The following is a 144,179-nucleotide window of genomic DNA, read 5'->3' as shown; positions in this document are numbered from 1 at the left end:
GTGGCGTTAGTCTACCGGTTTCTGAGTTATGACCCCCGAGCGAAGCCGGTCTGTTCGGGGTTGGCGGCTACACTAGGTCTGCCCCGAGTCTGAAATTTGGGGTATAGGGTTAGCTCGGACCAGGGAGTAACATAGGTCAGGTGGCGTTAGTCTACCACTTTCGGTTTCGCAGTTATGACTCCCGAGCGAAGCCGGACTGTTCGGGGTTGGCGGCTACACTAGGTCTGCCCCGAGTCTGAAATTTGGGGTATAGGGGTAGCTCGGACCGGGGAGTAACATAGGCCAGGTGGCGTTAGTCTACCACTTTCGGTTTCGGAGTTATGACTCCCGAGCGAAGCCGGTCTGTTCGGGGTTGGCGGCTACACTAGGTCTGCCCCGAGTCTGAAATTTGGGGTATAGGGGTAGCTCGGACCTGGGAGTAGCATAGGCCAGGTGGCGTTAGTCTACCACTTCCGGTTTCGGAGTTATGACCCCCGAGCGAAGTCTTTCTGTTCGGGGTTGGCGGCTACACTAGGTCTGCCCCGAGTCTGAAATTTGGGGTATAGAGGTAGCTCGGACCGGGGAGTAACATAGGCCAGGTGGCGTTAGTCTACCACTTCCGGTTTTGGAGTTATGACCCCCGAGCGAAGCCGGTCTGTTCGGAGTTGGCGGCTACACTAGGTCTGCCCCGAGTCTGAAATTTGGGGTATAGGGGTAGCTCGGACCGGGGAGTAACATAGACCAGGTGGCGTTAGTCTACCACTTCCGGTTTCGGAGTTATGACACCCGATCGAAGCCGGGTATCCTGCTAGTGACTAATAAAATAGACGGTGACAGCATCTAAGACAACATGGGGTGAGTCAGGCCTGTTGTTATACGATTATTTATTACGAGAGTCAAAATTCAATAAACCACAGTCGGGTTTCCACAGGGTGATTGGGGAAAAATTAGGACCACTCTGCCCTGTCGCACACATCTTCCTCATTCCCACCTGTTTCTCCCTCATTAGTATTACATGTATTCTCATGATCATCCTGTCTACCTGTTTATCGCCGCCCTTGCTGCTCTGCTCAAACTCGTCTCCACCACCCTCCTTTTCAACCTCATTCGAACCATCAACAACTGGCATCTGCTTCTTTTCAGCAGGAATAGTGCTAGTCCTTGGGGGCGATACTGCCTCAGCAAACGTCTTTTTGGGTGGGCCCCAGACAGAATTAATACAATTCGCACTTACATGACCAATGCAATTGCATTTTAAGCAAAGTGGTAGTCTACCTGGAGCAGTCGCAAGCATTCGTAAGTTACTCCTACCAACCAGGGCTCACACTGGCTTTCAATTTTTTTCCGCCAAAATGGATTAATATTTTTATGTCAAACAATGATGATATTTTTTTTCCGCCAACTTGAATATTTATCTGCCAAAAAATATAATAAAAAAAACACATATTGTAATAGCATAAAACAATTTTATTTCTTGTTCATTCTTAAACAACTATATTTACAATTTACAAAATCCCAATTAGAAAATGATTTATGGAGATCCGGTTTATTCTTAGTTAAGGTGATGGACATCAAATTTGATAATGTGTTTGGTTTCAAACAGTTTCTGCTCGCTGTTTTAATTAAATTTTGCTTACGAAACCCTCGTTCACAATCAACGGTTGCAACCGGTATACATAATAATTTGTTAGCAATTTTATTTACATTAACAAAATTTGATTTTTCTTTTAGGGCAAGTTTCAACACATCATCAATGCCATCGATTGGACAATCAACATATTTTAAATAACCCCTGAAAGAAACAATCACCTGAAACACAGTCATTAACATCAAGATCAATTGTTTGAAAAAAATTACCTAATGACATAATATAATCCATATTTACATCACGATTTACATCAAATAATCCACACAGTTTATTTAAAACGACACTATCCCCCTTTTCCTCAAATCTACATTCTAAATTATTAACAACATTGCTTACAAATTTCATCCCCATCACCCTAGCATCTTACCTTTGTTTTCTCCCATCCCTAATTTTTTGATCATTGAACAAAAAATGTGCCTCTCCTAATGTGTCAACATTAACCGTTGTTGGGACTGTGTCCAATAAATTTAAAACATTGATACCGTAATTCCCTGATTCTATGCCTTGTAACTGAGAAATGGTTGAAGCCAATAGTGGATTTACATTTAAAAAAACAATATCACTTCTCTGGTAGCATTTGGACAATCTACAGAGTATTGGTAATACATCTGGCAAAAAATGAGTAATGTACAAAAATTTGAAACAAGTTATTGATTTCAACAAACCAACAGTTTTTGGAGAATTATCTTCTAATATCACAGTTATTAAGCTGGAATAGTTTCTGAGTAATGCAGTTACGGATCCCTCAAATGATAACCACCTAGTATTTGATAATTTCTTTAACCTGGTACCCGAATCAGCATTAACAGAGGCAAGAATTTCCTGGATTTTTTCAAGCCTGGATAGGTTTTTGGGTGAATTTGAAAAATATTTATAAATACAATTTACTCCTACCTACCAACCCGAATCATGCGAGGGATAGTTTTTTTTAAAAAAAAAAAAAATCAGAAACAACCAACGTTACTGCTCGCATACCAATATGTACTCCCTCGTAGGATGAACTCTCCTCATAAATACGAGTCACCTCACCGAATCTGCCAAATACCTTTCTTAGGAATTTTTCCTTAACATATCGGAGCACCCAGTGCACTCTATGGTTCACCATCGACTTGGTTGCATCACAAAAATATCTTATACCATTTAATGTACCGCTACCAATGTCAATGAGGGTTTCAACCATTTTAGACGATTTTAAAGTGACATACCATTCTCTCTGACTTGTCTCTTTTACTTATGGCTTCCACAGCCCTGGGTGAGTCTAACGCCAAACACACCATCTTAAAAATCGTTGGCCTGTAAACCGTCACCTTCTTGTCTAAAGTAATTTTAAAAATTCTGGAAACAACATCTTCATCAATATCACCGTCTTCAAAATAAACCACATGATCAGACATAATGGGTAAATACCGCGGCAGACTCACTGACCGCACTTCACTCCACTGAGCTTAACTCAACTCAACTTGGAATTCTACACACTAGCAATAACAAAACCTCATTGGCTATGGTGCCTGTCATGAAGAAGACCTGGTATGATGTGGTTGAGTGAGGACATAAAAAATAGTCTCTCCAGGAGTTAGTGAGCCGTGACTTATATTAGCCTATTGAACCATGACCAGTAAAGATCACCTTATAGAAAAAGTGACTAATGTTATCAAAGAAGATAGTTACACGTTGAAAAATGTGGTGGATTTGATCGTGAATTTAGATGATAGAATGGGACATATTGAACAAAGACTAGGTAAAATTGATGATATGTGCACAATTCTTTCAAATATATCTGGAAAATTAAATTCCCTGGAAAGTGATGTGAAAAGGATTAAAAACAATCAGACTGAGATGGAATCAGAACTGGAGAAATTATCAGTGGCAAATAGTGATCTTCTGAAAATAACATCGGAGGATAAAATTCAAATAGAAAATTTGTCAATATGTGTGAACAATGTAATGGAAAAAGATCAGAAAGTATCAGATGTTCTATCAGAGATTAGAGAACAGCAAGCCCAGCTACAAAATACTGTGATAGATCTGCAGTGCAGATCTATGAAATATAATTTAATATTTAATGGTTTGAAGGAGTATAGTGATGAGAACACGGAAGAGATGCTGAGAGATTTTCTGTATCGAGAATTGCAAATTGAGTTCGGAAATATTCACAGATTCGGAAAGTTTAAAGAGAACAGGAGCAGACCGATCGTGGCGAAGTTTTTGTATTATGGTGATGTGGACTTAGTAAAGAGTCGTGCCAATATGTTGAGGGGAAAACCTTATGGAATAAACGAACAATTCCCCCCTATTGTTGAACAAGAAAGGAAGAAATTGTACCCTGTAATGAAGAATTTGCGAATAAGTGGTCAGAAAGTAAAATTGGTAAGAGATAAACTATTTGTTAATAATCAACTCTATGATATTACTAAACACAATGCTACACAGTTTGACCAAAGACCTTCAATCAGATATGATAACGAACCGGTACGAAATCCTCCACAAGCCACATTTACTCATAATCCGATAGGACCATGGGAAACCAACAACAGAAACACGAGTACTGCTACTAGTAGTTCCGGTAGACCTTCAGCGAAACGCCACGCACACTTCAGTTCAAGTTCGGAAACATCTCCAATGCGGGCATAGGTAATCTCGGGGAGTGGACTCTCTATATTAGCTTGGAATGTAGGCAAAGGACTGAGAAAAAAGCTCATGGAACCAGCTTTCATCCACATTGTTTGTGAACATGACATTTTGTGTTTGTTTGAAGCCTGGATTAGTGAAGATGATGTGATAGAATTAACAGACTATACAGTGTACAAATATGTTAGAGACAAAGGGAGGGGTGGGGGAACTGTTATATTTATTAGAAATAAAATTATATCTGCATGTGAAATCCATATGAATATATTAGACTGCATTGTATTTATAAATGTATCATCCCCAAGTCCAGTAGACAACCCGCTTGCTATATTTGCATGTTATTTCCCCCCTTCCAACAGTGTTTTCTATGAGAGAAATGACATTAATTTGTTTTCTTGCCAAGAAGAAGAGATCAGTAAAGTTTCTAATTCACATACTATTATTACTGTTGGTGATCTTAATAGTCGTACATCTATTGAATATGATTTTGTGGCCTATGATAAACTAAAGGAAACAGCGGATGAGCTATTATCTAATATAATTGTTTATAACCCTGATAATTATCATGTTTTGAAATTGAGAAACAACATGGATAAAACTATAAATAGTTTTGGTAGAGAATTATTAAATATGTGTAAGGCAACTGGTTTAAGAATAATAAACGGAAGATATTTGTCTGACAAGAACGGTTCTTATACATTTAATAGTGTTAAAGGGTCAAGTTTAATCGATTATTCATTGATGCACTATGACCAATTTAATTTGATACAAAGTTTTGAATCTGGTCAGTTTAATGAGTTTTCAGACCACTCACCACTTTGTATCAAGCTGAACTTCAATCTGAATAGCTCGGACGTTAGTAGTATTAATCGTCATAGTGTTATACTCGAAACTAAAGTTGTTCAGAAATGGGATCATCATAGGTGTAGTGAACTAATAAATCAGTTGAGCATTTATCAGCCTGTTTTAATTGATAGTTGTACGCTAAATGACCGGTCGAAAACTTCAATAGATAATAGTGTTGACGAATTCTCCCGGACCCTTATGGAAATAATATCACCCTTCTGTATAAATAAAATAGAAAGTTCAACATATTATTTAAATAAAACTAGGTGTAATAAACTTAAAGTACGACCCTGGTTCAATGAAATTTGTACTTCCCATTATAAACTTTACAAAAATGCCTTGAGTAATTTTAATAAAAATAAATCTCTTGAAAATAGATTAGTTTTATCGTACACAAAATGTTCATATAAAAAATTACAAATTAAACTTAAACGCAGATATATGGCACGAAAAGGCAACCGTATTAATTTTCTACGGAAAGACAACCCAGCCATGTTTTATAAACTTTTCAAGAAGAGTAAGAACTTAATGGACCCTTCGGTTACTATAGATAACTTCTATGAACATTTTAGTAACTTGGCTTTAAATATAACACATAATATTGATCATGATGTAAACGAATTCTTATCTCAATATGATATTGATAATCAGACACTTTCTGAAAACGAAGTAAAGGATGACCTTGATGTTGGCCTTAATGGGCCAATTACTTATCACGAGATTTATAAAGCCATCAAGAACTTAAAAAAGAACAAATCTTGTGGAATTGATGGAATTATTAATGAAGTATTTATTTATTGTTCACAACAAATTGTACCCGTTTTAAACATTATATTCAATAATATTTTAGAATCTGGTTGTTTCCCAGCTACTTGGTGTATTGGTGTAATAGTGCCTGTTTTCAAAAAGGGCGATTCCAGTAACCCTGACAATTATAGAGGAATTACCCTTGTTAGCTGCTTGAGCAAATTATTCACTGGCATATTAAACAATAGATTATTAGAATATGACAAATCACATTGTAGTATTATTCATTCCCAGTTTGGTTTCAGAAAAGGTTTATCAACTACAGATGCTATTTTTATTCTAAATACGTTGATCAACCGAATTTTAAAACATAAAAAACGTCTTTATTGCTGTTTTGTTGACTATTCAAAAGCCTTTGACTTAATCACACGAGTAAATCTATGGTATAAACTAATTCAGGAAGGCATAAAAGGAAACATTTTAAAATTGATACGTTCTCTATATGATCAGGTAAAATCATGTGTTAAACTACATGGTGATTTGTCGAACTTTTTTAATTGTAATTCAGGTCTATTTCAAGGCGAAATTTTAAGTCCCATATTATTTTCATTTTACATTAATGATATTGAAAACCATTTGTACTCTGAAAATTGTCCATCTATTCCATTAGATACCATGAACCTTTTTCTTTTAATGTACGCGGACGACAAGGCGGTGTTCTCGGAAACGCCCGAGGGTTTACAACAGTTACTTGACTCATTATGTAAATATACTTGTAAATGGAACCTCACTGTAAATACGAAAAAAAAAAAATTGTTGTTTTTAGAAATGGGGGGGGGGGGGGAAATTATCAGAAAATGAAAAATGGTTTTATAATGGTAATGAATTAGAAATTGTTGACACTTTTAACTATTTAGGATTGATTTTAAACTATAATGGTAAATTTTTGAAAACCCAGAAACATGTAGCTGATCAGGGCAGGAAAGCTTTATTCTCTGTATTAAGAGTATGTAATGATAACTTTTTTAACATTGAAACTAAATTGTCAGTATTTGATACCTATGTCGGAAGCATTTTATCATATGGTGCAGAAATATGGGGATTTCATAAAGCCGCTAATGTGGAGAAAGTTCAATCAAATTTTTATAAGCGAATATTAGGAGTTAGACAAACAACTATGCACAGTATGATTTATTTTGAATTAGGTCGATTCCCCTTACATGTAATGAGAAAAATTAGAATTTTTAAATACTGGACAAAACTACTAAATACTGATAATAAGATTTTAAAATGTTGTTTACAGGACCAGGTATCTAATAAAAGTCAATGGATTACAAATATAAGGAATGAATTATTTCAAATAGGTCTAGGCTATTTTTGGGAAAATAGAGAATTCTGTAACTTATATTTCAAATCCATTAAGCATAGAATTTTAGATATTTTTAAACAATTATGTATAGAACATATTTGTAATTCATCAAAGGGTTTCTTTTATCAGCATTACATTTCAAATTTTAACTTGCAATATTATTTGTCCAAATCCATTCCATATAAATATGCTAATTGTATTTCAAAAATCCGTTTATCTGCCCATAACTTATTTATAGAAACCGGTAGATACAACAGTGTTGCTAAAAATAAAAGGTTTTGTAAATTTTGCGATAATGATGATGTTGAAGATGAGTACCATTTTGTATTAATATGTAAAAAATATCAAGATATTCATTTCAATTATATTAAGCCATATTATAGAATTAATCCAAGTGTATATAAATTTATTCAACTTCTGACTGTACATAATATTAAGGAATTGACAAACCTAGGAAAATATCTATCAATAGCTTTTGAATTGAGAAATAAATCTCTCCAAAATCTAACGATATAAATTGACATCTTAAATACTTGTAAAAAAAATGAAATTGTCTACTCTCCCGAAAATAACAACCTTGTAAATAATTTCACATTTGCATGTATATATGTTCTGTATATATTGTACTGTATCTGATGGGTAGTTAGCCCAAGGAATAAAGAACTGAACTGAACTGAACAGTAGAAATCAATTATCAGTCCTGATTGAATTTAAGATTGTAATTGGCAATTTCACTATTGATATCATCGTAACTAATCAGGCTAAATTAAATACATCAACTGAGTTAAGAAATTAAATTATTCAGTAAATTGTAATATACATGTATTTTGAAAAAGTTTAACATGTACGTAATGGTTTAATAACTACTTAATTACACAAGGCCACCCTTTGGTAGGTATAACATACATATACATGGGCTATTGGATCAAACGCTTGGAGAGTAAATTCGTGACACTACTTGACCTGCAACATTGTTTTGAATGTTCCGTTGATTTTAAATCTTTACAGCCATAAAGAACACAACACAACAGAAAGGGGGGGGGGGGGTAACCGTGTCGTCATTTCAGTAGGTAACGTCTTTTATTCATGTCTATTTCAGCTTTCAACGTAGGTTTCATTACACTAGCCCTGTACGTCCAGGAACCGTCCTATTGAATCCTTGTCGAAAAAGAATCGGCCCCAGTCAATTTTAATGGGCAACTATTACTGCTAAACGGCCGTGTGTCAGTCTATGTGAGCGCCTGAACAATGTAAAAAAACATTTTAGTGAGAAAATAAGACCTTGCTAACCTTGTGTACAACACAACATGCTGTTAAAAATACGTCCCCTTCCGCTAAACGGCTTGGCAGGCTCCATTAAAATCTAAATATAGGGTAACGCACAAATTTACGTAACTCGGCCATATAAGACGAAACGAAATTTAGGTAAGCAGGTGATACAAAATTGGAATTTTTGAAAAAAATTCGGTTGTAATTCAGCTAGGCAAAGCAATAAATGACTGAAGATTCTCAACTTTTCAAAGATTCCAATTTTTTCCCCCAGCTTTCGTCAATTCCATTTCGTCATATATGACCGAGTTACGTGAATCTTTACAACCATAAAGAACACAACATTTCACACTCATCTGATACAAAAACAGAAGGCGGACCGTGACGTCATTTCGGTAGGTAATTCTCTTATTCATGTCTGATTCTCAACTTTTCAAAGATTCCAATTTTTTCCCCCAGCTTTCGTCAATTCCATTTCGTCATATATGACCGAGTTACGTGAATCTTTACAACCATAAAGAACACAACATTTCACACTCATCTGATACAAAAACAGAAGGCGGACCGTGACGTCATTTCGGTAGGTAATTCTCTTATTCATGTCTGATAACTTCCACCTCGAAACCTGGTAGTAAATGTAAATTCAAACACTCTTCTTGTCAGTTTACTAGTTTATTGAAGTACTAGCTCCCGTATAAGTCGGTAAATAATTGCGCATGCCTACCATTAGATCGCCGGCGTGGTGTATTGGGTATATTTTTTAAATAACAATAACCACGCCTCGGAAATACCTCATTGGCTATTTTTTTTAAATAAAGGTTTTGATGAATGACAATTTGGCTTCGTTGAAACTTGCGTATGCCGACCTTTAGGTCGTCACCTCCATCTTCAGCTGACATGGGTGCAGCTATATTGAATAGTCAATGGATTGGGTCATTTGCAAATTCCATTCAATCTACATCCAAGGGTCGCCCTCCCTAGCTAAAGCTGGATGCAAGTGGATATTCAAATACTCTCCTTGACTTTCTTCAATAATTAGCTCCCGTAGAAGCCGGCAAAAATTGCGCATGCCGACCATAAGGTCGTCAGCGCGGGGTATTGGGTATAGTTTTCAACTAGCAATAACCACGCCTCGGAAATTCCTCATGGGCTATGGTACCGCCACTGCGCAAAGCTAATGATTATTGCGCCGAAGATTGAAGACATTCAATAGACGCGTATAATCAAATCTGATTAACTTAGATTGTTATTGTACAGTTTCACTATCAATATCAACGTAACTAATCAGGTTAAATTAAAGATATCCAATGGGTTAAGAAAAGGGATTATATTGTAAATTGTGGTATATTTGAACACAGTTTTACATATGTAATAAGTAACGTATTTAAATAAACATTTAATTAAAACGATTATCCGTTTTTCATAATGGTTATCTCCCTTGATAATGTAGGTATAACGTATTTCTGCATGGTACATTAGATTAAACATTAATTTTCTCGTGACCAGATAACATGGCGGAGATAACCCAACAATTCAAGATGAATACATACCACAATTATAATGCCCGTTGTCTTTAATATTATTTCTGATTTCTTGTACCGGCTTAAACTTTCCCCAAAATTTACTTTGTGTTGAAGGCTTTCCTGACTTTCCACCACAGACAGGGCAACAATCGGCCTTGTCTTTGCACCAAAGTTAGTATAAGGTTGACCAGTGAAATTCTGAGGTATACTTCCAACCAATCTACATTCAACGGTCACCCTCCTCCAGCAAAAGCCGGAATTAAGTGTACATTCAAACACTCTCCAGCTTACTTGTTTAATTTTAATTTTTAGCCTCTGTAGAAGCCGGCAAAAACTGCGCTTGCCGGCCATAAGGTCGTCAGCGCGGGGTATTGGGTATAGTTTTCAACTGGCAATAACCACGCCTCGGAAATTCTTTTTTTTTCTTTTTTTATAAAGAGTTTATTCACTCACTAAAAATATTATACATCCTATCAAAAATCCCATCATCTATGTCAAATATAAGGAAGGGTATCGCTGCCAAAATTAAACGCTCTGCGACAATGTCGTTTTCATAAATTATATGTAAAATGTACAAAGTCCTAATACCGATAATGCCAAAGTCAAAATAACTCTTAAGGCAAGAGTTAAATTTAAAACGTCAAATATCAAGTGTTAAATGACAAATATGCTTTTTTGACGTGTCTACATTTTACATTTCTCTCATTACATTTTACATTTGCGCTCTGCCACATCCCATTTGTCCTTCACGCTTTCTACATAGCAAGTTTCGCACAGCATCAACTTTTCATATGCAAATGTAGGATCTCACGTGACTTATTAACATTTATGGAAACCCGGCACACTTGATAGATTGATAGATTCAAACAGCCAAATAGTTGAGTACTTTGATCCATTAAAAAAAAAACAACAATATATAAGCATTGTGCCCAACAAATAAATACTATATTTAAAGAGAGGAATGACTATACATCTTTTAGTATGGACATAGAGAATATTTGATTAAGCCCTGTATCTTTATTTTAGTTTAATTTAGCCCCCCCCCCCTTCCTTCACTTCAACTTTAATCTTATTTTGTAAAGTTAAGCAAATATGAATGTGCCCAAAAATTATTTGCATATTTGAAAAGAGCAATGAGTGGTACGTAACATGGTATCTGGAATTTCGTATTTAAACCAGTATTTTTACTTGAATAACCCTTTAATAGTGTGATATTTATTGGATTTGAATTATGAAAATACGATTGTATCAGAAAACTATTTACATATTTACAAACAGAAATGAACGTGCTTTTCACTAATATTTAACATGATACCTGAAATTTCGTATTTGAACATTGCACAGCCCCACCCCCACCCCCCGTAATCATCATAAAGTGCCATCCAAAGTGTCAAGGTGAGTAAATTTGTATTGTGTGCTAGGCAGATTTCCTGTTATAGTGTCGTGGATATCCCTGTTCTGGCTTATAGTGTGCCATGTTTCCGTATATGTTAATAAGTCACGTGATATTCTACATTTCCATATGAAAGTTGATGCTGTGCGAAACATGCTATGTAGAATGCGTGAAGGACAAATGGGATGTGGCAGAGAGCAAATGTAAAATGTAATGAGAGAAATGTAAAATGTAGACACGTCAAAAAAGCATTTAACACTTAACATTTGACGTTTTACATTTAACTCTTGCCTTGGCGGTATTTTGACTTTATCATTACCGGTATTAGGGCTTTGTACATTGTACTTTTTACATATAATCAATAGAAAAGACATTGTAGCAGAGCATTTAATATTGGCAGCGATACCCTTCCATACAAAAAGTGTAAACATGTACAAAAATAAAAATTAAAAATTGATGATAGGGAGTGAATAAAGTTAAAATACTGTTATTAATTACATTCAATTGAAATTAGAAAAAGAAACAAAGTACAAATTAACTGTTAACAAAATATTATCAACAAAACGTATATACACCCAATAATATGAACCAATAAGCCTATTTACAAAAATGATACATATAAACACATGTACAATATTATAATACACAACAAACTATGGCTAATACAACAGAATAATCACAATGTGAAGTGAAAGAATCTAAATTAAAATGTCGAGAAATTATCATAATTCAAAAACTAAAAGACAAATTCCCATTTTTATGTAACAGACAAAATAAACCGGAAACAAGCCAATATTTATAAAATTTGCTAGGATAAAATCTAAATTTTATCAAGTTATTCTAAATCTTAATTTCTCTAAGAAATCACAGACAGTAGTTTCCGTAGATACAGTCTTATGTTTAAATTTACAATCCTGACGATTACGCCATATAACAGCCTTTGCTAAATTAACAATATACAAAATAACATCAAAAATAAATTTGTTCATTTTAGGAAAAGTTAAAAACCGAATCAATTCAAAAATTAATGAAATAGAGCTAAACTGTCAATCCAATTATGAATAATTACCCATATAGGGGAGACTACTCCACATGTATAAAATAAATGTTCTAGTGTTTCAATATTATTACAAAAAGTACATTTTTTCTCTAAAGAATGCTTACGTGTAAAAAGTGTCCACATGCAAGGAACAATATCATGCGCGAAAGGCCAAGCAAAACTTCTTACACGAGGATCAACAAAATTACAATGAACATTAGAAAATACAGTTTGAAAATTAATCTGAGGCATAATCTTAACTATAAAATTTTGTTTAACTATAGGTTTCAACAATAAATAATAATCTTGGTGTTTAACGTCGACTCGACAAAAACTAGGTCATTTGGTTTAGTTTTATTTCAATAATTCGCTTGTGCGTAGGGGTCTTTAGCAGTGGGAGGAAACCGGAGGACCCGGAGAAAATCCACGAGGTTGGACAGGCGACCCTACTCCTTGTTACGTACAACCGGGGAATCGAAACCATGCCAGATGACTCAATGACAGACTTTATGATACAGCGCGCATGCTAACTAACCCCCCCCCCCCCCCTGCAGATCCTAGTGTTGTGAAGACAAGTAAAACGAAATTTTGAACTATAAAAAAACGAAACGAAATAGGATCTGTGTTTTAATCAGATTGTTGGTCAGGTGTTGGCTACCACAATTCAAGATGGAGGCAGACCACCATTTATTTCCCTATTATCCGACTCCAACTTTTCCCCGAATTTTCCTTGGGTTAAAAGCGTTCCACCAAAAACGGAGCAACAACTGACCATGTCTTTACTCCACAGATTGTATGGGGTTAACCATTGAATTTTTTAGATATACAAAATTGAAGAGAAAATTATAGGTCTCTAATGTCGCGGTGTGTTAAATTTCCTAATATCTATGGAGGGCCTGACAAGGAAGGCTGTCTAGTTGTTCGGATGGGACGAGGTCCCATGTACACATTCGCGTGGCGTAAAAGAACCCGTGGTAGTTTGAATTCGATGAGTATGCCATAGCGCTGCTGTCCGGGCCAAATTTCCCTCATAGCACACTGTATTGCGTATACCAGTCATCATTAGCCCTGTCGGATCAGAACAGGAATGTTAAACCCCATGCCATTAAATAGGCCAAAAGGGAAAAAAATACAACTAATTATTACTTTTCGATTTGAAAGTTTGCTTGGCATCTTCATACTGACATGAATACATACAAAAACATGGCTTAGTCGAAAGTCACGACAAAACGAGGGCCGCTAATAATATCGCGTTGTTTTTAGTTATTAATTTCCTGTGATATTTGCTTGGTCTGCGTGCTGTCGCTTTACATTTTGTTGTGACTTCGACTTTCGTCACCACCACCATGCCTTAGATTCGGTGAACCATTCATTTTTCGAGCAATGTATTTCGGTTTTTCGGGCACACACATCAGAGAATGAGACCATATAATTATAAAAGAAAAATATAATTGCATAATTGTAAAATGAAATCGCTCGCGGTTTACGTTTTGAATACTATAATACTTAAGACCTCGCGCAAAAATATTTGTAGAAAACTCGTTTTAGTTAATGATTGATTCCTTCTGAAAATTCGGGTGAAAAATAAAATTTTCGGGCAAATGGCCTCAGTCCATCCACCACACATTGAGATTGGCCCCCTACGCCTATGTTCCACTGTCGACACAGTGGGCTAATGTTTTAACTAAATTAGTAAAAATGCGGACTAATCTATGGAAATTTAATAGCATAAAACTTGTCCCATCGCTAATGGAACAAAAGGCAACAGCAAATCAACACATCTTTTTGTATTTGTTATCTACTTTAAAACAGAATTTCATTTATTCAATATAGATCAAAGTTTAATATTGTTTTCGTTGTGATAAAATGGAAATTATTTAATTCACACAATTGGTAATGCAATACTTACCAATGTTTATATATCAATAACGTATCTAAAAATATATCTAACACGGTGAAAATTATTTTCTGGGTGTTGATCAACATCGATTAAGTGTTTTATAACGGTTCTCCAAATAAACCATTGGTGTTATACAATTGAATCAAGTTGATCATTTTAAATGTTTTCGGGTCTAGACTGTTCTCCTGGGTTTGAAACTATTAACTATTTTCACATCAATAATTAGATAATATCAATGAGGGTATTGATCAGGTACAAATTACCACCTTAATTAACTTTTCTCTTTTTTACCTACACTCCTTATTGTGTGCTGAGTACAGTAAGAATTCTATAAAAACCAGGTAGAAATATGTCTTGTTTCATTGTTTGGGAAGGAGTAAGAACGACATACACCTGCATATAGTTGAGAGAATTTGAGGAATTATTCAAACATTTAAGATAAACAAGGTAGAAATATATATTTACATAGTTTTTCGTATTTTTTTCGTTATTCATGCAAATACGAACGTTTTTATAACCGGATTCATAAAATGTAGCCTATTCTACTTGTTGGGGGTGGATTTTTGTGCTATTGAAAAGTGATGTATCGACCATATTCTCGCTAATCTTTGTTTAAGCAGATTATCGATATTTTAAGAATTAATTTACTAAATCCCTATTGCAAGCGCTTATAAAATTTCGAATGTAGAATTGATGGAAATTAATATCGCGTCAATTACGCTAATAAAATACACATGATGACCACCCGAAAGAACAATTAATATTGTCATTGTTTTTTCTCACTCAAAATATCCTGTGTTAACAAGAGTTATGTCCCTTGATATTTTATCAAATAATATCATAATACGCATTTTGTGTAGTTGTTGTATGACAAAGATGTTCAATATACAAATTAAATATTTAAGGAATATTATCATTTGTATTATCGTTTATCAACCCCTTCAGTCATTGCACCAGACCATGAATCTTATACATGTATAATCTATGATAGGGTCCATAACCAGACGTTTCAACTGTAATTAAATTTCAGTTAGCACATTACTTATACGGTGTCGTCTTCTCTGTTTAGTGAACAGACAAATCTGCATTATCCTACTCAAACTCTCCCTACTTAGCCGAAATGTTCAATTACCCCAACCCAGTACCAATAATACTACAAAGTAGGCCCTATCTACGTTTGAGCGATTGTAATTTGATTTTCGATATTGAATAATAAAATGGCAGGATTAAGAACTGCTCAAATAAGAAAACAAACCATGTGTACTATACAGAATGAGCAAAGATTTAAATTATTGTCACGTGTTCGATATAGTATAGTTTAAATAATCAATGGCTAACGTCGGTTGTTCACTTGTTTTGTTGAGTTTTGTTTAATTGAAAACTACGTTTCTCAATCGATAACAAACCGTACAATCTGAAACGACTGGCAGTTATAATTGTCTCAGAAAAAATATCCATTGCGTAAATAGAGATGTCAGTGGCGAATTTATGAAGGTATAATATCAGGTGAACCACTTGGCATGGACATGGCGAACTACCGTTATTCGATTGCTGTGTAAACTACCAACTTCCAGAATAATATTTTCTCCATCTAGAACTCTTAGGACCGTATACAATTTTCTTACTTTAAGTAAAATCGTGCGTTTATCCTGTTCATGAAACAATTGTTACAAACATTATCCGCTCATTAACAAACGTTATGCATAAAGGTTTTTGTTTCTGATACATGATTAGTTTCCCGGTTCACAATCTTTAGCAAAATAAATATACCCCACCTGTTTTGCTCAGTAATTTCAGCTTACACTTCTATCATAATAAAGGAACCGACAAGGGGAACATTTTAGAATACTGTTCATATCATTATTTTAAGGTCAATAAATAACAATAGCACTGAACTCCGCAGATTATGGAATTTTATCATCTCTTGAGAACTCTTATTCTATAACGTATTTCGATTCAATCTGCCTTTAATCACGATACTAAAATCTAGCTTTTGATCTAATTTCAATCAAGAGTACGGCTCGAGCTGGAGGGAAAGTGGGACTTGGGATTATAGCTCTGTAGGGATTATATAAAATGGTAGACATCAATGATATCAACAGGAAAAAAGTGTTCTATTACTAAAATAAATAAAGACGTACATTACAAATCTTAGAGAGGTTAAAGATCGTGTGACGTTCCGCAAATAATATCATTGAAAAATCAAAGACGACCGACTGCTTCTTAAACGGACATCACTCTCAAGAATGATGAAACCGTTTCAAAGGGGGATAAGGATACGTTAAGACCCTTAGTTCCTGAAGTTCAAGGGTCATTGTGAAACAGGATTTGTCTACAAGGGACATTAACATGATTTTAAGTATTCGATTGTTCTCTTATAAATGATTTATCTGTTGCTCTTGAAAATGAAAATAAAACAAGCCTGTGTTTTAGAGATATCAAAATGGCCTAAAGTAGTCGATTGTTGTAGGCAAAGGGTCCGTGTTTAAAGTTTAAAGGGAGAAATAAAACAAGTTGTTCTTTCCGATTTAGAAAATAAAAATAAACTTTCAGTCATAAGTAGGTATTGATTGCTACATCTCTAATCTCGCACTTGGTCATTAGCGGCTGTCTTTTATCTTTAAATACAATTTACGTCCCGGATAATCTAGTCTAACACTAAACTCCATGTCGATCATCATGCTTTTTGAAAATGTTGAGAAATGTGATTGTCATTTTCAAGTAATTTCGAAACATAGCGTACAAAATTTCGAAATGTTTGAATAATGGTTTCATAAAGATTTATAGGCATTTATTTATTCGTTTGTCCAAAAGTGAGATTCGTTTCTGATCGTGACTATCAGTATCAGTGATTTGAAACTGCAATCAAGTCTACAACCTGCACTAAATGAGCAAGTCTACCGTAGTCACGGTTGATTAATTATTCAAGTTAAGTATGGTCTAGACCTGTTTAACCATTATACCAATAAACTACTAGTTAATGTGATAAAGAACATTTGTTTTTAAACACGTTCATTTATCTAACAGCCAAACTTTTAACACCCAGTTTACCGTATTTATCTTTTTTAAAAACCCGTTAATTGTACAAGTCACGTGATTACATTCCGTTAAATTGGAGACATTTATAAATTTCTTCGGCTTTATCATTGGAATCACATTAACCTGGAAAGCGACGTAGCAGCATCGATATAATATAACTGTAAAAAATACTGGGGTTTTAAAAGAGATAATGCAAGATGGGGTAGGTATATTAATATAATATCGTAGTTTTGTGTACGATGTATTACAGAAAATTCTTTCATTTTACCACTGGAATGGCATTTATAATATTCTTTCTTTTACTGTTGGGATGACATTTATAGTTTTCTTTGTTTTACTATTGGAATCACACTTATAATATTCTTTCTTTCACTGTTGGAATCACATTTATAATATTCTTTCTTTTACCATTAGAATGCCATTTATAATATTTTTTTTTCTTTTACCATTGGAATGACAGTGGCAAAATTTCCCTCGTAGCATACTGTGTGGAGTATGCCCGTTTTCATTAGCCCTGTCGGAGTAGAACAGTAGAACGTCAAACCCCATTTCTTTTCATGTCATTTTGACATTGGAGTTACGTAAATATGAAAAGTATCGATATAACTGTGAATGTAAAGAAGGGGAATCACATAAATATGAAAAACTGTTGAGCTGTAATAGTAAAAAAAATGAACATTGGGTAGTCACATATTTTAGTGTTATCTTCTATCACGTTTTATAATTTATTTTAAATGTGTAGAAGATGTATTACAATGAAATGGGGTTTAACATCCCACCCTTCTGCTATACAAAACGGACATACGCCATGCTGTGTGCTATGAGGGAGATTTTGCTCGGACAAAATGAAATAAAATGAAATAGGGTTTAACGTCCTACTGTTCTGCTCCGAACTGGGCTAATGAAGACGGGCATACGCCTTACAGTGTGCTATGAGGAAAATTTTGCCCGGACAGCGGCACTGCGGCCTACTCTTATATCAAATTTCAACTGTCAACGTATCTTTTACGTGCACGTTACGAGGGGGGACCACGCCGGAAAATCTGTATAAACTTTCTCGGTCAATGCAGGGATCGAACACCCGACCTCCAGGCTAGCGAGCCAGTGCATTACCCACTTAGCCACCGTGGCCCCTTGCTCGGACAGTGGCACTACTGCCTACTCTTATTGAAATCTCTAACTATCAAGGGTTCTTTTACATGCACGAAAATGTGTACACGGGACCTCGTTTTGTGTGTGCACTCCGAACGATTAGGCTCTATTCCTTGCCAGCGAGTCTATGCCTTACCCACTGCTTCCATATTACTAACTAACTATTGATATTGTGAGTAACATTTGGGTAAGTCAATGGACGGGGCGAGGTTTTATTGACCCAATAAATAAATCAGTCGAATTAAAATGGGCCCTAGTGACCCGTGACATCTTAATTAAGTGGATCATAAAACAATAATATTTATAACTGTACACAAAAAAATCTGTCTCAGACCTTACTTTCCCAGCGTCGTCCGTTTATTCCTTAAGTTTCATTATTGCTTGATAAGATTAGAGGATGGCTTGAAGAATAACTCAAAATATTTTGAATATAACTTTTGCGACGTTACAAAATATGTCTTTTTTGCACCTTGTGGTTAAGACAATAGATATCATGTTTTCGGGTAGCTTACCATACATCCTTTATTTTATTTAACACGATGAGTTTCATAACCTGGGTGTTATCAACAATTATTTGTAATGTTCTTTTAACTAACCAAGACATTATACACATACCGGCTTGAGCTAAAGTGACTAACAATCGGTTAAGTAATTTAAAAATAAAAAAAACCTACAGCTAAAATAAATCTATTCGGAACACCCTAGTACGACTGACATTTGGGGTATCTGATGAACTATGTACTTAAAGTATATAACGGGACTAAAATGCTCCACGCTGAGTATAATTACATTTTGACATCGAGGTCAAAAGTAGAATAACGGGGATAACCGGGGTCAAAAGTAGAATAGCTGGGATAGCCGAGGTCAAAAGTAGAATAACGGGGATAGCCGAGGTCTACGTGTAGGATAAACCACGAGACGGGTTATGCTGGGGAAAGAAAGGCTGAAGAAAAAAATAACCGGAGAAAAAGAAAAACCGAGGCCGGTAGGCGGAGGATTTTTCTGTCGAGGGTCTTTTCTGATCATGTTTTCTTATGGAAAAAAACCCTACCCTGGAAAAATAACCAGTTACAGGTTTAAAGAAAAAACTTTCAGAAGAATAACCAAATTTCCCTGTATATATCCGAAAGCCGCCCTCAACTTTCAGACTTCAAGTTATTCCGAGCATAGAATATACCCCAAAGATCATAGAGATTACAGTTATAGATTTATAAGAAAGAATAATGGGGATAGTCGAGGTCAACTATGAGATAATGGAGATCGCCGGGGACTCCCGGGTGCATTCGCTGTATGATCAATTATTGTGAAGCAGTTTGACTGGCTTGTCGAACAAATGATATGAGGCCAACAGAAATATGTCTATTTTAACAAATAATAATCCTTCGATTTATAAGTTAATTAGCACAATTAAAATGTTACAGGTGTCCATGACATATTTTAATACGAATGGTCGTAAATTGCTAAACATTACAACTGTTGACAATAAAATGTCAGTGTGACAAATAGCTTGGACACAATTATTACCTAGTTTATAGCCTATACATTTTATTGACTGTCCGTGGTTTTATTATTGTTTGTTCCAAACCTTCGACATATGGTCTACCTGTTAATCTTTTACTTAATTAATTTACAATTCTTTCATTAAAATATCTCAGCTACATCTGTAATATTTTAATTAAACTTTAATTGACCATTATTAAAAAAATGTAATCACTATTGACTATTACATAAAGACTTTGCAAAAGGACATTCATTAACCCCTGTCGTAAACAATAATTTATTTGGTCTTTTCTGAATCGCCTTTCGCGCTTTTGTGAAGTAAAAATATCCTATTACCAAAATAGATAATTAAAATATAGAATATAACGGTGAACTCGATCATTATTAAATTAGACTGACCCTATACAGATATTTGATTTAAATAATATTTTATTCAGATAAGATTCATGTAATACGTACATACATTGTCGATAAATAGTAAGGATTTATGAACAATCCATGGCCAGCGCCTATAATATTAAGTTGTCTCCTTATTGATAACCGTAATACATAATACAAAAACGCACTTTCATATATAAAAGTATATTTAGTTAAGCATTATGGTAATTTTAATTATTTGTTATAATATTTGTTAATACTCAAACAAATTAGTAAATTTAATAAAATTGTCCCTTTCCAGTGAGTTACCATTTCATAATACACCTGGTTGGTACGATAGATGCATAGAAACTGAGATAGTATACTTATGAGGATTGTCATAACAAATTTGATATACTTTATATTTTAGTTAATTATAATATATCGAAACAACTAGAATTAAAATCCACATATTATTTTACAGCTATTTAATTAAAAGTCCACTTTGCCAACCCCCTTCCCAATTGATTTAATAGAAAAACTACGGTTGTCTGTTTAATTAATTATTAAATCATATTACCCTATAGAGTCTATTGTATATAAATTAGGATCATATCACAACTATTTATATTAATCCCATGTCATACTGTTTCTAAAGCGATTTATATTGACACTTAAACAACTCTATATTGAAACATAAGTAAAACATATGATATATGTATTAATATATAAATAATTATTAAATAATTCGAAAGATAATCCTTCTTACCTCTACAGCTTAGTGTCATCTATTTAACAGATTATATGATTTATTCATATCTTGTTATGATTTGTTTATTTATCGAGTGTGAAGATCGGGTTCGATTTAGCGGAGTTACTCCCGCTTTCTTCAAATCGAATTGTAGATATTTAGATAATTTAGAAAACAATGAATCAGCGCATAAAGATAAACATAACGATCGTTTGCTAATATTTTAGTCAAGCTATTAATTAAACTTTGAAGTACGGCATAATTATAGTTGGCGTCATCCAAGGAGAACCACTTCATCCATGTCATTTATTGAACTGTATTAATAACTCGAACTAAATTTATTTTTTCATTATAATTCGAATTATTTCTTTCTAATTAATAAGCACATTGGTTTTGCTTACATAATTGAACTCATCTGTCAATTTTTGTTATTCAATGCTATTAATATTATCGATAGCTGACATGTGATAATAAATGATTATTTATGAGTGGTGATTTTCTTTCTCTGTCCGTAATCACCACAGTTAATCGATATGTAAAACGTAAGTGATTAAATTCATCAGTAAAATTAATCGAATTGATCAAGGAGGTGATCGGTTTTCAATCGATAATCGATGTCTGATTAATAATGATAACTGCTGAGTGACGCTTTTGTTTTCTCTATCCGTAATGATCACTGTTCATCGATATATAATTGATACATGATGAAAATCATCAAATTCAATGAGTGTAGTTCTATGACATGATAATTGACATTTTGTTTATTTAAATAGTTATGATTAGTGGTGGTCGATTGTTTAAGATTTTATTTTCCAATATGACATCTGATTAATTTGGTATTTCTGAATTGTATTCAACTGAAAACTGTATAAATGCGCTTCAGAAAATTAAATATTCATTTTATACTTTAAATACTGCTGAATTTTGTTTCGACCAACTTTACATAGCAATATTAGGTATGTTCATTCATATAGTTATTTCTGAGTAATAGCTGAATTTATTTACAAATTATGTCAAATACATAATAATGGAACCAATTTCAGAGTAGGATTTATTTTTCAAATTTTATTTGATAGTAGAAAAATACTTCAGTTATTTTATAGATATTTCATTAATTTCTCTAAAATTTGATATAAGATGTCTTTTAGATATAAATATAATTTATGTAATACAGTTTTCATTCACAAGTTAAAGTGTGTAACATTATCTTTATTATTACTCAAATATTACTGAATGTCTTGTTGCGTATCAAGATGTCTGACATTTTAAAATCAAGTGAGAAAATGAATTGATTTTAATTATTGCTCCAGATGTTCAGATTTGTAAAATGTAGCACGTGTTTGTAAGTTAGAGACAATGTCTTTAATAGGAGGATTTAATACAATAAAATCTATTTAACAAGTTAAACTACTAAACATAGACTACAGCATGACACATGCTGACAAATTTAACTTGTCTTTTCAAATAGCCATGGCATGAGACAATATTTTCAACTTCGCAATTAATCCTTTCTAAAATCAATTTAACCCTGTCCAATTCAGTGGCAATTTACAAATTATGACATGTTTATCCGGTGCTATATTGTCTATAGACTGAAGCCTATATCTCACTCGTCTACTGTTAGTAGTCGCGATTATCTACTCATTAACAATCATTAGACTAATCGTCTCACTGAGTAAGGTTTTAGTCTGGATGATTAATCCCTTAGATTAACGGATTATTGGATTATCACAGTGAGGGAAAGCTCTCACCTTCGCGCACCTGGCTTGGGTTAGAGATGTTTATGTCAGTGCCCTGATTGGCTAATTACCGTAATCAATAATTTAGGTATAAATTCATGACTGAAAATTTTAATTCATCATTCAGTGATTTTCTGTGGATTGTGTCTCTCGAGACTTATCATCCACTGTTTTATTAAGTGTTTCTTTGGAGTATTATTTACTTGGGATATTTTAGTTGGATTATAGTTTATGATACAGGTACTTTCGAAGATTTTTCTAATGTAATATGGGTATACGGATATGGATAACACATGATTTCAAGGATAGAGGCGTTATAGCTAGCTTAAGAAGATTCGCATAAAAATTGAACGACATTTAATTATACACAGTTACTCGAGCCATAGATGTATATCTATATGTGTATATTTTATTCAAGCAATACTAGTTTCGGGCTTAGAAATTATTTCTATTTATTTGTGTATTTTTATTTATGTAGTTTATTTTTATCGTTTCAGAATCACAATGTTACGCTGGATTAGAAAGAAATGCAAACGTCACGTGAAACGACCTGTCCATCTCAAGGCCAACCAATCCTGCCATGAAGGAATCGACTTCCATATTTACGAAGAAGTTCCGCCGATTGGTTCACCTAAAGAACTCGCCTATTCTATTGTTCCATTGGTCGACAAGCTGAATGCAGAACAAGAAAGAAAGAGACGTCGTCAGTATCAACCAGCCCGAAGTGAAATCATCTGCAGTTTATGTGAGAAGCCACTACCAGGAATGATGGATGTACCAGAGCATGCGACATGTCGATGTTCCGGATTGAGTTCATTTAGATCTTCCAACTGTGACTCCAGCGATAAGTTTTCCTGGTTAGATTATGACTGTGATGAAGAGAACGACTTGAGAAGACGTCATGTTGATCTAGATACCATCCAATCCAGATTAGAAGCACGAGGTCGTTCCCGACAACCCATTTACTTCTCCAGCTGCCATGGCAATACTGACTTCGTTGACCACCGATTCCTCTCAGATGATAGTGGAGGCTTCTTTGATACCGACAATTCAGGCAACACCACAGATTCCAGTTTGGATGATTCCATCGTCAACCATTTAGACAGTCTAGATCTCGCCGACCATTATGGATCTCGTCTTACCATCGGAATGTCTCCTGCTCCTACACCAAGAATGGGTCTTCGAGTCATCCGAAGAACAAGAAGTGCGCACGAGTCATTGGGTGGTTCAAGAAAGAGCATCACCATCGCTAGACCAGTCTCTGATTACCTCACACCAGCAAAGATCTCCAAACCAGTTCCAGTCTGTGGCGTACACAGGTCTACAGATAAGTCTACACTGCTACGATCGAGTCTAAAGCGTCAGTTTATCCAGCCAGAGAGTAAGACGGGACATTACGCCAGTGTTCGAAGAGGTTTACAATGCTATGGTATCAAAGAGAGCGATATGGGGTACGAACCGGCATCCACAGATGAAGAAGATATTTGCATCAACGTCGCTGATATTCTCCGCAACAAGAAATCTCGAGGGAAAAAGTGTTTGATGAATCAGTACAGTGGTATGAGGAGAAACAGCAGTATCAACGATCTCAACTGTGACACCCAGGAATTCTTCGTTTAATTTGTTTTCAAAACAACAGCGATTTATTGTGCCAAGTGACTACCTCCCTATGTGATAGGCATCGTGTAAGCTTAATTCCTCCAACATTCGCATCATTTGCTACGATGCCAAAAGTGGAATTTGTTGGAATGATGACATTTGTTTTTGTTATGAACTGTTAAATATTTAAAAGTGCTAAATTATTTAGATTTAAAATCATAATGTAACCTTACATGATAAGCAAATCTCTATATTATTATTTCTTGTAACTTACTTGAAAATAAAAAACAAAATATAATATGTGTTTTTATTATGTTAGTGAAATGAAATGGAGGGTTTAATGTCTGAAATCTTTGCTTACCACGTGCAGTTTGGTATGAGAGAAATGTTGCCTAGAAAGCTAATACACGAGTGGGTCCGGATTTATGTCCAATCCGAACGACTAGACACTTTCCACATTTCCTTACTAGATCCTCCGTTCTGCACAACTCACAATGGTAAACCAAGCTCGATATTCCCGAGCAGTATAATGTGGGTGATGGGGTATCTCGTATTTAGTTTCATGTGAGCTATACATTTCAACTGCTGGGGCATATGCTTACTTGTACATGACGCGAATACTTATCAAAACGTCTAGACGCTGAGTTTACCGCAGCCATGATCATAGTATACCATTCTAAAAATTATATATGTTCTTTGACGTGGTCGCACATTTAAAATTTTTGTGAAATAAATTCCGGAAATGGTATGAAATAATTATTAATGACTTGAACTTTGTATAGTGTAGGACTGTAAGACTATATGGTGGCTGAGTGAGACGTTGGTTCGCTAACCAGGAGGTCCGGTGTTCGATCCCGGTGTTGGTCGAGAAAGTTGGTCGAGTGGTGTACCAAGGGAGAAGTATATTCGTTCGGGTTGGACGATAAACCGAGGACCCGTGTACACGACACGATGGCGTGCACATAAAAGATCACTCGGTCCATCGGTATTTCTAAGCAAGGGATAACGTAACTGAATTTGACAAAGAATTTAAATGACGTTCAACGTCATACTGTTCTGCACCAACTGCGCTATTGAAGACGTGCATACGTTTAGCCAACACAGTGGCGTTTCCAGCTATTCTTTGGAGAATTTCAGCGTCTAAGGGTTCTTACACGCACACCAATTTGTACACAGAACGACGACTAGAGGATGTTTCTTTCCAGACCCCCCCCCCCCGCCGCCCTTCGCCCTTCGCCCTGCACCACTTGTAAAAAAAACTTTTTCGGTCAACGCCAGGATCGAACTCGAGAGCCCCTTATACCTTATACCTCAGTGAACTTAATCATTAGAATTAAACAAAATGTTCCCTTCGTAGATTATATGGACTTAACCAATCCTCAGCAACGTGTCCGCATTGTATATATTAGTAAGATGACATTTGACGAGAAGTTAAATTTCCCTGACATTACTTTCTTAGATTTGTTTGGCGTCCACTAACACAAAGATTATATATAGGCGATAAAAATTCAACCATTACCCAGTCTCATGGCTGACAGATGCAATTTATCTCTTTGATTCGTGGCTATTTCCAAATAAAACATCATGAAAAGAAGGAAAGGATATCTCAGATTACCAATCAGAGAAAAACGATATTTAGATAGATTAGATTTCCATGTAAGATGGGGTTGGACTGGTGTTAAATAAAGGTGGAAAGGAAAGAAGGGGCCGGCCAAGATAAATATTAAAGCGAATATTTGGAGTGTGAAGGCTTCGATTGTTAAACAACATGATGCAGCCTTACACCACAACCACATTAGTCTACCGACAATATAAAAGTTTTGCGCGAGAGAAAAAGACAAAAGTAAATGTTTAAGTTTCTGAAGGCTTTAGCTCAATAACAGATTTTAAATCTCATTTTATTACCCCTTTTTTTCTATTTCTGTTTCGACTTCTATTTGCTTTCTCTGAAATTTTTCTTGGATTTGTAGAGTTTATATTTCATTCTTGTATTATTTGCTGGGGAGACAATCTGACAACGTGATTGTACATGCAGATGTACAACACAATCAATTGAAAAGGGGTTTAACGTGAAATGAAACTGAGTTTGGGTCTTGCTTTTCTACACTACCCGGATTAATGAAGACGGGCATACGCGATGAAGTATGTCATGAAGAAATTTTCTATCAGACAGCTCCCCGAAATGTCACTGTAAACTACATGACGTAATTACCAATCTACAATAGTCCGATTGGCGCAGATTTAATTTCATTTCTGGCTGGAATGTACTGCTTGGGCCGAGGCCAACCATCAGGGTCACCAGCCCAGTGATATAACTCCAAAGTTTATGTGATAAAATTATGTCTCCTATATTAGAACATATGATAACATTTCTCTTTAAGGGGTCGCATAAGTTAACAAAACAACTTTCATTATAGTTTCCTTTTAAAATTAAGGAAGACTGTCAAATTTTGATACCAGCTAAAATTGACCAATATTATAGTCAAAATTTGCTGATTTTTATATAGTGTTGAACATTTAGTCACCTTTATAGGTATATCAAACTTTCAACTTGCTTTTTCCGAATTCAATTTTTCACCCATATCACGTCATAGAAAATCAAACTCTTTGCAATATGATTAGTGCTATAGCTACTGTGTGCAATAAGGTTTTTTTAAAGTGTTTATTATATATTTGGACATAATAATATTATTGTACAAAATCTTGTTAGTGGTGTGTTTGGTCACACTCACTTGTTTTATTAGGGATGCATAATGTTTGTTTTTTATACGCCCACATTTTCATGTGGACGTATATTGTCGTCGCCCCTGTCCGTCCGGACGTCCCGTCCGGACGTCCGTCCGTCCGTCCGTCCACAATTTGTTTGTGGACTCTCTACAGGTCACAATTCTTGTCCGATTTTTACGAAACTTGAAATATAGGTTTATCCCCAAAAGATCTCGGCTGCTTTTGATATTGGCATGTATCGGATCGAAACTTCATGGATTATGGCCCCTGTTTGTACGAAAAATCACGTTTTTAGCTTGTGGACCCTATAGAGGTCACAATTTTTATCCGACTTTGTTGAAACTTGAAATGTAAGTTTATAACCCAAAATTCTCGGTTCCTTTCGATATTCGCGCATATCGGACTGTAACTTCCTGAATTATGGCCCCTGATTGTACGAAAAATCGCGTTTTTAGCCTGTGGACCCTATAGAGGTCATAATTTTTATCCGATTTAAAAAACCGTATTATTATATCACCGTTACACCCTAAGGACGACTGGGTTCGAATTTCGTGAAAATCGGCCCAAAATTGACAGACAAAATGGCTGCCGTTCGTTCTCAAATAGCGTAAAAATATGGTATATCAAGGTTGTGGACCCTCTAGAGGTCACAATTTTTATCCGATTTTGTTGAAACTTGAAATATAAGTTTATAACCCAAAGATCTCGGTTCCTTTGGATATTCGCGCATATCGGACCGTAACTTCCTGAATTATGGCCCCTGATTGTACGAAAAATCGCGTTTTTAGCTTGTGGACCCTATAGAGGTCATAATTTTTATCCCATTTAAAAAAAACGTATTATTATGTCACCGTTACACCCTAAGGACGACTGAGTTCGAATTTCGTGAAAATCGGCCCAAAATTGACAGACAAAATGGCTGCCCCTCGTACGCAAATATTGTAAATATATTGTATATCAAGGTTTTGGACCCTCTAGAGAGTGGACACAATTTCGATCCGATTTTGATGTAACTTGAAATACATGTTTATAGCCCAAAGATCTTGGTTCCTTTCAATATTCATGCATATCGGATTGTAACTTCCTGAATTATGGCCCTTGATTGTACAAAAAAATCACTTCTTTTTTTGAGCTTGTTCTCTGTCCATCTCTTGCAAAATGTGGGCGTATCTTGCATGGCAACCGCTTGTTTTATTAACAGTCAAATAGTAAAATTTATATCTTATTGCACGTTTTAATGTCTATATATGTTATTCCAAATCACAAATAGCGTAAAAATGTGGTATATCAAGGTTGTGGACCCTATAGAGGTCACAATTTTTATCCGATTTTGTTGAAACTTGATATGTAAGTTTATAACCCAAAGATCTCGGTTCATTTCGATATTCGCACATATCGGACCGTAACTTCCTGAATTATTGTCCCTGATTGTACGAAAAATCACATTTTTAGCTTGTGGAACCAATAGAGGTCATAATTTTTATCCGATTTAAAAAAAACGTATTATTATATCACGGTTACACCCTGAAAACAGCTGAGGTCGAATTTCATGAAAATCGGCCCAAAAATGTACAGACAAAATGGCCGCCGTTCGTTCTCAAATAGCGTAAACATATGGTATATCAAGGTTGTGGACCCTATAGAGGTCACAATTTTTATCCGATTTTGTTGAAACTTGAAATTTAATTTTATAACCCAAAGTTCTCGGTTCCTTTCGATATTCGCGCATATCGGACCTTAACTTCCTGAATTATGGTCCCTGATTGTACGAAAAATCGCGTTTTTAGCGTGTGGACCCTAAAGGTCATAATTTTTATCCGATTTAAAAAAAACGTATTATTATGTCACCGTTACACCCTAAGGACGACTGAGTTCGAATTTCGTGAAAATTGGCCCAAAATTGACAGACAATATGGCCGCCGTTCGTTTCAAATAACGTAAAAATATGGTTGTGGACCCTATAGAGGTCACAGTTTTGATCCGATTTTGATGAAACTTGAAATACCTATTTATAACCCAAAGATCTTGGTTCCTTTCGATATACGCACATTTTGGATCTTAACTTCCTGAATTATGGCCCTTGATTGTACGAAAAGTCGCGTTTTTAGGATGTGATCCCTCTAGATGTCACAATTTTTATCCGATTTTAAAAAAACGTTTGAATATATCCCTGTCAAACCCTTATGATGGTTGAGTCCGAATTTCGTACAAATCGGACCAAAACTGCCGGACAAAATGGCTGCCCCTCGTACGCAAATATTGTAAATATAATGTATATCAAGGTTTTGGACCCTCTAGAGAGTGGACACAATTTCGATCCGATTTTGATGTAACTTGAAATACATGTTTATAGCCCAAAGATCTTGGTTCCTTTCAATATTCATGCATATCGGATTGTAACTTCCTGAATTATGGCCCTTGATTGTACGAAAAAATCACTTCTTTTTTTGAGCTTGTTCTCTGTCCATCTCTTGCAAAATGTGGGCGTATCTTGCATGGCAACCGCTTGTTTTATTAACAGTCAAATAGTAAAATTTATATCTTATTGCACGTTTTAATGTCTATATATGTTATTCCAAATCACAAATGGTTTGTTTCAATAAATTTGGTGAAGATTTTGATTTCTCCAATATGGCCACCATTTCCATGGCAACCAATCAACATTATCAAATCTGATTTGGGACATCATATACTAATATTATACTAAATGGCAAATTTCTGTTATCAATGTAAAATTCTTACATAGTGTCCTGCCTTAATCCAGCGAGCTTTCCGTTAGTTTCGATTTTTAAAATCCACGTCCAAACTATCGCTCCAAGTCTAAGTTGTCCTATTTTAGATTAAACAAAAACTGCGCACTTTTTCCTGAACACCACTAGGGCACCACCTCTATTTGGGATAAATTCATGTAGCTAAAATTCAATTGACCCTCAGCCGAGACAATGCGGCGCTCACAATTTGGTGTTTCAAATCAATTCTTACCATTCTTGTGATGTAAATCATCCCACCCAGTGTATGTCTCAAACAAAACAAACTTGCTCTAGCATTCCAGCAAATTCAACTAAATAAGGTTAAAAAAGCTACTATTTGTCTACAGTCTGTTACCCTATACGGGCAATAACGCTGTAAATATCTCCGACAAACGTAAATATTAAAAATACAGTATATCTTAATTGTGTAACATAACATCCCTGCACGTTTCATCAGATTCCGCGTAAAACTTGTGTCCAACCTAGTCACAAGGGGCACAACTCTGACAATAATCATCAAATATTGTAAATATAAAACGGTCACATCTTCTACCCATACCTTACAGTTCTCTCTGTCGACTTCTTGATATACCAGGTCAGGTATAAAATCTGTCGATGTCAAAAATTAGTGTTGGAATTTGTGACTGGGAGTTTGCAAAGTAACTAACATTCCAGGATCATGATATGAGGCCAGGAAGATCTACAAGGTTGATAATTTTCAATTGAATGTTGTTTTTAAAGGTTTTATCACAGACAATTACCACACGTAACCCTGTTCTGATCAAATCCTAACTTTCACGAAACCTTGTAAGATTTAGTGGAATCGTCGCAGAGTTAACTTTAGCTTTACAGCGTTTATCACCTGAGATTAAAGTGTAACAAGTTTGCCTTAACACACGTAACTTGACTGTACGTGAGAATAGAGGTGTTTTAGTTGAAATACCTTGTATAGATTTAACAAACGTGTTAACGACAGGTAGCTGGTTCAAACTCACCAGTCAATATTGACATCATACAATGCCCTTATTTGGCACCTGGCTTTAATTCAAATCACGTGATCTAACCACGGAGATTCTCGTATCGATGTTATCATTGTCAAGACTGTAAATGATGAAGAGGAGACATTAAGGAGAAGGAACTATGGAATAAACTAAATTAATGAGTTAATTATTGTACAGTGGAAAAAAAGACAACGTGACAATTATTGGATACATTTTATTTACATCCCTTGTGAATGGTAGGTGATTTTATCTTAATTAATAATTAACAATATTCATTGTTTCAATGGGATTTAGTAATTGAACTGGAATATACAGGTCACAGTTCTGTGGAATACAATTACTTCTTATTACTGATCGACTGTTCGAATAAGCTTCTCTAGTCATTGTCAAGCAATTATAAAATATGAAAATATAACAAGATAATATATACATGTACACAACAATAATTGGTTAATGCTGACCAACCAGAGATACCCTTCTAATTACATTAAAGGGAACCTAACTTAATTATCATTAAACTTTTATAATCCTTAATTAATTAAGGTTCTCTTTAATTTAATAACAATATTCAGTCTAATCATTGGTCAAGTGCGAGGACCGTTTTCAGCTGTTATGTTCCAGGATGGGAAATGTGGAGTGTCCTGGTGTAGTCGAACGGTAAGGGACGTAGAGTTTCGACTAAAATGGTCCAGGTTCGAATCCCCTCGGAATTTTTCAAGATAAAAATGTTCAATCTGATCTGTGTTGCCGCGGTAGACAAACGACATGGGCACGGTCTTTCGTCAAGAATGGAAGGGTTTGAATCCCGTGGTGGGTCGAGAAGAACCTCGAGAGTTTTTAAGCCCGGTTCTCATTGGTAGCGCCTGCGGTGCTGACAAGTAAATTATTTGGTGAATGATTAGCTATACAATGCATTAATAATGTTTACCATTTTGAGTGCACGTAAATAACCCGCTTGACAGGTGGAATTCGACGAAGAATAGACGAACACATTACTATCCAATTTCATTTCATTCATTCTTGAATATCACAAGCGAAATGGTTAAAAAGAACAACGAAAAGCTTTGAGAAGTGTTATCGGGCATTTCAGAAAGGATGAGTATACAATGGCTTGTGCATGACACCCATACTTTTTTATAGCTAGGGCAATGGTTTACACCTAGGTACTAGAAACCGAAACTACTGGGTGGAAGACAGCTCCTGGAATAAAGCACAAAGTCACGTGGCGAACTATCATGTAAAAGAAATAAAATGGAATGAAAGGGGTTTATCGGCACCAACCTATTTGATGAAGACGGGCATGCATGATGCAGTATGCTCTGGTGGAAATTTTGCCTTGACACCGGTGCTACGATCTACTTTTATTTGAATTCAAGCTGTCACGGGGTGCTATTCCTTGACCGACCCTCTGCTCTGCACCACTGGCAAGGGGAATCGAGCTGGAAAATCCAGAAAAACTATCTCAGCCAACACCGGGATCGAACCTGGGACCTCAGAGTCATCGTTGCTCTAAATGAAAACGAGTAAGCGATAATGTTGCCATGCAACGTAAGCGAATCGTGTGACACTGAACAGTAAGGACAGAAACCGTGGTCAACGATCTATATTTAATCAGTTATTTAATTTATTGTGGGGTTATTATTAGAGTAGGTAGAAATAGTATATTCAGATAATAAGTTGCGTGGGTCGAATAGATGGTCGAATTATATTCGAATCGTTTTATATTTATAACAGTTCAAATGGAGTTTATAATATTTTAGTACCCCTCTAATAAATGTCTTCCCAAAAAGAATTTATTTCACCACAAAATTTGTCCACAGCATGAGCCGCATGATACAAATATCACACTAGAAAGTGATATCCGATGTTTCGAAAATTGGTAAACTTTGTATACTGCATTGCCGTGTATATATCGGTTTTAATATTATGTTATATTAATCGCTTTCCCCGACAACCAGACATGTATTATGTATATATATGTCTACAATATTGTGTATCGGCAAATGGATTAGAGGGCTTTAACGGGCATACACGATCTTCATGGACACTTTCCATCTCCTTGGCCGAGAAAGAGGATGTCAAATATTGTAAAAAGTTTTCAACTCGTGATATATTTCGAAATACGCAAATATTTTCATAATTATTGTAGATTTAAAAACCTATTAATAACGACATCGAATTCGAGATCTTGCTTAAGTTTTCCTGATCAATTAAGACATGATATATATAATTACTGGTTTATTTAGACATTGATCTATATACATGTATGTAAATACTGGAAGGTGAATATTAAATATTTACCATAACCACTCCGTGTTCATGTACTGTTTGATCTATATTTTTTAGTACAGTTCAACTACGATCTCTGTTTAACAATGATGATACAATTTACATCAAGTTTGATCAAGATACTATATGCAAAAGAATTTGACGATTTTAACCTTACAGTTGATCAAATAATGCAAATTATTTACAAATATAAACATTTATATTAACTAGCTTTCATATAATCTGATGTTAACCGGACAAAATAAATACCTGAAAATCATGATGAGACAAAAATACCTAACGATTATGATCAGAGAATCTTCCTACAGATTATGGTTGGACAAAACTCCCAAAAGACAAAACCATCTTCAGATCATTGTCAGATATAACCACCTACAGATCATTGTCAGACAAAAACCACCTACTGATCTTTGTCAGACAAAACCACTTACAGATCTTTGTCAGACAAAAAGTGTGGAAGGTGCACATTTGACCAATGATTCCACAACCGTTCAGCTAAATAGTATAAAAAAAATATGAATTTAAATTTTGCATTTTATTGGAATTACAAAATCAGTATTTCTTCAACAATAAGGTGTTATAATATCTTAAAAATAATATGACATTTTGTAATATAACGCTATTAGAAATATCAGAACGATTTAACAAGAACTAAAGGAGAACAGTTAGATAGTTGTTATATAATACATCAAGGAACAAATCGTGCCAAATCTCAGGATTAGTCCTGTAAAACACAATTTACGTAAAGCCTCTCAGATTAAATTTTTTTAAAACGAATCTGTTGTTTTAAGCTTTATTCTAGTTTCATTCAGGGCGATTTCTAACAGGTGCAACAATGTGATGTAAAAGAATTGCATATTTTATTTTTAATTCAAGGGTGGATAAGGATATCCATGTAGTCTTCAATACCACGTTAACAAAAATTACCACTCAACGAAACGCCATAAAATCCAAACCTGACATCAACTTCAACATAAAGTTAGGAAAGTCTCTTTTTTTTCTCTCAAGAATTTTACAGAAATAAAGGAAGGACAAATAACAAATAAGTCTACTTTGTTTAGAAAATACCTCACCGAATTCGTACAAAGAAATATTTTTGTATTTTACTGAAAGGTCGATAAAACAAAAATTCTGATCATGAATGGGAGTCAAGTGTTTAACAGGTTTGTTTTCTTCGAGAACAAACCCGAGGGGATTTTTTTATATTAGTTTTATACAGCCAATATCGAAGTCTTGTTGCGAAATTCTTGAGCAAATCACATCAATTTCTTTTATCGTACATGTAATTTAAAATTTAGCAGTAGAGGAGAGATATTGGTTAAGCCAGAAGAACAACTTTGGAAGTTTTGCGGGGAACTAGGGCCCTAGAGAAACCCGCGTGGATGGGCAGGCGACCCCACCCTTATCCCCGACTGGGGATATGAATAAATTGTAGCTATCCCCAGAGCAAAGATTACCACGCCGCCTTGACAACACCGTGACTGTCGATATTTATCTGACAACAAACGTCTAGCAGGTATCCTCCTCCCTACGGAGTGGAATTGAGAATGAAGATATAAATCTAATTTGTCCATCCGCACAGCAAGATTACAACACCCTCTTGACAACGACTTGACTCGGCATCTTTAACCGACAACCAAAGTGCCACCAGGTTTGTGAAAATATTTCTAAGTTCATTGATAACTACAGTTTTATTTACAGGCATATTCATCTCTGGGAGTCGGGCTGACTCAGTGAGTAAGACGCTAGCTCATTAACGTGGAGGTTTTGGGTTCATTCTCAGTGTTCCTCGGAATTTTCCGGCGTGGTTTCCCCTTGCCAGTGGTGCAGGACGGGTGTTGTGACACGGACAGCTGTCTAGTCGTTTGGATTAGACGATTAGACGAAAAACCGTGGTCCCGTGTACACATTGACGTACATGTAAAAGACGACCTGATAGTTTGAATTCGTTATAAGAGTAAGCCGTAGCACCGCTGTCCATCAAAATTCCCTTCATAGCACACTGTGTAGCGTATGTCCGTCTTTATTAGTCCAGTCGGAGCAGAACAGTAGGCCGTTAAGCCCCATTTCATTTCTTTTCATATTCATCTGACGGAATGTTTCAACTAAAGAAACGTGATATTATTTTGATTAGAAAACACCAACTTCATATGATATAAATTTTATATCTTTAGATTGTCGGATAAAATAGGTTCACTATAGATTGACGTCGGGGAAAGGTTAATTATATGACGGGAGTTGTGCACGATGCTGGTAATTTTACTTATTCTAGAAGATATGATACCACTTCTAATTCAGTGTCTGAAAACATTGTGGTTACAACAGCTTCACCTTGTCCGCAATCCTATGCAGAATAATATATTGTCCTGTGGGGATGTATTTTTGATTTAGCTAGTATTGACTCTGTACAATCTTTAGAAAGCTAAATAATGAACATAGATGTAACGATCAAAGATTGTAGTTTAGTCTTAATATGTGTTCCAATGATAAACAATAGGACGCTTAGATAAAGTCACAGCTTAAAAACCTTTAAATCACAGAGATTGGGAACATTTCGTGACGGTATTCAATTGGTCTGTTTCAACAGGCTTCCCACAAGTCAGTCAACAGGAACTTTAACTTGAAATCGACACACAGCTGTACTTTTAGTCCTGTGACAGTTTTAGAATCAATCACTAGTGTGTGCTTCTCGTGTTCTAAACTTGGTAGAAATAACCGCCTTTTCCAAAGCCAAAACAGATGGTTCACACGCATCTGAAAATAGCTCTTATCACAAACAAAAATGAAAAAAAATAGTAAATCTATGAAAATAAAATCCTTCCTCCTCATTTAATCTCACCGTGCACACAAGAAGGTCATGGATTTGTTCTGTATTCTGGAAGTACATGTGAACCAGATACGTCACGTCAGGAAATGAAATGAAATGAAATGAAAAGGGGTTTAACGTCCTCTGTTCTGCTCCAACTAGGCTAATGAAGTCGGACATACACCATACAGTGTGTCATGAGGGAACTCTTGCCCGGACAGCGGCGCTATGGCCTACTCTTATATCGAGTTCCAACTACCAAGGGATATTTTAAGTGCACGCCAATGTTCACACAGACTCCCGGTTTTACGTCCCATCCGAAGGACTAGACAGCTGTCGTTGTCAGACCTTCCGTCCTGCACTATTGACCACGCCGGAAAATCCGATGAACTTTCTCGGCTAACACCGGGAGAGAGCCATCGTGGCTCCCGATACGTGAGGAGGGTGACTAGGCGAGGAACATTTTATTAGGGGAAATCCGCGACCCCGCGTATTTTAAGTTTCTGTATAAATCTATTGTCGTTATCTTGTCCTGACGATCAATATACTCCAGTATCATATTCCCTCATATTGGCAGGACGGAAGGCCCGACAATGACAGCTGCTTAGTTGTTCGGATGGGACGGAAAATTGATGCCCCGTGTACAAATCGGCGTGTACGTAAAAGATCACTTAACAGTTGGAATTCGATATAAGAGGGTCGTAGCCCCGTTGTCCGGGCAAAATTTCCCTCATAGCACACTGCACGGCGTATAATACCCGTCTTCATTATGCCAGTCGGAGCAGAACAGTAGGACGTTAAACCACATTTCATATTGTATGGTTAACACATTCTTTACATTAAATCACCAAATTTCTTTCTTTAGTTCTGCTTACTTGTTTTTATTATTGTCATATTTTCATGTTTTTATTTTATTTTATTAAATATTGAACAATACAAACAACAGCTAGAATTTTAGGCCATGCATGTGAAATATGCCGTCTATCATAAATATGGTTATCAGTACAAACATACAATATTAAATATCGTTAGCACGTAAATACATAAAATAGGTTGTGTATCGGAAAGGTCGTACACTATCCCTAGGCAGTTGGAATTCGAAGATCAGAAGGTAAAATTAAACTTCTTCATCTGTAGTAATATCGGACTTCGTTGTTGTGTTTCCTTTGTGGTCGTAAGTAAAACTACAGGTTAGTTGGTTTCTATAACTTTAGTGTTAAACTGATTGGCTTCGACGGTCCCTCGTTCTCAATAAAGCACGGATGATAGCTGTTCGGGATATCTCGATGAGCTCTGATCAATTTCGCTCAACACCCTCTTTTATAACCCCCTTATTTCTGCACGTAATAGACTCACATTGGCGTTAATTTCTGTCCCAAATATGGAATAAACATCCTCATTCTCCCAAGAACAGGGGGAAAACAGTACCTTAATTGGTCTACCAAACACATGTCATAAACAGATGATGGAATTTGATGGATATTTTGACAATGGTAAGGATTTTACCAAAATATCACTGTTTTTTTTTATATGGGATTGACTCTATAGAAAATTTTAACCAATAATTAGTTAAAGTATTACATATTTCGCATAAAAAATTAACACCACCATGCTACGTTCTATGGAAGAAAGTTGTTGCATTTTAATCAGAGGTACGTTTTTAATAATAATTCTCTTTAATACCAGAGAATAATTAGAGAAACCTAGCCCCCATAAAAACTTGAACATGTTCATCTCCAAGAGAACTGGATTTAAAAACTCGATTTAAAACACTTCTTATTTGAAAGATAACTAGGAATTTCTCATCTTTTGTTTGGTTTGGGTTGGAAGATTCAAACTGTGAAACTGCTTGACTAATTGTCTCTTGTATATAGTATTTGCCATATGTTACTTGGGTTTGCGAATTTGATTGTTTTTTGTACTTCTGTCCTTTTGAATTCCGTGGGGTTTTTTTTTAAAACGTATTGGTGTTGGAAATGAAATGAAATGGGGTTTAACGTCCTACTGTTCTGCTCCTAAACTGGGCTAATGAAGACGGGCATACGCCATACAGTGTGCTATGAGGGAAATTTTGCCCGGGCAGCGGCACTATCGCCTATTCTTAATCTTTTACGTGCATTCCAATGTATACACGGGACCTCGGTTTTTCGTCTCATCCGAATGACTAGACAGCTGTCCTTGTCAGGCCCTCCGTCCCGCATCACTGACAAGGGGGAACCACGCCGGAAAATCTGGATTAACTTTCTCAGCCAATGCAGGGATCGAACACCCGACCTCCAGGCTAGCGAGCCAGCGTCTTACCCACTTAGCTACGTGATCCCCCTATTGGTGTTGGACATGAGAAATGAAATGAAATGAAATGCGGTTTAACGTTCTACTATTCTGCACAAACCGGACTAATGACGACGAATCTACGCCACGCAGTGTACTCCCGGGAAAAGTTTATCAGTTGATCTCTAAAATGCTGTCAATTGTATTCACGGGACCTCAGATTTCGTCCCATCTGCAGAATTTCTTTTCTTGGGTGAATGTTTTTCTCATTTATCATTTCGAGTGTTGAGTTTGTATGCTAGTTTAGATTATCAGTTGTGGATATATAATACATTATCCGATAACAGAGCAGGGCATAACTATTAACATTCTACTGCAGGTGTTGTTAACTTTTCCCATGATGTTATTGTTGGCTCCTTAATATTTTCTATGTCGTTATACACAACTGAAATTTTAGAATATTATAAAATGATAAGGGATTATATTTGTTTTATTTGTTTTAGGAAATGTGCAGAACGAGGCTTGTTGATACGTTTTTGTTTGTGATCAGAAAACAATATTTTACTCTATAAGATTTAGTTAATGTAGAAGCTACGTGTGTAATATCTAACACTTCAATGTTTGATATGAATCTGAAATATGAATCGACAATCACCGTTCGGCGACGCCATCGACTCCATCTTGGAATTTTGACCTTATATCAAAATTTTAAGACCGTCAAACGATGCGCTTTCTTCAAGGAACATAGCAAGTTTCATGGTGGAGTCTTAGGCATATGTTGAAGGGCGTCGCCAGAAGAATAAGAATACGAAGACCATTACTAAATGTATGGAACCATTTATAAAAATAAATGTGCTCAGAATGCAAACTCCATTTAACTAATTCAACAAAATGAAATGAGATTTAACGCCTTACTTTTCATAACCAATCCCCCTAGTACAGTGTGTTTTTGGGACACTTTTGCCTTGACACTTGTTCGATCCCTGCATTGGCCGACAACGTGCATCGGGATTTTCCGACGATGTCCCGTGTATACATGGGCGTACATGTTAAAGATCCCTTGGCAGTTGGAATTCGATATAAGAGTAGGCCATAATGCCGCTTGCCGGAGAAAATTTCCCTTATAGCACACTGTATGGCGCATGCCCGTCTTCATTAGCCCAGTCGGAGCAGACAAGAGGAACGTTAAACCCCATTTCATTACCTTGACAGTTGTTGTACGACCTACTCTTATTTCAATTTCCCACTATCTGGGAATATTTAACATGTTTTCAATAGTATATACCGGACCTCAGGTTTAGTACCACTCGAAAGTCCAGACCGTTTCCCTTGCCAGGCCCCGCGTCTGGAAATGAAGATGGACAGTTGGCTAATAAATGCAACACCTGGACCGAAACATTGGTTCCCTAACCAAGAGCAATTCGATTTATCCGTGAGATATACAGAAGAAATCCAGGTAGTGATACCTGTTGTTTTGAAACCTACAAAAAATTCAACACCAATACATATCATTATGTTAAATAATAAAATGAAATCCAGGGAATAGATTTTCATCATTGACAGTTATAAACATGCGTGGTATGGTTACCAACGAATCTAAGATTATGGGATCCATCCTCAAGTTATCTTATCATTGGTATGCTCAGAAAACCACTACCTAACTTCCTAGGAGGTCATAATGCTAACAATGGCTGAGAAAACTAATAGTTTGGATCTCATTCATATTATGTTTATTTTCTGCTATTTATTTTCCATCATTTAGAAGACAGCAGTGTGTGTATTTTATACCTATGTAAACGATATGTTTGTTTGAAATAGGAACCGTTATGTTGTAAACATCAACAAAATATTAATAATAATCCTGTTTTGCCTTCATCTTTGTGTTGACTCTGAACACTTATTGAAGTTAATCGAAAATATTTATGTTTTCTTTTAAAGACATGTTTTTTGTTGTTGCTTTTTGTAAAGGTAATCCAAGTTTTTAAAATAATCCTATTCGTTTTTATTATATGAAAGATAATCCAAGTTAAAAGTATTTATTATCCCGAAACTGGCAACCACGGAAACGAAGATTGAATCTCGGATTATTTTAGAAGAAAAAATAACATTGGGGCTATAGACAGTCTGTTGAAGACACGATCGTTGTTAACCAAGCGACTAATTGGAAGAATTGAACTAGGAGCCTCTGTTTGGTAAGCCAGCTCTATACTCACCGAGACAAATTTCAAATAAAATGAAATGGGTTTTAACGTCCTACTGTTCTGCACCGACTTTACTAATGAAGATATAAGGGAAAGTTTGCCCGGTTTACTCTTATTTCGAATTGCAACTGTCTGTGTTTTTTTTACGCGGACACCAACTTGTACACGGGAAAATAGGTGGTTCGTCCCATACGGACGATTTGACGCTATCCTTGCCATACCTTCTGTTCTGCACCACTGACAAAGGGAAACCACAGAGGACAATCCCAGAAAACTTTCTCGACCAACACCGGGAGCAATCCCAGACATCTTGATTAGTGAGACAGGGCTTTACTCACTAAACCACCACAGCTCCGCCACATTTTAAAGAAAGAAAATTGTATTGTTACCACAATAGTTATATATTTGTATAGTACGTCATGTATTTTATTATTATAAGGAGTTTCGAATTATCGACAGACATTCTATGAATCTGTTAAGCTGTAATGATCTCTCAGTTTTAGGAGGAGCCATTTTAAAGAAGGACATCGAACACGTTTGGAGACAGAACAAATTTTCCGGTTATATAGGCCTCGTGCCAACATATAATCTGTAGGACCATCGATAATATTATTCTAGAATCTTCCAGTACATATTCTTTTGTGACCATGATCCATAATTCAAACTACAGCAAGAGTGCAAAAGGCTGAAGACACAGACTCAAGAAACTATCCCTTAACACACTAATGTTATTGATCATGTTTCCAGAAATATATTATCCATGCTCGCCACAGGTGTGTGCTTTAGATCATAAGGTCTAACATTGAATAATGTGGTGTGGTTTCGATACCAAGCTTGTACATGTTAAAGAGTAGGGTCTCCTGTACAGCCTTGCTTGATTATAAACATTGATTATAGATTGGAAAGAGAACTTATTTTTATTTATTAAAAATTCAGCAGACCGTTCGTTAGCAGTTGGAATTCGGAGACGAATAGACGGAAACGTAGCTGTCAGGACAACAAAATTCCACACTCGCATTTTACACGTAATTAGAAATGAAATTGATCAACATGCCCGAAATATTGTAATGACAAAACTTTAAACCCTATTCCATTCTCGGGAAACGCACAGAATCTTGTAAACAATCGCCGTGGTTTATTTTTAGTCTTTCAATGGATGTTTATTAAGAATGTATCATAACTACCTGAACAATTTGTTGTAATGTTGTTGACCGTAGAATAAAGTTTGTGTTATATTTAGTAACCAACAACTGTGTGTATGGATTATCCTAATCTTGTCTCAACAATCATCTACTTTAACCGTTGGCTAGTCGACCACCAATTGTTTGATTTGAGAGAAAATTGGCCTGATCATCGTATTGTATATCGCAGTTTTCATAAACCACAATATTTGCTCCCGTATTCTCTTTATTTTCCATATATTATTTTTAATATTTTTAATTTTGTCAACATCGACGTTGTTCTCTGTAGAAAAAAATCCTAAAATGTGGACATTTTTTTCCCATGTATTAACAAACATTTACATGTGATCAGATCAAGACGATGAATCTTGTAATCTGTCTTTATCTTACAATCAATATTAAAGTGTTTTTTGTTTTTTTTCAGCAAAAACACATAATTTTATCGATTTTTTTTTTCATCACAGTTATTGTTTATTTTGTATTTGTTTATTAAAATCTATCGCATAATTCAATATTTGCAACCTTTCACCAAAACATAGTTACCAACATTTAACACGTAAAAAGATGAAAATTATAAGTAGTTAGGTCTCTGGAATTTTTTTAAATTAAAAAAAATTACAAGGACTTCTAACACATACAACATACAATCAAATCTTTTCCCACAAAAATCTGAATATTTGTAGAACAAAATCTATTTTATATATTTCTGTATGATGTTTAGACTACATTTTGATTTTAGAACCAGTTTGAAAATAAAAATGGCGGATACTTTCAATGATCCTATTTAAACAATTGTAGTGTTAATCTATAGATAAACTGTATTTCTTTTTGCTAGAATTAACCATACAGCTTCTTATATTTGAAACTTTTAAACCTTAATTTACTTAATTTACTTTAGACCATCAGTAATGTTATTTTCAAATTCAAGAACTATCTATCAAGTCATAAACCATCATATTTCTTTAAAAATAGCTAAAACTGGTGTCATCTAGAAATGAAGAACCATGCTGAAAATACTAAGAACTCAAACTTTAGATAATGTACCTTATACAAAAAGACCCGCCTAGTTCGTTCAGTGAGTTTTCAGTTTAATGAAATTTTATAAAACAGAGGTGTCTACGGACTTAATCTTTTCTCGATTTTTTTTAAATAACATTTTTAATATAGCGCTATCGGCCTACCTCTTTCTTTGCAAGAAACGATAACAATCAAAACAGTACAGAATTTATCAACCATTCACACCAGCTCGAACAAAGAATAAAATTGTCATTCTTCTTTAATACGTAATCTTTTGAATATCCCCATATCCATATCGATCGAAAAAAAATGAAATGGGGTTTAACTTGGGTCAACTGTGCTGATTAGGGTAATTTAAATAAGTCTGCACTGCCTATTAGAAAAAAAAAAACGGTTTTCTCCTTTTAACATTTAACTTTAAAGAATTTACCACATTACGTCCCCACCCTCTTTACAACTACTGGTAAACCGAGTAGATATTCCGTTCATAAAATCGAAGGTCGAATCTCTTTCTTGTTTACGTGTAAATGAATGTTTATATTGTCTTTGGTACCCAGTCAACAGTCGGCATTCCTTACAACAAAATAACTTTACTTTGCGGCTTTGCGCGTCGATATAGTCAGATTAATCAGGATTGGCCAAACAGTCTGTTGAATAGTGGAACCCGAAAATAGACACAATTCATTTGATCTTTGTGTTCACAGTTTCCACAAAGTCTCCAGTTTTAATTTTAAAAATTTAAAAAAAAAACAAAAACAAAAAACAAAAACAAAAAAAAACCAACAACGAAAAAAAAAACCAACAACGAAACTGTGAAGCGACCAGAGGCCACCACGAGACTAGTTTTTAATATCTCAATGTAATTTAAAAAGATTCTATTTTACAAGGCTACATGCTTTGAAAATGAAACGATATTAAACATGCATTATGCAAGAGCCAAATCTGCCTATTACAGGTCTTTATTTAGGCCTGAAATGTTATATAAACTATTAATTAGGCATTTATTAACAAAACAAGACCATAATCAACTCTCGATGACATCGGATACTCGAGATTTTAACTAGATTAGAACGGTTCGCCATTTAAAAATTTAATTCAAAATTTGGAAACCGATGCTAAGTCTTGAATATACCAATGCTCTGGTTATCACAATGTACACATCTTGTCAAAACTACAAACAGTGATAACTTGGGTCAGAATAAAGTAATTAAAATGAAATTTTCAATATTTTCTTTTTGCATTATCTATTTTCAAACTATTGTAGTAAGAATGGTTAGCTCTTTATCTAAATCTTAACTAAATGTATCTTTAAGATTCCACTGAATTAAGATTAAAGTGTTCATACAAGTGTTTTTATTAGTATTATTCTATATAATACGTAACTATTGCTATTTTGCATATTTACTAACCAATCATACATTTTCCTATTTCATGTTCATTAAAGTACAACGGCTTGTAGGGTACATATCTATTACCGTCTGTGATTTTCCCTTTTACTGGATAATTTGTTTATTATTAATAATCTATCTAATACGAAACTACAGCTGCAGTTTTTCTAAATAATGCGAAAGTACGGCATAAAAGTACGAGTCATGCATTTTCCTATGTACATCGAGGGACAAAAAGTCTTCGTTCTTGTAAATATTACGGCCTGTGATTTTGCCTTTCACTAGATTAGTTTTTTTTTACAAAGTTATTTTTTGTTCTTAAAACCACATCTTACACCCATGTTAGTTTATTTTTTAAAGACCTTATTGATCGGACTGTTGACTTAAAAAAATATTTATCTAATGTCAGGTAATTTGTTATGTACACAACGACATTTCCACTAGCCGTAGCCAGGATGATGGGAATATGAGGTTGAGATAATTTTGTTTGCTCAAACAGCGTTGCGTAGCGGAGCGATGCTAAACTATTTTAAACTAAAGCTTTACAGACCCACGTGTTTTATCTTCAATGAAATCGGTTGAATATTATGTCTTTTATTATCTCCCAAGTTAAAATTGTGATGTTGGGCTCTCTGTGCGTATAAAATTTAAATCATTGGATGAAATACAATTATCGTTGAAGCCAAAGTGAAAGAATTAAAGGTATGGATCCTCCAAGACCGCGGTCTGATATGACTTCAAACGTAGAGAGCATAGACATTGGAAGCGGGTTAGAGTAGGATTTATAGATTTTAATCCATTTTCTTAATCTCAAAGTGGCCTTATGAACTGGGTCCAACACAAACATACAGAATATTTTCTTTCTCTGTAGGCATAAAGAGCGTTTATCATAATACTGAGCAGATAACGAAAAGATTACACAATTTACAAAACAAACTTAACACTGGTATTAGTAGGGTGACAAATATTCCTTGTGTATTTCTAACAACGATTGGAGAAATATTTTCCTGGCTTGAATCTGACATGCTGTTGGCTAAAACAAACAACAACGAACTACTGATTGTTTACAACAAAAATTAACCACCAACCAACACCTTGTTCTTACTCCATTGATCCAAATCTCGCACATTCCCACTTTCTCTCCCACTTCCTGTTATAACGTCATCTTACGAGACGTGAATGTTGGCTAATCGAAAATTGATATTTGTGTTTATTTAACGAAAAAAAGAATTGAAATTGATGAAATTTCTGTGTATACTTCTCAAGATGAAAATTGAAATATTTATTTACTTAAGGCTACAGACAACAAAATGCATCCACAAACGACTTGTTTTATTTCCGATTTTTGGAATGTGTCTAGAATTTGGTGTAGTGGAATTGAAGCAGATATGCTACAATGCATGGTTTTAAACCCAAAAATCAAGAAACGTCGCTAATAAATATTTTGCATTCATTAAATACGTTTCATTGCATTGTTAATCAGAACCTTTTTAAGAGATACGATTCGTGTCAAATTATTTCCCTGTTTTTCAACTGTGCTGACGTATTTTTGTGTTGCTATTGATATTGTTTCGTCGAGCCAACACCAATTTCGAGTATAGGCCTAAGTAAAACTGTAACCCAAGTGTGAGATATTGAGTGAATATGTCACAGTATTCACCCTACCTTGATATTGTTTATTTAAAACAATGTTACATATCCGCCTTATTCATAAGGTGTTTAAAAGGGCGGGCCTATAGATGTCAATTTTAAGACTTTTAGCAAAATATGGCATGGCTAAATGTAACAGTTAAAGGGATCGTCTCGGGTATATTTTAGAGAATATAATTGGTAAAAAGCGACGTCTCGGGTGTATTTACGGGATTATTTTTTTAGCGGGAAATAAAGTAATGCGTTAGAATCTCGGGGAATAGTACATATTTCATGTACTGAATTCGGATTAGATATAGGTTCGTCAAATCGCCATTAGTTTAGCCTTTCTCCATGCTTTTAGATGTTTTCAGACTGGTAATTCAAGGGAGAAAACTCCACTTACTCGTTAAGAGACATGATGTCAAATTTTATGTACAAAAATGAGGTTTAAGGGTCACTCGACACAAACTAGGTCATTTTGGGACTAACATATAGTTCAATTTTATTTCTTTAATTCGCTTGTGCGTATGGGTCTTTAGCAGTGGAATGAAACCGGAGGACCCGAGGAAAACCCACGAAGTTGGACCGGTGACCCTACTTCTTGTCATGTACAAGCGGGTAATCGAAAACACGCCACTTGACTTAATGACAGACCCTATGATGCAACTCGCACGCGTTAACCATTCGATCACCCAATCCCCGGAAATGGGGTAGAAATCTAAAAATGATGACACTTAACCTTTTTTTTATATCCCGCTGTTTGATTAATTTACATTGTATTCAGTCAAACGCCCCACTATACTCAATAAATGGTGGATGCCTTGAACGAATGAGAGTATATGTAACCAGTCTAGAAATGGTAAAAAAACCTAATGAAAAACAAACAACCAAATTTTTTAGAAAAATAAAGCTCGCGCTATGTAGACAATATAAGACCTGTTATGATGATGTATGCATTTGCAAACCATGATTAGGAGTATGGTACATTATTAAGCTCGGTTCATACTATATCCGTATCCATAAACGTATCCGCATCCGTATCCGTACCCGCATCCGTATCCGCGTTTTGCCGTTCACATAGAAAACGCGAAAACGTCCGGCTGTCAAGGCTGAATTGTCTGTCAGAGATAACATATTGTCATTTGCAATCATGGAGTCTGACAGTGACACAGAGGAAGTCTTTCTTTTGTATTTGTGGACCCAAAGACGAAAGAGAAAAAAGAGAGTAGGGGTCTTTGAACTGTTACAAAGAAGGAAGAAATATGGAGAATAACACCACTTGGTGCAAGAATTGTATTTTCATCCGGACAAATTCAGACAATATTTCCGAATGACAGAACAACAGTTTGACTACATCTTGGACCTGATTACAGATGAAATTCGCAAGTTGGAAGGATTGAGTTTCTATTTGGGGAGATGATGTAATAAGGGGAAAGTACTCGCTGATTGGCTAAAGCTCGGCTCACTAGCCGAAATGCCGGACGCACTTTACAAAAAATACGCTCTGGGAGCAATCAATCCGGCTTAACGGACTCAGTTGTTTTTGTGCGCAATACGTGCCGGATTCTATTTCAACCCTTTCTCCAAAAAAGACTAAAGTATACCAGTACGTATTCATGCACGTATTTACAGATACGGATACGGATGTAGTATGAACCGAGCTTTATTGTACTGTGTGGCGTGTCTCTCGATTACCCAGCCGTTCTCGGAAATCTAAAGAAAAATATAAGCTCTTAAAATAAAAATGTAGAATATCGAAATGAATGGAGTATAAGGTGCTACTTTTCTACAACAACCGGGATAATGAATACATCGTAAATGAATCCGCACGGGGGAGCCGTTGTGGCCCCGAGTTCGATCCGGGATTTCCTGGGTGGTTTCCCCTAACCAGTGATGCGGAACGGAGGGGCTGGCAAGGGCAGAGTATACTCAAACTGATGGGTGCATAAAACCGATGTACCCTCTACAAGTTGCCGTCCACGTAATATAACCCTTGACAGTTTAAATTCATTTGATGTCCGGGAAAAATTTCCCTCACAGCGTGGTGCTCGCTGGGTGTAGAAAAGTAGGACGTTAAACACAATTTCATTCATTCATTCATATTGGAATGCTGCACCCCCGCGCCCGCCCTGCACCAATGACGGGGTGAAACAAAACAATTTGCGTATTGGAAGGTATTAACGGGTCTTCCAGGAGGAATTACCAAATCTTCCAGAAAGCATCACCGGGTCTTTCAGAAAATATCCCCGGATCCTTCAGAAAGAATTACCAGATCTTGCAAAAAAAACCCCCAACTATCATGGCCTAGATAAATCGCTCAAGGTACACGGTATATATGGTGGGTCACCAGGTACGATAAGTTATACTAATATGAACTGTGGTTTAATCGATTTTAAATGACTTTACTTACAAATCTTTCATCTTGTAGTTGTTTCATCATGTGTGACGGATTGTCAGCACCTACCTTTACAATAATTACTACCCAACGTTTTGTCCATCTGAAATTATCAAACTAACAATTTGTTTGGGGTAAGGAGAATCGCTCGATTACCATCTCGAGTGGCCAAACTCGCCATTTACAAATCCAATGCGATTCGATTCGCTTCAAAGATCTTTTCTATTACCGAACATTAAATAAGTTGTCGGCTTTGAGGATTGATACACAAACTATAATTTATTTTTCGTCGATGATTTATGAAGTGGTAAGCTGGCTATGAATGACAGGCGACAACTGAAGCGAATCTGGGTCGCATACAATGAATGACAAGTTTATGAGAAAAAAAAGTCTAGGTATAATTTTTTTATCATCTTCAAACGAATCTTGTAAATTGGAGATTTGCTTAGATGGAATTTTTCTATACAGCTTAACTGATTTTCATACAGTCGAAAATATCAGCCAAATTGACCGATAGCACCCGTTTATATTTTCTTTCTTAACTGGCTGTCAATTCTCTGTGGTGTTCTATTTTTAAGCCCATCAAACTGTATCTGGATACCGATTAAATGCAAAAGCAATGTAAAAGACAGTATATTGTAGAAAAATTACTACGCTGCAGGCAGTGGCGGCGCCAGCCGCCGGTGGATGGAGGGGCAAAGCTGGGAGCAAAGTCCAAGGTTAAGTGGGCAAAGGCACGAGCTTCAACAGGCTGCCGGAAATGCAGCCTGGCAGTATTTCAGTCACCGGTCGTTGAGATAAAGTGTCAAACGACCGAACCTCGACGAAGCCCACTCACGAGCGCCAAAGTAGGAAATCCTTACGGAGGTTATGGGGGACCTCCCCCAAGAAAATTTTGAAAAATAGACTGTCGGAAATGCTGTCTGACAGTATTTAGGTACCGATTGTCGAGATAAATAGAGCTGATCAGATACCGTCTGTCGCCTGATCACTAGTCTATCCGACCCCAGAGAGGAAAGTGTCAAATGAACGGACTTGCGAACCTCAGCGAAGCCCCCGAAAATTTGAAAAGTAGACTGCCGGAAATGCAGTCTGGCAGTATTTCAGGCACTGATCGTCGAGATAAATAGAGCTTACCAGATACCGCCTGTCGCCAAGTCACTAGTTTATCCGACCAGAGAGGAAAGTGTCAAACGGACGGAGTGAGTGAATCAAAGTGAATTTCAGAAATAGAGCTGACCAGCTTATCCGAATAGAGAGGGAAATGTCAAACGAACTCAGTGAGTGTATCAAGTGAACGCATATTCTCGCCGCTTTGAACCTATATACCCAAAAACTTTGAGGATCGTAAAAAGCACTTCTCAGGTGGTCACGTGTTATTGTTTATAGTAGGTTAACAGCAGGATGGGCGTGGTAAGAAATCACTCAGACTCAACAACATGCAAGTCTATGACTGAGTGGGGACGTGGGATTTAATCACTGTAGAAAGTATTGATTACCGAAACGTATCACAAATATTTTTTTTTTATTTTCCAAAATTATTGGGGGGGGGGGGCAAACAGAGAGCAGACCAGATTTATGAGGGGGCAAATGCGCCCCCCCCCCCTCTCTTGACGCCGCCACTGGCTGCAGGAAAACTTCCAGGGAGAGGTGGGAGTGGGGAGTGGTATAACGTTAGCGCTTCAGATCATAAACTCTGCCAATGAGTGAGATGGTGTGGTATCTTGTTCAAACGTGCACCTGACAAAGGAGTAACCTTGAGCATTTTCACCCTTTCTCTCTGTGTATAGGAATTTGTTTACTTTATATGAAAAGGAAATTGAACTGTCTTTTAATTCCTTCCTTCCGTTTGATGTAAAAAAAATCAAATGATTGCCGATTAGCTAAAGTTATCGTCAATTAGGATATGTTTGCTCTCTGTGTGCAAAATCGAATCGCTGACAACTTCTATTCCAAAATGCTTCGATCTACTTAGATCTGGCCTTTCTCAAACAAACCAAATCAATATGGCCTTTTAGATACTGTGTTCTAAAAGGTCAACTGCAAAATAGTTTCAGTTTTTGTTTAATTTGTGCATTTTGTAGATTCACGTGGAGGTATTTTGTATGCGTTTGTTTTTCTTTTACTGCACTCGGTGCTAATTATTGGCTGCAAAACAAATCATTGATTTTCAATTGGCAGCCAAATATGCTATTTAAAAATCGTTTGTAACTTCATTCTGTGTATTAGAATATGGAAAAGGATCAGATGGTGGTGGGCAGAAAGCAAAAGTTAGAAAATTGATCTGGATGCTATGTTGACCCAAAATTTTATTTCATTCATAGTTCTTTATGACCATGTACTTGATGAAAGTGTATATTTCCTGTCGTTTTAACACTACTCTAGCCGCTAGTTTAAATATGGACAACAAGTTATATTGACCTATAGAACGGAAGTTGATAAAATCAATAAAGATAATAAATATATGATAGTTCCGTCAACAGAAGTAAAGGTGTTACTAAAATTTCTAAGTACATCAATTTATAAGCTTTGGCTAGGTAAACTCGTCCTAATATTGCACCCAGTTAAATAAATGGATTCTAAGCGGACTAGAGCATGATTTATCTTTAACCTTTTAGATATGATTATTTATGACTTGTATGATTCTCTTAAATAGATTTACTTGTATATTTTAAAGATTAACCCGTATGACTTCTTAAAGATTTACTTTCTTTCTTTTAAAGATGTTCCTGGATGTTTGTAAAGATAACTTCCATGATTCTTTTTTCTTTTTTTTTTAAAAACACACTTGCTTGCATGTTTTTAAAGATTTATTGCATGACCTTTTTAAAACAGTTATTTGCATGACTTTTTTAAAGAATAGTTATTTGCATGACTTTTTTTTTAAAGAGTTACATGTGTTAAAGATTTATTTGTATGTTTAAAGTTTGCTAGCATGATTTATTTGATTTATTTTAACAAAAAAGAGATTTAATGGCATAATTTACATGAAAGATTAAATATTTTTTTATTAGCTTATAACATGTGCATACTGAGTCTAAACACGTCAGTCTACAACATTTATCAAAATAAAATAAGCATTTGTCTGATTTATCGTATAATCCAGCAAAACAATACAAATATTCCCATCCACGACAATCCCCTAGTAAACAAACTGATTGTCAATGTCCTGTACATGGTCAAGTACCGTAAGTTTATTGTTAGTAAACAGTAGTACATGGTAAAATATACAAGTAGATATTACTCGCTTGATTAAACTAACTACCCACTTACCAAATTTACCAAATAACTTTCTAATAAAGTAGAGACATTAAATATTATTCTCATACGTTGATGGATATTGCTTTAACTTTCTAAAGGTCAACAACCTTTCGATCAAATTGATTTGGAGGCCAGACTTTATGTTAGACCTCAATTTCTATATTGATATAGTCGTGTGAACTTCCCAAATCAACGAAAGCTGGTATTGGGTGTTTTGTAAGCACATTCACTGGCTCGTATATGATAATCGTTAATGTTGCATGGTAAAGCTGTATAGATAACGATTGTAGAAGTATTTTGGTGGCTATTGTCTCGATATTACTTTCTTCGTGCGCTTTCGCGTCTGAAATCCAAATTCGAACTATCGCCCAAACTAGCAATAATTAGTTACCCGTGTCTTAATCTAGTCAGAGTATACTTTTACTTTCTAGAACACCTGATGTCACTTCACGTTCATTTAGTAAGTAAATTATTGCTAATATTAAGTGCAGCGCACCTAAGCAGACCTACAAACATGGCACCTATTAATTTAAATATATTCATTTTGCATGAACTGTATTTGAACTACTTGTAGCAAGAATGGCTAGCTCTTTATCTAAATCTTACCATGGACCTTATAATGTCCATGATCTTACATTATGTATCGTTAAGATACGCATATACTACATACACTGGACAGCGGCGTTTACTCGTACCCTTATCAAATTCCTACTGTGTAGGGTTATTTTACGTGCACGCCAACGACTGCAAGAGTGGACTTCGGTTTACTTTCCCATCCGTCCGACTAGAAGATTGCCAGGCTTAAAAATCGCGAGGAAGTTTCTCGTGACCTCTGTTTTAATGCGTCAGCGCCATGCTCACCAAACCACTATGGCCCAAGAATATTAAGGTGGATGTTGAACGTGTTTGTATGCTCGTGTGGGGATGGAAACCCTCCACATGTCTCCTAGAAATTTTGTACACAGATGTTTGTCACAAATGTACAATCATGTGTACTGAACTAATATTACAGGATCATCTATACAATCAACCGCATTGTCTCTAGTAATTAGTGAACACTATTATTATATTTTACCATAGAATGATGATAATTGTATACACTGAATAGATATTCTTATTTCTGATTCAATAGTAAGGAGTTTGACCTTGACGTCACGCGGTGATAACTGGTTTGCTTATTGTAGGTTCTTCTTTAGGTACCTATAGGTATTTCATTGATAACAATATTAAACATAGAGGCTCAATATTTCTTTTTAACTATCTAAACCACAAATCATATTACAGATTATTAATAAGCACAAAGCACCACTATATTCAAGTTCAATTCATTACTCAAATCAAACGCTGAGTACTACAATTAGGTTATTTTTTTTAATGTCCATGCGACAACGCGAACACGCGGCCCTGACAATTTCTGAACATTTCAGGAGTTTTCCAATAAAGACAATGCGCAACGATGCGTAAACTTGCGCTGAAGGCGGCGATACGGTCTATTTTTATTTCGATTAGCATGTGTCTTTAATGTGCTGACATTGATATATATATATATATACACAAGATGCAGAACCTCCTGGTCACTCCGGTGGAAGCGGACGTTAAAAAGAGCTATTTCACACACAACCTCCTGGTCAGATAACCATTGCCATATTTAATGGTATCACTGACAAGGGGGAACCACTCCGGAAAATCTGGATGAACTTTCTCGGCCAAAGCAGGGATCGAACACCCGACATCCAGGCTAGCGAGCGAGCGTCTTACCCACTTAGCCACCGTTTGTGGACGTTAACACCCCCCCCCCCCTCTCTCTCAGAGCCATCGACAAAGCTTAATTATAAACACTATTGTTTAGCGTATCTTGTGGAGGGGCTATAAGTAGTGTGAAGTAAAACCAAAAATCTGAAATATTTTTTTCCTTATTTTTCAGACAAGCTTGTTGACTGACTACATGGTAAAACTGAAGACAACAACAAAGACAACAACAAGAACAGATAACCCGGCAGTGGTAAATATAGAGCATATTGATGACAACATTGTAGTAGCTATAAATTTACATATTGTTTAGACCAGCTGCTTTTAAAATTTAAAACAATATGGAAGAACTTAGGAAATAAATAACAGAATCTCAAATAAACCAAAGTTAGGAATCCATGTGTAAGTAATAGACGTAATACGACGGGAGCAACAGTGGCTCGTTGAGTAGGAGGTTGGCTCACTAACCTGGAGTCACGTGTTCGATCCCTACGTTGGTCGAGATTGTTCGGCGTGCCCCCCCCCCCCTTGACAGTGGTGTAGTACAGAGAGCTTAGCAAGGGATAACGTATAGTCCTTCGGATGGGACAAAAAACCGAGGTTTCGTGTACACATTGACGTGCACGTAAAAGAACCCTTGACAGTTGGAATTCGATATAAAAGTAGGCCGTAGCACCTCAGTCCGAACAAATTGCCCCTCATAGCACACTGCATGGCGTATGCCCGTCTTCATTATCCCAGTCGGAGCAGAACAGCAGAATGTTAAACCCCATTTGATTTACGTAATGCGCAACTGTGCAATTATCTTCCACAATAAAACAATCTACGACTTAAAAACGTCTAGATCTGTGGTTCTGAAAACAGCCATACGAAACACACATACATTATCCTTCCTGCACAATTCGTGGATCAATGCGCGTACGGCTAGACTGTTCACATGTGCTGGTCAAAGTGTTTATCGTCCGCCTGGTTACGCCGTATTAGTGGTTACTGCAATAGGAAGCGTTGAATACGCTAGTCACATGACACTACCCAATGACGCACAGAACAATACGCCCATATGGAATCACTCCTAGTCCATATGGAATCTAATATTAACCGCTAGGAATACGAAAGGATTGCACTTTTCCCCCGTTTCAATACTTCGTCCCTATACAAAATTCTATAAATATGGATATCAAAAGAACCAGCAGGGACTATTTAAGGCTTTAGGGGTCATGCCAAGGCCAAGAAGCTATTGAACCAGCGCAATCACCCTAACCCATGAACTAGTTAGCATTTGCCAGGAATAGTGAGTATGGGATGAAAATTGTGTGTACTGAAATTGTAAGACAAGTTTCTATGTATACGCTAAACATGTATGGTGTGTTCCAGTACGTAACTATACTATTAACTTTACGACCCCCCACCCCCCACAATCTCCAGCCTCGAAATGTCGAAACCTAATCAATTTTGCAGGAATTAGTGTTTCATACTAACGTAACAGCCGATTGCGTGATACGCATTACGCACAAACTACGTAGACATGGATTCCTATCTTAGTAGGGTATAAAACATAAACATTACCAGTTTCAAATTAAGGAAATCTGTGGCAAAAAGGTGCGCGTGTATTTCTGAGGTTAGAATCGCTGACTGACAAATGGAATGTCCAGTGTTCCACTTCAGGTACGAATCGAAAACAGTCTACGAGATGTTTATAGTTGGGTAACTTCTAGTTAGCACCCCCTCGCATTACTGTATCTTAGTCTTAAAATATCTGCAGTATTAGATTGAAACGACGTTCCCCCGCCCCCCTATTTAATTTCAGCCATTCACATTCATCGAAATCGTATTCAAGTTGACATTATTCCAATGCGCCTATCTCATTCGCAATATCGACGTGCATTCACTGAATTCAATCGCATTACGGGAAAATGAAGACTTCCGAATGTGCTTCTATGTGACGAATTTATGTTTCTGTTTCGATAATCAGTTACGTTTTTACTATGTTTTATTGTCCATGTGCTAACAGTCCTTTATTTACAGAAAAATAACTAAAAAGATTTTAACAAATGGTTTGTACAAATTACGGTAGTGCATGAGGTCAGATGTGAAAGGTGAAAGGTTATAGCTGTGGAGGTCAACCTTGGGTAAGTAAAGAAGGCCTAACGTAAGAGTCAAGCGAAGTCAACGAATAAAGCGAACCAAAGAGTCCGTATGTAATTTTAATTTCTCCGCATCGTTCAGTGTGTTTTGGTGATGAACTGATGTTGTAAATACACGTACATCTAGATTACTAAATGTCTGCACGCACGTGTTGCACTCACACTTCTGAATTTGCATCTGTAGGCCTATAAGTATTTTGTGGCATGATGGGTAATCGTCATAAAACTAACAGCCATGTTGGATGTATCCTAGCCAGCCCAAGCGATTAGATATATTTTCATGGCCATAGTCTTGATTTATTAGTTTTAATTTGTAGATAATAAAACACCGAGAACAATACTTTCTTATATCAAAATAGTTCACAATTAAATAATTATAAAGGAAATTTATTGGTGAATTATCTCCCCTTAAACTCTGTCCACTAGACATGGCAATAATTGAATTCGCGGATGTTTGGAATCGGTTTTGTTCTTCGTTATTTGAACTACCATTGATTAGTACACTTGATAATTATTTAATTTAATGGCACATCTCCTGTTTTCGGGGGTTTTAAGATTTTTGGTTATTCCTGCCGTTATGATATGGTAAAAGTAGGTTAAACGGAGGAACTAGAAATTCGGCAACCTAAATATTATAAATGAACCCCCTTCGTTACCCGATTAAGATCATGGCCGAAGTCGGTATTTGATTGGTCCCCTGATTAACGATCAAGTGTAAGCTTTACAGTGGCGGTCCCACTAAAGTAGGCTTTAAATTTGAGCTTTTGGAAACGAGGGGTCACCTAATGCAAATTGTTTTATTGCATAACTCCCTGCCTATCGTCGTATGGTTTACAAATTATAAATTTCGATGTATAAATAATAATTGGTATGTTAAATGTAAACGATGCTATCAATATTGGATCTCTTTCTCTGTATAAGGAAAATCAAGTTTCGATATTTCAGTGCCATAAACATAACATATTACACCTTTATTGGTCTTTATTTCGTGATTCGATTTCACGTCATTCATTTGAGAGTAAAATAAACTAAACCTTCTAATTAATACAACACGTGTCGACATTATTACACACTGCTATGTTAGTATAGATTTAGTGTGATGATTGCGTAATATTTTGAGTTGTCTCCCTTTGGTATGTTCGACCGTAAGTTACTTTCAGTGAACGTCTAAGACTAAACAATTTTAATTTTAAAATAGCACTTGTATTGGTTATAGTTAAATTGATATTACATATGAAAGAGGTCCAGCCTTTCTTTTAACGTGAGAGTCTAAATCCTTCAATTACCTTACCCATTCGTGTTTTGTTACATATTGGTAGATCGGAATGCTGAATGATTTTATGCCTCGTTGTAATTCAAATTAAATTAAGATTACAATTTCGTTTCGTTTATTTTTCCTGATTGTTACACTACATCGTAATCTGACCTATTTTCTATCAAAACTGTCTTCTGTAGTGAAAGTTCTGTGTATGTCAATAACATTACCACATACCTATTAGAACCACCACAAAACGAAGCCTTTTATACCTGTACAGACAATTTTAATTGTTAATGAGATCACGTGTTCTGAAATCCGTCCAAAAGGAAAATATGTCAGAGGTCAATCTTGCTAGTACAATTTTTTTTAAAAAAAAGAAAGAAAGAAACGAAACGTAATTGACTTCTGGTTTTAATGAGATTGGTTAGATCCTTTGATATGAGCTTACTCTGCCTGTTTTTGGTACATAATCATAGTAAATTTAATTTTAAATTGTGTAATTGTTAAAATTAGACGACGTTGGTAAGTATTTAGATTATAATAACTGCTCCACGTTTTGGCATGATTAGTTTCCACAGATTTCATTTGTTTCAACTTTCCCGCTTTATTGGGCTTGTCGATATTCTTTGGAAATTTTACCATGAATTCTATATTTTCTGAAAAATCAAAAGTTATCAAAATTTTAAAAACATAAATTTACAAAATATAGAAATCTATATTTTAATATTGATTATTAATAATTACTATTAGAATGAATTAATTAAGACATTTTACAATAACAATTTATCTTTAAAACCACTCCATTAACATGTAAAATATAACACTCTTCGAGAATGACAAATAAAATATTTTCTGTAATGCCAACTGTTTGCAATGGGTTTTGCTGTTTAATAATTTGGACAATTCAAACTGATTTTATTTTAATTTCTTTGTTCATTATGTCTAATGACATTTGCCTCGTTCTAGGTGATCGTGCTCATAACGTGCACGTTTAACTGCATTAGACTGAGGTTAGTATTGTTCAATTTTAGTTAATTGTTTTTTTGTTTTTTTTGCAATACGTATTACTTTAACCCACATGTTTTCAGATCATATCATACCGGGTGACACAAAAAAAGCGTTCATCGCCTAAACTTGGTCGACGAAGAGGGGTCGTGAGGGACCTCAAGTGGTTCCAGCAGGATGGTGCCACCCCCACACCTCAAACGAATCATTGGCATGGCTACAGCAGCGTTTTCCTGACCGACAGATCAGCCGCAGGTGTGACCTGCAGGGTTGAACGCCCCAGATTTTTATCTGTGGGGATACCTAAAGGACAGGGTGTATGGCAACAACCCCCAGACTATCCCTGATCTGAAGGCAGCAATCACAGCAGCAATAAAAGCGATCCCAAGGGAAGAATGTGGGAGGGTCATCGAAAACTTTGCCCGCCGGATCCAAATGTGCTTGCAGCACCGGGGAGCTCATTTAGAGCACATTTTTTGAGCGCGAGTTAAACAAAGAGTTTTTGTGGTACAGACTTGAAACTTTGGAGATGTCTGCTACATAGACTTAACCTAATGTAGCTGAATTTTTGTGTTAATGTAAATAAAATTTTGGAAGTTATTCGATTTTTATTGATGAACGTTTTTTTTGTGTCACCCTGTACTTAATTGGCTGCTTCGCATGAGTTGTCACCACCTCCGTTGTTTCGGGAAGATCTTCTGGCATCATGGAACAAGTATCTAATAATATTACCAATCAAACAACACATAATTAGTCTTTATTTTTCAAATGAATTTTTTTTTAATTAAGCGCAGGAACAATTGGAAATATGAGATGGATATTAGACATTCTGTGTATGTCATTTATTAGAATAACCAGTAAAATATTTCAAGTTATAATTTAGATTTTAAATCATTATCCTCCGCATTATCATTACATATATAAATGATTATCTGCATTGTCAGAATACCCCCAACCCCCACCCCACTTCTCCCTTTTAGCGTAGTATTAATCATTATCTTCCGCGTTTTCATTACAGATATAAATTATCATCTCCATTGTCAGAGTTACCTCCCTTTCGCTGTAAGCACTGTGATGACGTAATTGTTTTCTGTATACAGAAATAGGTAAGTGTTGTAAGCAATAAATATAATACATAAACACTGCCATTACTCCAAAGCAACACAGCATAATTCGTTTTATTCACATACAATTAATATTACAAAAATACATTCCATAATCCAATTTTTCTTTTTCGTTCTGCACACATCATCGCCCACCACCCACGCAATCAATTACATGCATCACACTACACATGGAAACGAAATAAATCTACTTTTATCATAAAAATCAAGTGATGTTATTTTCGTATTAGACTTGCTTTGAATGTTTTGCTTCTTTATTTTGCTTGCATTCTTTATTAAGTTTGTTAAATATACAGAAGTTTCAAACGGAAGCGATTTTGTTTATCAGAAGGTCCAAACAGTAGTGATTCTGTTTATCAGACGAAAGTGATTTTTTTTGTTTGTCAGAAGTTTCAAACGGAAGAGATTCTGTTTATTAGATGAGAGTGATTATTTCTGTCTGCCAGAAGTTTTAAACTGTTGGCATGTTTTTTTCAACTCAAAGGAAGGAAATTAATGTCTCACTGAAAAATTAGGTTAAAACGTTTGTTGAGAAATAACATAGATGAAATATGACAACAATGGATACAATTCATATATTTATGCATTGGGTTATATCTTGTATTTGTTGTATAATGTTTTACAGATGCGTTGATCGACCGGTTATTGTGTCTGTGGATTTGTTCTGTTTAGGATGTGTCATATTACTAAATTAATTTTCTGTTCATACGGTTCTAAGTAGCTTATCATAATAGCTTCCATATATAATATATAAATATTATTTATATTATTAAGTGGATTCTATGTTGTAAGCTATCACACTCACATGACAGAAGAATATGAAGAAAACTATGGAGCGGAATTCACGACCCAATTCTAACTTTTAAAATAGTAACCATATGCTAATATCCTTATTTCAATGCATTTAACTTGTCACTTGAACATAGTAAACTGACTTTTTACAAATGTACAAATGCTAATTTATATAACTTGTTTCGTAAATATTGTAGTTTAAATTTATATTGTGTGCGATTTTCAATATACCTTTTAATTTACTCTCATATTTCATTTTATATCAATCCATATTGATTCAAGTTGCAGTATTTAAGAAATTTTATCACAAATTAGCCAATTTACTGTATGCACCTTGTACCGCGGATTGTGCAATGAAACAAGCATATCAGCATAAGCCACTACTATGGTAGGAGTCATGAATTCCGCTCCATACGGAACACTGTGTGCTATCTATAAATTTGGCTGTCATGCTATATGTTTATAATTTGATCTGTTTTGTCACGCCATACGTGATTAAAGATATATTAATTATATCGATAGTTGCGATTCCAAAAAACATAACCATCAGTTGAAAAATCTACCAGGAAATTTAGTTTTCTTTCTGAAGAAATTACATCGTTCTTTATACTTCAAAGGAAAGTTTTTGAAACGCAACACGTGTGTATTACCTAATCGTTACGATCACGGGAAGGCGTGACCAAAAGACTGCCGCTATTATTAATGAATGTGTAGGCAAATGCATTTATTATTGAATCAATATTAGATGATACGAGTATGTTGTTTCTATATGGCTACGTCTAAAACGATGATTTTCGGACTAACTGAACACGCATTCAGGGCAACTACACAGGAGCAGTCATAATGTCGAATTCTTATGTGTATTATTTTAACAATGACGTTGTGAAGATCTTTGACTGACTGTAACATATAAAACCAAATCTTATATCACCCTGCAGGTCATCTCAACTGATTCCGAGGGCACTGATATTGTCAATGATATTTATGACTTGTCGATAATGGTATTGTTACGTGACAAATGATTGGCTGATTAAGCTGTAGGTATTATAATAAGTATTAAATAGTTTATCTAAACTGTAAACTGTTATATAATATTATCATAAGAGTCCGATCTTATATCGCCATAAGAGTTATTTATAAATCTCTAGAACTTATAGAAGTCTTTAGTTTATGTAATAATGCGATATGCAACGCTTCCGGCTACCATATTGTTTTTGTTACGTCACAGGAGAAGGACAAGTCCGATGAGGTGATTATCAGAAGAGAACATTAATGAAAGTACGGATTGTTTGTAAGATGTAGTGGCAGTTAATGCCACTGATCATAATGTGAGGGATTTTGAATCATGTACAAACTACAATATTCTGAAAGTACTAGCTGTCAAAAAATAGTGACACATATAAATGTTGGTCAGAAAATTATGAGGGACCTCCTTTGGTTCTGTTATCTTCAGTAAATGTTAAGAACCCATTTGAGTATAATTTAGCGTGAATTAAGTCGTGAATAATTAGATAGTGTCTGAAAATGGTCCATCGGGATCAGTGACTTTTAATTTCATCGAATTCTAACTCCGATGGGTTCTTTAACGAATACACTTGATAATAAACAAAAGTAAGCCGTGTAATTATAAAAAGAATAAAGTCCGTCCTTTATTTGTTTGAATTCACGAATTTAAAAGGTACAATAATCTCCGCATCATAATTTTGTACCGAGTTGACCGTTTAGATTTTTTTGCTACGGGGATTTGATGTTGATTGGGGTCAAAATCGCACTTCCGAAACAATGAAAGACACTTTACATCCCCTATCCCTCCACTATAATATCATCAGTATTACCGAAAACTGCTATGAAATTGCAAATTTGATCCCTTTTCTCCAATTCTAGACTATAAAGTCAACCAAAAAATGCAGGAAGAGTGGAGAAAAAAGTAAGGGAAAAATTGTCTATTTATAACTCGCACTGCATTCGTAAATAATGGGGAATAATTACTAGTCCATAAGAGCAGGCGTTATGATACATAATGATAATAGACGGAAAGGGATTGGCTTGAGTCTGGGGTTGCGTTCAATGAGTGGTTGAAGCCCCGGGGTATTTATAAACTGGATGAACTGGAGGAGTTTATCAATAGATATGAACATATGCAATCATTCATTTCTCTGATAGATATATGCTATTTTTAATTAAAACGGCTGATGAAATATGATTAAATTTTCCACTTGTTTAATATGTGAATAAATATATATCCCTAACCATGCGGCGAGAAAATATATTATCATTATTTTCACTTTACTAACAATGTGGAATGTGAAGTGTTAATGGCCTAAAGCATTACACTACGGTTAGGGTGACCGGAATTAGATCTAGTGTAATCGTTCAATTCGTTTTTCGTTTACTTTCCTTGCATATTCCGTATTTTATATTTTAAACAGGATTATTTTTTCTTTAAAACTCGGAATGATAAAAAAGAAACACGATAAAAGTAGGCTATGAATTTAATACGATTTAAATACGATTTTTGGTTTCCCCACAAAGAAATACCAGAAAATGGTCCTTGTTGAAGTTGCACAGCCAGTTTACGTAGTCTACAATATTATAGTCAATTTCCATTAATTCTGAAAAGATGAAAAATCCTGGAAAATTGCATAGGTATCAGTTTTATTGATTGTTGTTTTTCTTTTCTTTTTTTTAGTTTTTTTTAGATCTAACCGATTTCTATCTCAGATTTTAATTTCCCAAAATAGTGTAACTTGGATTCTGAAATCCATATATTTAACGTTTATTTAAATCTACAACCTTTATGTAATGTTCTTATTTCCATTCATTATACAGCTGAAGACCGACATGTCAAAAACTGACTAACTAACCCCCTATTCCTACCCAATGCATGCAGCTGATTTTACTGTATAGACGATTGGTTTCTGGTCATCTTAAGCCTTTTTCCTGTGACATTTAGTAACTGATCTAGAAATTCGAAAGAACAATTACTGTTTATTATCACTGAGCTAGGGCGAGGTTTCGACTAGGAGTTTGGGGTCTTTACTAAGCAATGTCGCTCATGCCGTAATTCTGTTCAACAGAACTGTGTTCTTTACATATTATGTCAGCTAGAAGACGGGAGGGGGGGGGGGGTACTTAGAGATGGTGACTAATGACAGATTAGTAAAAGAAAGGGAAGAGATATTGTTTAAGTGGTTTGTAGATAAGTCTAAAGATAAGTAAAGTACAGTGTATTGTGTTCCTATCAATCTTTACCCTGTAGATCTATTACCTATATAAACATACAGTTACCCCTGTATATAAAACTCTTATCTTTAATCCCTTGTTGACCCTTCTTCAAATATACTTACATCTAGTTACTCACTAATGTCACTTTTATAAAGTAAACGGTCAAATTGTAAGCAGGGATCATGTTTTTATAAAGGATGGCCATTATGATCATTTTATGTAAATCTGTTCTTTTTGTCTGTCTGACACATGGTTTAATCTGTTTTATAAACGTTTGTGGTTAATACAGAAAATATGTTGCCTAGAAATTAACATGCGGAATAACTGTTCACAAGCGGTGGATATATCCCCGCATACCCGGAAAATTTCCCCATGGAGATACCCAACGCGTTACCCGGCCTGGTAACCTCTGTCCTGCCTTTTAGGAATTTTAGGACCACATTAAATTATAAGCACTACTGAACAAATACAAAATGTGGCTGTGTTAAAAATACATAATGGTTTGCTATACACCCCCATTTGTGCCAAATGTTAGTTGTCATCTATGTTCGTCTCACTCCCGTACATTTAAAGTTGTCGTTGCTGATGAACTATCCGAATTTGATTCAGACATGACGAAATTATTCTTAATTTATAGACGATTTCATACAACCTCAGTGGATCCCAAACAGCCATATCTTTGAACCTGTGACCGGGTCTTTAAGGATATGAATGTTCAGAGTTTCGGCTACAGACCCTTTGAACCCTAACCCAAATCGTTGATCTACCCAAACTATATACCTGCAACGCATGAAATGAAATGAAATGGGGTTTAACGTCCTACTGTTCTGTTCCGAACTGGGCTAATGAAGACGGGCATATGCCATACAGTGTACGAGGGAAAGCGGCACTACGGCCTACACTTATATCGAATTCCAACTGTCAAGGGATCTTTTACGTGTACACGGGGCCTCGGTTTTTCGTCCCATCCGAACGACTAGACAGCTGTCCTTGTCAGTCCCTACGTCCTGCATCACTGACAAGAGAGAACCACGCCGGAAAATCTGGATGAATATTCTCGGCCAATGCAAGGATCGAACACCCGACCTACAGACTAGCGAACCAGCGTCTTACCCACTTAGTCACCGTGACCCCCTACCTGCAACGCTCTTGTGTTAGTTTGTTAATAACTTTGTAACATATTGATGTATATTCCGTATGTCGAGTACTTATTACCAGTTATCCGTGATTTTATTAATTATATTTCTCAATCAGATTTATTTATACACATAGTAGAGTGTACTTTATATAATAGTCAATCAAATACTACTGGGTATTACTACACTGCAGGTATTAATTGAATTACTAGTTTAATGACATTTTATTACAAAATAAAATGAGGTTAATCCACCAGGGAACGCCAATTCCGTACTTTTACTCCCATGGTTCATGTTTTATTGTTCGCTCTACTTTGATGTGCGGAGGAACTGACCTGATGATTTTTATGGCGTATGAATATTTGATAGGTTTTCCTGAAGCTATATCTATGAATGTTTTCATCAAGATCTAGCATTGGTTTAATATTAAATACTGTTCTAGTTGATTCAAAGTAGGATAATCTATTATTGGTTCAAGGGCAAATAACAGCAATCTGGGATGATCCGACATTAAAAATTGAAAGTGCCAGCCTCTGGGCAAATAAACGATTTCTCACTCAATTTAATAATTACTCAATTTTGTAAGTTGTCCAACGTTTCAAACGCGCTACACAATTATTGACAGAATATAGGAAAATGCTGATTGCAGCACATATTAAAAGTGTTTTACTTTCACGGACTCTTAGTTATGGGAAATCTTGGTATTATCATGGTTAACCACTTTCGCGGTAGTCCAGCTGTATGGGCACTGGGATTTCGACTAGATTATCGCATGTTGGAATTTCGGCAGGTCAGAGAAGACATCTTGGGATTTTCGAACCTTATTCTCCTATGTCAGGAGCAGCGCCGCCTATAGTCGTTTGGATTAAACAAAAAAACTGAGATCCACTCCTGTAACACCAATAAAATACAATTAAAATTTGAATCCCCCTATTACACACTTCACATAGGGATATGCTCTAAGCGCCATTGGTGGGCACGTTAAAGAACCCTTGACATATGGAAGAGTAGACGAAAACACCACTGCCCGGGAAAATTTATCATCCCCAGCATTGTACTCGTTAGCATAGAAAAATAAGTGTGTGTTAGTCTCATAATTACAGAGACGTTCAACTCAATGCATTTCGTTTCATTTTAATGACTTTGTCTTAATTGTTACACACTGTTCTTGTTCTTTCTTGACAAAGATGCAGTGATGTTTTACAGGCATGTATTAATGCTTACATGTGTTACAAAAGATATGCCTATTAAAGATACATTATGGGAGATTAGATAAAGAGCTGACAGTTCTCACTATAATAGTTAAAAATTAGGTAATGTAAAGGGAATTTGCTGAAAATTACAAGAAAATTGATCCACTCTGAACCGAGAATTTAGCGATTGAAATTTCGGCTTAGCCTCGATCATCATTACTAAAGTCGGTACGATAAAAAACATAGTCAATTATCCATTTCATGATTTAATCATGAATGAAAGTTGAGCAGCAAATCGGATCTTAATCCAGTAAATATCGCAGGCTAGCGATGACATTTAGGGGTAGTTATGGTCTGGATAAGCTAATTAATGTCTAATTAATAATTTAGATAACATTTCAGGCCTAAAGAAAGACCCGCAATAGTCAGATTTAGCTCTTGCATAATGTATGTTTAATTTATCAGTCGAATCATATGTAAAGGAGAAATTTTTAATGAACGACCACGTTGTTCTTTTTGTTAAATATACAAACGTGTTTTAAACATTCTCTATGTATGACTAACAAATAGACGATGTATTTGTTAATTTGTCAGTAGGATAATATTCAATACATGTAATTCCAAACTGTAAGCATGTCATGTTGTCACTCCATGAGATCAATTCATTTCTAACAAAGACGAGGAAATTGAACAAATTAACATCTTTTATGTGTTATTGATAAGATACATACCAGACAGTGTTACTTTAATAAGTTTAGTAAATATACCCTTTACAATCCTTGAACTCAACAAAAGACGGCTTTCACTCTCTCTCCCATCCTTGTTTGAAAATATTTACAAACTGTCTTTAATACGAGGTGATTTGTCATCATAACTTTCCTTTCACTAGGTGAGAACAGATAATTTAATAATTATAAGTGGTCGAATGGTTGAGTGATTAGTGAGTCAGTGTCTCTAGGAATATAACGTTTTATCGGGAACCCCCTAAGATAAATGAAGCGAACAGCAAACGATGGATTGGTTAACAAAACAAACTGGGGTAAATTTACGATATTCATAATTTAGAATTGCATAATTGTGAGTCTGAATGTTTAAAAAAGCGACGTAAACTTCCTTAGTGGTTTGTTCAGATACAAGTTTGGTCTTACAAATAATATATTTCATTAATAGTATTGCGTTTGAAACCAAGGAAAATGCAGGCCGATTTTTGAAATTACTTTATGTCTTCTTGTAAGTTACAGTATCACAGAGTGTCGAAACAGATCCCTCACCCATTTCCCTTCAGATATCATCCCACCCCCTTTGAACTGTCCTCCAACTATCCAGGGAAGCATATAACCTGAGAGAGGGAGTTGAATCAAATTTCTGTATCCCAGTAGACCAAATGAATGACATGACAAGTAAGGTTACTAAAGATACCAGCTTTTAGACTATATAATACCGATTTATTACATTCCAATTTAAATGTTCAATACTATCATCACCAATTAATTTTTTCACCATTTTAATGGTGAAAAAAAAACACCTGTAGATGTCATCGTTGACATGACCAGTTTATTATAGGTTACTGGACTGGCCTTGTGAAGATATACTTAGTATTTTATCATTAAAAAATAAACACAAAGTTATATGGATAACAATTACTATATTTCTATTAAAGCTACGTTTCAACAATGATTCTCTTGTCGTTTTCAAGCACAATACTGATACAGATAGAAGGAATGAGATATATATACTATGTACAATCACAACATTCAATGAAAACATAATTAGGAAAACAGTGACCCTTGTTCTTATAATTGTAATTGTTATCCATATAACTTAGTGTTTATTTTTTAATGTGCTCAATTACTAAATGCCATTCAAACAGTATATTTTATCATTATATCTAGATTAATATGTTAATTTAAAGATGATCAGATATAACCTTTTTTCCCAGGCTTACAGTCAGTCAGTCAATGGGTTGGGTGAGTGTACCAGGCCATGATGCACTCGATCAACTTTAATCAATTGATATTGAATTTAAATATTAAATAATTACCTAGTATAACGATCTAAAACACCTCAAATAAAACATCGATTTTATCAGATAAATAGAAAGGTGTCCTAGACGATATGTCGTAGTTAAAGTTTGGTCCATTTTCAATTGATATGTAATAGACTGGGGGGAGACGAATTTCAATATATACCATTTTAAATGGATACGTAAAAAACTTTTTTTTCTATTTTTACAACAATTCGTTAAATAGAACACAGATTCTATTATGTAAATAGAAAGGCAAAACAGACCGTGAGCAGACGGGTTAAAATATACCCCTTTTTTAAAATTAATACGTGAAATTTTCCATTTTTAAAACCTATTTGTCTCGCTGAACTTGGATGATTTGTGATTATTTTTTACGATATATTTTGTTTATTTTTTACGATTTATAGCTGTTCTAGATCAATTAACTTTATTATGAGTAAATTGTAGGTTTGGATTCCTACATATTACTGGTGTATATTCATATATTCAGCCCACCCAAGTTCATATAGCTAAATATATATACTCCTTGCGTTCAATCACTAAAACACACTATAAAATACAATCTATAGAAATACCATCAATTTAATTGACTTGGTTTTTTTTAGAATACTGTTTAGCGTAACTAATGAAATATTTCCTAGGCTATAAAATAGGTGTGAACTATACTTACACCTGCACGTGCATATATATAGAAATGTAATAAAAATATAAAGAGAGGAAATAGACTGTCTGTTAGACTTTTTTTCCGTGAGAACAAAATTTATACCATCTTCATTTAATAAACTCCAATTTTTTTTAAAATATATGTATCAGTTAAACTATTTTCAAAGTATCATTTAATTCTTTAAATATACGACGCAAGTAGAAGAAATCCTTAGAATCGATCCGCTTCGCCGAATTAAATTCGTAATTAGTATGTTTTAAATGTAAGAATATATATATATATATACTCACAGCCGTTCAATGAAAAGCAATTACTGTATTTTAATCGGAGCTACGTTCCACGATGATTTTCATAATACTGCGATATTGTTGGGTTTTTTTTATGGGAAATAGGGGCGGTATATGAAATTTACATATATACTATTTTTTTCTACGCCTGCATTTAGTTATCTAAAGAATGTTATAATGTATGTTTAAAGAACATGAAAAACTACATTCTCGCTTTGGTTTCTTTTTTTAAATTAAAAAAAAATTATAAATTTAGAAAACGTTTTCAAGCGACATAACTGGATTATTCTCAGGGAAAGTTGTCACATGACGACATTTTACCTATTTGTAAATCTGAATGTTATTTAATTATAAACAAAGACATTTAAAAATACACTTGAGCCGCGGGCTGGTTGTACAGTTTTAGATACTTTTCAGTCAGGTGACTCACACCAGATTTTTCTCCGAATATGAGAAATTTAACTCGCTAGAAGATGGAAATAGTCTTATATTCGTACAACCGTAATCAAAATCTTTGGGACCGCCGGAAAATAACACTTCCTTACAGGAGCAGTTTCAAATGAAATGTCATTTCAGGGGATATTAAAGTGCTGCCACGAGACCTCTGTTTTTCGTCGTATCTGAAAGGCCAAATGCTTTTCCACCCCATCATCAACGACCAAATCGGGACTGAACCCCTTATCTGGTTAGTAAGCAAGCGTGGCTCCCACAGAAAACAAAACTAAGGTCGTTTATTTTGGGCTTTAACTACCGACAACTGAAGGTAAAAAGTTTGTAGTTGTCTTCATCTTGAGGCACATAATTTTAAATGTACAACATTTACATGAGTCATCTTTCAAACAGCACCACAGCTATAATCAAATCCACATTTCAAGTTTCGACCAAATTCAAGGGGGTCATGCACTTTTAAATTTGCAATCACCGGGTGTAGTATTTTCTAAGAAAATACAATTGTATTAATCAGAAATTTGTCCAAGAAAACTCAAGAACAACACCTGTATTTGTTAATTTAAGTGGACGAGTTTAAATCTTGTTTGAGAAGAATTCCAAATATTTCAGCCCTCGAGGCTCATTCTTTATGCAACTCCAAGCTGTTTTCTTTTTTTTATTTTGTGAATAAATTGTTACCACCGGAAATAGTCATACATTAGTTTGTCCAAATGATTTCAACTTGAAAGATGGACATGTATTTGCTAAGATAAGTGAAATCTGTTACATCTTTGTAGAGAAATGTTTAAAATTTGCCCCAGGGTTACAATCCACTGATAGGGACCTTTATTAAATAAATCATTTACTTAAGAAATGTAAATACATTTGTGTGGCTTTTCTCACAGAAATGGCTACATTAAGTCAAAGCTGTTACGTTCTTTGGGAGCAAAGATCTTCATCTATTAAATTGATCGTTTTAATTCTTAAATATTTACACTTCCGCTTTGTTCATGCCATCATGATGTCATCAACAAAAGACGTATTTACATAGAATTTGCTACATTTCCGGTCTGACTCTGGCAGCACTTAATTTACCTCTAGACAAAGGGGGTGGGAGGGGAGATAATCTCATTAAAATACACAACAATTACGCATGAATAGGTGACGTAATACACACAAAGAGGTACGAAAACACAATAATGGCGTGGATAGGAAAGGGTTGGCTTGATTACGTTGTAAACAATCCCCTAGGGTTAAGAAACAAGGGAATGCATTTGTCTACTATTTGTCACATTAGTATAATTTTAGGGTCCATTATGTGAGATAAACGATGGACGTGTTGGCATTACTCGTGTCATTAGATATAGAATAGGCGACTGTCTTTATTCACGGTTACGTAATGACATAGATGGTAAATATATCTAACTTATCATCTTTAACTACATATACATCACCATTATCATTATTTGTCCATTATCATCACAAGAGAGTAATATAAGCATACATCTTAATGACCTTTATTTTAGACATTAATATCACGTTTTTATGAACTGAATAGTACACTGTAACGTAATAGTATGCAGATTTCCGAATTAAATGAAAAACGATGGGGCTGGCGGGGGTGGGGGGCAGTTTTTGAATACTTCTTCAATTGAAATTACATGGACATTCTTGTCTTTTTAAAATCGGTTGACAAAGTCGTTTTGGGTCACGTGCGGTACATGAATGGAAGCCTTGAAAATACGTCACTGTAAAATTTCTATTATTACCAGTGAAGAATAGCTACGTCGACTCTTTTAAACTACAGAATTACCTATTCATTGTTTTTAAAATCTCCATTGTCGATGCACCTGGGGTTTCCGTGGACCCCATGTAAAGGTTTTATAGTGTTTTGTAATAACTTTGTCTCCTGTACATTTTTACACGTATCGAAGAGGTCGGTATTCATCTGCTTCCCACCCGCAGAGTTATATTACATGCAAATCAGATCCAACGCTTGAAGGGAACACTGATAACTTACAGGGGGGATTTTGCTCATGTGTTTGCTGTCTTGATACCATATTGCGTATGCCAGGGTATTCCCTCTTTTAGCATCTACATGTTACAAATACCAAAAATTAAATGACGAATTCCCTCTTTTAGCATCTACATGTTAAAAATTAAATGACGAATTCCAAATATTCAATGTTTTTTGTATCAAGCGTGAATTGCCATTTAACCTCTTTATTACATAGTGGCTATTTTATGAGAATTATTAAATCTTTTCCAAATGGAACCCATGATACCCCATTCTCACAATGTACACCCACTAGGGTTAATGTCACTTGTTCGTAAATAACCTTCTGTATTTTAATACACTCTGTGGTACTAACAAAGAGAGTATGAATTGGGTAGAAAATCTAAACCTCCTGTATAAATTATTCAAAGAATATTCTGAATCATTATCCAGTAAACATCGTTTTCCCTAATAAGAGTAGGTCGTGGCGCCAATGTCCAGATACAATTTCCCTCGTAGCACGGGGTGTTGGATGGTCGAATGGTTAGCACCTGCGCTGTATCATACGGTCTGCCATTGAGTCAACTGGCGGGGATTCGAATCCCCGGTTGTACGTGACAAGGAGTAGGGTCGCCTGTCCAACCTCGTGGGTTTTCTCCGTCCCTACGCGCAAGCGAGTTATTGAAATAAAATTGAACCATGTGTTAGTCCAGAAATGACCTAGTTTGTGTCGAGTGGACGTCGATAAACCCCATCTCTCTCTTTCTCTCTCTCTCTCTCTCTCTCTCTCTCTCGTAGCACATTGTACGGTCTGTGTCCGTCTTCATTAGCCCATTGAAGCAGAACAGCAGGACGTTGAACACCAGTTCATTTCAATTTCACTTTAAGCCCTAATCCTACCAGTGATATGTATGTATGTGACGTACATATGTGTGAGTTAGTTTTATTTAACGTCCGCTTCCACCGAGGTGATATCGCAGACATAGGTAATGATGACAATAAGTAGTAGATATTAGTGTGAATATATTAGGTGACACGCGACAGGTAGGTAATTAGTAGGTAATAAGAGGTAGATATTAATAATTACCTGATTATAACCACAGGTATTGTCTGTCAGGTAATAACAAGCATGTGTACAAGTGACAATAATGACACCCCATTTTCATATGTAATATTGACCTGTATAGCTCACTCACCTGTATCAAAATTACTAATTAGATGGAAATTTATCAGAACATAAATTCCGGTGTCAAGAAGTCATATAATGACAATATGGCAGTGATGACAAGTTATAGTTTGATAACGTTGAATATCTTCTTCCAAACAATCACTCACTGTCGCCCTAGATAGTCTTTAGGTGTCGTGCACATTGAGGGATTTGTTTTATTAGATATGGGGGAGCCACAGTAACTCAGTGAGTAATTCACAAGCCCACTAACGGTGGTTAGATCTCGGTGTTGGCCGAGGGAGTTCCTCGGGATTTTCTGAGCTATTTCTTTTGTCAGTGGTGCAGGACGCGGAGGGGGGGGGGAAGACAACATCTAGTCCATCGGATGGGACGCAAAACCCAGGCCCCGTGTATACCATTGACAGTGCGTTAAAGATCCCCTGATAAAAGAGTAGATCGTAGCGCCGCTGTTGGGGCAAAACTGTTGTCACCGCACACTACACGGCGTGCCCTTTTTCATTATCCCGATTGGCACAGAAAAGTATGACGTTGAATCCCATTTCATTTCATTTCGATTTGTTGTAGACAGTATTTAACTAATCTTTACACGCAAATTACCATAATATATACATATATAAACAAATAAAAACCTGCTCCTAGACACACTAAACTCTCTGACTACACAATAAGATTTCACAACCCGATTTATACACTATTTATACAAACATATATGATCCATATCGCATGTTTATATATGTATATAAAACATTTAGCAACTCTAACGGCGGACAATTTCATATTATAATCATATAAAGCCCTTTTATAGTTCTACAAAATATCTTTAATAGCCGCATGTTCCGACATCTAACTCCTAAACCCCTAGTAACCCTTTATTCTATATGTATTAAGGAAATCTTCTCGACTTAGACGAGACAATGTAGAGAATTGACCAAGGGTCATAAAATCTGGTTTAATGGCTGGGGTAGGATACAGGGGATTAAGTTTGTGGTGATTCAAGCTTCTCCTTTACAGAAAGACATTAACTTTAATAACGGTTTCACAGTCTCTTTCCTTCATCCAAAACCGTCAAGTTCAAGGGAATAGATAACGTTTGATTCGACGTGATTCTTTGGAACCATAGTGACTCAGTGGGTAAGACACTGGCTCACTTGCCAGAGGTCGATCTTGGTCGACACAGTTCCACATAGATCATGACAAAATTCTATGGACTACTGCGAGTAGACGAAAATTCTCATCCCATTCTCCGCTTGACCATTGTATAGATGAGGCTTTAAAACTCCATGCTATCTTTTTAAAACGCCTGGTAGCAATTTCCGAACTGGCTTTAATCTGAACATTCTGTGCAATTGACGAGTTTGCTTTGAATATAAGACCGATTTCTATTCATTTCTATGTAAATATTAACGCGTTATTGGACAATAAAACCGGTAAATCAATTAATCGCAAAAAAAAACTTGCACATAAATATCTGTTGGTGTTTAAGACAGGAAGCTATAAAAATCAGAATACTTATATACATACATCTGTCACCACAAGGTTCCGGTTAGAATAATACACGAACAAATTTAATGACAGGGCAGCTCGCCAGTGGCCATTTTTAGCAGTTCTCTTTAATAATAAATGCGCAAGTTTAACGATAGGACAGTTAAGTGGTCCGTATATTCGTCTATAGTCTATCAATTTAATGATAGGGCATTCCGCGGATGACCATGTTTCTCTTTTATCTTTAATAATAAATGCACACATTGAGCGATGTGGTAGTTAAGTGGGCAGTATATTATACTTATTCTATAGTATATGACATAGATATTGTCTAGTTTAATGATAGAACACCTCGGTGGTCAATTCAAGATACCACACAGGACATAAAAACACATACAACAGATTTATTTCAAACATCTGGATTTGCTTACATACATGACAGATCTTGTTCAAATTTATTATCATATTTCCTTTTAAATTATTTGTTTATCGAAAAGTAAATGTGGCATAAGAATAAGATTTTAGATATCGGGACAATGTTTTCAAACATATTTCAAATTATTTTAAAATGTAAGATTAATGCCGAATAATACATTACACTGGTGGTATCACCTGTTATATGTCTCGATTATTTACTCTTCTGCACCGACTAGGACAATGAAGACGGGAATAAACATGCACTGTGCTATGAGAGGCAATTTGCCAGAGTAGCAGAACTACAGCTTAGTCTTATTTCGCTTTTGATTCGTCAAGGGATTTTTAAAGTGCTGCTAATGGCATACAAGGAACCTTAATGTTTCGTCTCATCCGAAAACCAAAACAAGGGGAGTCAAGCTGGAAAAGCACCGGGGTAGAATCCGCTTGGTTAGCAGTTATTGATGTATCTGATTGGGGAGTTGGATGGCCGAATAGTAAGCGCGTGCGCGCTGTATCATAAGGTCTGTCATTGAGTCAACTAGTGTGTCTGCGATTCCCCGCTTGTACTTGATACGGAGTAGGGTAGGCTGTGTTACTCCCGAAATGACCTAGTTTGTGTCGAGTGGACGTTAAACTCTCTCTCTCTCTCTCTCTCTCTCTCTCTCTCTGATTGCTTGACAATTAGGGGATGGGGTTCTTATATTTAAATCAGCTGTTAGTTTAAAGTATCCCCGGGGCAGAAGCCACCACAATTTGTAAACGATATTTTCAAATAAGTGGCTACTAATTGAATTAGTTGCAAACTATTTAGAGACATGTGCAACAAATCAAAGACGTTTTTGGTCAGATCAACAAAAGTTCAAATCATTTGATTTATTGTGCAGTTATATGAGATCAGCCATTTTGAACATGTGTTACAAATAATGAATTTAAAAGGGAATATGATTTACTGAACCTATTTAAACCAGGATACACACGTGTTAAGTGTTGCACTCTTGCCCCTTTCCATATAAAGAATCAACAGTATCAAAGGAAGTAATTAGCCAACAAAGTGAAAGGTAGAGTCTATTTCCAGACCGATTGTAAAGTGGGAAATTCCCATACGTCACAAGGGTTCCGGTTATGGTTAGGGGTAGCTATAGGTAACCATAATTCTAAATCTGACTCCAAATTCCCAACAGAGGAAATTTTCAACCCGATCTTATCCCTAACCAGCGCAATCTTTCCAGCCAGTGTGAAAATTAACAACACCAAAGTGAAACAATAAAACAGAAGGAATAAAAGTAAAAGCTGTGATATATGACGCCCATAATCTAAATTATGACATTTTATGGTTTGACACTGAAGGCTGGAATGATGATATGAAATCCTGTAGATAGATAGATAGATATACCTTTGATCAGGCGAAGAAAAACAATCAAGTTGATCAACCCCCTTCCAAATATTTATCAGATGCTTGTGCCATATTGGATTCTTTGTGGTTATAAAGACTTAGATTATAGGAATTCTTTTTTAAATTGCTATAGGCCAAAAAATGGCATTGATTTAATATTGAAGTCTGTGGAGAGAGAATTACTATAGTCTTAGACCATGAACTGGAATGTAATTGTAGACACCAGAAGAAGTTGAACTAAAAGATATGATTCTCAACAACTATGTAAATTAATAAATTATGAAGATGGTGTATGTTTTGACACGGAAAATGGAATGATTTACTTTAATAGAATTACCATGATTTATATTTAGGGGTTAAAAGAAAGGATACACGCATGTCTAATTTATTATTTTACCGTTTCCGCTCTTGAAATTGTTTCAATAAATCAACGAGGAAGAGGTTTTAGAAAAAGGAAAGTTGTCTTGGGCGGGATCTTTCACGGACAACGGAACCTTATTGCCTTTTCGCTGGGTTTTCCTTTTATTCGAATTCCAACTTTTATAAGACATAATAGGATAAGATATGAATGGCGTTGAACGTTTTGTCAACACGAAACTTGGGTTATTTTAAGACTAATATGCGATGTTTTTTTTTCTACGATCACTTGTATAATGCTAAGGAGGGTAGTTTTGCCCGTGAAAATCGGTTTACGCCCATTCTTCATCGAATTTCTTCATATACTTGTCTTCATGAGCCTGCTTGGAGGAGGAAAGTAAAATTTTAAGCCGCATTTCGTTTCAATTCATTTAGGAATTAAGTTTGTAAAAGCAATGAAACGACCGTCTTGTATGTAGAGTTCCTGTGATTTATGAATATGGTTTCTAAAAGTGGTGAAACAACTACCCTCTGTTTAGGTTTTCTGTGAATTAGGAATGGAGTTTTTAAAAGTGATGAAACGATGCCCTTATGTTTAGGGTTCGTGTGAATTAGGGGAGAGAGAGAAACGGGGTTTAACGTTCACTCGACACAAACTAGTTCATTTCGGGACTAACATTTTATTTCAATAATTCCCTTGCGCGAAGAGGTCTTTAGTAGCGGGAGGAAAACCGGAGGTCCAGAAGAAAACTCACGAGGTTGGACAGGCGACCCTACTCCTTGTCAGGTACAACTTGGGAATCAAAACCACGTCAGTTGACTCAGTGTGGCTGGCCTTATGATTCAACGCGCACGCGTCAACAATACGGCCATCCAACCCCCTGTGAATTAGAAATAAGGTTTATAAAAGTGATGAAACTATCACCTTATGTTTAGGATTCCTGTGATTTAGAAAAGACCACATTAAATTTCGAGTTCCTGTGATTTATTAGACGCTATATTTAGACAGGGGACCAATTAAAACATCATCATCTCCTCGGATAAATCATTCGTCTAACAATGACAATGGGTGTAAAATCATTAACACTATATCACCAGCACAATTATTTATGTTTTCTTGTCGCTCGTGCAGTGGGCTTGTTGAATTAAAATCAGATTTACTCACCAACATAAATTACCAACCGTCGAGATGTTTCTACAATTCGTGTGGCCCTTTTGTTTACAAACCAATAAATTGTCTCATGTCAAAATTCTCCTCTTATAGTAAATCATTGAGGTGCATAAAATAAATTGGAAAATCTTGCACATTATGACTCGAAAGTAAAATCATTATTTTTTGACTGGGCCAGTGTGAAATATTTTACTTATTTTCAAGCATACAATTGAGGTTAAAATTAAGTTTAATGTCCTATTAACATAATATTTTTTACCCTAAAATACAGTCCTTTTTTAAGGCCCGTATGCAATTCTACAGATAGGGTGGATCTCAGTTTTCCATTCCATCCGAACGACTACGCAACTCTTTACTTGTCAATGGGGATCGGACTTGAAATTGTTTTTTTCGACTCCGGTTGATTTAATATACAGACTACCTTTACACGTTGAAAATGTACGTAAACGATCGCGTGGCTATGGGAGTTCGCACGGCAGTGAAAGGGAACACAGCTGCTGGGCGAAATCCATAGCTTGTAAACATCAGCATAAAACGAAATTGCATTATGTAGTCTAAAATACGTCGCCCTGATACTGCTTAAATTGTAAATATCGGCACAAAACTGGAATTACATTATATAGTTGTGGCATTGCTTGAATTGAAAACGTTGGCATAAAAGTGAAATTGCATTACATAGTCTAAATGCATTGCCATGACGGCGTTAGCTGTTCATTGTGTAATACAGATGAAGAGTTATATAGGTTTTGGTTAATTGTTTTAGCTACTTTTACTTTTAAGTAGCTGCCTTCCCTGATCGATACACATAGGAGAGGTTACATATGAGGTTTGTATTTTTAGTATACATAGGAGGTTAGCATCTTGTTTTAACTTACAGAGGAGGATAGAATATCGTTTATAATACACACAGGAAGTTAGCATATTGTTTTATACACCTAAGGTAATCGTTTTTAATACACAGGGGAAGTTAGTATATCAATTTTAATACACATATGAAGTTAGTATGTCGATTTCAATACACAGAAAAAGTTAGTATATCGTTTTTGATACACAGGGGAAGTTAGTATTTGGTTTGTAATAAACAGACGAAGTTAGTATATCGTGTGTAATACACAGAGGAACGTAGTGTATCGTGCGTAACACACAAATACACAGAGGAACTTAGTATATCGTGTGTAATACACAAAGGAACTTAGTATATCGTTTGTAATACAAAAAAGGAAGTTGGCATATTGTTTTAATACACAGAAGAATTATAATATCGTTGATAAAAAAGTTGTTTTGAATAAAGTCAGGAAGTTCTTAATACACAGAAATGGTTAGAAGCTTGTCAATTCACCTTTCATAATATGACCTCCGTTGAATATAATCTCGATTAGAATTTTAAATATTAGTCGTCCGTTTGATATATTTGGTAAATTTGTTAAGTGTTTATCTACCTTTGTTATACCTTGATGAACAGGTGCCAGTATGGTCTAAATTCTACTTATATAAATTATATATCTACATGTATATTATCAGTCCTGCGGAAGTCAGTTGATATTTTAGATACGAAAGCATTAGAATATCCTAATTCCATGGTTTAGCATTCCATATAAAAGTGTACAATTATTACCATGCTGTTGTTAACGAATTAGATATGTGTGATGTATTTAGATGATTCAAATCAGGGTCGTAGCAAAGATGTAAGCACTCAGGGACAATGACACGTTTGGTGCCCCTACACGGGTAACGGGTAGTAATCATTAAACATACATTATACAAGAGCTAAATCTGTCTATTGCAGCTCTTTCTTTAGGCCTGAAATTTTATCTAAATTATTAATTAGACATTAATTAACTTATCCAGACCATAATCAACTCTGCGATCTTTAGAGTGGATTATGAGCCTTTTTACTGCCTAACTTTCCTTCCCGATTTAATGATTAAATGGATAATCGAGACTATGCTGTTTATCGTACTGACTTTAGTAATGATGATCGAGGCTAGGCGGAAATTTCAATCGCTTAGTTCTCGGTTCATAGTGGGTCAATTTGAAGGAAATTTTCAGCAAATTGCCTTTACATTATCTAGTTTTTAACTATCATAGTGAGAATTACCAACTCGTTATCAAATCTCCCATAATGTATCTTTAAGTGCTATTTACTGAATTGCATAATAAAGGAATACAAAAAGCAGTACAATGAAATAAATGATATAACAGCAGGCACTGTTTTCTTTTCTGTAATTGAGTCATCTAGTGTAGTTTCAATTCCCCGGTTATACGTGACAAGGAGTAGAGTCGCCTGTCCAACCTCGTGGGTTTTCTCCGCGGATCCCACTGACAAAGACCCCTACGCGCAAGCGAATTATTGAAATAAAATTGAACCATATGTTAGTCCCGAAATGACATAGTTTGTGAACGTTAATCCCCCCCCCTCTCTCTCTCTCTCTCTCTCTCAGCAAGATATCAAAAACGGGGAGGGGGGATTATTAATAGCACAACCCTTAAAGGCGCTAAATCGCTAACATTTGGGACCTAGAAATTGACAAAAGTGGGTCGCAACGCATATAATACTGTAATATGAATGTATATAAACTGATTTACATTCAATGGTTTCCGTTTTTACTCCAATTTCAAATCAGTTATGTTCGGCGAAATAAGCCAGCAGTCTCAAGCGAGTGCAAATTTCTAGCGTCTGGTTATTCCAGTCTACATACGCCGTTTGATTTGGTGCCTGTGTCTAGCCTCGTCCCTCGAGTCTCTTGATACAACTGGGGCTGAAGCTTTTTATGGTACACGATTCGTGTACCAATGGTAAAATGTTTATTTTGTCTTAAATATTGGATATCAGAGGCCCATCTTTTCCCGGTAGGATCACAACATGAATGTTGATTTAATTTGACAAATAATTCGTGTTTTCAATGTTGAAGATTTTGGATGATATTGAGTTGGAGACTTAGCTACTTTAATGCGATAATTTCAACACTTTGTTCTTGTTTGTATTGCCGTAAGGGAAACTTTAGAATATTTTAGGTCACCTTCTTTGTGCCTGCTGCTCGAACAAAAAGCGATTTAAATGGCTTTGGGTCCAGAAACATAATTCTATAAATTTGTATGACTTACGATATTTCAAATCCTTCACAATATACAAAGACCAAATCGTACATTCATTAGATATGTTTATATTGATTAATCAATGGTGACATCTGCTGACCGATATATTTGTAAATTATAAATTATTGTAATGTTTTATATTGAATTTTATTGAATATTAATGTCTACACATCCAAGATAAGATCAGCTGTCTTTATTTACAAGTGAATAGATGCCACGAACTGGCCAAAAAATTCAATTCATATAGATAAATAATTCAAAGATGCGCTTCCCTTAAACTGATTCAAGAAACTGATAAGGTATTGTGGTTTTGTTTAAATGTGAGTATATATTATTAAAATAGTACACAACATGCCAATTCAGATTGCAAAATGCCTGAAAATTTTGATTGTGCATTTCACTGGATTTTATTTGAATATTTGTTTTCTAAGGTGACAATCTGCCTTCGTTGCCAATTTTGCTTCTTTTATGTTCTTCTATCGTCACAGAAACCCAAAAAATCACCAACTAACATTAGTAAACAAAGCAACTTGATTGTACAGAGCTTGTCACATCACTAATCGAATTAAAACACCAGAGATCAATTCAGTTCAACACTTAGACCTGCATCAAAGAGTATATGAATAAATGTGTGCAATGGGGTTTAACGTCCTATGTTCTGCTCCAACCGGACTTATAAATTATTAAAAAACCCTTTTTAATTATTTGAAAACCGATTGAAGATATTAGATATACACCACTTAAATCTGAATTGATTTTTATGTTAGCGACCAAACACTGTGTGATGAATTATTTGTTTATGCAAATGGACAATATTTTTCTGTTTGTATTAATGCTAAATTGTATGACGAATGCGCTGAAATATTAAAAATATGTCCAGAAAGAAAAGAAGTCATTAAAAATTCTCAAACTATGCATGGCTCAAACAATACCGATTTGCATATCAACATGAAATATGTTTTTTTAATCGAAATATCTGTTTACCTTTCTTCTTTTGATGTATGCCGACAAAACAATCTAGCTGTACAATACCTGTATAAAGAGATGAAATAAACCTGTAGGATATGTTTGTTTAACGGTCAGACGTGTTTATGTTGATTTGAATGAAAAATGAAGTGATTCGTGATGTCAGTTTGAACTTAGAAATATTCGCGTAGCTCCATTTTGAGAAGGGTATCGTGTACTATGCTTATTTGAAGAAAGTTTATACTACTCGAATTAACGTGGGTGGCCTTGCAGTTTAGAGCAAAAAAAGAAATTGCGATTTGTTAACCTTGGTGTATAAATTATAGTTAGCCGCGCTGTTACATCTGGACCAGATTCTCCCACCTCCCATAAATTATAAAAAACTACATTATATGCCTCAACAGTATTTCTCAGGTAGAAATACTAGACAAATGTCGTGCACTTGATAGGTTGGATTCAATCTTCTTCCCAGATTATTCTGCACCATTTGTTGCCAGGTGTTTCTCAAAAGTTCCGTGTGGTAAGTTCACATAGTTAACAGCTTTGAATCACATTGACATTCACTTTTGTTTTTAGATTTGGTATGTCTGTATTTTGTTGTGCAGTTCTCGTGTATAGTCTTAATTAGAGACCCTTAATAGAAGAATCACTCAAAATGTTCACGCATTCTTTTTATATTAATGATAAAGGAGCTTGGGACAGGGTTCACAAAATGCCTTGATAAGCAAAACATGATCATATTATTAGCGCCCACAACAAAAGTTTGAAAATTTAGTAAAAATTTTGTTGAAGAAAAAAAAAAGGGTTTTCTAACTGATTCACCACACCTATTTCTATGATATATAAAAACTCCGTTTGAAGTATACCGCCGCCGTTAGATAAGATTCATCTTATAGGTTATTCAAGCAGAAGTTATGATAAATATACACATTAAATTACACGCCATTTTTGCTTACTATTACTTATGGTGATGATAATAGCACATGACTATTCACATACAAATGAATGGAACAAAAAAAAAATCATAGTCAGTCGACCGAATTGGGCGAAAAATGACAAAAATTATTTCCATACTATTTATAAATAGATTTTATCAATATTTTAATGAGAAAAAAACCAACGTGAAAATCAATTGGCAGCATTCCAAATACAGCAATTAACATAACGCAATATTATGTGCTGCCGCATCACTATGTATAGATAAGTTATGTATTAAACTTTAAACAAAAAGAAGGTATGTCTTTAAATTGTGTATTCATTTTTTTAACGATTCGATTATTAGATAAAGTATGTATAGATATTTCTTGTGCGAAAAATTAAACAAAAAGGCATATCTTTAAATTGGGTATTCTTTTTTTAACGAATCGATCATAAGATAGAGTAAAAAGTAGTTTTGACATGTTCATTGTGGAATTCCATTAATAAAGGGAAAGATATCTTCAAAATTTTATTCATTTTTTTAACGAATCATTTAATCAGATAAAGTAGAAAATGTTTTTGACATCTTCATTGTTCTCTGATCATATCTATAACAAAACGAAAACTTTCAACAAAAAGTCTTAATGCTTTCACCGAGGTCGGGGACAAGGTGCTTTGGAATGACTATCAATGATTTTAATCACTTTCGTTCGTTCAGGACATGACCTCGGAAAATTAGCATGGGGTTTATAAATTTTTTGTTCTTCGATCCTTAGGGTGTTTTATTTTTTTTACGATAGTCTCCTAGCTGGTGGTTAATTGTGTTTTTTCTGGTTTCATTAAGTCAAAAATGTGTGGAAGTGAGGTTAAAGCCACCTATCTGAAGTTTATCACGTTTTGTTATCAACAGTGACTGGTGAATCGTAGCTTCTAGTTATCTGTCATAGATGTATGAAAATCATCGTTCTTTTTATCTGTACATGTAAATACTCGAAAGAAAAAAAAACAGAGGACAGCTTCTTTTTTGTATTTTCGTCTTTCTTTTCTGCAATAGATTTTGAACTTAGACAACTTATCCAGTAGATTTTCGATATCTAACTTTTACTTACAGAAGAGCACACTGTTCGAGAAGTCCATTGATGTAGTGTCCCTATTGCTAGTTAGACTTTTCTCGGATTTAATAAATTTGTGTTTGGTACACAAGAGCATTATAACCCACAAATCATTGTTTTTGTTGACACCATATCTCTTTAGAGTCTTATCCGAATGATTGTTTTTGTTGTTGTCAGATCTCTTTAAAGCGAGAATTTCATATTTTCTAAGAAAGTCAAAACATAATTATTTCTATGTCTTTTGCTCAATAGGTTATCAACTCACTATTATACAATCATGGGCATTATTTCCCACCCTTAAAAATCATTGACACAGGAAATAATAACACAATTACCTCCATGGAATAGCTATGTTCAAACGTTTGAATTTGAAGCTGAAAATGATATTTTTGCCAATTTCTCAGCTGGCAATAGTGAATTATAGGATTAATAGGATTATTCTTTAACAAGGTAGGACTGTTTATGGATACCATCTATTTTAAGGCTTTATTTTAATAAATTTTAAAAATATAACTTAAAAATATGAAATTGTAGCTTTAAGTGTCATAACCCACGAATATCGTTGTTGTTGATGTCAACCCCCTTTAAAGTCATACCCCCACGAATTAGCGTTGTTGTTGATGTCATATCTCTTTAATAAGATCCATAACGCGCCTGTCAAATCTCTTTAAAAGTCATAACTTACGAATTAGCGTTGTTGTTGATGTCCTATATCTTTAATAGTAATAACCCTTTAAAGTCATAACCCACGAATCGGCGTGGTAATTGATGTCCCTTTAAAGTCATAACCCCCGCATAAGCGTTGTTGTTGATGCCAAATCCCTTTAAATCCCAATAAAACTCCATAACTACTCCTTTACAGACCATCCTATCCCATCTTAACTCGTCAACTGTCAACAGTGACACGAACCAAATTAAAACTTATTTCACGGATCCCATCTCGACTTGTCATCGAATCTAATCAGGAGAACTCAGATGGTAATAGACTGAACTTAGAAGGTCATGGTTGATGAAGCTAGACATCATCTAGACATCATTTGTCTTCTATTTCTCAATACCTGTAGCATACTTATTTATAAGAATAGATTCGTATGGGTGCGTCAAGCGACTTGGTGTCGATTCCCCGCTTTTGTGTGTCAAGGGGTAGAGTCGTCTGTCCAAGCTCGTGGGTTTCCTTCGCGTCCTCCGGCGTCCTTACACTGCCAAAGTCCCTTACGCGCAAGCGAATTATTGTAATAATCTCTCCCTCTCTCTCTCTCTCTCCCATGCCGAATCAGGCCTGAATTCAACCCATCTTTCGTGTGTACTGCACACTCAAAGGACAAAATTCATATGGGGTGGGGCGGAGGAATGCTAGCCAAAATAGGGTTCCCCGGGATAATTTTTAAACTAATGAACACATATTTCGACGGCCTTCTAATCGATTTTAGCGCTGAATAAATGGTATGGAGAGAGAAACTTTAACAGGATCCAAACTCAATTCACCTGTAGGCCATTACCTTATAGTATAAAACACCTAGAAATAGTGGTAATATATAACCTTACGAAGGTTATTTGAACCTAAAAGTAGGACATAGCAGCTGATGAAGTTCAGTATCTAAAGACCAATTTGACCAATTACTTTACGCCATATCTTTATTCGCCATGTTAACGCCCAAATACATGCCTCACAGATTGTTCAAGTAGGGCACATAAAGCCACGAGTTATTGCAAAAGAAAATGAAACAAATTACTCTGCCCTTTTACATATAGCGTATTGATGACAACCACACGCGCAAATATTTGTTAATAATATCTGTAATATGAGCTAAAACAATATTTTGACTATTTAAACGCAAGAGAAATCAATAACGGAATTGTTAGTAAGATAACCAATTCTGACAATAATCTCTTAGATCATTATACAAAAACTTTGTAGCCATAACTGATGCCAGATATACAGAAACATACTGGTTTCGAAATAAATAATCCAACAGTGCATGTAATATTAAGAATTTTAGCCATATCTATATTTATTACATGAGTTAATTATAAGATTCGCTTTGATTGTGATAGATATTAACTGTATATTCATCTAGTCTACACAACATGGATTAAACATTGCAATTTTTGATTGTACTCTATATTAATCTAACAATCTTTTTAATGTCAACCTACAAAATCATACGATTATTATATTCACTTCCCAACAAACATAAAGTGCAATTTTTGAAATATATTGCATGCGCAGAAAAACATTAGCTCTTGAGATGCTGGTGTAAGCTTGGGTTTAATAGTTATTGATTAAAATCTTATATCCACATAAAGAAAAGGTTACCGGACTTAGAAATGGAAAAGATCTTTAGTATGTCGGATGGGAATTAAAATCAAATGCAATCTTTGATAAATGTTTAGAATTTTTAGCGTGCGAGCGAAAATGTCATTGTTGGTGTAGGCTTTTAATGGTTGAAGATTCTTGTGCGATACGGTAGACTAGATCCAGTTCTTCATTGTCCAGACGTTCAAGTTACCATACCTATTGCTGCTGCAATGAGAAAGATGTTGGCATATTTCAGCCATGGCGTCACGCCTCACACATTATACTTACCTTTATTTTGATTGGTGAACACACCCGGCTTTCCTGGCTTTGATGCCATATTGAAATAATTACCGTTCAACCATATCCACCATAATATATCTTCACCTTCACACCACCCACGGTATGATGGACTTCATGCTGACTGGATATAATGAGGACAATATTATCACAGCATCTATCTATATCTCATAAAAACACGAGATTAATTAGCATTTAACAAGATGATTGATAGACTTCTGCAAGTGAGATAAGACGTCCACGGAGTATGTTTTTATCATTAAACTACACAGCCGGCATATCATCATTCCAGAAAAATTTGTCGATGAATTAATTGATCAATTAACATCTGGTTGGCCCGCAAACACGTGAATTGAAATTGGGTTTAACGTCCTACTATTCTGCACCGACTGGTGAGAGAAATTTTTCTGTCAAAGATTCTATTACGTAAAAACCAGCGTGTATACGGAGGCCCTAGTTTTTCGTCCCATTCGCCCCGAAGAACTTGCTCAACTAGCACCGGGATCGAACCCCGGTCTTCTGGTTAGTAAGTAGACAGGGACTCCCTCAGCAAACAAACCGGCAATTTCTATCTTTATATCACTGAATATGTTCGTCCTTCGTTGATCACAAGATGTACTTTTACTGATGTTTGACTTTAGCTAAAAAATAGTTTTATGTTTGTGTGTATAGCGCATGAGTTCAAACTAAATAATATGATACTCTTAGATTAGAAGTATGGTTAACTGATATTATATTATCATTAATTCTGAATATTACTCCTCAGTCATAACTCATTTCCACTTTCGAATTAGTATTATCAATTAAATCTCAATATTGCTCAGCGATCATAACTTGTTATCGTTAAATCTCAATATTACTCCACCATCATAACTCCTTATGATTAAATCTTAGCTATCGTTAAATCTGACAATCTGAAGGATCATCTCTTGACCAGGACGAACAGATCATCTCATTGGCATCTTAGATCAATAAAACCGCCTTTAATCTTTGAGTTTATCATGCGATCAGCATCAAGCTGTCTTCAGACGGTCCTGTCTTTATATTGATACCAGACTTCTCACGGTTCATAGAACAAAGTCATCGCTTTCTTTGAAATTTCATCTTCATCGGTCGTTAATCACCTCGTCACTCATCATATCAATATCTGAAAATATTCAGCTTCATGACGATATGACCATATATATAATCAATATTATATTTGGACAAGAACAGCGATATCGTATTACATGTATACACCTCTCATCTGTTTTCTCTAGACCTCAATGTACGTGACAAGAAATACGTTCTTCTGTCTGATCTGGAAGGGTTTGTCCATTTTCCCCCCTTAGGGTTCAAGCTCATCTTTGAAATAAATATTACATGTTTGTCTCTACTTTATCTTCCAATTGAATTAATTTATTGTTGAGTATAACAACAAATGTGGTTCCATCTGACAGTTTGAGTGTCTTGCTCGGATAGGCGTTTAGAAACATTATTGGAAATACCGATATCGGTGTCCGAATTATTGTGTGTATCTGAACTAGTATCAACTCAAGTTTAAGAAAATGAAATAATATTGGGTTTTAACGCAGTACTTTAATGCTCTATTCGGTTTAACGATGTACTTTTAAGCTCCATCCGTACTTATATGCTATGAAGGAAATAATGCCCGGACAGAGGCGTTGCCGCTTACTATTAACTGAATTATTATTGTCAGTGTGCTGGCCAATGGCAACAAGGAGGAACTCCGATTTGTGTCCCAACTGAACAACTGTCCGCCGTCCTACACCATTGATAAGGCTAAATCAGAATAGAAAATCCCCAGACCTCCTCCTGGTTAACGAGTCAACGTCATACTCATCGAGCTTCCGCGGCTCACTCAAGTTTATGTATCAATAAAATTATTAAGATAATAATTATACATGTCCATAAAATCGGCTTCATGTTTCATTATCTATCATAAAAAATACTTCCATCTTATAATCCATAAAAGGACATAAAACCAAGTACCTTTTTATGTACCACTGCTTCTATAAATAATAAAATATATTTTATGCAATAACCCATTATAATCATTATACTTGTAACATAAAAACTAGTCCATGCCTAACTTGCTTGCAGTAATAAAACCGTAATACTTGCCACATTAAACATAAATCTCCACTTTTATCAAGGACTCAGATAATGTTTAATAGAAGGACCGCATGAAGAGGAATGAGGCTTTATATAATGGTTATAAATCGTATTAAAATATACAAGATAATAATTGTAGCGTGAGATAAATTATACAGGTATATATTATATAAAATGCAGGTGGTGTGTTGTTAAACATGGGGTTGTTGGGTTCGTTTACCTGGTCGACATTACAACAAACCAAATGTTTAAAATTTTGATTCAAGTTTTTATTTCGAAAATTACAGAACCTGTTTGTATAACAGTAGTAGTAGGGTAGGGCTTTACGTTCACTTCCACCTGGGGTGATAACGCAGACAAATTTGTAGAACACTATAAGTATCTATTTTATAGACATTAGACCGCTTGGGCTTCTTTGGATCGCGAGCTACCCGTTCGTTCCCGGTGTTGACCTTGAAAATTCCTCTGGATTTTCTACTCTGTTTTCCATTTTCAAGAAAACTTTTGTTTGTTTTTTGTTTTTTTTGTTTTTGTTTTTTACTTTTTATTCTATTCAGTAAATAAATGTAATGTATGAGGGGTTAGGAAACAGGTTTGACCTATATGTGAACCCTCGTCTTTTAACAGGAATGTTATCACGTGTCATGTGTTACACAATTCCCTTCACCTAACACAAATCCTGTCATTAAATACAATTTTACCGTATAACCAAACTTTTTATCGCCTGACTAAATCTTTAAAATAGAAATGAAATGAATGTTTCTGTCAGTTCCTGTAGAATGTCTTTGTTATCTAGACATATAAAAGTTTGTATATATTTTTATTAGATAATAAAAACCTAGTTTTTATATCAGGACATGTTGATGTCTGGTTACAGATACAGAGTGGTATTTTCTGTGATGTGAATGTGGCTAAGTTTGTTCTTTGCTTGTGAGCATGTGAGCAGATAGTGTTACTTTATTTATGATACCGAGATGGGTGCAATCAGAATGTACAACGTTTCGTCTATCGACGTTTTAAACCCTTAGCCTAACCATTTGGCTCATATTAGCACCAGTTAACATCTAGCTAAAACCCCTGTGGTCGAATCATGAACAAAAATAAAATGGGGTTTAACGTTGTACTTTTCTGCATTATCCGAAACATAGGTCCACCAGTAAGATACACATATTTAGGAGAATTAGTTGGGGTGTTATGAATGACGATGCCTTGTTTTTAATTGTTTTTCTCTTATTAATTAAAATGAATGAACAATCTTTGTTCAATATAAAGGCTGATGAAGGGTGATGGAGTGGTCTAACGCGTGCTCTTTAGACCACAAGGTCTGCCATTGATCCCACAGTTGTACGTGCAATTACATCGTGGGTTTTCTCTGAGTTCACATAGCTATCCAATTGGTGTTGTACTTTTGTTTTATTGTGTCATTGTAACGTCTCATTTTCGTGAGAAAATAAAATATGGACCGAATTACACTACTTGCTTGTATTCGACACCCTTCGTTCTTTAAAGGAATGTTTTATTTTTGGAACGTGATGAAATATTGTATCATGAGTTGTCAGTTTAATATTCATTGTATATGAAATATACTATAGGCTATATTTATACCAGGTTGGTAATAAAATCAGTACGAAATGTCGCTTTCAAACCGTCTTGCCCAGGCCTCGGGTAAAAAAAGAAACTACTCAAATTCACAACTTACCATGGTGATCTTCTAGCTCCTAGATATTATTTGACATCTTCCGTTTGTCACCGGAATGTTTTATTTCAGAAAACGATGCAATATTGTTATGAGTTATTAGCATTCATGTAATATCCATCTTATATGACATATTAAGCTATTTTTATACCAGACACCAGGTCCATAATAAAATAATAGTGTTTCTTGTAAAATAGTCTGACCTACCCTTAGATCATAAATATTTCTATACTGGTTCCATAGACCTGCTAATCTTGCTGTTTTTGTTGTTTTTGGAATATGATCGACATGCTTGTTCTTTGGACAATTTCGCATCTAATACAGATTTTGGATTTGACATCACAATTCCCAGATGACTGTGATGACGTTTTGGACGTTTCCTGGTTTATATAGTACATCCGTACTTGTAGTACATCCGTACTTTTTTTTCTAACGGTAACTAAAATTAGCCAACATTCATAATGTGTTTAACAATGAAAGAGCATTTACACTATTTTGCTCTACCGTAAAGTTGACATAACATTTCAACAGGTAAATAGTGATACCAGTCTTTACAAATTGAATATTTCATCTTGGGAAACTGAATATTCACAGAAATTTGAGCATAATAGATTTCCCCGAACATCTATAGGTGAGCTGGTTTGTTTATATGGTTGTTGGACATCAACTACAACGCTTTATTTCAGTTTGTGTATATGATTTGCAAAGGATGCCGAATATTGGGAAATTTTCAATTCATTATATCTTTGTAAATACTGAATAGAATTGAACTATTTTGGACTGATATTCATTTTGGGGATTCACCTTTTCAAAATATTGTAGTTAGCAAAGGAGTCAAAAGCCCTTAAATGACTTTCAGATATTTTAACTTAATAAAATAACACAGACTGCAGTGTGTTTAGGTACGCAAGTTTCAACATAATGGTTGCTTTCTTAACCACATGACAACAACTACAACAAATGTAAACAATTTACTAAAACATTTATAAAGATCTAGAGAACGCCATTATCTCCGAGCTTCCGACAGACAAAAAATAGACGAAAGATTCTGACCTTAGTTCACGTGCAGAGACAAAGCATGAACTACACGGTACTATAGACTAGATATATATCTATAATAAAACGTCACTCAGGTGTGACAAGACGAGGCGATTCCAGTAAATATACCTTTTATTACCTGGACAATGGTCACTTACCTGCAAACAATATAACGCTGAGTAGCCATTTTAAAACTTGATGTTAGAGACAGTGCATGTATTGACCACCCGTCGTTGAGATAATTCTGTTAATGTGAAGTTAATCTATGATGTTATGTTTTCATCTCAGGGTTAAATTAATCATCAGCTATTTTATTTAATCACCACGGATCGTTCGGTTCAAATAATTGAAAATTTAGATTCCTGCGCTGTGAGAACAATGTTTTGCACTGTACTCACAACCTCCAGATGGTATAAGATGGATGGTGTGTTTTCGAACATCCAGATAATTTGTAATAATGATAAAATGAAGGTTAACTGGTTTGTTGAAGCTTCCATGTTTAATGAGCGGTCCTTTCGAAAATTTCTGAATAGGGCATGTGGGGCAGTTTAAGCCTGTGTAAACCCATTCCTCCCTCTTCAACCTTTAGGACAGTGAATTCGTGACAACTTATAGTCGATTCCGGGTGTCGGTTGAGAACATGCATCGGTAAATTAAAGTCCAGTGTTTGACACCGTACCCGGTTTGGCCGGGCAGCTTATGCGTGAGGTTAATGTAGAAAACCCCCCACTAACGCTGGCTCAAAGGGAAATAAGGTCCCAGTGTTATCTGAGTAAGTTTTTCTGGACTTCCCAGACGGATTTCCCTTTGTTATTTCTGATAACGGATTTTGTTGGAGTATAAGTGGAAACGTCACTGTCCTGGCAACATTTACCTCTTAGCACACGGAAGCCACGGTGGCTCAGTGGGTAGGACGTTGGCTGGCTAACCTGGAGGGCCCGTGCTCGATCCCTGTGTTCATCGGGATTTTCCGGCGTGGTACCAAGGAACAAGGTATAGTCGTTCGGATGGGACGAAAATCGACGTCCCGTGTACACATTGGCGTGCACTTAAAAGAACCCTTGGCAGATGGAATTCGAAATAAGAGTAAGCCATAGTGCCACTGTCCGGGAAAACTTTCCCTCGTACACTGTATGGCGTATGTCCGTCTTCATTAGCCCAGTAGCAGCAGAGCAGTAGGACGTTAAACCCCATTTCGTTTCATTTTATTTCTCTTAGCACACTGCCTTCATTAGCACAGTGGGTACAGAACCGTCGGACGTTAAATCGCATTTGATTCCCCAAAACACTTATATTCTTATGCTTTTATATGAAAGTAAACGTTACACCAAACTACCGTCTACATCATTTATTCATCAAGCTAGTCGGAAACATTCTTTTTATTACATAGCCATTTTGTATTCCGGTCCCTGGGTTTTGTCCAAGGATAAACCAAGAATATTTCTGTTTAAAGGTAACAGTTTAGCGTCATCAATGTTTGATTACATTCAACCTGTCAAGTTTAAACGCCATGCAATGTATTGGTCAAACTTGTCAGTTATTGACAAGTGTCTGTGTTTACTCGGTTGACTGGTCAGTTAGTGGTCAGTATCAATCGAGCATGTCATAGCATATATTACTGCAATACCACACTCACTTACCCCCTTTTACCTCAAGGTACAGTTTACAATACCTGGTATATACCTGCTGTCATCGTATTAACTAGATACATGTTAGATAAAATAACATACTCAGTATATATGTCTTTAGAGATTATGTTGAATACCCGACATTACTGTTCTGGCTGTGGAATTGGACCACACTAATAGAATGGTTTGTATCAGAGCCTACAGGCGTCATACCTCTAAAAGGATACTGTGGGTGGATTTCTGACGAATGATAAATTCTGGAAATGAAATGAAATGTGGTTTAATGCGCCAAACATGATAAATTCTAGAGAAACATTAGGATTCTTAGGTTTATTAAGAAATATATTACATACTAGCTATTTTTCTAAAAGCATAAAATGGTGGGTATTGATGGAATATGTTCGGAGTTCGGGCAATTCCAGAATCTGTTCACCATTTCTATAGGCACAGCTAATTTGTCACTGGCCCTATCAGCAAAATACAGTATCTTAAACCTATATGTTGGACTAAATCTTGGATTGATGGAGAAGGGAGCTTGGGCGGAGAGGTATTTAATTAAATTCCACTGAATGTTGTTCCCAGCCAAGACGTCAACACTATAATATTATTAGGTAGATTTCTATTGAATTGACTAGTTTCCCCAGCCTAGACTGACCTTGATCTGTTGACTAGTGTCAGGTTGATGTTCTATGTTTATTGAGATGTTTGTTTTTAATATTGACCATTAGACTGGTCAGTAGATTGTCACTTGGGTCAGTTTGTTGGTGATGGTACAACACTTCATCGTCAACTAGAAACATCACCAACTCCTTGTATTTTATATCAATGTCTAGTATGTAGTATCCCCGTGTCCTTGAAATGATAGAACATCATTTTCCCCTGTGATCAAGTTTCTATCCCATGAACTTCAAAATGACAATTCTTTTAGAAACATGGTTTAAAATTTAAAATATATAAGCATTATAATTAACGTTCGGTATTTAAAGGATTCGACTTACATCTTGGTAGGTCCTGACCGTGCACTCTTTCCTATTGTATGAGAACCTTCTTAATGAAATGCACCATCCGGGTTATTGTAGACGTGAATACGCCATGCAGTGTACTATGGTAGGACATTTTGCCCGGTCAGTGGTATTTCCACACACTCTTCATCGAATTCAAATGGCTCTTTTACACGCCAACGAGTACCTCGGTTTTCGTTTCATATACTAGTTGACTTTCGTTGCCAGAGGAAACCATGCTGGAATATAGTGGTGCAAACCCGAAATTTAGGAAACTTCTAAATAACTTCCGAACATATTCATATTTATATTTATATTATTTTAGTTTGATGTATTGTGTTTAGTCCATAAAACTGGACAACTTTATATTTTTGTTTTTTCCCAGGGTGACATTAGTCGGCCAGTGCCCTAGTTTATTTAACCTTGACGTTCATTCATTAAACCGTCCACCTTTCCATTCATGTTTAAAGCGTGAGATTCCAACACATATCACTAAATTCCCATCAACCAATTTCGATTGATCTTACATAAATGTTACAATTAATCAACCAATGAAAGCTGATGTAATATGTAAATGTTACATACTGATAGATACTACGAGTATAGCAGTTGAATAATAAAATGACAGGTGGACCAAGAAATGTCTGCGATGTGGGGCATACTGTCAGAAACAAATCTAATTTTATGATGTAAGCTTTTATTTATGATTTTGGATCTGGATGAGAGGAATAGAATGGGGTTTAACGTCTCATCCACTCTCGCGGGGACTAACATTAAGTAGTTTTTATTAGAATTGTGGGTGAACTAATGTTATATGGGAAGGGTGGGTTGGGAATAAAACTACTGAAATCAGTTAAACATTGGTTCAATAAATATAATAGCAAAGCTTTGATATTTACAAGGTTCCCAATCTAGGGTAAATTTATCCAGATAGTGAATTAAATGGTTCTGCATTTGTATACATTGTATATATATTTTGTCAATAATTCAAACAAAAGAAAATATGTACTATTGTTATTGACATTTGAACTTAAAATAATATTTAAAAAAAAGTATTTTACAACTTCCCCTTTATCAGTTTCTTTATTTCGGTAGAAGTGCAAACTCAAATTACTGAAGAAAAAAACGAGTGGGAGCAGCAAAGTTACCGGTTTAAATGGGAAATAAAACACTGGAAAGCCTCCCCTATATATGGTACAGTCTGAAGAAATACCAATTTGTTATCGTGAGGTCAATCTTTAAGATGATATTAAACTATGTAAATAAGATACAGACCAGAGATGTATAGTGACAGATCTTAACTTTATAGTCACACTTTACTGTCACTTACTACTGACATAATGACAGTATGACGACAATGACATGTGGCACGTGTGACAGTATTATTACTTGTGAATATATGTTCATCTTGACAAAATATTTCACCGATGAATAAATAATTCTAATAATATAACCTAAATAGTATATACTCAACCCAAGAATATATATACAGGGATTACAAGCACTAATGATGCTGGATAAATATGGAATACTGTCGCAGTCAATTTAAAGGAAACAGAAACTTTGAGTGAAAAACTGGTAGTGATCCAAAGGATGCGACCGCTCTTGGCTCCTGTCGTCTCGTCAAGAATGATTTTCGTCAGCCTTTTCTGGTGGTTCAAAGGTCATTCAGGGTTGTTTTACTTTTACGTATGGTACAGTTATTAAAAATTGGGTATCTCATGTCAGTTCCCCGCAACTGTTTGTCGCAGATTTATTGCCCTGTCACCGAAACCCTGTAAACGCTCTATAAGTCATTGTGTTTTAGATTTTTTTGGAAATTTGCTGGGATTGTTAAACTTATCTTAAGAAGGAACCTTATCGAAGTGGTTTCGATACCGTCCCAGTGTAAAAATATCTATGAAGCCAGTATTATAACATTTTCGGCAAGTCAAATGTTGTGTGTATACAGGGTTGTGTTTTGTTGTGAATTATGGGAGTATTAAAAGTACGGCAAACCCAAGGGTATACCAGTTATTTATGTGCGTTTAGGGCTAAAGATTCACTGGTAGAACAGGGTCTTGTTAAGAGGTCTTTTACGTGCACTATTATTGTGTATTTAGGTCTTCGATTTTTCGTACTATCCCAGCAACTAAATTTGCTTTCCTTGTCGGTCTTCCAGGTGTAACCTCTGACCAGTAGGAACAGGCCTTGTAAAAGCTTGTTGATCACTCACTGTTTAGGTTCAAGATCCTTAGAAATACTGTCATATTTTCAGTTTCAAATGTTTAGAGGGTGAACTCGGTGACTTAATAAACACCAAAGACTCATCTGTTTAAAACATGATGGTGATTCATAAAAATTGATTTAAAGTCTCTTATCTAACAAACAATAGCTACTAGGAATAACTTTTTGATCGTATCACAAATTCATTTCAGATTGATTACTCTAACCAGGCGTTACACGTACAAGTACTTTAATATATAGAAAATATGACATGAATTTGTTTGGGGGAACAAAGACAAGGTTGTCATGCAACTATTTAAATTATTAATGAAATTATAGGGTTTTTTTACATTTTAATTAAATCAATTTATCAGACAATTCTGTCATTGTTGCGTTATTAAAAGACCTTGACCTTTCGAATCAAAAGAATCTGGAATGGAGCATCCTTGAAAAGTAATGAAAATCGGTGATAATAACGTGACAAGTATGCTTTTAATTTTGTCATCAGTTCGTTATAAAACATATTTATTTATGAAATATAGAACACGTGAAACGAAAGAGAAGGAGTTGGGTTTAAATCACCCACAGTCTTAGCATTGCAAACACGACTTATTGGTCATTAAAATCAACATTAATGTTGTTATCTTACCGCGAAAAGTTGGGCTTCTGATATCCAATATTTAAGTCAAAGTGAACATTAAGTCAATGTGCCATTTGTAATGAAGCGACTCGATGAACGAGGCTGAACATACCCCACAGAATACTACCGGTTTAGACTGAAATAACCAGGCGCCAAAGACTGTCAATGTAAATTAGTTTATATACATTCATATTACATTATTATATGCGTTGCGATCCCTTTGTGTCCGTTTCTAGGTGTCAAAGAATGGCGATTTAACTCCTAAATTATTTTAGTTATTGTTATAGATTATAACACCCAGATACTCCATTTAAAAAGCTACATGTTCAATGCTAGAAAACCTTTTCATGGCAACGCCATTTCCGACTGTTCAACTCTTCAATGGATTGTTTTTAAGTTCACATGGGACATTTAAAGGATTTGGGTGGCAGAGATATCTAAGACAAGAGCTGTTGTGCACAAGTTCTGTCTAACTTGTAAACGAATTAATGAAAAACAAAATATACAATATATTAATTCCGAAATTATATAAAGTTGTTGAGTCCCCCCCCCCCCCCATCTCCCAACATATTTATACTTTGTTTGTTATCTACGGATTTATTGATCATTAGAGGATGTCGAAACACAATGAGTCCACGTCATACCATGAGAAGTGATAATCTTGATAATCCAATCCATAACTTCTAAGACAGTTATTAAAATCCCAATTGACTTATTTGTAAACATTTCCATCTTAATAACCCCTTGTTTGTTTTAATCGCGTTAATTCAGTGCCATATTTAGATTAAGAACCCATTAAGAACAGTACAATCTTAATCCAATATCCTTAGAATTATCGCCCCCTTTCCTTTAGATACTCTCATTTATTTTAAATTTTACCACATATCTAGACGCTTCAACTCCAATAATTCGCATTCCCACGAGATTTATTTAATCCGTCATTAATACTTCCACCAGTCTCGTGGTCTCCTTGAGCTCGCTATTGTTTTATTAACTTTGATCTTTACATCATTTGACCTTTGATCTCTAGGTTTAAATCATCAAAATGTTAAAATATTTTGTATTTCCCACACCACGGTTATTTATTTATTACATCATCGTCACTGATCTTATTTACGTCTTGTCTGATATTTTTTGTTGTTGTTCTATTGCGTGTCTAATAAAAAATAATTCAAAATGGAGTTTTGAACATCAAGTAGTGTTTTCGGTATTTAAAACTTATAAACTGTGTTCATGCTTAACATTAGGTCAAATGTTTGGCCGTTTTCTTTGTTTCGAGAACCCTCTCTTGTTAAATGTAGCCCTTGTTAGGATGAGAAGGGAAAAGTACCTAGTTGTTCGGATGGAACACCTCACAATAGACATAAAAAGTATCATATGTCTGATTCAAAATGATCGAGTCATTAAACTCCATTCGTAAGATATATCCGCACGTAGCTAATGATAAACAAAGGATAAAATGTACCGATATCATATCTGCTGCCAAATGAGAAACTGATTGTCGGAATTACTGATAACGCTATGATCTAATGTTGACAGTGGCAGCAGAAACTCCTGATAGGAACAGGTTCCTGTGGAATTGGTTCCATTCGACATATATGAACATACACAATATGATTATACAAGTCTCAGACATGACATATACTGGAAAAATGAACCGATTAAGGCATCGTCGAAAGGTGGCTTTGTATAAATCTAGTAGTTTTAATCATTGTGCCGCGGGTGAAACAAAACGATATGATAATTTAAAGAAGGTCGTTCCAGGAAAGAGATAGTATAAAGAGAAATTAATGAAGTGTAAATTACAAATAGAGGTGGTGATATTTCCTGGTAATTTATAATGTCGGTTTTAATTATCAAAGTCTGATTTCTAATTATACCTGGACAGGTGGTAATACGGTAGATTGGGTACCGGTCGCATCGTCGCAGGACCAAACATATTGACGAATAGGCAGTAATGGGTGCGTATTGTGCTGGTCAACAAATAGCACCAGAGGGATGCTGTCGGGGGAGGGTGAATATTAATGTAACTAATACCTCTATCTAAGTTTGCATTTATGGGAGCCACGGTGGCTCGGTGTGTAAGACCTTAGCTCGCTTACCGAGAGGTCCCGTGTTCCATCCCTGTGTTGACCGAGAAAGTTCTTCGGATTTTTTTTCCGGCGTGGTTTACCCATGTCAGTGGTGTAAGACAGAGGCGGTGGTAACTGACAACATTTTGTCGTTTGGTTTGGACGCAAAATCGAGGTCCCATATTGGTGTGGTATGACATTGACATGCACGTAAAAGAAGCAATGACAGTTGGAATTCGATATTAGGAGTGCGCTGTTTTCGTCCAGCCTTTTTGCGGAGTATATACTATTTAGCATAGTTGTCTATAGGTCTACTGTTAGTCACATCATGATTTTCATTTTACAAAAACAGAAATTGAATTTTTAATTAAAATATGTTTCGGGTTATCGTCATATTATTGGTTTACAAAATCAATATTAAAATGAGTGAAACATATTAATAGCCATTATTTTATTTGTTTTTTATACGCCCACATTCTCATGTGGACGTGGTCACAATGTTTATCCAATTCTTATGAAGCTTAAAACATCTGTTTATATCCCAAAGATCTCGGTTCCTTTCGATATTCGCTCATAACGGAAAGCAACTTCCTGGATTATGGCCCATGATTGTACAGGTACGAAAAAATCGCGATTTGACCTTGTTGACCCTCTAGAGGTCACAATTTTTATCTGATTTTCAAAACCGTTTAAATATATCATCGTTACACCCTGATTATAATGATTGAGTTCGAATTTTGTAAAAAAAAAACTGCCCGTACAAATGGCCGCTCGTTGAACGCAAATTGTGTAAAAGTATGTAATATCAAGGTTGTAAACGTGCTAGATGTCACAATTTTTGTTCGATTTTTATGAAACTTAAAATATATATTTCAAAGATCTCAGTTACGGTGGATATTTGCACATATCAGATCATAACTTACTGGATTATAGCCCCTGATTGTAAGCAAACTTACATTTTTAGCTCGTGGGTCCTCTAGAGGACACAGTTTTTATCAGATTTTAAAACCCTTTTCGAAATATATCACCGTTTCACCATAACGACATTGCCCGACGAAATGGCCGCTTCTTGTAGGCAAATTGTAGGTCACAATTTTTATCCGATATAAAATATCTTACAGTGTCTAGTGCAAGAAAATCGAACTCTTTATTTTACTCCTGCGGCATCATTAAAACATTTTTTTAAAAATATGAAAATGTCGAATAAGCATGTAATCCTATATTGTATTATTAACACTATTCTAAACGGCTTACACACAGTTTAGTAGGCGGGATTCGGGGGTTCCTTGATTCTCCCTCCGGTAGAGAGAGAAATGGGATTTAATGTCCACTCGATACAAACTATAAGATAGGGTTCAATTTTATTTCAATAATTCGCTTGCGCGTATCTGTGGGAGGAAACTGCAGGACATAGAGAAAACTCTCGTGGTTGGTCTGGCGACACAACGATATGTCAAGTACAAGCGGGAAATCGAAACCACGCCACTTGACTCACTGACAGATCTTATGATCTAACGCGCACGCATTAAACCATTCGGCCACTTAACACTCCCGTGTAAAATCAAGACGCGTATGAATATTGAGGTGGCGGGATAATCAAAGAAAGGGTAAACAGGTTGTTATTTCATTAATAAAATTATTTATTATTTAAATATTAATTAATCATGTTTTATGGTGTATTTTAATCGGTTGTAGATTGTTTGGTGTGGTAGCCATTTTGTTAAGTAAAGACGTCTTCATTGTTATGTGGCTTCAGGTATTGCTGTGTCGGTATCTTCAAAGGAATTATTAATTGATTATAAATTGTAATATTAAAATCAGTGTGTATTATAATATTAATTAATTATGTCTACGATGTACATTAATGGGTTATGAACTGTTAGGCACGAGACGGATAACTCTAACACACCTGTCCACGTCATTATAACATTGTGTCGGCTTCCCTTTGATCTACTAATAAATTAATATATAAAATAATTGACAGGAAGATAGAGGTGTTAGTTACAACTTGCCAGTTCCGGTTTTCGTTCTTTTATCTCAAATTTTCAAGCGCTTCAAATATCGATCCTATCCGCTTCTGATTTCTTTACCCGATTGAAATCTTTCAAAATAAATAATATAAAACACACCTAGAACGTTGACCGTGATCTGATAGCCACACGTGTGTCACCTACATTTATGACTTCAAATTAAATTCTCTGATCTCGGTAAAAAAAATTTCCGCGCAATATCTGTTCAACTTTCACAATATTGTAGTTTGCAAATGATTCAAAATCCCTCAAATGACGTTCAGGGTCTTTAACATTATCTAAAATATTTTAAGACAAAGTATTGCCATTACAGAATAGTATGTATTTGAGATGAACTATAATATTGTTTTCTGTATTTGGAAATTTGCGTAGATCGTGTTAAGATAGAATTACGTATTCTACGGTGTGTCCGTTAGAGAATATTTAATTGGTGTCAGTTTTTTATTTAATCACTGAAGATTGTTCTGCCGGACTTTAAAAGAATAATTATGACCTCTGCCAATGAATGAGGTCACCACAACATAGGTTATAAATGTAGAAAATCCACACCTTTCTCGTGACGTATAATACCACTTGCCCTAACCTAGCGATGTAACTGTGTATCTCATCATTATTCAAAGATACGGATTGGTGATAGACCTGTCTGAATGACTACTTGGGGTTTATCATCCTCTTCGCCATCCCTAACAATAATATCTCTACGCCATCAATGACTACATATTGGTGATAAACCAGTGTCAATCTAAATCCTTAGTAACACCTTGCCAGGTCATGATGGTCACAACTGAGCAACGGTGTAAATTATATCCTCGAGCATTTCATAATACCAAACAATACAAGAATAACGACTTGATGCTCCAGACAAAACGTCCGTCAATACATTCAATTAACCAGTGATATAGTGAAGCAGCCAGGCAGGTAAATAGTGCCGATGGCTAACAAACTGAAAGTAGATCAACTAGTCTGATATTAGATTGAATAATAGCATGACATGTGACACGATAAAGATCTGGTAACTAGCCAATGGTCAATGTTATATTAACAATAGATAATAAATGGCGGTCAATATTACACTAAAATACAGTTACATGTGCTCTAACATAAGAAATGTAATGAAATGGGGGTGAACGTCCTACTTTTCTGCATCAAATGGGCTATTGAAGATGAGCATACGTCATGATGTATGCTATGAATGGTGATTTTGCTAGGATCTTTAACGTGTTGTTAATACTATTGACTCCTGTTTTCCACCAGGTCCTCCGTCGTGCACCACTGACACGGATAACCCCCAATTGGAACCTTCTTGGCCAATTCCAGGATCGGACCCGGGACATCCGTTTTAGTGAGCTGGCGCCTTAATCACCACAAGTCGCTTAGATGTAACATAGAACGATAATATAATTATAATTTGCAAACCTTGGATTACAAATCATTCCACCTATGTTTATCGAATTTTGAATTTATGCCAAATGCATCAAACCACGTTTTATTTATGTGATGCTGCTTGATGTTTTGGTAACTCGCACAAATATCTAATATAGCCTATATTATATGTAGATCTGCTCTGAACGTCGACATTTTGGCATTTTAAATCGAGGTTCAGGCTATCTATCGGTCTTGACGAGTATACTTCGTCCTTCATGAGCGCCAGACTTCTTCACAAACAAACATATGGTACTGCACTTCTGTGTTTTGTAAATGTTCAGATATTCGGGAATGCTACGAGTATCATTATAGTACTGTAAAACTAGTCCAAACGAACAATGGTCAGCTATCAATTGGGTCAAAGTGGGTTTGACCAGGGTGGAGTCCCAACTGACCCACTTGCCTCAAATAAGTTAAATTGTCTCGTATTTGTATATATATTTTGCTATCTGGTGTAATTGAGCCTACAGTATTGTTCAATTAAGTTTGAATTCATCTCAGTTTACCTAAAGAAGCTGTCTATTTATAATATTGGTATTGACTGTAATTGACCCTTCTGGGTTTTCTATTGAAATGAAGACAAGTTTATTTATTTTATTGTATATTGTATAAAACATCACCTCTTTGCTTTTAATAATAATAATCAAATATTATTAAACATGCCCTCGAGACACGTTCAAGGAAACATTGTCGCCTCTTTCAAATATATGAACGACATCCAAATCCATTTAACGGCTAAATTAAAAAGTCCAGCTGCATTTCAAATTTGACCTCACTATTCTTTAACAGGACCATTATCCTCAATAGAGAGAACATGATTCTTTTAAGAGCGACGTGGGTCAAATTATCATACATATGCAATTATATTTGTCTTTACAAAAACTGAAAAAACTGTATTTTCTGAATGTATTTTCAGAATGAATTTATAATGCCCCCCCCCCCCACCCCCGCACCCCTCGATATACACTTTTGAATTTTTTGATCGGGATTTAAAAAAAGGTCTGGATTTAATATGTTAACTTGTGATTGTTTGGGAAGTTGGCGGTAGATGGACGGGGGTGGGGGAATCTATCTTCGTTCGTATTGTTTCGTCCTTAGACGAAGCCATTGTTGAAATCTAACCGACTGTATGTTCAGGTGTCGACACAGAAATACAAAAAATAAATTAGTGATCAAACTGAAGTGCGCTTAATCTCTCAATACAAATTTTTTTTATAGTTTTGAGCTCGCCCAATCGTATATCAAATACACCAAATCGACCTAATTTAATACTTTATTTTGACCTATAATTACAAAAGGTTTAGCTCCTTTAGGTTAATATATATATACACTTAAAACTGTTAAATTTAACCGAATATAACTAATGTATCCTAGTTCACAGATTTTAAATGTTTTGTGTATTTACTTGGAGAATAATTTTGAAACAAACACACTTGTTTGATCAAAAAATGGAGGAAAACAAATACCATTTAGAAAGAGAAATCCACGAAAAATTGGTTTTGTTTGTAGAATTACATGATATGTGTTGTATTGCCAATACATTCTGTAAAATAGTGATTTATTTGTTGCCATATTTACACGTGGATTTCTCAAATCGTAAAATCAAAACGAGAAAACGATAATTGTGATCCCATAAATAAACACAAGATTTCATCTTTACACAAATAAAATCGATAGTTTTTTAAAACAAGATTCGAATAATGGCGCTCCCACTTGATGAAATATGTGAATATTTGATGCACATATTTCATTTCATCTTTTTTTTTTCTTTTTTTTTAAAAAGAAGGCCCAATAACCCATTCGATCAATATAATTATTTGACTTACAGCAAATGGTTAATATAAAGCTCGTGATGTTGTCATTGTTTATTATCAAATACACATATATAGGTCTTTACCATACAATAGCTTATTACCAAATATATATATAATACAAAACAATAGTTATTAACAAATATACACATATAGGTTTTTACTAAACAATAGTTTACATTAAAATGCTGATGCAAACCACTATTTAGATATCTATGGACGAGATTTCAGTACAGAATATAAATTGCCAGAAATTATTAAACAATGTACTATTTTTCATTTTTCATCAGTTCAATAAATTGGTAATTTATTTTTATCAATACTATTTATCTCTTAAAATCAATGTGAGATTTACAAGGAAACATTATATTTATCTTCTATTTAGAAATCATTACAATAGGTACACAGTCTATCATTTCTTTCTGTGTTATAATATCTCGCAATCTGAATATCACTTATTCAACCAATATAAGTAAAACAAAATATATTTTACACCAACACAGGTTAAACGGGTTATATTACTTCCTGAATATTTTAAACCACGTTTTAATACTATACAGATACTGAGTTAACGTCCATTCCATATAGGATTTTATCCTTTATAGCGATGTGGGCCCAAGTGCAAAAGCATCATTATTCATGGATGGCAATCAATTCTTTTTTTTCGGTCACCATTTTGGCTACATTCTTCATTTAAGATAGCTATCAATGCGTTAATTTTCAATATTATTAAGATCATTCATTTTTTGCGATATCGCAGACAATTCAGATTTAGGGATTTATGTCCGCTTCCACCTAGCGTGATATCGCAGTCCATTGATGATGAGTTAGTTGTATTTTACGTCCGCTTCCACCGAGGTGATATCGCAGTCCATTAAGTGATATTTATTTATAAACATTATTAGAACCAGGTGTGAAGTTGAGTTATATAATGTTTTAAACTAAGGTAAATACTGGCTATATTGATGGTGGTCGAGTCAAAATGGCTAGACCAAGGTGTTAATGGGTTAATAATTAAACTAAATAACCATTCCACCATTTTCTTTATCAATCAAATACAACCCTTTATTGCCGTTAAGAGACCAATCACTGCAGTCGTTATTTCATCATTAGGGCAATTTCGGTGTTTTCAGTCCAATATGTGACCTCGTTGTATTATATATAATTAATGACGTGATATCCAACGTGTAGATTCTTTGTTTAATAATTCAAACAGCGTTGTTTGAGCCAATTTAGGGTTTCGCATGATAGTAATTTAAGGTGTATGGGTTTGTGTTAGAGCAATTTAAGGTGTTTATTAAAGAGTTTGGGTTCTCTGTGAATCTATTAGTAGGGATTATGTGGAACTATTTAGATAATGTACGAGTTGATAAGAACTGAGTTGTTTATAATTAGTAAAATAATGACAAACAGTCGACTTTTTTACAACCAATAAATAAACAAATTTAGGGTTTCAGGTTTTTTGTTAGGGCCATAAATGATTTTTGTAATAGCTTTAATGTATCCGAGCGTGCAGTTCCAAGACATGTTGCTTTCAGTTTGATTATTAATGACAAGTCCCGTTTTTCAATTTCAACAAAGAAAACGTTAAAATTACAAGCCTTTGGCTTTTTCTTTGGCCTAAATATGTCTAATAGAATGATTTTATGTGCTCGTTTCAAATTTTAAGCTAAATGTTCTGTGGGATATTTGAGAGTCCACCTTCTGGTAAAATATGCTACCGAGATTTCCAACAGAATGCAGTAGAGTGTTTAATTTGTGACTTACATGCATCCCCGGTGCACATTTTCGTTGATGACCAAGGGAATAACATACATTTAACTACGTGATAACCATTGTATAATATCTCGTTAAGAAAGTCTTTTGATATTTTATTCCAATAATACACCCGTAAATGATATTATTTCAATCCTACTATACATATTTCTAAACTTGTAGATGTTGAATGTATTTCCACCCTAGTAGACTTCTAGGATTATGTGTGTTTCTCAAGCAAATGATGTAGATTAGAAACGCCTAGTCGAAACGTTGCTCAGTAATTGTATTCCATGAACATGTGTCATATATATTGTAGATGTTATTGTAAGCCTTGGGTTATTTCCGAAATCCTTTTACTCTTTATTTGATATAGTGTTTAATTCACAAAATGGGTTGATATCTATTTTTGAAACAGACAAAGTCAGCTGTCGTGGTTGTTGAGACTAATCATGGTAAATTCAGTTGACTAATTAGTGACAGACGTACCACAGCTACACGAGGTAACCAAATGAACTCAAAATATTCAATAATGTTGCTCCGTGGCTTCCCCGTTTCCTCATTTTCCAATGCACCTGGGACAACAAACAACTGCGCCACGAAAATCCCCGTCCTTCAGCAATCTATAAATCACTGAGAGAAACTATGTTAAAAATGTGACGAACTGCAGATTTAAAATACATTCGGCTTGTTTATTACTTCACGGGACAGTTTTTAAATATTTCTGCGTCAATCGTTGTTTGTGTTTGTCTGACATGCACCTTATAGAATTCAATTGCGCGAGCATGTGCCTCAGGTATTTCCCCAAAGCCTGATGATGCTGATGTGTTTGATCTGCTGTTCTGGTTTTATTTAAAGAAAAGCAAACGATTATCTGGATCTAATCTTAAAACTGATAAAAGATACATTTTTTTCTACAAGTCATAACGATTCATCCAATGCCAATATTAGAATTCTACATACACAACCCATCGACAATAATAACCCGTTCTTTCTCATTCGTAGATCGCAACAATTTCCACGGTATGAATACAATTCTGTCCCCAGTAACCATTCGTTCTTTCTTATTTATAGATAGCAAACTTCGCCCAATATTCAAGTACTCGGTTAATTTGGTGCTTAAATGTTTAATCATCCAATTGTTAATTTTGCATGTTTTCTATATGTGAGATGGAATCCTGTCTAAATATCATGTTTTCCGTTTGATTTGTTCCGATCTTTTCGTACTGACAACTTTCAAGTATTTTTTTAGATCTTAAAGGGTGCATTTCTGTTAATCCTAGTCGCTTAAGATATGTGAAAGCATGCATCATTGGTTCCTAGTAGGAGCCTTCCTCCAAAAGCCCCATCGAATTCCATTTAATACGTGCACCACCATGGAACACATAGGACCTCGGTAATTTTTCACCCTTGGCAGTGAAAACTACTAAAACCCTATTCTTCCCTGATTTGACTAGTTATCTATAACGGAAAGTTGTACTTGTTTTTATCCGTGATCCATTATCTTATATGGTATTTGAAATTCAGTATAAGAATAGGCCTTTAAGCCGCTGTCCGGGCAAAGGTTCCCTCACAGTCCACTGCATGGCATAGGCCCGTCTTCGGTGCAGAAAAGGGGGACGGTAAACCCTATTTCGTTTAATTTGTATAATGTTCGTTTTACTTGAACGTGTAATCAAGTTAAATAATAGATAGTTCGATTTATGAATGTAAGAAAATCTCTAATATAAATTCATACGTTAAATGGATATATTTATTAAATCTCCAAACTGTGTAATCTACACTTGGCTAATCGATTACCCGTGAAATGGACACCATCACGATAAGTGAACTAAAAAGTGTGTACCCTGAAAGCAACCCAACATTGTGTTTCGTGACATCGAATAATTGTAAATAGAGTGTTCGCCTCTACGTCTATCAAGTGAATCTGATCCAGAGTTTAGATTTTAATCGTTTAATGTAAATATAATCAGTGAAAGCTAGACACCCAGCCTGACATGTTCTAGTGGATATTTTAAAACTATTATACGTGACTTCAACAAAATAAACATATAACACTAGTCACATCCATTGTATTTATACAGCTTGGTTGGTGATTCTACTGGTGGTCTTTATACGGCGGTTACCTTCTTTATGGTCTTTGTAAGAGGTTACCTTCTATATGATACTTGCTGGCGATTCTATTAGTGGTCGGTGGGGGGGGGGGGTCGATAGCCGAATGCTTAGCACGTGTATCATAAGGCCTGTCATTGAGTCAACTGGCGTGGTTTCGAATCCCCGGTTGTACGTGACAAGGAGTAGGGTCGCCTGTCTAACCTCGTGGGTTTTCTCCGGGTCCTTCGGTTTCCTCCCACTGCTAAAGACCCCTACGCGCAAGCGAATTATTGAAATAAAATTAAACCGTATGTTAGTCCCAAATTGACCTAGTTTGGGTCAAGTGGACGTTAAACCCCCTCTCTCTCTCTCTCTCTCTCTCTCTCTCTCTCTCTCTCTCTATTAGTGGTCTTTCTAGGGAGGTTACCTTCTTTATACAATCAGTCACAAACCTTTAGATCGATCGATTGCTTTGTTTATAACTTTTTGTTTTTAACGGTTTGTGTTGCTTTCTTGCTAATCCTTGCTATATGTATCAGCTGCAAAATGGAAAAAAATATATACAAATTTCACAACATCACCCCAACCATTTGAAACTATTTTAGCTGGCCTAGTGTATCTTAAAAGGTTTATTGTATTTTTCTGCAAGTAAAAGTTAATGAAAGGTATGCTTATATAGAACCATAGACTACCGAAAAGCCAATACACTCCCAGGCACATATTTTCGAACAGTGTCTAAAATGATTTGTGATTAGGTCTAGTCAGTAACTAGATTAGTAGTTGACTAAGTTTGGCATTCTCAAAAGTCAGATTAGCTAATCTTAGACTAAAATACTCCTTGGGACACCGGTCTTCGTTTTCAGATGAAGACTGGCGGGTTTAAGTTGTTTGAAAACGTATCACATATATTAAGTTAGTTGCTTGACCCAAAGGTAGAGGATTTAAGGGCTTTTAAAAACAAAATTAAGCAGTTTTATTCTCTAAAATATAATCGAGTTTGGCCCTTTAAAAAAGGTCACAGACGTAGGCCGGTCGCCTGGAAGATGAAAATGTAATTATCATTTTTAATAACGTTGTTCGCATCGCCCCGCTCGGCATGTCATTATTTAAACATAAATTCTGTCTATTTCATGTTTCAATGGAATTTAATTGATCGTTTAGATACTGCGTTTTTTATACATACAACTGAGTGCCTATTAAATAAAATTTCATGAGCTATATTCAATATAATATCATTTATTATATAAAAACATGAACAGTATATTGTAATTATCAAGCTTAAAAAACCTAAAATACAATTATTAAGTCAGCTCCGCTTTGAACTTTGCTTTTTTTCATTTCTTACATCTCTTTGTTGGAAATATTGTGTGAACATATATATGAAACTGCAACAAAGAATGTAACAAACTTTTTAAATGCAACGAATATCATTTCTAGTCGACTTTGCCTTGTGTTTTTTTCTCTACATAATCGCTTGAAAGTGTAACCAAATATGTTGTCTTCGATACGCTCGACGAGACTTTGGTTTGGCTGAAACTCACCATTACCCCATTTGAAAAATCATGTATCCACCCTTGTGAACAGGCCCGTAGCCAGAGTTCGTGGGGGTGGGGGCGTCAGTAACAAACAAGGAAGGCGCGGTCTTTTTTCCGTACACCATATCAAGGTTGTAAACTTTCGATCGTTGTTTCAGGAACATGTATCCTCGAAAGTTTCTTGCACTTGTTTTTTTGTTGGGTTTTTTTTTCGGGGGGGGGGGGGCTAAATTGAAAATATATACAATTATAGACAGACACCGTAAGTTGAGTATGCGAAGAGTGTATGTGACTTATGGAGACAGGGGAATGTATGGTGTTAAAAATAAATAAAGGGAGCTTAGTGGGTAAGATCCTGACCAGGAGGTTCGTGTGGATTTTACTGCCTGTTTGGTTACCCTTTGTCAGCGGTGCAGAACGGAAGCTGCGAAAAAACCCTTACAGTCGGAATTCGAAATAAGAATAGTCCGTATTGCTGTTGTCCTTGATAAAATACACTGATGGCAAACTGTATTAGCCCAGCAGAAGCAGATAAGAAGGACGTTAAACCCAATTTCATTTCATTTCAAAATAAATGTCGTTTCATGCTTATTTGGTTCATAACTGCATAACTGAATGCATCATAATGGCATATCCATGGACTTAATCCTTTCTTCAACTAACCCCTGAGATGACAAATTATTTGGGGTGACTTAGTCAAAGATTAAGTACAAGTCAACGTTCCAGAATATCACATTTTATGGTATTCTCGAACATTGATTAACTAAATGATTAGGCTAATCAAAGTTTATAAAAATCCTTCCATAAACTACATGTACCCATAAACTATCGATCGTCCCTGGAATTGACTTTAGTGCAATAGGAAGTGTGGAAAATGTTACTATGGGCCTTCCTGGAATGAGTTTGTAGTACACCAGGAAGTGCGGAAACCATTTCTAATGTGGACAAATGTCCCTATTCTTTAGTACACAATTTTTTACAAACATTTAAATACACAAAAACAAGCATTTGTCTCGTGTTCGGATTAAGATTACAGGAAACCGTTATACGACCTTAAATCATCTACTCCGACATCACACGCGGATGTTGAATTGTTTCAACTTGTAATATTTTAAACGTTTTCCTTGTTAAAAAGGTCGAACTATCTTTCACATTCCGTCTATATTCAATTTTTAAAGGTTTTTTTTTCCTTCAAAGAACTTACATATCCATTGTTAAGCTCCGAATCATTTAGAAACAAAAATGGTTATTCACGTGATAAAAAGCCGGTATTTTATTTTGAGTGCGGATTCATTGAATCACAAATTAGTTCCCATATTTGCAAAATACCTCACAAACCTTTAAGCTATATAAACATCCCAGATAAACAGGACGTGGTATTGACTGGGAATACGAATGAAGGGTGTCGTACACGAGACAAATTGGACGTTATCCTTTTAGAAAATTTGATATAACGTCCTGTTGTATTTGAAAGATAAAGATTTTTAATTCCACAATTCTTGTTGTTTAAAACGTGTGTAGTGGTATTCGACATGGAGGTAGAATGGGGATGCCGTCAAGGGGGCAAGTTATGCTTAGTCTTTTTTCAGAGCATTTGGTACCATGCCTCATTTAAGGTGTTCACGAGTTTTTATTGTGCTGTTGTATAAGAAACTTTTAATTTGTATAAGAAACTTTTAATTTGTATAAGAAACTTTTAATGAAACTTTTAATTTGTATAAGAAACTTTTAATTTGTATAAGAAACTGTTAATGAAACTTTTAATTTGTATACTTTGTATAAGAAACTTTTAATTTGTATAAGAAACATAAGAAACCCTTTAATTTGTATAAGAAACTTTAATTTGGTTGCTCGAAAAGTTCGAAAAAGTTATCTGAATGTAGAGTGCGATATTTAGATGATATACACATATTATCGTCGTGAGTGTAATTCAAGGCGATCGTAAATCGTTCGTTCCAAGTGAATGTTCTGAGTAGGCAAGTGCCTGGATTTTCGATAAATTTCTGTTATTTTGAATATTAAAAAAAATTAAACACGTTTATTTTATCGTAAAAAGTTGTTATTTCTTTGCAAGCATGGCGGCAACACACACATCCACGTGTAATACTACGGAGCGCCGTACAAGACATATATCGGTATGTTGAACATGAATATCACAGGTAGATTGTAATTAAACATGTCAACATACAGGTGACGTGACGTGTACATGTTATGAACAACACACGTTATGTTATAATATTATATATTGACTGACTAGAGACATTCTCACTGATGTTGACTTTTCACTTAAATATCAACTGGTTGAATAATATTGCTCACACATCCTTTCAGTTTACACCCTATCTTCAACGGTGGTTTTCAAATATTTTCAGGAGCAATAACTGCGCATAAAAATGTTTGGCAAGGCCGGATTTCAAGAGCGACTTGTAGAGCGTGGTCACGGTTTCAAGTTTAAATATGAGTACTGTAATGTCCACTTTAAAGGTTTAAAGGTTTTTTTTTAAGTGATTGCCACCTCAATGCCCTCAGTCATGCTTGAAATTAACTAAACTCATACAAAACCAATCCTATCTTCACAAATCAAAAGTTTCCAGGATAACTCTCACCCCCACCCACACCCTGGGTGCACATTCGACTGGCATTTTGTGTATGGTTTGTTATGGGGGTTCTCCCAGTTGAATAAGTGTGGTCGATCATACAAATTAAGAACCGAGAGACATCGAAACTATTGTAGCACCGCTCAAGCCCCTAAATCGCGCTAGCCACCGCGTGCCCCGGGCAATAAGCCGTGATATATTTGTAATAATAATCTAAACGCTGTAAACTATTCCATAAGAATCGTATAAAACAGGGGTGTGGGGGTATTCTTTACACTGAAATCAAGTAGAATGTCAATATAGGAATCGCCTTGTATTTTAGCTTGCCGCCTTTATTTATACAGACTCCCATTTGTCACAAAAACATGGATCAAATATTGTTACTTTTTTTTCTTATTTGAGACGTTTGACTATGGAAATCTATTGAAGGCACACGGTCTAACAAACCCTTCGCCTTTCAATCTTCAACAAGCAATTCAGCTCGGTCTGATTGATCCAGCCAACCGACAAACGATTCAACGTAACCACTGAACCGTGCAGCCATTTTAGTAACGATTACCTAGCCTCTCATAGCCAAACACAGAATAATCAAGGCTAGTTATACGAGACTATAACGCTATTCCTACCTCCATTCATTAGGGGCCGTGATTGACAGGTCACATGACGTATCACATGACTTGAGTTGTGTTGGATATGATAGCTATGTATAAAGTTTAAGTTAGTGTTAAAATAGGAAGGAAGGTTAACACATCGAGTGATGAGGCGAGGTTTATTGGATTAATCAGCTTATTATCGTAATTTACTGGGATATGACATTTATTGTGCATTATAGATGACATACCGTCGTGAGATATTGGACTATATGACATATGTGTCTTAATAACCGTGGATTATAAACTGTCGCTAAGATCAATAAAGAGGTAAGAAATCTATATACCTGCACATAAAATACCGTTTATTAAATGTATACTATAATAGGTGTATGTTAGGGTTGAAGGTTTCAGTGTAGGGGTTCATTTTGGGTGTGTTCATGGATATTCACATGGCAGAAGGGTGAGAGAAAGCGGCTAGCCAGGCAAATTTGCAAATATTATTTTACCAGTGTATAAACATGAAGTTTTTTCTCATAAATATAACCCGACTTAAACCTGATGTCAGACTTAAAATACAAACATGTCATACAAATAAAATGTTTATTTAAGCAAACTATATCGTAGACGGAGAAAACTGATACTCTATTGACAATAACAAAAGCCAAGGAATAAATGATAAAATCCATGAGAATGATAAATGCACATTTTCCGATTAGATTAAAGATTTAAAATCTAAACACAGCAAAAGAATAACCATTTCCGATACTCTGTAAGATTATAGAATCGGAGAACAATCGAAAGGAAATGGAACATTTCCACTCCTGGCTGATACTTGTATCATGTTTGGTGCCATGTTCGATTATAAATGGGATTTAACGTCCTACGTTTCTGCCCTATCCGGGCTAATGCGATTGGGGTTCGATTATGTATATTTATAATCTATTTAAAGACAAATGAAAAGATTGTCCCCTTTCCACACCCTTTCTGATACCATGTGTATATCCATGTAGTTTATATGTAAAACAGAAAGATCATTACCGTAAAATTGTTTCATTTATAAGTAAGTCTTGAGTTTATTTGCAAACTGAGACATTTGTTTGTTCTTTTTTTTTGAGATATATGAGAGTCAAATACATAATATATATATAAGTTATGCCTTCATTTGAATAATATTACATTTTGTGCACTTTTTACGATTCAGGTACAATAAAATACTCCAACAAATGAATGAATGTAGTCTTCGTCTCATTTGCAAATAAACTCAAAATATAATTATAATGTAATGCATGCACAGATCTATATATTGTGTTAAATGTGGTCTTAACTATCATAAAATATTCTAACAATCATCTTTCATATAACTGTATGTATTATCTTTCATTCTTTCTTCCATCTATTTTATTCATTCATGATACTAATCTACCACTCTTTCTATTTATAGCACTTAAAATCTCATCTGTAACCCTGTTAATCCCATTTTTATTCTCAAAGTAACTTTTTAAAAAATCAGATATAATACCTCTGACCTTTGACCGATCTTACAATACAATCTCAGTATGTATAAAAACTGGGGTTTTAGACTCGCGTTTAATCAAATATTGTTCGGGTATGACTTAGTAGAGTCTGTTATGAAGTCTTGTTCAGGGCGGTAAAGATAATGCCCAAGAATCGTGTTGACTCAACCTTTTAGTAAAAGTATCAACTTTGTCTCCCAGGAGTCTTAAATTATAGACTCGTTGTTTTCACATTGTTTGGCGTTAGAAGTTGTTATTTAAGTCAATGTTCCTTGGGGAGTCTACTTCGTCATCTCTATAGTAGAAATTGAAGCTTGTCATGCATAACATACGAGTCACATTTTGTTTGCTCTGATGGTATTTGAATTATTGTTTCAATTGTATCACACTGGTATGGGTTATTTTTTAAAAAAAAAGATGATTAAGAAATGTGTTGGATGTATGGTGTCATATGAAGGCCAAGTGCATTTGAATAAATTAATCATCGGAAAACAAGTTTAAGGCATCGCTATGGTGACATTCTGTTAAAAAAAATAGGATTTCATTAGGAATGAACGGGGGTTATTGATGAAATCGGGGCATTGGTTAAGACAGGGTAGGCGACAGGACCAGGCCCCTCGAGATGACCCTAGTACATCTCGAATACAGAATGCCGGACAATAATTCTTGCTAGAATAATACTACATATCGCTTAATAAATGTGTCTGTCAACGTCTGGAAGAGAAATATTATACTGTCTATATGTCCGGCGACATGGCCATGTTTGTGAGATTAATAATGCCATAAAATCTCATTTTATTACCCAGTTATTCGTGTTGTTGTGAGTCTGGGTATAATAGACTATCAGTTGTCATGGCATCTATAACATGCATCAATTGCTTATAAAATTGATATTATATACATGTCGCCCTGCTTGTAGATCAAGACAATCAATTTAGGCCATATTTAGAAACATTACAGTAACATTCTTTAATTGGTTCTGTATCGATATTATAAACCAAAAAAATATTCATTCAATAATAGAATTGATGCTTTATATAAAACTGGCAAGGCATTAAAATTAGCTATGAGTTGCGTGTACAACTACTGTCATTTACATGTACAATAAATTTTAGACATTCTCTTAAGTACCCGCACAAAAGAGTGCACTCTCTTCGCTACGCACGAGCAATTCATTTCAATGCCATGTCTCTCAAGGCTCTGACGCTAGATAAAATCTCATTCAAATTAAAGATTTTTTTTTACGTATCATATGGGAACGTTACTCGACTAGAATTTTTGTTTTCGTTTATTGAGACTTTTTTCACCTATTAAAAAATTTGTGTTTAGTTTCACAATGAAACATCTAGACGAGGAGCTATTAATATTTAATATAATTCACCTTTGAATTGTTTCTTAGACTGTCTTTTGACGATTTCTCACATTAAAAACAAAACACGACTTCTTTTTGTAGTTGGCTTCAAATAGAATTAAGTTTATCTATATTTTGTAACATCAAAGGAATAAATAAAATTAGTCCCATGTGTCAATCAATTTGAATGATAGAAAACACGATACGTGTACGTCTATTAAAGATTGTCAAATTGCGATTATAGTAGTTGTAGTAGAGTTTTGCTTGTATAATTTCACGCTGTTAGATTGCCTTCTACTTGATTTTAAGCAGAAGCTTCATCACAATCATTGAATCAACACCCATTTATTTACAAGTAAAGTATTGACGTTTGTCATACACAAAGCAGGATATGCTCTCTGTTTCTCGAACCCGTTCCATTCCCTCGAGAAGTACTCCACATGTAACTTGAAGAAGTAATATTGTTGTAATTTTCTATTTTATTCGTTGCAAGCGTCAACGTTTGCATGGAAGCTCGAATAAGAATTTCCTTCCTGACGATTTCAGCTATATAAACTCCCATCTTCGTCTACATTACCCAAATCCACAACCTTATAATATTTTGCCATACCGTAGTTTTTATTGCCAGATCTTAATTTACATCCCTAAAATTCCTAACATAATATATTGCCAGATCCTAACTTACATGTACATCTCCAAAATTCCTAACATAATGTATTGCCAGGTTCTAATTTACATTGCCTAATAATTAATATACATGTACGCTGCTTGCAATATATTGTACACCTATATCCTAATTTATATTTCCCGATATATGTATGCTACTTTAGAGTCGAACGCAAAATATTAAAACCATGTATTACAATCTATATAAGGCACACATTTTTTATAAAAAAATCGGTTAATTATCCCTGGGTTTGTATAATAACTATTGACGTAATCAATATGTCGGTGCTAAATATAAGAATACATGTACCTGTAATTAGATAGAAATTAAACAATACATGTTATTAGATTTTTAAAAAGAAAATGAAAATGAAAATCGATATAATTAACCATCCATATTTATCTAGACCATTTCAGATCTGAAACTGTGACTATCATTCAGTCCTTTCAGTTGCACTTAAATGATTCATAGTGCAGCCATGATGTACAAATATTTGAGGGAAACCGGATTATTCTTGCATACCAAAAAGTTAAGGAAATCAGAAGTATTCGTGTGTACCACAACGCTTGAGACATCCGAAGTATTCTTGTATACCAAAACTTTAGGGACATCCGAAGTATTCTAGTATACCAAAACTTTAGAGGCATCCGAACTATTCTTGTATACCAAAACGTTAGAGACATCCGAACTATTCTTATGTATCAAAACTAAAGGAAATCCGAAGTATTCTTGTGTACCAAAACCTTAGGGCAATCCGGGTAGATGGTTTTCGGGGAAAAGTTGAACGCATTTTACTAAAATAATATCTATAATATGTTAGTCTCAAAATGAACAAAGATGTATTATGATTGTCCAGATTATGTACCTGTAAACAACCGACATTATGTTCATTCATTGTTACTATCTTGTCAAAATATACAATAGTGTATGTAGTATGAAATATAACTCGTGTCACAATCACTTGATCTTTGTAACAAAAACTGACTTTAATAACTTGATTAAACTCATAAAAAAAACCTTCTTTAGTTCTAGTCGAGTACATGTTTTATAACGAGACAGAAGAAAGAAACCTGCCAATCTGTGTTCATGTCAGTTACACCCCAATGAGTTTAATATACCGCGTACATCCTCTTTATGTACAAAATACCAATTGTCTTTGGGTTGTCGTCCTTCATCACATAATACAAGACAACTCTTTAAAACATTCTTTTGATATTTTCAACATGGCGTGTATTTGTATTTTAATGAACAGTGTAATGAATTGAAATTTTCAAAAGTAAAGTCGGATTTGCTTTCTTTGTGATGAATACATTATTCGAGATTCAATGCATAATTTTAAATCCACCTAAATTCTTGTTTGGTTTGGTTTTTTTAAATTTTTAATTTGTGGTGACATCTAAATTTTGACCCACTTAATTTAATATCGTCAATGTCATTACGCATTAGTTTTGAAAGAAATATTTAGATTTACACAAGTATATAAGATAAAACTACTGGTTATTATTGAACAAGGTTTCGGCAAGGATTTTCTAACTGTATCCAAGGGCCATGTCACTAATTCGAATTACCCGTATCTTGTAAAACTGGGTCCCTTTTAATTACTGACTTTATATAAAACACAAAGACGCAACATACATTGTTAGCTACGTGTATATGGACTATTGAAATAAATAAAAAGTGGTATCCGGTGTTCTAGAAAGAGTAATCGCGTCAAGCTTTCTGCACGCCACCCACCATTACTACAAGGTTAATGTAGGTTTTAAAAATCCCAAAAGGATGTCGTTACGGTTCAGTATTTTATTTTTTTTAAAAAAAGAACATGTCATACCTAAATGGATATTTTATTGTAATACAAGGAAACGGTTTACAACGAGTGTCATTATTAATGGGAGTCTGGTATCTATGTGTAATTGCGGACCCCTTTATAACATAATATAGCCCAACACAAACTGAATCCGGTCCTGTTTACAGTTTTATTAAATGAATAGATCAATAAATAAAAGTGTTATTTCCTCAATCTTAGGCGGTCATGATTTTCATGGTACGTATCAGATACCGAAATACACTGAATGTATTTATAACTCTTTAGTAATTTTCTTAAAATCCGTTAACTATATTACGATGTACGCACTACCAACGATGTGTTAAATTCTTAAAGACAGTTAGACGGGTGTCGTGAACACTCCAGAAAGTCACGTAACGTAAATTGACTTCGACAAAGTTCGTGGTCTGACTCGCCATATTTACGACAACCAGAAGCAAGTCTGAAAGTTAAACATTATTCGTCAATAAAACGTTAAATTTGCACCATATTAGCCGAGGTATTACCGATTGGTAAATACTATAATCGGAAGCCTTCCATGTACTCTGATTTCGACTCCCCGTAGTGAAACACGTTCTGGCTTCCTTAGACTAATATTATAATCAATTCACGATTGTTTCTAACTACCAAAATAATTTGGATATTTCGTTAGCAGCAAAAACAAAAGCCATTCCTTTCAAAACCCAACTCAAAGCTCTTAATGTTTTTAAACGAAAAGAAACACAAGGAGCAAACATTGCATGAAAATAGTACAGGGAATACAAAATGGACAACGCTTTTAGCTAGGAAACCCACCATTGTCGCCCCACAAATAACTCATCACACCAAATCCAATGAAAAGGACAATTTTATTTCGACCCAGGTTTAAGAAGTCAATTCACTTTAACCTTCATGTGGAAATTAGGGACCACAAGAGGATGGCATTAATGCTTTCCCTGAAAAACTATTTGTACATAAATGGATATAATCATTCATGCATACGACAGTGTCGATTTCATCGTCGTTCTGCTTGAATGAAAATTGCAAAATACCGTATACTGTTCTCGTTTCAAGGAAGGTGTCACATTTTGATGCTTTTGATACTAATATTTGATCTGATTCGGGCCCAGGACGTGATATGCATTTTTATTTTTATATCTTTGAACAACATCACACTTGTACCAGTCTCCTAACAATTCCACTCGCGTATTTTACGTCATATTAACATCAACATTTCAATATTAACTTTAATTGCCGCACACTTTCGTCTCCCTGGTGTATTGCGTGTCAGTCTCGGTTGGTATATGCGTTTAATAATATGACTTTTATATGGTAATTGCGAAAAATAAAATCACTGTTTTAGTTTAGTTACATAAATATATATTTCTTAACTTAATGACTATCTTTTCTGTTTATTTTTTCTTCGTGACATTTGACTGAGTTTATTTGCGTGTGAAGTTAAGTCTTGCGCCAGTAGAACTAATTGATATTGCATGACTTGGCGCAGCTATATCATTACAATGTAAAATGCTATGATGCTTTGATAACTAATGACAGGTTGAGTTTTCTCTTCATTGTTTAATTATTCTTTAATTATGTCAAGGATCTATCTGTTCTATTGTATAACTTTCCACTGATGTGAAAACACCTTTCCCCTCTCCAAAACCATTTCCTCGTTGATTTACTGAAACAATTACACGAGCAGAAACGCTTAAATGATATATAAATTAGACATGCGCATATCCTTCCTTCCAATCCCAAAATATAAATCATGTTAATTCTGTTAAAGTATCATTCCATCCTATTACTAATTTAAACACCTTTCTTCACCAAAATGACAACACAAATTGCCATGCATAAATAGAGAATAGAGAAAAGAATGTAATAGTTATAAAGAGATGAACGATAGTAATTACCAACCATAGTACTACTCTAGGAATCACGAGTAACATTCATTGTATTTATTGAATGTATTAAAGTCCCTTTGTTTCAATAATAAACACCGTCCAGAAAATTACTAATTGAGTACAAATGTTTAAAATACAAATGAAATCAATATGCTATATTCTCTGCGCTAATGACCGTAATTGACGATAAACGTCCACTTTTCGAACCACCACAAACCAGTTAAATAGATCAAATGGGATACATAACATTTTAAAGTTATTAAAATCATTTATATCTATCGATTCCAAAGCCGTCAGCTCATAAAAAATGTCATACAATAGTCATCGCGTCATCTGGTGGCGGTAAAAGAAATATATAGAGTAATTTATGGTTCTGAGTGCAGTTTTGGGATCGATTTGTAAGCTCGAAAATTGAAGTACGTATTGTATTATATTATAAATTGATAGGACTCACGTGACATTGTGTGGGAGTACTAATAATATTATAATCTCATTCATGTTTTAGTGGCAAATTTCCTATTACAAGTATCGCTTTATTCAGAATTAAATAGTTACACTGTGCTAAACATGGCATGTACCGTGTCTTTCTAGATTACTTTGGCACACAGCTAGATGAAATGTTTAAAGGATTTCGCTGTCTTGAACCCAGGATTTGTCACGTTTTACGAATAACCATACATGGTACCGCCCGCCATTATTAGGATGCTAAATCTGGATTTACCCCAATTCTATTAGATGTAAAGTTTCAGTGGAAATTAAAACCTCCATTTGATGTCTTTATTATTGGCTTACTATCATTTATTTAACCTATTGTCTGGCTTTACAGGGGAGATAATTAAACCCCGAGATAATCTGTCCGTTCACCTGTAAATCTATCAAGGTGTTTAGGAAGAGTTGTAATAAGATAATCAACAGGTATAAAAGTGTCAATGTTTTATCTTATTGACTCTAGTCGACTATAATAATCATAAAAACAGGTAATATGTCGTATTGGGACTGATAATGTTACCAGGTGAGGTGATTGTCTTAATCATTCACAATCATCGGTGTGACCCCCCACCCCCCCAACGCCTATTGTTTGTTTCATTTATTGAGTAACATCTCCGATTTTCATCATGATCAGATGAGCTTGGATTTATGTCGCTTTTATATCTTTTCTACCTGGGGGATATAATGTATTATTGGGTAATACTGTCGTTTTTATGATGACATTTATACCGAGTTTGTCATCAAGGTCGACAATCATAAGATTAGTGATAGTTACTGACATCGATTAAGGTCATCTGGTTTATTCGTGGAGTTTGATATCCTATAATATATGCCATTCTAATATTTCGTACTGGTGTTATTTTAATGTACATGTAATGATTGGGTATAATGATCTGATTGGGATCATTGTAGTGGTGGCGAATTGGGAGGGGGGGGGTATTTAGTATCTCGTGTTTCAGCCTATTTCGCATGTCATTTGGTTTATCTTTACGGCGGAGAATAGGGGAGGGTTGGGGGCGTTTAACCTGTTAAGTGCTTCGTGTTACAGTTTATTTATTCTGGCAATTGATTTATCCTTGGTTCCATATTTCCATGTACAAGTAGCTAACTTAGCCCCAGTAAGACTAGAAACCCGATCAAATCCACACATTGTATCCCCTTCCACGTCTCTCTTTTATTGCCATATCAGATATCTCGGCCAGTGTTTTTTATTTGAGAAGATTTATCTCTCGTATTAAACTCAACACCATCAGGTGTAAACAAAAGTAAACAGATCAAGTATCATGATACTATCTACTAATATAGTATAAATCATAGTAAAACGCATTAAACAGGTGATCAACGGATCCCGTGACACTAAAAGTACACTATAGACATAATGCCGTGTGTCACGTTTCCCGTCTGTACTGTAACAATACACATGGAAAACCCCAATAAGCTTGGAACAGGCCTTCTTGAAACATTCTGACTCAATACTATTGATCATAAAGGTACCATTGGTCATAAATGTACCATTGGTTTTACGCAGAATTATGACAGTCGTTATTAATTTAATTACAAAAGGGAAGTAGCAATGCCCATAACTATCAATTATGTTATGCATCGGCACTTCGACTATTTTCTGCGCGAGGAAAAAAATGGATAATCTAATTTTTGAATTTACCGTATGATTATTTTTTGGATAGCAAGAATATCAATATGTGTCTTATTTGACTGTTTATTTTCTGCAGTAGACGGTAAACAGTTTGTCAATGTAAACAATGGAATACAACATTTATTGAATACTGTAGAGCTGTAGCATAATATTTACTTAGATTTATATTCAATGCCCGTGTCTCTCCACATTCATTTGTATGAACGAGATTAGATATTGCCCCAACCCTAACCCCAACACACACGCTCTGGACACGCCCACGTAGACTTAGAAAATAGAGCAAACATAATACCATATGTTAGTTACAAAATGACTTAGTTAAAGTTTCAACGAGCCACAAAATCCTATTCCAGAGTGTTATTTCTGTGATGTGTTCTTGTTTGCCCCGTTTATGTTTTACTGCGCAGTTATCTAGCATTATTTGTTAGACCATCAGTTTATTATCCAACATCAATCGATTATGTAATGAATGGTTGACTCTTTGACATAGTAAAGTTGTATTTGATGTGTTCACGTTGGCAACATTCATCTGCATGGGTGATCACAAACTGTTATGATATTTAGAAATTTTATCACAAATAAAGACATCAAAAGAATTTTAATAAATAAATAACGTGGTGATATCACCCAATGTCTCCAAATATTACTTGATACCCGCTCCTTTAAAACAGTCTGCAAATAAACGACTTTTAAAATGTTTAAATGTTTAAACACAACTCGATGATCTGTATTTGGACGTCATTTAAACTCCCGGAAAGTGCCAATTAGCTAATTGGTTGTTTAGAAAAGTACCATCAAATAAGCTAGCTACGAGAACTCCCTAATTACATGTATGTACATGGGAAGTGAAATCGAATGTTCTAGAAATATTACGCATGTCCCCCGAACCCATGCATGACGGTCATGCATGGCCAATCGAGGCCAGAGTTTGAACCTGTACATAGTATTTTTGTGTATTTTCAGTCTTTAGAATCAGCTTTATCCCCCAACCTCGGTAGAATAACCTCTATACAATAAGATTGCTTATGTTTGGTTTACACTACTCCATACAAGCTATGGGGGATTTTTATAAATTTTATCAATAAAAGATTGTCAGGCACTGGCTGTCACCTTGAAATAAAAAACAGCTGGCAAACTGACAATTTGCAATCTATGTTCTAACTTAGAAAGGTAAACCTTAAAATCTGATTTTATCGATTATGTGTTAGTGAAAGTACAGATATTTCCGTACTTTGATTTACAGAGACAAACAGATGGCGATCGGGAGTTTCCGGAATACATATATACATATTGTTTTTCAAAAAATCAGATACGTTTGCTAAAAACCACAGGACCTAGCACCGAAACTTGAAGAACACCATAGCTTATAATTTGGTTTGTATACACCTTCACTTACTGCAGGGTGTAACACTAATTTGATTCTTTAAACACACGCGAAACGAATGGAAGCAAAACACAGAACAGGTATTTACATATTCACAAAGAATGCATAGTACTGATTCCAAAACATCTGTATATATGACAAAAGTCTACTGTTATTGGCTATCCATTTATTAAAAAAAAACATCCAGTGGCCTCTGTCCTAACTGTCGCCCTAGTTAGGCATATGTTGTGTCATACAAAAGGCAGGATATGCTTATTCTTTCTAACACATCTGATTTCATTTATAATTTATTTGGGAAGTTGACATAACTTTTTATTTTTGATGTACCCTTTTGTTACTACTGTACATATTTTGAGTTTACAAATAGTGTCACACTTTTTAATCTGTGTATAAGCCTATAGATTTATATGTTAAATATCTACATAGATTTTATTGTATATGCATAACTCAGGGGGTTAGTAGGTTACAACGAGTAATATTTACCCAGGTCATAAACGTGAACGTGCTAGCGATGCGCATAGCCATTTTAATTCAAACACCAGAAAGTGTCGTGTATGCAGTTAGATAATTGATATAGATATAAAACTTATTATATACACGCCACTGTTAGTTTTCAGTCGTCTGCCGTATTGGATCATTCGCGCCTTGTTGACGTTCGACAAATATGAAAGGTTTTTATCGTGTTTATTTTACTCGTTGGTTAAGAATTGAATAACTACGTGTAGTTCTAATATTTACATCGTTGACATAATTAGTTTTTAGTTCGTGTCTTATCTGGTTGTGAAGGGTCTCTTTTCAAATTGATAAAAAATGTTGATTTTAGCCAGAAAGGGTCTAAACACAATATATTCTATTATGTATTTATCGCTAAGGTAGGTGTAAAATTACTGTTTAATTTTTAAAATTAGAAGAAAAAAATATACACACGTACAACATAAAGTTCCTGTTTAGCTGCATAGTGACCTGGTATTGTTTCAAATGTTTTGTAATTTTACATGACATACATAATCTCTAAGGCGTGCAGCTCAAAATTATAATTTCTTAGATACTGATTAGCCGGAAAGTGGTGTCGTGTGACAAGTCTCTGTGGGTAAAAGTTTGGCTTGAATTTTATCCACAAAAGAAATTCAAACATTTTCTTAATGAACCACATGCATGAAACACAAATAAATAATAATACAGGAATGCTGAAAAGTAAATAATATGGTCTTGGAATTACAATACATGTATAAGTTAAAAAGTGTCAAATGTGTTATTTCTGTAGCAAGCAAAGGGAGGGAACACAGCCCATCTAAAGTAAAATTATGGCGTTACTTTTATAACGTCTATACTTTGTGAAATTCCATCGATTCATTTTTTAATATTTACTCGAGAATAATTTCAACGATCTCAGATCTTCGATCGTCGTTGTCAAGCCTTTTATCTTGTGAATGTTAAATTTTATTTGATGTAAAGATTTACTCTCTATAAATCATGTAGAATTTGATATCTGTATTTGTTCAGTCGGTTTAACTTGTTGGGATGACGGTGAACCTTATTTGATTTTTCGGGAATCGACCAGGTTTCAGTGACTGGTACTGGATTAATATCGCCGTAGAGAATATTTGAACACTGATACTATTTGATCAGGGAGACTTTGGCTGACATTCTTCCGCTATACATGTAATTTATAATCCCCGATAGATTATCTCTTGCTCTGTTGATCAGGCTTTCACTAGAGGTGGTTTGAAAAAATTAAATTTCTATTTATGAAATATTTTGCTAGTTCTTATCAGTTTTTTTGGTTACACAATAAAACGAAGATTTATAAATGTAAGATTTTGTCTTTCGATGTAAATATTTTGATTACAATGTCAGACATTTATATGTGTGTTAGGTCACTAGTTTGGTGCAAAAATTATAATAGGGTACGCAGTTTAGTAAGGTTCGTTTATCTGTTGATACTGTGTTTGCGCCATCAGTTTGTAACAGTCGGGGGGGGGGATGGTTAGCACATGCGCGCTGTATCATACGGTCTGTCATTGAGTCAGCTGGCGTGGTTTCGATTCCCCGGTTGTACGTGACAAGGTGTAGTGTTGCCTGTCCAACCTCGTGGGTTTTCGCCGGGTCCTCCGGTTTCCTCCCACGGCTAATGACCCCTACGCGCAAGCGAATTATTGAAATAAAATTGAACCATGTGTTAGTCGCGAAATGACCTACCTTGTGTCGAGTTGACGCAACCCTCTCTCTCTCTCTCTCTCTCTCTCTCTCTCTGTAACAGTCTGTTTTCTTCAATGCCCATTTTGTTTAAAGCTTAAAATCTGTTGTTTATTTTGTTGGTGCAGAATCAGACGTCAGTAGTCGTTGTCATACCAACTAGATTCATCTTTAAACATAACTACAGTCCCCATCTTTAACCTGACTTAAACATAAACCCTTTATAAACATTGCTATAATAACTCTACACTGGTCACCTGTGACTATAAAATATTTTTAATCTAGTCTTGTTTATCAAGGTCATCCCAGATTCAACGTTGCGTGTTAATATTTCATTTACATCTGGTCGCAAACAAACGGTTGGTATGTAAAGTAAGGTTCCCATTTCAATCATGACCCACCATCGTCTTTTGTTTTTACGACGATGTTAACAGACTGCAACTCCAGTACTTGGATGTTTTCCCAGTAATTCTATCGGAGGAACAGGGGTTTACTCACTCGGCTCTCTGCATTCCAGTGGTCAGTGAAATATACCCAAAGTTCCGAACTATATCGAGTTTAGTTAATCTAGTTGTAGAGGATTAAGAGTCGGTTTGTTTAGGGAAGGATTAAGAGAGATAGTTCTCGCCAGTTGCTTCAAGTTCATCGCATTGGTAGCAGTAAACTGTCGGTGTGAAGGTCTGGGATCTGAATTTTTTTTAACTTGTACAACCTATTGTGTATTTGGCACAGCTCATGCGGAATTAGAATATATAACAACTCTATTTCCTGATGAAGCCAATCACTTGGTGTAGCTCATCGGAATTCTATTTAAAAAGCCTGTGAGGAAGATTCTGTGAACACGCGGGATTGTAATCAGTTATATATCAGTTAGTTATTCCAAGTAATATAATTTTAACAACTGCCGCCGATGAGATCATGTTATCTGTTGTATTTTCTGGTTAAAAACCCATAGACCAAACAATCAGCAAATCATGTGAAAATTTTAGCGTTACTCTGCTTTGTAAATGAGAATTACAAAAATTGTGTTAAAAATTTAGTAAGAATTTTAAAAAATTGTATGAACAATTTAGTAAGAATTGCCAAAATACGACAGCTGTTAAATCACGGTATCATAATATGAAAGTCTTACATAGCTGTGTCATCCATGGCTGAATATCAAAAGATCTCGGATTAACTCTCACACGTTCTTTTTGCTCTAATCTGTATTCAAAAGAAACGCCAAGTATTGGTGATTTGAAATAACATGCGAACTGTCAACACTGTGTGCATAAAACGACAGGACACAAAAAGCAACTTTCAGAATTTGGACATATTTATTGAACAAGAACGCAGATGTATTTGAGGTTATGATAATAATTCAATGGATTTTTATGTTAACGGAGTTTTATCCGTGGGAATATTAATATAACACCTTTTATTAAATATTCTAATGTGAAAATATTTGGCGCCATATTACGTTTAAAATCAGTGGGAAAAGACAACACTATGGATTGTTAGTGTTACGCAATTTCCTTTGGAGATACATGTTTGTGATGGATTCGAACCTTGCAAACCTGAAATAGAGGAATAACATAGCTGTCGGTGATTTTGATATCGTCGCTAAATCCTTTGGATATATACAATATATGCTGACACATTGGTTAAATATCTTCCTTTCTGTTACCTTATTGTGTTCGTGATAAAACATCGATAATTTCAATCTTCATCAGATGTCAAATACGGTATTAACATCCCTGTATCAGTACTAAAGGAAAACAATCAGAAAGAGTTATATATAAATCAGAATAAACATTAATTTGGTTTCATTCTGTGAATACGTGGACATAGGTTTATCTAAAAAAATCTTTTTAATTCTGTTTCCCCTTGAGATTTCTAGTCTGTGTGAATTGATAAGATCAGATGAGAGAGACAATAGTGTTTATCCGGTGATTGATGGTACGATTGTTGTAATCATTAGAAGAGATCAGAACCAACAATTGTACATGGTGGTGTGTATTGTATTAAAGAGTTCTAAGCTGATATTTCATCCGGTATACAGTACAGTTATATCTACTGAATAACAGTTCTTATGTTAATACAGTAGATTAAGGCCGACAAAGATCAGCACACATTGAATATCAAATTCATTTCTAGATTTGTATAATTCAATCTATAACACTTTTCAATTATTGTCTGGAATGCCAATTTATGCCTTTATAAACTTTCAAGTAGCATTTGATACTGTCGTATATCATATTGAATCCGAATAAACTGTTTTCATAAGGACTAATGTCTCACGATTGACCAGTAAAGGGGTATTACTACTGAATATTGACGTGTTCGTGACAAAGTCCGGGATATCACCAGCAGATCGAACTATTCAATGATTGAAATAAATGACATTCACGGGTAAACCAATGAACGTGCTTTCTCTTCTATATTTATGAGTAGTTAAGTTCTTGTTTCTGCGTGCACGAGACCAGGCACGTGATAAAATGATCAACTAGATAATGATATATTGGTTTCTGTGATAAAAAAAATACAAACTGTCTATCAAGGGATACCGGTTTCAACACACACGTTTTGGTAGTATATTGATGTCTACGCGTGCGTTCAATCGGAAATATCAGACACCACCTACCTACTAGAACACATGGCCGTGTATTGTTTTCAATTCACACATGACGCGCATCATCTGATCCCAGGGGTTTGTGTCATGCTACGCATCCTGTTCCAGCACGCGCACGGAATAAAGAAATAATTCCAGAAACTAATAACTCTTAAGTCATTTTAGTGCGCACACGCACGCACGCGCAATCACAAAATACTCGTTGTTTTAAGTTAATTATAGCGATATGTGTTGGTAAATAACCCAGTATATATGCGAAGCTACATAATCTTGTCTCTTTGTACACGTGCATGCATACATCAATATTACCCTACACACTGACAGATACCAAACAGACATCACTAATTTTACAGCATCTGGTTTTTAAACAGAGTTCTGATAATTAATGACTTCGATGATTGTAATCTTTAGTTGAAAACCAATACACTTTTGATGATATCGTGTCCTCGTCTGTTTACAGTTTTTGGTTTCACTTCATAGTGTTTACAAAAGGAAAATTCAGAATAAAGAATATACATGATTGTACTTATATGAAAATCAGCGACGCCAGTGAATTTACGACACCCTTATTTTTTGCTCGAATAAAAGCAACACAAAAAAATAAAACTCATTACACTTGGAAATATTATGGCACCTTCTCTGTCAAATTAAGGTTCCCTAGTAGATGTGTTTGCAGAACGTAGGACACACCCAAATGAATTATTCATGGTAGTATTATGACTAAAGGTTATGATATAATTAATGATAGTGACTGGATAATATGATCAAACAATTTCTCAAATTATCATATCAGTGAAATCCAGATTACACAAATTGAGTTCAGTGGGATTATAAACGATTGTGTACAATGCCCAAATTAAGCAGTGCTGAATGAATTTATAAGGAATATAAATGTTATTGTACCGTCTATGGTATGACAGATTTCCACACTTCTCGCTGTAAACAGGTTTAATTGTTTGTGAAATGAAGCGAGTATGAAACGTTTGAGTGAAACACATGTAATGAAATATATGAATATTTAAAACGTCTACGGGTATTTGAAGTTTGTCATTGTGTATATCAATACCATCAATATACCTTCAGGGTTTTTCTCATCTAATATTTATGTGAACAAAACTTTTCGTTCCCTGTGTAAAAATTTAATTTGTTACTGATTGCATAGTGATGACGCTAGTCATAATTTAGACACAGTATTCGCAACCTAAATTTGTCAAATTTGCCTTGAAATGGTTATATTTTCTATGCCACAAACAAAGATTCAAATTGGAAAACATTCTAGGGAAAAAATTCAGAACTCATCTGAGAAATTTCAAATTGCCTTTCGAGGATTTATATATATCGAAGCGTCGTGTCCCGAAACATTCCGTGTGAGATATCTTGTATAGTATCATCCAATTCAAATACTGTCCAAACCAGCCTACCAAAATATTCTTGTCAAGTTAAGGAGCCAAGGAAGGATTTAACACAACCGAAGCTTGATATCTCAGATTTTATAGAAATTCTTCGCGAAATCGAAGGAATTCTTTGTAAAGTTTTCTGTGTTAGCTTGGATCTCCCTACAGTTGTAGTGTTGTCAGTATTTCATTTATAAAGTTCAAAGGAATTCTAGACGACGCCACTTGTCCAGAAGAAACCAAGCTAAAAGAACTTAGTCGTTGTTCCACACGATTTCAACTCCAGCCCGGTATTACCATTCCAACCAGTTTTGAAGTGGTCTTTATCCTGTTCCTAGCAGAACTTCCATGTAGATATGTTTATAGTTTATTAATGTTGTATAGTTTTAAGGTTAATAATATTATTTTATTGTATGTTTTTGGTTATTGTCGTCGATATTGTGAACGGGTTAGCTATTTATTGTAATTTATTTCGTTTAACCGGTGGAATGTTGGACATTTTGACATACAGGGCCGAATCTACGCCCATTGGTGTACGTGTACGTGTTTCCCAATATTTGTGCTTAAATGCACCAGTTTACACATGGGACAAAGTGCATGAAATACATACTTCAATGTGGGGTTGGTTTGTTCTATTTTCATGCTTTAAACCGTGAAGTTTTTTAAAATACATTTTCTATATCAACGTTATTGGTGTTCTTTTCCCAGTATTATGAATGGATTTGATAACCTACTTGTTTTTCTGTGTGAAGATTAATGGCTAAAACTTTTTTTTTATTATTGGATCGCGTCTAATATATTATACCACAATCCAAAATACGAAAACAAACTTTTTATTTTAATCATGTATTATCAACGTTTTAAATCGCCCCAACATAGGAATGTTGAAATCTGAACTCTAATCATGTCCTATCTTAATGCAGTTAATATTTGAATCTGTCATTTTTAAAGGGAAATATCACAATATAGTTTTCATGTGATCTACCGTATAAATTTCTTTTAGTATGTTCGCTTTAAAGATGCACGAAAACGGTTCAATTTATGAATAATTTACAAACATCCGCCTAAACATTCCAGCATTAAGACTTATCGGTGCTAGATAAAATGTTGTGCTGTAAGGATGTTGGTGGGGACTGTTTCCTAACCAATTTTTTCAAGACGCTCAAAACTTTCTTGGGCCTATCTGGGGAATTAGTATCCCCTACTTCATCTCTGTATATGTTATTATAAGAAATAAGTATTTATTCAAAACGTGCTAAGTATTGTACAGTGAGGAGAACAGTGAAAAGGAGATTTGTATTATTATTCTAGTTGTCTAGACAAACTGCTTTAATAGAAAATTTTCTAGTTGATATAATAGACCATTGAGTAGAGGAAAACACTACTTTACTTTAACATAGCAAATAAACAGGCAGTATTTATTAAACACTTATCATATTTTACTTATAAGAATATATTAGAACGTTAATATTGGGTTCCTGAGCAGCCAAACGGGTTGGATTTCAGGTGCAAAAGTACGTAAACACAATAGATAAATCTTCTGATAGATATAGCATGAAATAGATCAGACAAGTAGACTCGTATTTTCTCTGTATAAAAAGAGACAATTTAAATCTATTCAATATTAGAATTAGTGTTGCATACGAATTATGTCGATTTTACAGAGCCATGGGTGTCATTTTAAAAGTAAGATAAGGTCCAATTTACAAAGAGCCCACAAGGTCGGAGCCCTTTTATATTCCGTGTATTAAAAATAAGCGTGACAGAACAATAAAATAACTTTTATGTATTAAAACCGTGTATTTAAATATAGCCCTTTCCGGTGAATTTGGGTGGTCTAGGGTGCTAAGTCAAAAACAATTATAGCCTCGTTCTACCCAGCGTACATAAAATATGGCTTTGTCATTTGCCGCACCCCACCACAAAAACACTTCCAGGATCGAAATGCTTAAGATTCCACTATTTGGCCGGTTTCAGAAATACCCATAGGATATTACAACATCTCTTTTCAGACTCTCATTTACATGTATTTGACATCCAAGTTTATTTTCTGAATTTCATTTGACATTTTATCTTTATGCGTTATATTTTTATGCTATATTTACATATATATTAAATTTGACAGTTGTTTTGTTTGGGGTATTTAGTGTAGATTTATTACTTCTTCGGTGAAATTTTAGGACCGTGAATCCGTTTAATTTTCTTTTATAAGAGACCTCTTTTATCTTTGGTGTCAACTTAAGTTTTAAATTTGCAGGTATCAAATTGCATTTAGTTGATACACCTTGTCGAAATATAGCGAATACAAGACAACGAACGTACCACTTCAAATTATTATAATATTAAAGTTTTCGCCCAAAAAAAAAGCAGGTTTTAATATTGATGACAAAGTAAAAGGAATAATAGAACATTTATTGTAATAAAGTTTTCGACCAAAAATATTAGGTTTTAATACTGTTGAAAAAAAAATGAATAATAAAACAAAAACACGGTATTTTTTATTATAACAATTTTTCCCGGTCAAAGTTGATAACCTTGTTTGTAATGTTCATGTATTTATAAATAATTTAATTTTCTCTCCCTTTGGGCTACCAGTGACATTTTTATCAAATGTTTTTATCCTCTGATTAGATCTAACCTTTTGTTTAACCGACCGTCCACGTCATGGGGATGGACAGAAGCTGATATTATCATTTGTTAATTAGCGGGTTAGTAAATATAGTAGCTATGTACTCTTTGATGTTAATAATAGTGTACAGTCAAACCTGTATTGAGCGACCATTTAATACTATGTCAAATACTATATATTATTATTATGATGGCTAGTCTATTACATAGTTATGTTCTGTGTTCATTAGAATTCGGCTTTTATTTTGTGTTCATTAGAATTCGTCTTTTATTGGTAACTCATGATGGTTAAAATATTATGGTCGTATTAGAAAGGTTTATTGTATTTGATAACATGGTTCGAATTTGATTAGCATTGTTAAATGTTTCTAATTAGTTTTTCTGTTTGATTACTATTTTATATTAAATGATATTGAAGTCAGATCTAAGTTGATTAAATTTTAATATTGACTATTGAGAATACGTTTTTCATGTAAACGACGATAGAAAGTCATTTGGTTTGTATTATATTCGTTTTAATTTGGTGGTGGATATTTACTATTTCTATTTTTTAAAAAAAGGCATGTTTATTAATTATAGTGGATTTTTCGTCACTGAGTAATTAAGGTACGAAGCTTTATTCCAATGAAAGTTCACAATTTTATTTTATTACATCTTGAAAGTAAATTTGCCCGGGAAGAAACAATATCAAAATCTTAATACATTTTGTTTTAAGATCCAAAAAATAATTGATTTGAGTTTCATTCAAATTTGCATATATTTATTTATGGACTATATATCTCGAAACAATTCCTGTTTAAAAACATGGATGTAAACATTTTAAACCTGATTGTCGGTGTAATAAAAACAATTGTGAACAATTATGATTGCCTTGTAGTACATGCTATAAAATGCCATGACGCGAACGGTTCCAGACAAAATGGTAAGGACACGCGTAAAGCTGTTAGTAGATTTTGCCCAAACTAAACACGCATTTATTTCTCGGTGAAGGGTGCTTGCTATTTGTGTTGTGTTTGTCTTTTGCTAAAATTACTAATATAAAATATCACTTGATTTTTGTAATTAATCTTTTACCTCATAACATACGTGTATTAAATGGTTGGATAAATTTTGTTCTCAAATATATTAAAAATCCTGCATTTTCATTGGTTCATTTTATGTTATTATTTTAGTGCGCATCCAATGAAATGACAGAATGATTAAAAGATTTGGGTTTTATGTTTTTCGGATTCTTCTTTGTTTGACTTTGATTACAAACGCAGTGCAAATATTATCACAAAAAATCTCCTTTTTATGAAGAGATGACTGTTTAGAAACGGAATTCAAAAACTTTTGTATAATATATCTCAAAATTAATCATAAGTATGAATAACTGGATTCCATCTATGGTACGTGTAAGAGACACGCCCAAGATCAGAGACAAGTTCTTCCAACCATAACCACAACTCATACAACAATCATTAGACGAACAGAACAACGGTTGATTCAATTTACGTTGTTTATCTTACCGACCGCCCAGGTTGTTTCTATTCTATCAATAATTCCTGTTATTCTTCTACTTTCTATTGTTCTATGCAGACATCTATAACTATATATATTCTTTTGTCTACTTTTACTTTGTTTCAAATCAAACAATCACCATTGTACTATAGTGTATCATTATAACCACGTGATTAATAATTAACACTATATTAATTAGACCAATCAACAAGCCTTTTATTATAAACTGCCAACGATCCCCACCCCTTTTGTTTCTTGTCGTTAATCAATATTTATATCGATCTTATTGATTTTTACAGGTTCAATACCACTATAGTTACTTCCCCTTGATACGCAACTCGACTACTGGAGAAAGACAAATTCAGTCACCACATTAATCTCTGATGTTGAATATAAAGGCCAAACCAGTCGTCTGCTGTTGCTGATAATTCTGATTGTTGAAGATTTTGGTGGAATTTCTACAAATTCGGTTTCAATGGTTCCCTAATTGTTGCAGTTATATTATTTTCAATTAACGAATGAGTCTTTATTGGTGAAGACAAAATATTTCAAGATGCTGCGATGGCTAAAGGACCGTAAGAAAGGGAAGAAGGGTGATGGTGTGAAGGATGAGTATGGTTTTAAAGGCGGCAAGAATGGTGGAGATTATGGTTTTGATGATAAAGTTTATCATATCTACGAGGAGATCCCTGATCTTCCAGATCTAGAACAATCTATCGGCCCGTATATGGTTGTTCCGCTTGACCTTGGTGACAAGAAGGTCAAATCTAAACGTGTTTCGTTTCAAGACGTAAAGGAAGTATCGGTAGATTCTGGAATCTGCCATAGAGAATTTAATCCATTTGATTTGGTTAACTCTACCAACTCCCCTTCTCAGAAGCAATTCCCCAGAAACATACGAACTGTGCCGGTCATGGGAATCGGACAAAAAACTTCCAAGAAGTCGGACATTACTTGTGCTCTTGTTCATCGTAATAATTCGAACGCACCAGCGTTGCCGGCTAGAAATAGTATCAAGAAATCATCCCTTAGTGCTAAATCGGTTGAAAATGTGACCGAATCTAAACTTAAGAGCAGACAACTCCTCGAAAACATACTCAGTGATTTGTCAAAAAGTTCAGACGATATTTTCAGTGATCATGATTCATCATCAGACGCAAAGTTGAGTAGTTCGTCATCGAATTCTGTGGATGATATATTATGTGAAAAACGAAGGAATAATACGTCTATGGATAGTAATGACACTGGCTGTGAATATGACATGGGTTCGTCTGGGGATAACAGTAGCCAGGATAGTTATGAATACTATTTACATCAAGTCGAACAAAACTTTATTTTAAAATGCCGAGTGAACGAAATAGCGAACGATAAAACAGCTACGAGTGTACAGCGGAGAGATACGAACTATGACGAAGAATCCGATTCGGATTCTCTTACCACTATATCGACTCTATCCCAAGCTACGGTATATCCTGGTAAAGCTCGTCGAACTCCGGAATGTGATTCGGATGAAGGTACAATGGCGGACTTGTCGGAATCTGAAAATAGTAGTGGATATTATGAATCTTGTTCGTTAGACAAAAAAGACCAGAAGCCCGTTATTCGATTAACCAGTGCAATTTTACAAAATTCTTCGCAACGATCTCGATCCCATAAACACAAGACTAGTAAACCTAGAGACAAAAAATCGTCGACCTTGTCCGCGAGTGAAAAAACGACGTCAAAACCTAAAACGAACATTTTAGAAGAAATTTGTGAGAAGTACGAAACAATGAGTGAAAGTAGTTCGAATGATATTTATTCGCGTAATTCCTGTAGTGAAGTTTACTCCCCTCCTCCTATGAGGTCAGAAAATCAAACTGTTCGTAAAGCGCCTAGCTGTTCGGGTCGTGTTGGTGACGTAGGCCCGAGATACCAGTCTGTTGGTAATAATAACAACAATCGACTTTTATCTGATCTCATAATGATGAATTATAACAAACAAATATTTCACCATTGATGTCATTATGATCTGACATCACGTGACACGTGATGTCACTATATATTGATATTTTCTTCCTTGTTTAAATGTGATTAATTTAAATTAAAATACAAATATAATTTATGTGAAACGGACTATAAAGATACTAATAAGGTCTTTGTGATGCCATATTTGGAGTTATGAAGGTTATAATTGGTTAATAACATGATGATTATAATGGTAGTGCTATATTAAGAAAGCAATGATTAACTCCACTCACTTCCGGCATTTAAATGTTACAGTTTTTGAACATTAATACCTCATTATTTGTGTAAACAAAGAATTTGATTTCGTATTTTTGTGCATGTGTGTTTGTTACTTCCATGCATGCTGTTGTATTTTAATTTTTGAGGTATTCTTTTTTTTTTAATTATTTTATTCTATGTGAAAAAATAATCGCAACAAGCCTATTCATTCATTATTTATCACTGTTATCAAAATTGCATATAAAATCTCTTTATTAACATGTATCATATGTAAACAATGGTTTGTGGTTTCTCTCTACAGTTAAACTACTAATTAAATGGTGCTATTTTTCTTTTAGAAAACCACCAATATGGCTCTATGCATTAAGAGTTGTACTGGGATTTCTTTATAACGCAAACTGTTTATGACTTTTACAAATCATACAATATTGATAAATCGAAGCGCCATTTTGAATATCACGTGATATGTACTTAACGTGTCTATCAGCCACAAGAAAGTTAAAGTTGCAATATTTATAAACTGAGTGTAATTTATGTAAATAATATTTACTCCAATCATCTTCTCATTCTTTACTCATTAAAACCTATTTAAATAAAAGCTAGACTTAGTTTTCTTATTGCTCATTATTAGCTATCTTTGGCTTTTTTAGTGCAAGATTTTGAAATCCAGATTCAAACAATCACTTCAGTAGCAGGTGTCCTTTACGATACGTACAATTCGGGTGACCGAACAAATTAATGCGCGTGCGTGAGATCATAAAATCTGCCATAGGGTCTAGTGGCGTGGTTTCGATTCCCCACGTATACGTGACAAGGAGTGGATCCGCCTGTCCAACATTCGTGGGTTATCTCCAAGTCTACCGGTTTCTACCCCATGCTAAAGGCCACTACGCACAAGCGAATTGTTGATGTAAAATTGAACCGTGTTATTTCTGAAATTACCTAATTTGTGTCAAGTGGACTTTAAACCCCATGTCTATCTCTCTCCCTCTCTGTCAAATGGTTGGCAAGCATGTATAATATTCTGTGTGTTTCCAAGGGGTCGAGGCAGAGCTGGATTTACCTAAATATACTTGTGGATACTTGGCCAAACTGATCAGCTTACCCACAAATATATCCCACCAATCGAAGGTCACTTATACTTATTATACAGGGACCCCATTCTCCGAACCCTATGCTCATTGTAAAGGGGTCCTTGTGGCTTTGAATAAGTTTTATAATGAAATATTCGGTGTATACTTGAAACAAGGTAATACACGTTCACGCTGCGCGAAAAATTAGTTTCAGTGGCCCCCAGATACTATTCCTATAGGTAAATCCGGTCCTGGGTCGGTCGCGGTAGGGGGGGGGGGATAAATACAAGACTGCGTTAGGCGAATCTCTAGCTACAACAATGAGGATATGGTTACTTCTTCTGCAATGATATGAATTCGGATTTGAGGAGTTCATAAAACTATCAGAAGATTGTTGAATGTGCAAACACTAACAGGGTAGGTGCTACTTGGACCAGAGTAATATACTAAGATTGCAACGCCAACAGTCAAATGGATTATTGCCATTGTGTACAACCCTTCTTTATGGCAAATTAAAACACATTTAAACATAGTCTGTTCATATTCTATGATAAACAGACCAGTACATTAAAACATCTCAACTTCCTAACTTATTGTCAACACCATTGTGGGTTCCGCATAGTCTCCAACGCAGATTGGGTGTCAAATGTAATGGGGGTGGGGGCGGTCATTACGTACACGGATATACACAGAAGCAATATGAATGGTCTATAACTGTGTGAAGTGTTTTCCCTGTGAAAAACTTCCGCCAAGAAAAATAAAGTTCTTTCAGTTCTAATTTGATAAAATAATCGATGCTACAGTATGACGGAATCGCCATTTTAAACGATCAAGTGGGTAATTTGTTTGTTTGAGAAACTTAGTGCACCTTACATGCTATGAACCATTACGATATAAAAAGTTCAAAAATCAAAGTTTTATGTAAAACATAGCTAACATCGGGTGAAGATTGTTGTGTAACTGAAACCAGCAGCATCTCTTCTTTAACTACACAAGCTTACATTACACCCAATGAACTCTGGTTAAATTGACGTGAGGATGAAGAACTAAACCTGAAAAGATTTCATAATACATTATTGACGATCATTGATTTAACAGAAATTCTAAAGCCCTGTGTACACCACCAGTAACTGATTCAATGGGTAGCTAATAAAACGGTGTCTAAGTGTATGAATAATAGCAACGACACTATGACATTATCGGTAATAAAACTTCTGCGCGAATAAAGCTTTACTTTTCTGTTTCTTTAGCGCCATAGTGACCCCTTCAACCTCTATACCTATCAAACCACTTGACTTAATAAGGCTAAATCAATACTTGAATATTCTCAAACAAATCAAAGAAAAACTCATTTTATTCTTAGCCTGCCCTATCAATTGCGAATAATTCAGTGTTTGTGGCAAAGTTATTTAAAAAAAATTAGCAAAGATGTAGGCAAAAAAATGGAATAGTGTACACTGGCATTAAGAAACGTTAAACACGATCAGATTAACACCTCATTGACTCTCAATCACACCTCAAATTAAACTATCATCTGTCCAAATACCTGTCATTCATCTCCATCCTCATCAATCACAGATAATAGTATATGTGCATTGTCGGTAAAAATCAAAGATAAAGGTGTGTAATACAGGTGAGAACAGACCCCCATCAAGGATGTTATGTTATAAGGTTACAGGTGAATATTGACAGATGTATAATAACATCATCCAGTATTTGATTATACATTAAAGCTACACCTACGCCAAAGCTACAATTGTGAACATTGGCGTATTTATGCGAGGGCCAATGAAGCATACACCCCTCCCTATTTCTAAACATATAACTTTTAATAAGTGACTTATTACTTTAATAAGTAATTAAAACCTTTTGCACCCCCACCCATTTGGGAAATCAATAACGAAGACTGCATTAAAACAGCTCGTGAAACATAAGTGTATTCGTTTGTTAGGACCAATGTTACGTCCCTGTTATGGAGAGTACATGGAACCAAATGGGAGGAAGTTGGGGGATTGCGGGTTGGGGGCGGGGGCGGCTCGTATACAGAACTCATTATCATAACATCATCATCTTATAAGACTGGATACCAACCGATAAGGATGTAGGGAATATAGCACATCCTAACATTTTACTCCAAATATCTTGATGCCCAGCTGCCAGACAGTAAAGAAATGTCACCAACAACAAAAAATAGTTATTTTATTACTGCCCATTACTTTGAAGTTATGTAGATTATGAGGGAGGTGGGTGGGGGCGCGGGGCGGGGGTCATTGGAAATAATGTTTCAAATAAGTTGCGTTGCACACTTCCCGACGTTATTTCAATAAAATCCAGCCTGCCTATTATCAGGTTCTATGCAATAGTATTTTTATAGAGGAGGGTTGTCTCGCCTACTTATTTATAGAAAAAAGAAAGATCGAGTACAAAATAATATTAGACGCCAAGTTCAATATTACGTTACACGGTGGCCATGGGATTTATTAGTTTTCTATTTTTTTCAAAATGAACATGATTGGTTTAATGCGATCAAGCTGTTTTGCCGGCCGCTGTTAGTCAGTTCATAAACGGAATCAAGCATGCGCATTAAACAGAACACTACGATTTAATAATCGGATCTACGTTACCACGACGTTTCTCCTGTCATGGCAGTGTGTGTGTGGGGGGGGGGAGGGAGTCTAGTGGTCTAAAGCGTGCGCTTTAAATTATGAGGTTTGCCATTTTGTCCAGTGGTCTGGTTTCGACCCCAAGATTGTACGTGTTAAGGAACAGGGTCGGCTGCCCAGCCTGACTCGTGGCTTTTCTCCGGGTCCTCTGCTTTCCTCCCACTGATATTTCTCCAGGTCCTCCTGCACCCCCCTCCCCCCTCCCACAAGTAATAAAGTTACTTGTTTAAATACAGATTGCTCCATATGTTAAAGTTAGTCCCGTAATTACATAGTTTCTCCTCTCTGCCCCTCTGCCTCCTCCGGTGGTCTGGAAATGAAATGAAATGAAAACGGGGTTTAACGTCCTACTGTTCTGCTCCTAAACTGGGCTAATGAAGATGAACATACGCCATACAGTGTCCTATGAGGGAAATTTTGCCCGGGCAGCGGCGTTACGGCTTACTCTTATATCGAATTCCAACTACGTGCACGCCAATATGTACACGGGACCTCGGTTTTTCGTCCCATCCGAACGACTAGACATCTGTTCTTGACAGGCCCTCCGCCCTGCATCACTGACAAGGGGAAACCACGCCGGAAAATCTGGATGAACTTTCTCGGCCAATGCAGGGATCGAACACCCGACCTCCAGGCTAGCGAGCCAGCGTCTTACCGGTGGTCTGAAGAGTTGACTATGGGATGGTCATGTGAATAAATGTTTAAATAATAACAATAATGATATAATGTAACTTTTGAAGCCAGAAAAAGACCCGCAATAAGCAGATTTAGCTCTTCCATAATGCATCTTCAACATCCAGTAATTGTTTAAATAGAACTGTTGTACTTATTTTAATGTGGTCCAATCACTAAATGCCGCTTTAAAAAAATAATCGAGTACAATGAACCGGTAGACGACATACGAGAGTACGGTCGTGCCAATACATGCGCAATTATAGATAATCCACTGGCTTGATGGAAGAGCTGTGTACAGTGAACGATTGCCAAATCTATCAAAAAAATTAAACCACCCGTGGCTACCTGGCTGCATGCGCGACTTCAGCATCACTTGAACGTTCATTATCGGCTCATGTCTCCTACATGAAAATGATGGTTGGTATTAGATTTTAAGAGTCCAGAATAAAAATAATGATCAAGAATAAGTTTTTGTACTCTCTGAAATGACCATGGTTTCAGAGCTTCGATAATTAACTCATATTAACTCGTTAACTTTAAAATTTTAACGGGTTAACCAGCTAAAGGAAATTTTACCGATCAAGGTCGGTCGTAGGGGTACAAGATGGAGTGACGTCAGCATAAGAATCACAGTAAGAGATAAGGTGTTTCGGGACATAAATATCATTAAGGCATACAGAATGGATATGAATGGGACTTAACTTAACTTTGCATGGGGTCTGCCCATCTTCATTAAAAAGCTGGCGTAGAAAAGTAAGACATTAAACCCCATTTCGTTTAATTTTATTTATAGCTTGAAGTAAGAACAGTGATGGGACACAACAGACGACGGTGGATGAGACCTAGCTACGTGTAACGGGGTAGTAGTAGTAGTAACATTTCTAAACAGTAATAAACGCCTAAATACTAAAAATCTAGAGTGTTTCTTGAAAGTCAAGTGGTTAGAAAGATGTAACAAGCCGTCAGGTGTAACAATTACAATAACCTGTTGAAATTATCACCATTTTCTCACGTTTATCCATCAGCGCCTTCATCCACCCACCCATACCTGTCTTTATTATAAGTTATTGTTACCAACTGACGGTCTGCTTTCATCTTGCGCGTGCATGTAAATGAGCATGAGCGTTGTGAAAGTGAGCATGCCGGGTAATTAACGGGTAATTTGAGGTATTTTATTGACCAATAAATCACTAAGTTTAAACATTAAACTCCAGCCCGGACCTGACCATACATTAAACCATTCAGACTAATTCGATCGTCATTTCGTCTGTTTGAATAACACCACCAGAAATAAATTTACTCACTGACATCAATTATATCGTTCTCTCATAACCTTTTACTGACCTCTCTTTACTATAGGCCATTTCTAAATGTTAAAGGATTTCAGGTGGTATAGCTTGTTTCTCAATCCTTTTTGTGTGAAAAATAAATACTGTTTATAAAATAACACTATTAGTATGTTTGTATCGCCTGAGTGGTGCACAAAATCAGAACGTTAAACCCCATTCCATCTCATTACGTTTGCATCACATAAACTGATGTCTGTCCACGTTAAACGTTAAACCCCATTCCATCTCATTACGTTTGCATCACATAAACTGATGTCTGTCCACCATCAGTTTTTGTTTAATATCATATATACCTTGTAATTATGCAATCTTAATAAAACACAGACTCTATTTCGTTTTGTTTTTTATACTTCATTAATCCGTTTTACTAGTCTTGACCTCACTAGGATCTGGGAGAGGTGTTATATAACAGGCGTTCTGGTAGATGTGAGGTATTAGCCAATGAAAGGGTCTGTTACGACGAGTTCCTGGCGTGTTGTGCATGGAACTCTAGGTATCCCACCAGAAACATCAACGCTGATTGATTAATCAAATGCCTGACGTCATAGGGTCAAAAGCCGCTCGTATGAACCCTGACTCGATCTCACATTACAACAGGTCAGATCTTTATGTAGTGGAGGCCATCTAAAGGATAAAAAAAACGAAACGAAATATAGATCTGTATTTTAATCAGATTGGTAATTATGTGAGATATGGAGCAAGGTGTTTGTCGAGAAAGTTCCTCGTGATTTTCAGCCGCCAGATTTCCCCTTCTCAGAGGAGTATGACGGAGGCCCTGGCAAGGAATAATGTCTAGTTGCTCGGACGGGACGAAAAACTTTGGTTTCCTGTAAATGTTGTTTGTCCATGTAAAAAATTCATTGACAATTGAATTCGGTGAAGAGTAAACGGAATCATAGCACAAATCCCCTATAGTACACTGCATGACTTACGCCCATCTCCATTTGCCGGACTGGCGTAGAAAAATAGGACGTTAAAATCCGGATGTTCCCGTCCGTGGTTACTGTTATTTAATATAACAACTGTAAACAAAATCCCCACATAGTATATACAATATAAATTTAAATAAGTAAATAGTGCAAATAAATAATAAGTAATAATAAATATAGTAATATAAAATATATTACTTTAAATAAAAGTGAGAAAACAATCAACATGTAAATTTGATTGTCAATCAAACGAAAATATAAGACACGTAAAAGTAAGGAAGTTGATTCTAGACGAATTAATTGTACGAATACACAAGACAAGTTTATGATAGGATGTGGATGTATACAGTTGAATACAACATACCCCGAACGATATGCCGGGCACAATCTAGGGTATGTTTATGCTTTCTGGAACAGCTGATACCACCGTTCATTTTACGGGAGCCACGATGACTTAGTGAGTAAGATGCTGGCTTACTGTCCCGGTATTAGCCTATAAAGATTCTTGGGATTTTCCAGCGTGGTTAGGAATAGCCTTCAGTCGTCCGGGTGATGAAAACGGTAGCCCTGCGTACACGTAAAATAACTCTTGGCAGTTAGAATTTGTTTAAGAGTAGGTCGCATACCGGACAGATGTCCCTCATAGCACACTATGTGGCGTATGTCCATCTTTATTAATCATGTTGTTGCCGGACGGTAAGCCCCATTTCATTTTCATGCTTACGGAAATTTCACATAGCTGTACAAGATATCTTTAACCTAACGATATGAGAATTGGTCGTGGTGAAGGGCGATTTTGCGAAAATCATTTGTTTTGGCAAAGTGAAAGCTAAAGATTAAACTGTGTTTATGTTTCTTCGACCTGACGGGAAAGAATTCAATAATTCTTGTTTATTTGTTTCAACTGTTGGGTGTCAGTCAACATTGGATTATGTCAAATATTCACCTCCAATCGTTAAGCCTAATCCGTTAATCCCCGTTTGGCTGAATGATGAGAAGTTGAAAGTCATGCGAGGACGCAATGGGTCATGTGTAACATTACTGCGAGTAATCCTGGGATAATCCGAGAGATTATAAAGTATAGACGCTTGCTTCTGTTGTCTTCAATAATTTAAACAAACATCACACAAAATTAACGCACGTGACTACTGTGCTGATCTGAAGATTCGAAATACATAATATTAGGATTAAACGGTTCGTTTACCCTAAAAAAGGTTAAATTTGAGATTAATCCGTAGTTAAATTCGTTTCAATTTAGTTCTATGTTTTGAATATAAAAAACTTAATACAAAAGTAAAAAATGGCATAATATATAGGCCTAGTTAGTTGGGTGTAAATGAAATGAAATGGGGTTTAACGTCCTACTGTTCTAGATCTGCCCCGACTGGTCTAATGAAGACGGGCATACGCCATACAGTGTGCTATGAGGGAAATTTTGCCCGGGCAGCGGCACTATCGCCTACTCTTATATCGAATTCCAACTGCCAAGGGATCTTTTACGTGCATTCCAATGTATACACGGGACCTCGGTTTTTCGTCTCATCCGAAGGACTAGACAGCTGTCCTTGCCAGGCCCTCCGTCCTCCATCACTGACAAGGGGGAAGCACGCCGGAAAATCTGGATGAACTTTCTCTGCCAATGCAGGGATCGAACACCCGACCTCCAGGCTAGCGAGCCAGCGTCTTACCCACTTAGCCACGTGAAAATCAAGTGAATTCAAGTCTTCAGCTTCATCAAGATCACAGATTGTTAGGTTTCAAATTCCAACTCCAAAACAAACTTTTGAGGGACAATTGTATCACTTTGCTGATCTAGAAGTTAACCCTTGCGCCGTATACAGGGGGTATTTCGGGGCCCGGCACTACGGCCTACTCTTATATCGAATTCCAACTGTCAGAGGATCTTTTACGTCCACGCCAATGTGCACACGGAACCTCGATTTTTCGTCCCATCCGAACGACTAGACAGCTGTCCTTGTCAGGGACTCCGTCCGGCATCAATGGCAAGGGGGGACCACAGCGGAAAATCTGGATGAACATTTTCGGCCAATGCAGGGATCGATTACCCGGCCCTCCAGCGTCTTACCCACTTAGCCACCGTGATCCCCAGCTGGGTGTAAATGAGAAGTGATATTTAACGCGTCCACGATTTTACGATTTTCTACTCATTCTTTATAATTCTCACCCGCAGATCCCACCCGTCAGATCCTACACTTCAGATCCCACCAAACTATTCTTTGATCACCGCGTTACTTCAGGTCGAGAAGACTGACTTAATCTGGTGCTTGATCCAATGTTAGGTTGAGAAGACTGCCTTAATCTGTGGAATACAATTACTGCTTTTTACTGAGCGACGTTTCGACTAGGCTTCTCTAGTCATTAAGCAGTAATTGTATTCCATAGAATTGTGAGCTGTATACTCTAGTTCAATTACTAAATGCCATTGAAACAGTTTGACTTAATCTGGTGCTTGATCCAGTCTTAGATTGAGAAGACTGACAACCCGGTGCTTGATCCAATCTTAGGTTAAGAAGACTGACTTAACCTGGTGACTGATCCAATGTTAACACGAGAAGACTGGCTTAAAGGACAATGTTGGTGTCAGTCATTATTACATATGTGATAGAACTGGTTAAATACATTCCAAATATAATTTTAACACAAAGATCATTGCTACGGGAGACGTGTAACAAGCGCGTGAAGAAACGGGAAGTGACGCCAAACATGACAAACACGAGTTGTCCTTCTATATAACAGACTGAAGTAACGAGTGGTAACAGACAAACGATCGAATTTCATTTCACTGATAAT

General features: G+C 35.4%; 1 protein-coding gene and 1 non-coding gene across 4 annotated transcripts; one reads left to right on the top strand and one right to left on the bottom strand.

Moving 5' to 3' along the window:
- Positions 1–9,525: 9,525 nt before the first annotated feature.
- Positions 9,526–9,662, bottom strand: LOC126831185 (U4 spliceosomal RNA). Its single transcript, XR_007684163.1, has one exon. It is a non-coding gene; the product is annotated as a U4 spliceosomal RNA (small nuclear RNA).
- A 21,354-nt stretch (positions 9,663–31,016) lies between these two features.
- Positions 31,017–135,277, top strand: LOC126830666 (dentin sialophosphoprotein). Of its 3 annotated transcripts, XM_050561085.2 has the most exons (5): positions 31,024–31,192; positions 53,322–55,275; positions 57,515–57,558; positions 58,572–58,659; positions 132,753–135,277. In XM_050561085.2, the coding sequence occupies exon 5, from the start codon at positions 133,007–133,009 to the stop codon at positions 134,450–134,452; it is 1,446 nt and encodes a 481-aa protein (XP_050417042.1). In that variant the 5' UTR covers positions 31,024–31,192; positions 53,322–55,275; positions 57,515–57,558; positions 58,572–58,659; positions 132,753–133,006; the 3' UTR covers positions 134,453–135,277. The 3 variants fall into 3 exon arrangements, with proteins under 3 accessions (XP_050417041.1, XP_050417042.1, XP_050417043.1); XM_050561084.2 differs by having other exon boundaries at positions 31,017–31,192; positions 57,515–58,659; XM_050561086.2 differs by lacking the exons at positions 31,024–31,192; positions 53,322–55,275; positions 57,515–57,558; positions 58,572–58,659 and adding an exon at positions 111,481–111,684.
- Positions 135,278–144,179: the final 8,902 nt, after the last annotated feature.

Source organism: Patella vulgata, chromosome 8 (genome assembly GCF_932274485.2).
Source record: "Patella vulgata chromosome 8, xgPatVulg1.2, whole genome shotgun sequence".
Lineage (NCBI taxonomy): Eukaryota > Metazoa > Mollusca > Gastropoda > Patellidae > Patella > Patella vulgata.
This window is presented reverse-complemented; position numbering and strand designations above follow the sequence as displayed.

Excerpts from the sequence above, each read along its gene's own strand:
- LOC126830666 (XM_050561084.2), top strand. The coding sequence starts at position 133,007 with ATGCTGCGATGGCTAAAGGACCGTAAGAAAGGGAAGAAGGGTGATGGT.